This window comes from Pistacia vera, unplaced genomic scaffold (assembly GCF_008641045.1).
Source record: "Pistacia vera cultivar Batoury unplaced genomic scaffold, PisVer_v2 Contig872, whole genome shotgun sequence".
Taxonomy (NCBI): Eukaryota; Viridiplantae; Streptophyta; class Magnoliopsida; order Sapindales; family Anacardiaceae; genus Pistacia; species Pistacia vera.
This window is the reverse complement of record NW_022196748.1, coordinates 154,523-285,575: the sequence shown is the minus strand read 5'-3', so window position 1 is coordinate 285,575 and position 131,053 is coordinate 154,523. Positions and strand designations below refer to the sequence as shown.

The 131,053-nt window shown below is 36.7% G+C and overlaps 3 protein-coding genes, 1 long non-coding RNA gene and 1 pseudogene across 4 annotated transcripts; 2 read left to right on the top strand and 3 right to left on the bottom strand.

Annotated features, from left to right (window-relative positions):
• The first annotated feature begins 9,658 nt into the window (after nt 1-9,658).
• Nucleotides 9,659-68,855, top strand: LOC116119090 (WD repeat-containing protein 91 homolog). The gene is given in 17 exon segments (XM_031405044.1): nt 9,659-9,903; nt 13,780-13,940; nt 14,578-14,718; nt 14,818-15,026; nt 15,468-15,605; nt 15,759-15,817; nt 15,971-16,065; nt 16,422-16,519; nt 19,347-19,458; nt 19,533-19,595; nt 66,490-66,565; nt 66,638-66,746; nt 67,291-67,403; nt 67,535-67,593; nt 67,930-68,038; nt 68,313-68,423; nt 68,707-68,855. Coding segments are annotated over 17 exon segments (1,947 nt in total). The 5' UTR covers nt 9,659-9,669; the 3' UTR covers nt 68,767-68,855.
• Nucleotides 68,856-72,038: 3,183 nt separating this feature from the next.
• On the bottom strand, nt 72,039-75,847 carry LOC116119089 (receptor-like protein EIX2). The gene is made up of 4 exons (XM_031405043.1): nt 75,800-75,847; nt 75,334-75,420; nt 73,432-74,431; nt 72,039-73,345 (listed from the first exon to the last, which is right to left on the bottom strand). The coding sequence occupies exons 1-4, from the start codon at nt 75,845-75,847 to the stop codon at nt 72,039-72,041; spliced, it is 2,442 nt and encodes an 813-aa protein (XP_031260903.1).
• Nucleotides 75,848-86,966: 11,119 nt separating this feature from the next.
• LOC116119088 (receptor-like protein EIX2) lies at nt 86,967-90,045 on the bottom strand. Its single transcript, XM_031405042.1, has 4 exons — nt 89,980-90,045; nt 89,811-89,864; nt 89,304-89,313; nt 86,967-89,248 (listed from the first exon to the last, which is right to left on the bottom strand). Exons 1-4 carry the CDS (start codon nt 90,043-90,045, stop codon nt 86,967-86,969), a joined length of 2,412 nt encoding a protein of 803 aa, XP_031260902.1.
• Nucleotides 90,046-101,197: 11,152 nt separating this feature from the next.
• On the top strand, nt 101,198-102,305 carry LOC116119083. The gene is made up of 3 exons (XR_004126314.1): nt 101,198-101,460; nt 101,612-101,828; nt 101,984-102,305. It is a non-coding gene; the product is annotated as an uncharacterized LOC116119083 (long non-coding RNA).
• A 14,238-nt stretch (nt 102,306-116,543) lies between these two features.
• On the bottom strand, nt 116,544-124,168 carry LOC116119086 (annotated as a pseudogene).
• Nucleotides 124,169-131,053: the final 6,885 nt, after the last annotated feature.

Sequence of the window (131,053 nt, the reverse complement as noted above, 5' to 3'; positions counted from 1 at the left end):
TATTCTATTACTAAAGATTTTTATACGTGAGAATTAGCAAAATTGGAATTAAAATCCACCCCCATGTTTTCCATTACTACATTTTAAATATACCAAACACCTCCCTTCGTTTTACCAGTTGTTTGTTGAAAATAAATGGATAAAGATTTATAGAGGATTAGGTTTTAGAGGATAGATGAGTTTTGATTTTTTTTTTTTTTTTTTTGGGTGATTGTTGTTTGGTGAAACATAAGAAAAATTGAGGTGACAATTTGGCAATTGTCAATATCATGAATAAAAAAAATTATTTTAAAAGTGCCTAATAGGGGTAGCACGACATTAATGTCAAAATTCTAACTGTATTTTGTGACTATTTTACAATGATTTAGTGGATCAAGTAATTTCGATCACTCGTGTTATGTATCATCGTCTTAAATGATAACAGAGACAATAGAAATTGAAAGCATGTCCAGTGAATTGATGATGACTTATTTCTTTTCAAATGTTTTACTTTCTTTTTTTAACTTGGAAGATCTGTAGTTTAGTATTGTGTTGTTAGGTTTTATTGCTCAATGGTGTATTAGGATTATTCATCTTTTGTGTTAAATCCCAATATCATTATTATTTAATGTTTGTTCAATTTTAGCATTCTATATTTGTTTTCCATTTGTTGTAATTTTTGTTTTTTCAGATGTGTTTATTTTAGTAAAAGGATCAGTGTAGGTGTCTATCTCTTTACATCGAATATTTTGTGTTAGTTGTCAAATCTCTTAAACGGTTGTCAATATTTTGAGTGTATTTGTCATTTTTTTTCAAATGTTTAGGTTAAAATATAATTGATTGAAATCATGGGGGCCAAATTGCGTAGACAAAAATACATTATACATATGATAAAAATGGAGCTTTTATTGATTAAAAAAAAAAAAAAAAAGATATACAGTATTAGCTTCTTCATTAAACAATGAAAGAATTTTTTTTTTATTTTTTTTTTTGGTATAACAACTTAAATAAAAAAATAATGATTAACATTTACGATATTTGATTTATCATCTCAAAATTCTTAAATTAGATTTGATGCTGATCTAACTATAAAAGTAGCTTAGGGTATACTTTTTATGGGATCATTATAATTTATAAGCTATAAATTTGTATAAATATTTTTGGCAAATTTTGTTTTTAACAGAATAGACATTGCATTGTGGTTACCCTTGTTGTCGAACTCTATTGTACTGTATTAGCACTTTTGTGGTCGATTGTGACCGACTTATACAAATGTGTTCAAGTCTCTAGTCAACTCAAATGGTAAAACGTTACATCACTTACTGAATATGTAGGTATGATTGGATATATTAATGAAAATTGATCACAATGTTCACCAAATATATCATATAATTGGCGGAAAGCGATAATGTAACAATTCGCTTCTAGTATTTACTTTTCCTAAAAACAAAAATTATTGAATTATCTATTTAATCAAGTACCATAAGGTATAATTGTAATTGTCTTTTTTTTTTTTTCTTTTTTTTGCATAATAAACTTATAAAAAAAAATGTGATTTTCAAAAGCAACTACAAATTAAATTTCCAAAATACATTGTGAAAAACATATTATAGACTTATTAGTTTAAAAATTAATAACTTTTCAAAAATAATTATCAAAAAAAAAAAAAAAAAGGAAACCACTTCTAAGTGATCAGGTGGAACGATATAGACTATTGCGTATATTACTCAATAGATATTGAATTCGATTTCTCTCAATTACTAATAGAGGTGGTTATTTGAGAATTTTCTCGGTCGTTAACTTCAAGACTCTAAATGATTAGTCAAGGTATATGTAAATTGGCTTAGACACATCGATTCACAAAAAATATATATATAATAAAATAAAATAAAATTGGAGTGCTAAGTTTAGATATAATTAATTATTTATGAAGACACAACACTAGTCTAAAAATTGATAAATTGTTTTTGCATATAATTTGTAGCAATTGACTAAAGCAGTAAAATAATTTATTAAGATTAAAACGGTCTAATTTTATTTAAAAAATTGGGTTGGAATCTATAATTTAAAATTTGTTGACTTTATTTTTTACATTTCATGTAAGTTATTTATCTTTGTTAATTTAATCGTTATAAGAGAAAAATTAAGTTAATGTCAACTCAACATCTTTTATTATTATTGAATCAAACGGTCTATAAAACACATTAAAAATTTAAGTCAGTTTCTACCTAAAAAATCTGATAAATATTATTCGAAAAGAATAAATTTTATAAAATAGATTTATTTAAAATATATATTCCAAATACAAAAGCAGCCCCATGACCCTGAGATACCAAAAGCAGACAAATTGTTGGCAAATTGTGTAATAATTAGTTGACTGATTCATTGAAATCTTAAAAGCAAGTAACATACATGGACAGGTTTATTTATTTTTCTGAAATGAAAGCTCACGTGAACTCACCTTCTCCCTCCATTCACGACTCTCCACGTCGATGTTTTCTTAACTTAACTGGCTTCCGTATACAATCCAACTTAAAATACTACCTTCTCTTCATCAATTTGATTTACTATACCCTATTTTATTATTAATTTATTTACGTTCTTTTTAGAACAGAATAATTTGATTCCATATTCCCAGAAATTTTTCACTTTACAGTAATCAATTTAAACTAGAATTTGTACTTTTCCAACATATGATATAATCTTATTCATCATGATCACGCAATTGAATTTCACATTTTCACATAACACTATGTGTGTGTATGTTTGGTTTAAGAAATGTTATATTAATGCAAGTTAGATTATCTTGAAAATGATTGAAATCTTTAAGAAAATATATTTGTTTAATTAGAATAAATTGGTGGGTATGTTATAATAATATGTTTAGTTGGGACTTGGGAGGAATAAATTGATGAATATATTACTTAAATGATTAAATTTTTTTTACAAAAATGCCAAACACGGTAATCTGCATAATTTTATTCACCGATTTGGCCTTTTTTAGCCAGATCTGCGATGGATCTGGCCAGAAAAGGCTAGATCTGGCCGTTAGCGACGGCCAAAGAAATGGCCGTCGTTGACGGTTAATGACGGCCAAGCCAACTCTTTGGCCATATATGACGGCCAGATCTGGCATTTTTTGATCGTCAAAGGCCAGATCTGGCCTTAGATCTGTTCTTTTCCAGTTAGATCCATGGTGGATCTGGCCGGAAAAGGCCAGATTTGACCACTCAGAGTCATTACGGCAGATTCCGACAGTGGTGGCCGAAATCTGGAATTGTAGTGGTGGGGGTGTTTTTGTCATTTTACAAATTGGGTGTTTTGTAATTATTAACCAAGCCAAGGATATTTTCGTCTGCATAATATACTGTTTAAGGGCAAGATTGGACAGAAATTATGATTATCCGATAACGTTTTAATAACAGCCCCCATGAGGTACAAATATTCTCGGCAATTTACCCCCCCTTGAGCACTGTTTGTCATCTTTTTTTCCTGTAAATTTTTTTTACAAAAATGCCAAACACGGTAATCTGCTAAATTAAATAAATATTACCCTTGTTAAAAAATTTAAACCCGACCCAAACGGGCCCTAAGGGATAAAATTGTAACAAAAATAAGATAATTAAGTAATTTTACAATACCTAAGAAAATTGAGATTATCATATTACCAACAGTAACTACTATTGACATTAGAAGATTACTGGAATCTTATATTACTTGATTACATTATATTACTTGATAACCAAACGTAGTAATCAAGTAATATAAGATGACATTACCTTAGTAATCTCATATAACCCCCAACCAAACGCACCCTATAATATTTTTATCTATTATGGTTTGTATCGCATAGTAATTTATTTATTTATTATTTTTAATACAAAAAATACATATATGTGTTGTGTATAATTGAATTATTAAAAAGTATATATGGATCATGAAAAAACTTTGAATAACATTAATTCCATAAAGCTAATTGTATTTTTCCCATGGGGCTTCGTTTATTAGATAGAGATCTTACTCTTTCAAATACTAGTAAACTCTCCCTAAATCTAATTGAAGTTTTTAAAATCTATTAATTAAAAGTAAAATGACAAAAATAACCCAAAATAACAATGTTAAATAATTATATAAACATGTTAAAATTATGTAAACTTTCAGTTATTTAAATAAATTTTATTTAATTATTTAATTGTGCAATTTATTTAATAGGTTTATGAAAATTTCAACATTACCTTCAGGGGTGTTTTTGTCATTTAAGTTTTAATAACATCCATTAAGACGAAATTTCCTAATATTTGAATGGTAGGATCAAAATCATAATAGACTGAAACCACAAGAGTAATTAAGTAATTTCTTAAGTATTAATCAAACAATTCGTATAAGCCTAATAAAGATACGGGTCAATAATACAAAAAAAAAACCCATTAAAATAAATGATATTAGATGTCATGCAATTTAATGTACTAAATTGAAGGATTGTGGGGACGTTCAAAACAATTCTGACCTGTCGCTTTTTAATACAAAAGATTAAGTCGATTAATTATGAGTTGTTAAGATTTGTTTGAAATTTACAGATTAAAATTTCCCCATGGAACACGTGTTAAATTATTGTGGTTTAGCCGTTTCGGGAGGCGGTCAACGAATATGAAGTTTTGCAGGTAATTAAATGAAATTGATCAGGTTATTTTATTTGTTTCACACAAACACGTCGACGCCTCGACCTCATTAGCTTTCTTTATAGATTTTGGCTAAGATTCAGACTGGAACTGTTGTGCCTGCAGATGGTCCAGCTTGAACTTGAAGCATCCAACGTTTCAACTTCACGGACTATCTTTGTTGTATTTGGGTAATTCAAAGGATTTGGTTGTTTATTTTTAATGCTTAGACGTTCACATCCACATAAATCTAGCATAAAATGCTGAAAATATCTTGTGGCTAAAAATTTGAGCAAATGACATCAAATATGACGGGTTACATACGGCATACGACGGTGTTGAGTGNAAGAGGCCATACCATGAAATCATAAAGCCTGATGTGTTTCAGCTGTTTAAGCGCAAAGTTTATATCTCGTCAATTGCGTTCAATTTGACTGTCTTCACAGTTATTGTGTTGTTTGCATGCCACTCATTTTTGTGTAACGATAGTTCAGCTCCGCTGATCAACACGGTGTCCCCTTGAGGATTGGCTTTGTGGGCTTAATGCCTTAATTAGTCCTGTAAGTTCAAGTAGTACTTAGTATCAACTAGATTATCCTGATCATAAAACCGTGATTCAATTTAGAGTCCTGCAACTTTTATTAAGTTCTCGTTTTTGCATCTTTCTTCGGAAGTTCATTCTCCGGTTAAGACAGAAAAATCCAAACCGTGATTTGTGGATTGTGGTAGTCAGTTTCAGTAGCATTCAGTGTGGAGTTTCCTGGAAGCAAGAACTTGGAATAAAATGGACAAACAGCGTGACGTGATGTTTGAGGCTTGACTTCGTCTCTCACACGGTTTTACGTTACATTGTTTTCGCCTTCTTCTGAGAGTTGGTGTGTTACGAAATTCTAATGTAATGGACAACGTTTCTGCAAACTGTAATAAAAATCAAATGTCTATTTCCGCGTTCTTGTTTTTCCAATGCTAAAAGTCTGCAAACTCTGGTCATGTTACAATTTTACATCCTCTACGTGCACGTCATGTATCTGTTTTTCTCTCACTTAGATATGCTAATCTGTCTTTTCCATCTTATATGGTCAAATATTTGACCTTCAACATATCATTTCATTTATACATTGGAAGATGTGTTTAGTTAGGGTAATATTGTAATTTGATAATAATTAAAACTATATATATATAACACTGATTTTTTTTAATCAAAGTGTCGGATCAGCTTACACGTGATTAATTCTTGAGAGAGATTAGTGTAGCAACCTACAGTCATAACCTTTCATTTAAATTATGGATACTCAGATAGAAAATCGAATTTGAGATTGTATGCTTATTCAGACCATCTCTATTTCACCCTAATCATCTGAATTACCAACAAATGGGTTTATAATACCAAATATTCACAAACACTAAAATGCATTTTATAAATAACGTGACACCGAACATTTGCGAGCAATAAAAAGCTGTTAAAAATAATGTTAGCATCATCCCCAGTGACAATCCATCTAATTTACAGAGATAAGAGTCCGATAAACATCTCTTTTGTGGTGATGTTTGGTTCCTGGAGATGGAGTGCAATGGAATGGAAATAGAAAAATGCTATCCTTATAAAGACCCATACAAAGAGGGCTACAAAGTGACATCATCCAGAAGAAAAAAACAAAGAAAAAACAGAAAAAGAAAAAGAGAGAGAGAGAGAAATCATGAATATTAAGGGTGGGGATTGTCTTTGTATACCCCCTTTATATGTGTCTTTGTAAAACTAGCATTGCTCATGGAAATATGAATATGGATAATGATGAATATGTGAATGAAATGTAAGTAACATTGTTTAGTTGTAAGAATAAATTTGGAAGGAATGGAACCAAATATATAATATGTGGACAAAAATGTCCTCTAAGTAAAATGTTGAATTTTTAAGTATAGTGGATTTTATTATGGTTTTGAAGTAGTAAATTAATTTCATATTAGGTTTTAAATACTAATATTTAAGAAAACAATATTATTTTTTAAGGTTGTTTATATTAATAAACATAAAATGTATTTTTATTTAGATAAAAAATTCCAAAATTTGTAAAGTATGTAAAAGTTTGAAAAATTTTAAAATTTTCAAAAAAATAAAAAAATTTTAAATCGATCATTGCTATTCAAAATTGGTGCCAGCAAATTCCCTTCACACTATTGGCGCCACCGCCGACATGTGACAGATGAGCGGCCAACAATCTACCGATCTAGGCAAACGTTAGCCGCTGAAAATCTGTACAAATATGACACGCGCATGACATTATTTTGGTGGTTTTAGAGGTTGGGATTTGCCTATATCGGCAAATTGCCAGCCTCTCATCCCTCATATGTGGGGTGTTCAAAAAAAAATGCAAAAATTGAACCAGTAACTGAATCGAAAAAACAGTTTGATTAAGGTTTAAAAAATTCAAAAAAAAGGATTTTTGATTCGGTTATTGGTTCGGGAAAAAATAAAAAAGGGTTAATCGAAACCGGTTTTTTGAACCAGTTATATATATATATATATATTAATTAATTAAATAAAAATAAAAATAAATATTATATATTAAATAAAAAAATAATTTCATTTCGGACTTTTATTTGTATCAATTTTTAATGTATTGTTAGTAATGATCAATAGATATGTATGAGCGTTTAATTTTTATTTGGATATGTATTGTTTATATTTATAATTTAATTTAGGAAAAAATTAAAAAAAATAAGTTTTATAAAAAAAAAGGGATAGCTGGTTAACCGAAAAATCGGTTTTCCCGAACTAAAAAATCGTTTCGGTTTAGAAAACGGTTAACTGGTTCAGTTTCGGTTAAAAAAAGTGGTTAGCTAGTTCAGTTAACCGCTTTTGAACACATATGAGCATGGTTGTTAGTATCCTACGATACCCGATACGTATCATACGATACGATTCGATACAGGTCGCCAACGATACGTATCAGAGAGTGTATCCTAAACCATTCGATACGTTGATATGTATCCTACGATACGATACGTATCCGTTCGTATCTTTAAAAATATCGATATAAATCGATACGACTTTATTAATTTGGGCCAAAGGTCCAAAAAAAATTTGGGGTCGAAACCGGGTCACCTAACCTGATTCACTAAAACTTGTCCAAATTTACCTATTTTGCATGGAGAGAGTGAAGAGGAATATGTATTACCCATTTTACATGATAATAATAATATAAGTGGAGATATAGATATTGACATTGATCTTGGAATTTTGTGATTAATTTTGATTGTGTAATACTGTAATTTAAAGTCAATAATACCACAAAATTCTTTAATTAATTTTGGGGATTATATTAATTTTTAGAAAATTTTGATTATTTTATTAATTTTTTTGAAAAAGNTCCATTACCAACAAAAGGCATAAAATTTTGAGGCTGAGAGGATGTAAAGACTGGTGGAGTGATATAAGTCTGTGGATGAGGATTTCCCAGAGACATTAGGGATGGTACAACATTCTCAACGTTTGTAGCTGTGTTAAAACCAGTCTGCTCTTTTGTTCCAGAAATGCCAGGTACATTAGGATGACTAGCTAAGGCTACATTAACAGATCTATTGTAGAGATCAACTGAGTTAAATTTTTCTAATCTCAGCTCATATTTCTGAAGTAAAAATTATGCCTCTTGAAGTGTAACATTATCAACTTTGGACTCTAATCTGGAAGTGAGAGTCATAACAGCAGCATCATACTCAGGTCCTAACCCATCTAATACATATTGAAGCAAGTCCTCATCAGATACAATCATTCCACTTGCTGCTAAACTTTCAAAAATCTCTTTCATCTTTTTAACATAATCACTAATACTGAGATTACACTTTTGAGTAGTTTGAAGTAAATTTCTAAGATGAAGAGCTCGAGCCTTGGAATCTGTTACAAATTCGTTTTCTAAGGCTAACCAAATTTCAGTAGCTAATCTACATTTTGAAACAACACAGAACATGCTTTCCGAAATTGATGCTAGTAGCCAGCTAACTAAACATTTATCAACTCTTTTCCACAAAACATAAGCCGGATTAAGTTGTTCACTAACCTCAGATTCATCAATTAGAACTGGTGAGGGACAACGAGCTCTACCTAAGAGGTGGTCTTCCAATTCATGAGAGCCGACAGCAGATAACACCTGGGAGCTCCAAAATCGATAATTATTTCGTGTCAACTTAGGGTTTATAACTTGCAAACTCGAATTGAGAGCTAAAGTCGATCGATTTGTAGAATCTTGCAACACTTCTCGATTGCTGTTAAGCATGTGAGAAGCAGAGGAATCCTTAGCCATTGACGCGAGTCTTGGCTCTGATACCATGACAAATTAGCTTAGGGTTTGCGAATAAGCAAAAATAGAGAGAAAAAGTGTTTAACTTTTCTTTACTGGTAAACTGATTTTTCATTATTCAGTGAAGAGTAAACTTTACTCTTTTAGCTATGATAGATTTTTTAAAGCTATGATTGTATGTTTGGTAAATTATAATAATCTCATATCTTATTCCATAAGAGTTGGCTAAACATATACCATCTGTTGAATTTAGCTTTATGATTTTGGACAACATAAACGAAATGAGTGTACTTATATATAAACATCGCATCACGCCCCTGTTCAACTTGATGTTACAATTGGTGCATCCTCTCAGTATTTCTAGCACTAGTCTTAGAGTATCATCCATTTGTAAATAGGCATTCTATATGCTATCTATTATCATTTATGTTATTATGCTTTGGCTAGAATTTATTAAGTACTTGCAGAAAGAAATGCATTATTAGGGTCCTGTGAGTAATTCATTTCGTAATTGAACTTATGGGCATATATGTATCTCCTGTATAAAATTACCGTTGATAGCCTGTAAAACATGAGATAAGTGCTGGTGAAAAGAGAAATAAGTAGCAAGAGGAAAGTTCCAGACAAAACTGTATCTGTATGGTGTGTTTTTTTCCAAGAGATATTTATAGTGGACTATGAATGTGTAGTTTATGCACTTGAAGTTATGTTTATGATTACAGTTCTAGCATGATAAGATGGAGAACATGCTATATGCTGAGGAGCTGGTGAGAGAGTTTCTTGTTTTTAGAGGGTTTACAAATACTTTGCAAGCTCTTGAGGCTGAGTTAAGCACAGATATAGGCAAAGGGTTTCAAGTGGATAAGATATTGGAGTTAATCTTCTTGGTATATATTCTTAAGTTTCAAGCAGAAAAATTGGTTAGTTTACTGTGTTTTTTCAAGAAGTGCTTTTCGTCATCATCGGAGACAGTACTTACTGCTTACTCTATTAAAACTTGAGGTCTCTATTCGACGCAACTATATTGTTCATGCCTTACAATCAGGAAGAAAAGACAAAGTTGTAGAGTTTTTTGGAATTAATGGAAATGATTTGCTGCAGAGGGGCCAAGATTGGGCTCCATGGATTGGTGGGTTTGTCTCTTATTCTTGAAATTGAGTTTTCAAGCAGTAATTTATCATTCATTGGTGATCATGGATGTGCCATGCAGCCATTCCTTATTTAAAAAATCCAAGCTTGGATCCTCAGTTTCGCATATATTTCTCAAAGGAATGGGTTGAAGCCTTGCGACTCTCTATGAGGAATTTTTTAGGGAGATCTTCAACGGAACTCATATCCTTTTGACATGAGTATCGGCTGAAATACTGTGAAGTTTTGATATTTTATTGTGACTCCATCTTCATGATGTCTATTGGTTGGTTGAGTTTAGTTGTTCTACAATCTTAAATCCTCATTCATAGAAAATGTTATTTTCCCAAATAGCCTCACACTATTGTAGTTTTTTTTTTTTTTTTTCTTTTTGGGTACTAAATTTTTCCACGTTTTCTATCCGAAGCCAGAAGATAATTTTTTTACTTATTTCAGACAAATTGTCACACAATTATGATCATGTAGCTATTTTCACCTCTTGACGATAAATTGATATGTTTTCTGATTGGATTTGGAAGAATTTTTCCTTAACTAAATTAAGTCTTCCTGCCCTCTTGAAGATTAGTTCAGAGAAGAACACTGTAAACCGTCTCAAAAAGGACATCAAACAACTTAATGTTAAGCTGTCACAACTTCAGGCCTTATTGGAGGAAAAAGAGGCTCAGTTAAACCGGTTAAGGAAGTAAGAGCTATCTTTATTTTTTCTCTTTGGACTTTGATGGTCTGCTTACTGCATTCTTCTCAAGGAAGCTGATATTAATTTGGCGTCTAATAATGCCAGTAATGCTGAGTCAATGAAGGATGCAAGCCCGGGACAAACTAAGTGTTCTACTCCATCAAGTAGCTTGCATGAAGAAAATGTTCTTTCTGCAAACAGTCAAGAAGCTTTTTCAACTGCTATAACAGATTTAGATGAGATAGAACCGGGTCAGGAATTGGCCACTAGTCTACCTCCCAAAGTTTTGTCAAGACTGACTGGACCCAAGTCTGGAAATGACTCAAGTTCTCGTTCAACTCTTGACGCTGAAGATGCTTGAGCTGGTGATTCCATTCAAATGTAGTACGATATTCCTTACAGTGGTAGATGACTGCTTTTATTGGTTGCCTTTATGAGTTGACGATAATGAAATAATTCTTGAGCACCATCTTTCAGGCAGCCTAAAGAAATTGTTTTGCTTAAATGACAAGGGTGTTGCCTCTCTGATATTCACAGAATTCAAAGATCAACAACTGAGATTTGACATGACTGTGGTTTAAGTGCATCAAGGGTGAGGGTGTCTAGGTGTGATGGTGGAAAGCAAGGAAACCATGCTTGTACAAACTACCAAAAGTTGAATAAATTATTGAGTAGATCAGATGTTAATATGCAATTAAATAACTGGGTGCTGTTTATTCTATCATGTGTAGAGAATTTAAAATATGATACTTGTGGAATATGTTAGATTTAAAAAGCAAGAGAAGGTTGCATTTGGGGCCGTCTATTGGAAGGGCTGAAGATATTAAATTGAATTTATTAATTTTGAGTCCGGGTTCTTTTGTAGTAGCTTTAAGCAAGAAGTATAGGAAACCACTTATTGAAGGTATTGAAATGGCTATTGAAGTTACAGATAGCACCTCACACTATTGAGGGTCGTATACATATAAGTACTCTGAATGAAGTTGTGTAAAAGAAGGGGTCTTGTGTCCCAAATTGTCCTCACACTATTGTAGATACCGAGAGAACAACACTCTCACCTGAATGATTAAAGCCCCTAATCACTCGACTGATACTCACAATCTGGAATTGAATCTGAACCCTAACACAGAGACAATAGCCGACTCAAAGAATAACCCTAGCCTCCTTTTTGTTTTCTCTCTCTCGAGAATGACTGTATCATGCGCTTATATATGGTTGACTCTGTGAGTGATCCTGGCCGTCCAATCTGAAACGAATCCTGTGGTCTGCATTTGCCCAAACTAATACGCCTGAACGACGCCGTATTAAAGTTACTTAAACGACGCTGTTTTCTGGCTTCCACATTTAACAAGAATCTACTTGAAAGTACTTTAAATAATGCAAAAACCGTATCAACACATTAAAAATTAAACGGACTCTGTGAATCATTAGACAGAGGAGGAAAGGCAAAAAGTGGCTTCCAGAAATTCCTTTTACAGATCTCAAATGCAAAGCAATCTATGTAGAAAGGTTAACATAACTTAGACACTAGTGGAAGAAATATATACCGTCTAGTTACCAAGCCTTCGTTGTAGTTTGGCAATATTTACTTCCACTGCCACACTCACACAGATCCAATCTTTAATATCAGTCAAGATATTGAAGTAGGCATGTCTCCATGATTGATTAAGCACAAGAGTGCCACACCCTCCCCAGAAGCCTGCAACATAACCATGGGCCAAGCTTGCATAATGCCCCAATATCTTTCTGTGACAAAACTCTCAAGTCTCTACTTGAAAGGTATATTACCATGGAATCTGTTAGCTTGCTAACTAAGAACAACCAAATTGGGTGGACTTTACCCGATCCATTAGGGTATCTTTCCATATAATGCATTACTCTGAAGATCTAAGATTCTCAAGTTTGTGCAATTCCTCAAAAATGGCGGAGAAGTTATTATTGCTTAAACTAAGTGTCGACATTATGTAGGGAGCCCAACGGGTGAGGAATTTTTTCCAGAGAAGGTATTGTTCGCCAAATTATGAACAGCTAACTTTTGAAACTGTACCCAACAATCTGGAAGAGTTCCTGATAGACGGTTGCAAGAGAGGTCAAGATAAGACAAGCCAACAACACATACAGAACATATGAAAGAAATTGGTCCTGAAATTCTGTAAAAATTTTGGACTGTGTTTGGTAAATACAATTTTTATAATGGCTATGATAGATTTTTTAAAGCTATGATTGTCTGTTTGGTAAATTATAATAATCTCATATCTTATTCCATAAGAGTTGGCTAAACATATACCATCTGTTGAATTTAGCTTTATGATTTTGGACAACATAAACGAAATGAGTGTACTTATATATAAACATCGCATCACGCCCCTGTTCAACTTGATGTTACAATTGGTGCATCCTCTCAGTATTTCTAGCACTAGTCTTAGAGTATCATCCATTTGTAAATAGGCATTCTATATGCTATCTATTATCATTTATGTTATTATGCTTTGGCTAGAATTTATTAAGTACTTGCAGAAAGAAATGCATTATTAGGGTCCTGTGAGTAATTCATTTCGTAATTGAACTTATGGGCATATATGTATCTCCTGTATAAAATTACCGTTGATAGCCTGTAAAACATGAGATAAGTGCTGGTGAAAAGAGAAATAAGTAGCAAGAGGAAAGTTCCAGACAAAACTGTATCTGTATGGTGTGTTTTTTTCCAAGAGATATTTATAGTGGACTATGAATGTGTAGTTTATGCACTTGAAGTTATGTTTATGATTACAGTTCTAGCATGATAAGATGGAGAACATGCTATATGCTGAGGAGCTGGTGAGAGAGTTTCTTGTTTTTAGAGGGTTTACAAATACTTTGCAAGCTCTTGAGGCTGAGTTAAGCACAGATATAGGCAAAGGGTTTCAAGTGGATAAGATATTGGAGTTAATCTTCTTGGTATATATTCTTAAGTTTCAAGCAGAAAAATTAGTTAGTTTACTGTGTTTTTTCAAGAAGTGCTTTTCGTCATCATCGGAGACAGTACTTACTGCTTACTCTATTAAAACTTGAGATCTCTATTCTACGCTACTATATTGTTCATGCCTTACAATCAGGAAGAAAAGACAAAGTTGTAGAGTTCTTTGGAATTAATGGAAATGATTTGCTGCAGAGGGGCCAAGATTGGGCTCCATGGATTGGTGGGTTTGTCTCTTATTCTTGAAATTGAGTTTTCAAGCAGTAATTTATCATTCATTGGTGATCATGGATGTGCCATGCAGCCATTCCTTATTTAAAAAATCCAAGCTTGGATCCTCAGTTTCGCATATATTTCTCAAAGGAATGGGTTGAAGCCTTGCGACTCTCTATGAGGAATTTTTTAGGGAGATCTTCAACGGAACTCATATCCTTTTGACATGAGTATCGGCTGAAATACTGTGAAGTTTTGATATTTTATTGTGACTCCATCTTCATGATGTCTATTGGTTGGTTGAGTTTAGTTGTTCTACAATCTTAAATCCTCATTCATAGAAAATGTTATTTTCCCAAATAGCCTCACACTATTGAGGTTCGTTACATATAAGTACTCTGAATGAAGTTTGTGTAAAAGAAGGGGTCTTGTGTCCCAAATTGCCTCACTATTGGAATATTTTTTTTTTTTTTTAACTAATCCATGTGTCCCAAATTTGTCCATCTTTTCTATCCGAAGCCAGAGGATAATTTTTTTACTTATTCGAACAAATTGTAACACATTATGATCATGTAGCTATTTTCACCTCTTGACGGTAAATTGATATGTTTTCTGATTGGATATGGAAGAATTTTACTTAACTAAATTAAGTCTTCCTGCCCTCTTGAAGATCAGTTCAGAGAAGAACACTGTAAACCGTCTCAAAAAGGACATCAAACAACTTAATGTTAAGCTGTCACAACTTCAGGCCTTATTGGAGGTAAAAGAGGCTCAGTTAAACCGGTTAAGGAAGTAAGAGCTATCTTTATTTTTTCTCTTTGGACTTTGATGGTCTGCTTACTGCATTCTTCTCAAGGAAGCTGATATTAATTTGGCATCTAATAATGCCAGTAATGCTGAGTCAATGAAGGGACAAACTAAGTGTTCTACTCCATCAAGTAGCTTGCATGAAGAAAATGTTCTTTCTGCAAACAGTCAAGAAGCTTTTTCTACTGCTATAACAGATTTAGATGAGATAGAGCCCGGTCAGGAATTGGCCACTAGTCTACCAGCCAAAGTTTTGTCGAGACTTACTGGACCCAAGTCTGGAAATGACTCAAGTTCTCGTTCAACTCTTGACGCTGAAGATGCTTGAGCTGGTGATTCCATTCAAATGTACTACGATATTCCTTACAGTGGTAGGTGACTGCTTTTATTGGTTGCCTTCATGAGTTGACGATAATGAAATAATTCTTGAGCACCATCTTTCAGGCAGCCTAAAGAAACTGGTTTGCTTAAATGACAAGGGTGTTGCCTCTCTGATATTCACAGAATTCAATTACAGACAACTGAGATTTGACATGACTGTCGTTTAAGTGCATCAAGGGTGAGGGTGTCTAGGTGTGATGGTGGAAAGCAAGGAAAATATGCTTGTAAAACTACCAAAATTCGAATAAATTATTGAGTATAGATCAGATGTTAATATGCAATTAAATAACTGAGTGCTGTTTATTCTATCATGTGTAGAGAATTTAAAATATGATACTTGTGGAATATGTTAGATTTAAAAAGCAAGAGAAGGTTGCATTTGGGGCCGTCTATTGGAAGAGCTGAAGATATTAAATTGAATTTATCAATTTTGAGTCCGGCTTCTTTTGTAGTAGCTTTAAGCAAGAAGTATAGGAAACCACTTATTGAAGGTATTAAAATGGCTATTGAAGTTACATGAAGGACTATTTGCGTCTTGCTGGGAAACTGAATTTATCCTTGTGTCTTGAATAGGTCAATAGGTTGCAGTATATGATTTAGGAACTTATAGTTAGTAGAAATAATTGTTGAATGTTTTGTGGCAGAGAATGGTAGAGAAATGCTGGGAGAAGAAGAATTCCCAGAATTGAAAGTAGATTTCCAGGTAAATTGCTTTAAAAGATTATTTTAGGTGCAGTGTTTTCACATTAGATTTTGGTTTTCTCCTTTCGGCATTTTGTTACTCATTTGCTAGTGAAAGATTTCTGGTTTATTTTGTGACTGTGTATGTGTAATTTTTCTTAGCATGTTATTTTAGGAGACATTTTTGGGCCACACCGGTCCCATCAGTCGCTGCCGCTTTTCTGCATCTTGAAAAAATATAGCTAGTGCTTCTGTGGTTGGCACTGTCAGGTACTTAATGGAAATAGGTGATACATTGGTGGTCCATAGTCCATGAGACTGCTAGTGTATGTTCACTTGGCTTAATAGGTTGTCCAACTTGTGCCTGTAGTGATTTAATCAAAATTTCCATTTGTGTTTGCGCATTTCAATTAGTTGGTCTGTTCAAATGGATTAATTCTGACTGGTTCAAATATTTCAACATTAAAAACTGATTTTGAGTGACATTAATTAACTACCTAATTTGGTGAACATGCTCGAGGAGACGCGGGAATGCCTCAATTACTTAAAGTTGTTCTTAAACTACTTGATTATTTTTTGGCATTTAATTTACTTACTACTTTTGGATTTATGCATATACAACAAAGTATATGGACACATGACTCGTCAACTCCAGCTTCTAGAAATGCAACCATATACTGTGGGGCAGAGATTATGTCGCTTGAGTGGGAATGTAAATCTGACCGCTTCGTACATGATGTGGCATTACATGTTTTGTTCTTCGAGATTACTAGTTCCAGCTTCTAAGTTATATTTTCTTTTTGACAAAAGCTTCTAATTGGCTGTAATACTCCGTATTTTCTTGGTGAGTTTTACTTAATTTTTATTTATGTGAATTTAGGGGGTAATATGTAAGAATTAAAACTTTTTAGAGATGTTTTAGTAAGAAATAAGGCATGCTGGGTTATTAGGTAGTTTTGCAAGAGTACTTGTGCGAAATTGGAAGTGTGAAAATCTTTTAACAACTTTATGAAATTGTTTAAGATGAGGGGTCCTTTTAATATTGTGTCATGCAAGGGTACATGCATAATTCTCCAGGGGTGAGATCATGATAAAACTTAACTTTATTTAAAGGATTTTGGGGTGCAAGATGTAAGAATCAAAGACTAAGGGATGCATGCATAATTGGCCAATGCAAGATGGATTAAAGGAATTTCTTTAGGAGAATTAGCCCACGGTTTTGGCACATTGTTTTGCCATGGTTGTGAAATTTTATAATTTTGAGGATAGGATGGTGGAGTGGAAAAAGAGAGACAGCCGGAAAAAAAAAAAAAAAAAAAAAGCCAAAGAGAAGGGAAAGAAGAGTGAAAGAGAGAGAGAGTGAGTGTCGGCTAAGTGAGGAGGAGGAGATCTCACAAGTTTTTTCTCAATGGGTAACATGCATGTGATTTTAGAGTGCATATCATTCCACCTTCATACAGTTTGTGCATTTCTTTTCTCTAAATCTTGGTGTGCTTCGGGTTGTTAGGTGGAGGAGAAAGGCAAGATCTTTGAGGCAGCTGGACCTTTCGGGCTGAGCTAAATTTGCTTGTGGAGTGGAATAATATTGCATGAAACTGCATGTTTTAATTTCATGGGTGGTTGTGGACAATTCGGGTGTTATGTCACTCTTTAATATTTTGTTGGCTTTATGGGAATGCTAAGCAGTGAATTGTATGAGGAGAAGGCATGAAATTGATAATTTATGGTTGCGTTGGTTGGGCATAATAAAATTTAAGAAAGTCAGCATATGAGTTTTGATACTTTCTTAATGATGATTTATTGTTATGGGTTCAGTTTATGAATTTTGCAAGTTGGAGCTGCTGGAAGTTACCTTGAGTATTCATATATTTACTGTTTTGATATTGTAATGTTGGCTGGAATTGTTTCTTAAAAAGAAATATGGTATGATGAAAACGTGAACTGAACTTTGTATGTATAGAATTGCTAATTGATTTTTTTATTTTGTTGGCTGGAAGTTCATTTTGCTTTGTGCTTGACGTCATTTGGAAGAGACATTTTGTTTAGCTGCTGGGAATTTGGGGAAAAGATAGTTGTTTGAATTATTGAGTTTTATTATAATAGTGGCGGGCCTAATATATAGGCCCAGATTTTGTTAGTTGGGTTTTAAAATGGACATGGCCTTTTGAAGCCTTATTGGGTTGTAAAATGAAAATGAGCCCATTATTGTTTGAGGCTTTAGATGAATTTGTTTATATTATTTTTGTTGGGTTTAGGCTTTGATGTTAATTAGTGGGGAGGTTATTATGGGAAAAGAAATTTTGGTGAGGCATTGTGTTCTCGGTTATGGGGTGTGTAATTGTCAAAGTTGAAAGTCAGTTTGGGGGTTGACTGCAAAGATTAAAAGTTTTGGGATTTTAGTGAATTGATGATAAATATAGGGTGTAAATAGAATTTTACATACTTTTGTATTTTGACGTGGTAAGCATTGCATTCATGATTTCATACCTTTTTATTGAAATTTTATTATACTTTATATATATGCATAAGGCAAATTTTATATTATACTTTATTATGCATAAGGCATGCATGATGCATATTTGGAATGAAATTGTGGATGCATGATTATTATATGTTTGACTCCCGGATTGGAAACCGTAACCGTCCCCCTCTAGACATCAGCTAGTATTTGATATTTATCCTCATGCGCGCATTGAGAAGGTCCTCTACCGAACCATTGGTATATCCTACTAGAACAGACGGACGCCACGAGCTCCAGCGGATTACACCAGGCGGTTATTGGCCGGTGTGGGATTTTGGACGCCCCAGGGTAGACTGTGGGGCGAGATTATATTTGATACCATATCATGACACCCCGGTAGACTGTGGTTGAGCATGGTATCCATGATGTTCGTACCATCCCGAGGGTAGACTGCGGATGGTCCACCCGAGGGTAGACTGTGGGTGGTGTAGCTTCATGTCTGAGTTAGGGACTGGTTCAGATAGTTTGATCTTGGCCCCTAAGTGCTAGTAGGGTGGTGATAACTGATTTATTTTATATGATAGTGGTGTGTGATTTCATGGCATCCGAGAATAATATATATATATATATATACTGTTGTTGCCTTATCATGTAAGTGCACTAGTGTTGTGTGGCATACAATTATTCATACATGTTTTCAAAGTTAAAGTTATTTTCGTATAAACTATATTATCCGCTCACTGGGCTTCCCAGCTCACTGTTTTATGTTTCCTCCCCCAGGACCGTAGATCGGGTTCGTGTGAGCATACTCTACGCTCTAGGTGTGGCCTTGACGCATGATGAGTTGCATCTTTTACAAACTTTAGTGGACTCTGATACTATGTTTCTTTTGTAACTGGATTTCAGTTCCTGTTTTTAGAATATTATTGTGTATTTCCACCTTCTAAACCTTAAACATGCAAATGCACTACTTCACTTTCGCCTATAAACGGAATTGTTTTTATGAATGTTTTTTTTTTTTTTTTTAAAGAGTATTCACCTTCCTTTCGGGATCTTGAGTCTCCTGGAGCGCCCGGATCCGGTGGGATAGGGATACTCGAGAGGGGGCGTGACATTGGCACTGCTGATGGAGGCATTAAAGCATGGAATGTTGATGCTAAGGGAGTTGTCTGTGATCTCAATACAACTGAAGCATTTCCTAGGTACTTTGACAACTGTGTGCAAATAAAGATCAAAATAGTTTATGCTCCTGATTCACATTTTTGTTTTGCTGCAGTGTCTTGGACCTAAAGTGCAGCCCAGTAGAACCGATATTTGTTTCTGCTGCAGCATCCAGAGGGTATTTGTTCAATCTCAATCTTCAACTGAGTATTTCTGATCTTACCTGAATAAAGTCTGTATGTATGAATGCTATTCTTCATAAGTGTTCGCTGGCAAGTTTCTTGTTGATGCTAGTTTTCTACTCATGGATACAATAATTGATAATTTCTGTATTTTGGTTTCCATGTTTTTTACTAACCAAATTAATTTTGAACCGTTCTTCCTACTAGTTGTAGTTGATATCCCATTTTTACTAAGCTTGCTAACTAAAAGCAGAAACTAAATTCTATCCCATGCAATAAGGGCCTTTCATCCCTCTGATAATAGTATTAACAAATACATCTAGCAAAGAACCAGAAAGATTTGAACTAATGATAATTTGTTTGAATCTGCTGATGTGGCTGACTCTGGTCTGCTTATGGTACTTTTTGGACACCTGACGGGCCAGCCATCCTTGGAATCCCCCAATTGATGAGTTGAACTGACCAGCTGCCTTGCTACATTTTTGAGAGCTCATCAAAGATTGAACAATGAAACATTAGTGTACTGGAATAAAAGCTCACTGCAATTGTTCTGGTATAAATATAATTTATGAATCAAACAATAGACTTAACTTTCTGAAGTACTAATATACTGTTTGCATTCTGTAAAAGAAAAACAGAGGATAATGATAATGATAATTTAAGTTTATTGGTGGTTCTGTATACATGGACTGATGATTGCATGTGCTTGGCGTATAAATCTAGGTACGGGTGAGCAGTTAACAATCTGCTTAATTGCAATATTTAGATCGTTAAATTATGTTTCTACCTGGTGAGGTGTTATATGAGAACATCAATTATTTTGCACATATTGTTTTAAGAGATTCATCATTCATGCATAAGTACTATATGGTCTCTCGATCTTGATCAATATTAATTTGCAGCTACGGCTCAAATTATACTGATACTTGGGGGTTTGCCTCTTTAACTGTCTGGAACATGAAAACATGGAAAGCTATGGTATGTGCCCTGAACTTCTTTTTGTGATACTGTTGCCAGTTTGTGCCTTAATGAATTTTCGCTTCTACGAAGACAGTCCTTCCTCTTGGTGAAGATCCACCAGCAATAACTTCCCTTGGATTCAATCACAACGGAAAGATTCTAGCAGCTGCTGCAGTCGATGGAATGATCCACATGTTTGGTATCCTTTTACAAGTATAGTGTTTGATGTAATTGTTAAGTAGCTAATGGTTTTAGGGAAATGTGAGCAAAAATGTCTCATACACTGTTACTCATGCTCTCTCTTAATGTTGACAGGTGTACATATTTAATTACAACAATGGCATTTTGATAATAGATCTAAATTAGAGGTTATTGAATCCAACTCGGATTGATAAACGTGTTAGGGACACATGTTCACATGAAAAAGAGAGATTGAATACAGAATGTCCTTAGCATTTCTGAACGTTTTATATACAATTTGCATACCCATTTTGACATATGAAGTTGCAGTTCTGAGAAGTAAAAGAAAATAAAATCCTTATTTCTTTCTTGTTTATTTTTTTCTGTCATGTAAAAAAAATTTGTAGTTGAAGGCATTACATGTCTATTGAACTGCTTATCTGCACTTCTTTTGAAAGGGTACCTCATTTTCTTGGTACCTCATTTTCTGTGACTTTGTTTGATATATGCTTAGTTTCAAAGAACAAGTTATGTGATCATCTGCATTAAACTTAACTTTCTGTTCATGTTATGAATTTTTTTAATCGTTTAGAGACTAACAAGTAAATCTTTCGATGTTTACAACTTTTGAACAAATTTTTTTAAAACCTTAGTCCATGATAGTGGAAACAATTGAAATCCATTCATGATGCTTTGAACTTGGATTAATGGTGGTTGATAATATCACATGTTTGCATTCTTGCATATTTTTCGTATATTTGCCTTCTTAAATCAGTGTTTTCTATATTTTGTAGGTTCTTTGAACCTGAGACCTAAAAACATTGTAGACATGAGATGGCTTTGGATGCCAATGGGAGGAGATTATTGGTAACATCGGGTTCAGTAAGGGCACCAATATATCAGGTTTTTCTCTCTCTTGTACACTATTAGCACATAAATACACGTCTGCTTGCATTGTGTTTGGCTCTTTTCTACATTTTGAGACCATTGGTTTGCATGCAAATTGATACTGAATGTCCAATCTCTAGACCATTGATTAAGTCGCTGACTTGTGGCCAAACTGATTACTACTTTGTGGGCAGTCCAGACTGTTTGGTACCCCACTGACTATTATAGATTCAGGCGGTGCTCTCATGATAAAGTAATTATTTTTCTTTTTTCAATTAATTTGATTCAAGTTTGAGGTCATGCTACCGGTTTCAGAAATCTTCCCCACACTGCAGCTGTAACAACCGTGGATTGGCACCCAAACTTGCCCATGTTTCTGACAAGCTCAGCTGATCACTCAGTTAGAGTAACATCCGTTCTGTAATGTGTGTCAATTTTACATGTTATTTTAACGTAATTTTTGGTCGGTTAGAAGTTTGAGTGAATTTTTCTCCTCTGTGATCTGACAGAAATTCTCACATCAGAGTACCTTTGAGCAGCTTGTGTTATATAGGATGCATCTTTAGCAGTATGTATTATGACCGGATAGGATGAATTTTCCCTAGTTGTAATTCATTGAATATTATGAAGTTATAATGCATCATTCATTCTTTGTTGTAATTCATTGACCCATCTTTGCTAGTTGAGGGGTTCTACCTTCGCCTGTTTTCTCCTACCTATTATCTTTCTGTGACAAACTTTTAACTCTCTTAATTTGAAGGCTATTCTGGTAAGTGATTATTACATAGGTAAAGAAACTGCAGAAATTTGCCGCAATAACATACTTTTTGGAGAGGTTCGGTGCTGACCCACTTTTAAGAAGGGATAGTTTTGACTTGTAATTAAATGCTCACCTTCATAAATCCGAGAACGTTACAGAAACGTTTTTTCTTATTATTATTTTTAAATTTTTAAGATGATATAACTCCTTCAAGATTACAATGAAGAAATAAGTGTAAGAATGACATTCGAGAGGCTTAATAGCTGCTGCCGGAAACAGCATCCAACAGAAAGGACAATAAAAAAAATTAGGGTAATTTCCAAGTACTTACCCAACAAAACCCAATTTGGGTTTTATGATTTATCCCAAATGTCTCTCACGATGTCAATTAAATAATGGTAAAGGATGGCCATCAAGGCTATGGATGTAATTTCAATGATATTCTGGAAAAGAAAATAAAAATAAAGAAAAAATAAGCCATTGTTCTGTTAATGACCAATCGACCATATGCTAGTCCTTAAGGTGCTGCCTGCGGCCTGCCTCAGTAGAAGCACAGCATGTTCAATCATGTGTACCTAAGCTCTGAAAATAAATAAGAACATAACCCATTAACTTAACCAAAAGACTTTCGTTTTCACTGATAAAGGGAAATCATTGATCATAACTTTTCACTTGAGAAGGAAATCGGGTTTTTGGATTTGGAGAAGGTGGCTAAGATATGGTGAGGATGTTCTTTTTCTTTATCAGTTCTTTTAATTATATAAAATATGTAAGTGATAATTGTAGGGGAATTCTGTAGTTCTGTCAAATCAGTTTACCTTTTGCCGTTATATAATTTAATTATGCTCAAGGGAGATATTCGAGGAAAAACCCAAATGTGATGGAAGATCTCGAATTTTCTTAGTAGACTTGGGTTTTGTTGGATTTTTCCTAAACCTAACAAGAGGTTTTTGGAAATTACCCTGAAAGTGAAACTAAACATGTAATTCAACACTAAAAACAAAACCCCGAATTGTTGTGCTCAAAACTAAAGAGAGAACACAATTTTTACGTGCTTATGTTCTCGAGTCGTGATGACCAATTCACTAATTATGAGGATCAAAATTGTTCGGAAACTTTTAAAACATTCACTCAAAATATTCAAAAGAATAAATGTTTAGAAATTGAATATATATATATATATACTACTATGAAAATAAATACCAAATTGCATTTCCATATTGCACTTGTTATTCAATAAGCAGAGAGAGGTGGAAGAGGCAGCAATCCCCTCCGTTTCACAAGTCACAATTCAAAAGAAAATTATGTAGAAATGTTGTAATAATTACACAAAAAACACTAAATTGAAAGGACTTGAGACTTAGAAACTAAGTCTTGTTCGCAGTTTGGAGATACTGACAGCTCCTGTCACATAGAGCCAATCTTTTGCATCAATCAAGAAATTGAAGTAAGCATGTCTCCACGAAGCTTTGAACAATAAAGTGCCACAGACTCCCCAAAACCCTACTACAAAACCAGTTACCGAACTCAAATAAAACCATAGTTTGTCTTTTGGAGAGTCAGTGTCCTCTTTTCCTCCATTATTAGTGGCTGGACCTTGAGCTGATTCATCACTTGGACACTTAGTTGGAAGTGGCAACCCACACAAACTGGGATTCCCTCCATACACTGAGGAATTGAAGCTTTGGAGTTGGGTGCCTGATGGAATTCTGCCTGACAAGTTGTTATTTGAAAGATCAAGAACACTAAGACCACTTATTAGTGAAAGGGTCGGAGGAATTTCACCTGAAAATTGATTTCTTGATAAATCAAGGAAATCCAATGATTTTAATTGACCAATTTTCGAAGTGATTTCTCCACTCAAATTGTTTCTAGAAAGGTTCAAGGCAACCAATCCTGTAAGACTCATAATCTCTTCAGAAACTTCTCCACTTAGTATATTGCTTGAAAGGTCAAGGATCTTTACCAATCCTAGAATATTCTTGAACTCGCTTTTACTTCCTTTCCATGTCAACACTGCATTATCAAAATACTCATAGCTCCCAAATTGATAACTAATATGGGGGTTATAGTCGGTGGTGATGGTGGCACTGATATTGTTTCCCTGAGTCATTGCGGAAAAATGGTTGAAACATTTTGGTATAGTTCCTGAAATATTGTTTAAAGAAAGGTCCAAGACTTGAATATTTGCTAGACGGCATAGCCGGAGAGGAATATTTCCAAAAAATCTGTTGGATTGCAAACTAAGAACAATCAAATCTTGCAAGCTTTCCCCAATCCACTCTGGTATCCTTCCTGATAATGCGTTCCTTTCTAAATCTAGCATTCTTAGTTCTGTACAATTCTTTAAAGACGAAGGCAATTCTCCAAAGAAGCTATTATTGCGTAAACTCAATGTTTGAAGATTACTTAGAGCACCCATTGTGTCTGGAATTTTCCCAAAGAAATTGTTGTTTGCAAAATTAACTATTGTTAAGTCATTGAATTGCTTCCAACAATTTGGAACCCCTCCAAATAGCAGGTTACTGGAGAGGTCAATATAAACCAAACTCTCAGTAATGAAACATAAGGAGGAAATCGTTCCTGAAAATTTATTTTTGGACAGATCCACATAAGATATATGTGAAGGAAGTTCAGGAATTGGACCCTCAAAATGATTTGAACTAAAATCTATTCCCGAAATTAAAGAAGAATTAAATTTCAAAGACAAATTTGGAAGTTTACCCTTGATCTGATTGTGAGAGAAATTTAATTCACTTAATTTTAAGGATAGATCCCAAAACCATTCAGGTAAAATATCTGAGATTCCGGCATTTGGAAATATCTAGAGTTTCAAGACGTTTTTGAGTTTGAAGCCATTTTGGGAAATGAGGCCCTATCTTGCAAGAGGCAAGACTTATAATGGTCAGTTGACAAGGAGGAATCCAGTCAGGGCTCAGTTCAAAAACAAGAGAGTTACCAGCTAAGTCTAAAAAAAATAAGTTGGAGAGATTTGAGAAAAAGGCTTCTGTGATTTCACCCTCCAATGAATTCCCACGAAGCACCAAAACCCTAAGGTTGTACATGAGTCCAATGCTATTGGTTAAGGTCCCATTCAAAAGATTCTGTTGAAGAAGTAGTGTATCTAAGGACGAAAATCTTGAAAGATCAGGCACTGAACCTATGAATTTATTGTCACTTAAGTCCAAGCCCCCCAGAGTGCCTTCAGGGCACGCACCAATTAAGTTTCTAATAGACTTCGAGAGTTTTCCTCCAAGATTATTATTACCCAGATCTAATGAACCTAAGCGACACATATTCCCAAAGGATTCTGGAATCCCACCTTCAAGGTGATTATAAGCAAGAGAGAGTTGTGTTAGCGAAGTGAAGTGTCCAAAAGCGTCAGGAATGGAACCTTGTAATTGGTTATAGCTAAGGTCCAGAAATTGCAAACTTTGAAAGATTTCCAAGCTGACGAGGAATTGGTCCACTAAAATTATTGTTAGAGAGACTAAGGTGAGTCAATTTGCTGAGGGAACCAATGAACTTAGGGATTTGACTTCCACCAAAATCATTGTAACTGAAGTCTAAATAACTTAAATCATGCAATTTAAGCAGAGAAGAGCTAATTGTACCTCTCAAACGCAGGGAGGCATCAGACCACATACCAAGATCAAGCTTGTTGATATGGCCAGTTCTGTCGTTGCACTGAACTCCTCTCCAGTTACAACAATTCTTTTTAACATCTTCACTTCCCCATGAAGAGAGATAGCCACCTTCATCTACCAGGCCTTGTTTCAAAGCAAGCAGCGCTTCTCTTTCCTCCTCTATGCACGTTATAATGTTTGAATCAGCAACTGTTTGATGCACAACGAACAAAATCACCAGAACCAGAAGCAAATGTAGAGGAAACCAGCCACCTGACATCATCGTCAAAATCAAGCAGCAACTCCAACAGTGAAGTTCAAGCAGTAAATATGAATGTGTGGTGATATTTCTGAAACACCCAAGCCCACATGCATTATAAAGTAGTGAATTACCGTGTGTTTCTCGACAAGAAAGTCTTCGATCAAGTCAACCGACCATGGGAAACGAATTTTGCTTTCTCTTATATGCTCGTTTAACATGTTCATGTTTTAAGGAGTTGAATCTTATGATGTGAAAATGACATTATCAATTATAGTATTACCAAAATTTAAAAGCAAAGTATTTATTAAGCCTTCAATACTTGTGAGTATCAATAACTTTGCTTGATTGTAGAAGACGTTTTCTCATTAAAGTAGGAAGGTGTAATATAAGTGTTTTATGGCAAAAATTTGTCAAGTGATTCTTCAAACAATATGTTTTTCTAAGGAAGATTTTTTCATAAAAAAATATATATCAAGCTAGTACTTCTAAAAATAAAATAAATACCAAAAAAAATTTCATTCTAAAGAAATGTTTAATTTGTTAATTTGAATTAAATGTAAAATAAATACAAAATGACGTTTAAAATAGTTGAAAATACTTTATGGAGTACTTGTTATTCATTAGGCATATAGAGGAGGAAAGGCAGCAATTCCCTGTCTCTCACAAATCACGATTTGAACGCAACTTATAGAGATACGTTGAAACAATTAAACACAAAACAATAAACATGAACTTATCATCTACAAACTAGGCCTTTTTCGCATGAACTTTGGAAAAATTCGAAGCAGCTGCCATGTAACTATCTTTTACATCAATCAATAAATTGAAGTAAGCATATATCTACGAAGCTTTGAATAGTGTAGTGCCACTGCCACATACTATAAAACCCCATTCTAATTCTAATAATTTTTGTATATATATTTTTATGGTTTTGTTTACAAGAAGGGACTTTTCTGTCAAATTTTTAAAGTTTTGCTGGGGTTGAAAATGAAAGAATGGAAATTTTTACTACACCATGACTCCAGTAATATAAAAATAGAAATTGACTCCATGACTCTACTAACATAAAAATATGAATTAATTAAGCGTCACATTTCATCATAACCATTATCATCATCAAGTATAAAAAGCACTGCGTAACAATGAGCTATAATCTCTGAAAATTAGCTCAGACCCATTGCATACTTCTGCATGTATATTGCCATGTGTTTTCCATTAACGGAGTCTTCCGTCACAAACTTTTGGTATAAATATATATCTACCTATTACTATTAATCCCTCAAAAATAAATCTAAATTAATAGTAATGTTCAACCCTATTAGATTTACCAATCTATTATTTTTAGTTACATATAAAGCATAAATATTTGACATTAAAAATTGTGTGTTTTCCATTAATAAAGTCTTCAGTGAGATCAATAGACGAAATAGTTAATCCTCTAAGGCAAGAAGTTTATGCTCTGTTTTAGACAGAAATATCCAACCCGTGATGTGTGCTTTGCGGTAGTCATTGTGGGGTTTCCAAAAAGTAAGTGTTAATTCCAAAAAGTAAAGTGTTAAATAGTCAAGCTAACCTATCGTTAAGTTTGCGTCTTGACTTTCTCTTACGCGGTTTTATGTTTCATGGTTTTCTTTCTTCCCCAGTAAAACGAAGTCTTCTATCAAGTCAATAGCTTATACAAAACGAAATTGTGCTATAACATGTTCATATATGATTCATGATGCATATGTTCATACATTAATGTGTGCATTAAAAGGTATACATTTATCATATGAAAGTCAATTTTCAATATTTAATCAATGATCATTTAACATATTATTATTATGCAGGATAAATGTACTATAATAGTATAGTCTGCTCTATTTTTTCCCAAGATTTTCGCTGTTCATTGTAAATAAAGGCATATATATTTGTATAATATTAATTATCCTTTGTCTTCGTGACAAAAGCCTTTTGAGTTAGATAGCATAATTTCTTTCCGCTTAAAAAATGTAAAGAAAAGGAAAACAGAGACGAAGTAGTTAACAAGTTTTTAGAGAGCATTAGTCTCAAATATTGATGATATTTAAAATCTTAATAGCTTAAGATAATCACAGCTTCTGCAGTTAATGAGTTTATAAATACTAGCCCCCGGGTCGAACTTCCAAGGAGTCTATCCTCTACTTTAGACAGAAAAATTCAAGGCATGATGTGTGCTTTGTGGTAGTCAGTTTCAGTAGCATTCAATGGTGGGTTTCCAGGAAGTAAGAGTTAATTCCAAGTTGAATGGCGTATAGTTTGTGGCTTGACTTTAGTCTCCCACACGGTTTTATGTTACATTGTTTTCTTTCTTCCCCTGTAAAATGTGACTTTTTTAGTATGATAATCAACACATTTATGTACGATAACAATTCATGCTTACTTCGGATTTTTTGAGTATCCTCATAACACTGGTTATTGAAATATAATAAAACATAATACTAAAAAAATAAAGAACACTACATACTTGGGGGCATCCTTAGGTATTTCAAGTGGTAAAATTAGTGTTAAAATGTGTGATTAAAACGTATAATCTTAGATTTAAAGTGTGCTATGAAGATTTAAAAGATGATCATGTCACTTATAGGATTAATTGAGATGTGTACAATAATTAATAACTACCTAAAAGAAATAAATATTAATGTGTGGTGATAATTCTAAAACCCCTACCCCACATGCATATAAAGTAGTCAATTACCACGTGTTTCTACAATGAAGTCTTCAATCAAGCCAACTGACTATGGAAAATGTTGTGCCAAAAATACACACTGATGTCAACACCACCGATTAGAGTTCAACAAGCACTTAAACACAAGGTGGTATTAACTGTCAAAAACCTAAACCGTCTCAAAGAGATATTTTATATCAATCATGTCCCAATTTTATCAAAATAAAGGATAAGAACTGGGGAGTGGTCTCCACGTGTCAAGGCAACTTGCAAAAACATTCATTATATTGACCTTAAAGATATAAATGGGCACCTCTCTTCATGAAAAGGAGAAGCTGGGCACAAATGTGAGCTTCGATCATTATTTATTCTTTGTAAACAAAGCATTTCTCAATTTTTGTATGCCTTATAGGCAATATCAGAAAAATAGTCAGAGAATAATAAAATAACAGTAGATGTAGGATTCGCTTTAAGCATCCGAACCACTATAAAAATCCTCTGTCTTATTTAATCTTTGGTCTTTGCGTTCAATATTATTGTTTAACCTTGTCTGAACTCTAAAATCAATCAAACATTTGTAATTTCTAAACCACTATAAAAATCATTTGCTTATTTAATCTTTGGTCTTTGCATTCATTATTATTGTTTAACCTTGTCCGAACTTTAAAATCAATCAAACACATGTAATTTCTAAGGCCAGCTTAGCACTTTGCACGCATGAGGTCGTTGGTGTCAAAATCACGCATCAACAAAAAACTGAGTTTGGCTTTCTCTTATATGCTCCTTAACATGTTCATGCATTTAAAGTAGTCAGTTACCATGTGTTTTGTATGAACTGCATTTGAGATAAATAGCTGAAGAAACCTTCCACCAAAGATTGTCATCATCATCAAGCAGCGATGGAACTACCTGACAATGAGCTAACATTGTGTGTGACTATGGCTATTATTTCTGAAAATGAACCCAAAGCCCACGCATACGACTGTTTATATAATCTAAATTGTTATTACCATTAGTTGTTTCCATTAACAAAGTCTTCAGTCAGGTGAAAAGACTTTTGGAAAAGCAATATGCTATTCTTTTTAGCTTCACATCTTTCTAATTAACCGTCTTGTGCACGTAGAGATTCATGACGCATTGCGATTCCAAGCTCAACGGATTCCTTTTGCAATCTGGCAATTTTCATTTGTGTAATCGTATTGTATGAAACGATATCAAACTAATTCTCATATATGGTTTTTGATGAGTTAACTAATATTATGCAGGATAGATGTACTATAGTTCGCTCTATTTTTTCTCAAATTTTTGGCTTTCCATTATAAATAAAGGCATGGATATTTGTATAATATTAATTATCCTTTGTCTTCGTGACAAAAGCCTTTTGAGTTGGGTAGCATAATTTCTTTCCGCTTAGAAAAAAATGTAAAGAAAAGGAAAACAGAGACGAAGTAGTTAACAAGTTTTTAGAGAGAATTAGTCTCAAATATTGATGATATTTTAATTCTTAATAGCTTAACATTATCACTTGACGTGTGATTATCTGATTAGTTACAGCTTTTGCAGTTAATGAGCTTATAAATACAATCCCCCAGGTCAAACTTGCAATGAGTCTATCCTCTGCTTTAGACAGAAAGTTTCAAGACGTGATGTGTGCTTTGTGGTAGTCAGTTTCAGTAGCATTCAATGGTGGGTTTCCAGGAAGTAAAGAGTTAATTCCAAGTTGAATGGCGTACAGTTTGAGCCTTAACTTTAGTCTCCCACGCGGTTTTATGTTACATTGTTTTCTTTCTTCCCCTGTAAAATGTGACTTTTTGGTATGATAATCAACACAATGACAATTAATGCTTGCTTTGGAGTTTTTGAGCATCCTCAAATTATATTGCCATGTGTTTTCCATTGACGGAGTCTTCGGTCAGGTCCATAAACTTTTTGAAAAGGGATTTGCTGGTGTTTGATAAAATGGTATTTTATTATCATAATATTAATCTTTTGTTTACCTTCACTTATTTTCTAACAAATCGTCTTATGCACGTAGAGCCTGATTCACGATGCAATCCACATTTTGCTATTGGAAGTGTAATATATTTGTATAATTTTGCTATTGGAAGTGTAATATACATGGATCTGTAGAAACGCCATTTTTTTGCCGTGTGATTACTTGACGTGTGAATTAAAATATCTCAAATATTGATGATATTTTAATTCTTAATAGCTTAAGATGATCATTTGACGTGTGATTAATCTGATTAGTTACAACTTTTGCAGTTAATGACTTTATAAATAGAATCCTCCACGTCAACCTTGCAAGGAGTCTATCCTCTGCTTTAGACAGAAAAATTCAAGGCGTGATTTGTGCTTTGTGGTAGTCAGTTTCAGTAGCATTCAATGGTGGGTTTCCACTTCCACGAAGTAAGAGTTTAATTCCAAGTTGAATGGCGTACAGTTTGAGGCTTGACTTTGGTCTCCCCCGCCGTTTATGTTACATTGTTTTCTTTTTTCCCCTGTAAAATGTGACTTTTTAGTATGATAACACATTTATGCTTGCTTCTGAGTTTTTGAGTATCCTCAGATTATATACGTACTGATATTCTTTTATTTCCACATCAACATAATTCTGAAAATCAAACACTCTCACTAATGTGCAATTCCTCAAAAATGGCAACTCTCCAAAAAATATATTACTACCAGAGACTCAAGTAGTCATCATGCTCTTATTTTGATAATAACAAACTAATATGTCCCTAAGTATGTTCGCTAATGACTATTGTTCAAGTGTGGACTTTAATGGCATGGAAATTTCCGAATGCATTCAAAGGTTCATCAAGAAGGGAAAAAGGCAAAGCTTAGATAAAGAATTTGGAGGAATTCAAGAAAGCTTTCTGATTTTATATGTGTTAAGCATGAGTTTTGGTTAGAAAAATTCCTTTGCTAATTGAAAGCTCTCACAGAATTCAATTATAGACAACTGAGATTTGACATGACTGTCGTTTAAGTGCATCAAGGGTGAGGGTGTCTAGGTGTGATGGTGGAAAGCAAGGAAAATATGCTTGTAAAAACTACCAAAATTCGAACAAATTATTGAGTATAGATCAGATGTTAATATGCAATTAAATAACTGAGTGCTGTTTATTCTATCATGTGTAGAGAATTTAAAATATGATACTTGTGGAATATGTTGGATTTAAAAAGCAAGAGAAGGTTGCCATTGGGGTAGTCTATTGGAAGAGCTGAAAATATAAATTGAATTTTAATTTTGAGTCGGTTTCTTTGTAGTAGCTTTATGCAAGAAGTATAGGAAACCCTTATTGAAGGTATTGAAATGGCTATTGAAGTTACATGGAGGACTATTTGTCTTGCTGCGAAACTGAATTTATCCTTGTGTCTTGAATAGGTCAATAGGTTGCAGTAGATTTAGGAACTTATAGGGTACAAATAATTGTGGAATGTTATGTGGCAGAGAATGGTAGAGAAATGCTGGGAGAAGAAGAATTCCCAGAAGTGAAAGTAGATTTCCAGGTTAATTGCTTTAAAAGATTATTTAGGTGCTATATTTTCACATTGAATTTTGGTTTTTTCTTTCAGCATTTTGTTACCCCTTTTTACTTGCTAGTGAATGATTTCTGGTTTATTTTCTGACTGTGTATGTGTAATTTTGCTTACCATGTTATTTTGGAGACATTTTTGGGCCACACCAGTCCCATCAGTTGCTGCCGGTTCTGCATCTGGAAACAATATAGCTAGTGCTTCTGTGGATGGCACTGTCAGGTACTTAAGTCTTTCTCATAGACATCTTCTGGTTTTTCCTCCTCCAGAACGATATCGATCCTGCTGATACAAGCTATCCATACCTCACTCTGCCACAAGCCAAAATTATTTGGCCATCAATTTTCAACATCAATTTTGATTTGAAACCGTTATATCTTTACTGGTGCGGATGGTGGTGCCGCAAACGGTGCTGCCTCGAACGAGAATCCTCGGACGTTGATGCCATTTATGCCTTACTCAATTGCTGGTAACAAAATTCCCAATAACCAAGCTCCACAAATTATTATATTCAATAGCTAACCAACAAATTAACAATAGCCCTAAGTGTAGTAAGTGCTGAAATGATTAAATACGCACCAGAAAATTCCCGGAAACAATGGAGGGGTCACAAATGGTCCCACTTAAAATCCAGTCTCCTTAACTTTTATCGTCTTTTTGACAGAATTTTCCTAGACATGCATATAACCATACCATAGCTACTCACTGTCCTAAACCTAGGCTGATACCAATTGTTATGCAACGGAAACATAAACTCTACGCTAGCTTATTGATATAATAATACAAGTAGTAAAGCATAAATAAATTGCCAAATTAAATGCAAAAATAAAGAATACCAGGATTAACGAGGTTCGGTATTAAAACCTACGTCCTCGAGTGCTGCAAAAGAAAGCTCCACACTCTAAACATTATACAAATATTTGGGCAATACAACAAATACCCAAAACAAGGGGAGATACAACAAAACTTGCCAACTAAAGGGTCTTAAAGAAAGAACCCTAAACAAAGAAGTATAATGGAATTACAACTGGGATACAATTAACATTGATTAGGTCTTAATATAAGCTCCAAAAGTTTTCCACTTTTCAATCCTAATCAAGTGGGACAAACAACCTTTTCTTGGCCTATTACATGTAAGTCCCTAAACCTTTCTCCCCTTATCATTTCTACCCATGTGATTTTGCTAAAAGCCATTTTCAACAAAGGTAACAGCTGCTTGTTGGTGAAAGGCTAAAAAGTGTACATGATCAAAGTTAGAGGAGCTTCTTGTATTCACATATGTCATACAGCAACGGTGTCGTTTTGTAATGGTTGTTGTTTACTTCAGCTCACTATTAGCTCACGATACTTTACTCTTTTCATTTTAAGTTTACTTTCTCCCTTTGAAGCTCTGTGTATATAAATCCCTAAACATTGTAACTCATTATTCACTTTGATCAATAATATCTCATATCTCCTTTTTTTCATTTTCAATTTCTTTCAGTTTCTTCTCATGGTATCAGAGCCAAAGACTAACGTCAATGGCAAAAATTTCTGGAAATTTCAATTCTAACGAGAACTCAGTGAAGAGTTTTGGCAGCTCACTTCTGTTTTCTCATCTAGTCTTCAAGTAGTCAGTCCGAAGCTCACAAGAGATAATTACAGAGATATTATCGCTTTGGAGATCGCAAATTCTATCAGCTGTTGGAGCTCATGATCTTGAGAACACTTAACAGGTCAGCTCAATGTCCTGAACCTTTATTGCTTAGACAGTAGTCTTGAACAGAGCTAGGTGAAGGGAATTAAAGAAACCCTAGGCAAAGAAAGAATTAATCCAGCTTATGTAGCCTGGAAAAAAACTGAAGTTTCTTTGTCACGTGGTTCTTGCATCAATTTTGAATGTATGTTCAGTATGTGTCCAATGTAGATTTGCTACTGATATCTGGTTCGCACTTGAGACTGAATTTTTAAGTGATTCTAAGGCTAGAGCCTACATTTAAAAAATCTTTTACAAAATACTCAAAAAGGTAACATGAGTGTGAATGAGTATGTTAAAAAGATGAAGGGATTGCTAGAGTCTATCAGCAAGTGGGCAAATCATTTCTGATGAAGATTTGCTCCGCATGTGTTAGATGGCCTGGGACCAGAATTTGATGCAGTCGTGTTCAATCTAACCTCCAGAATTGAATCAAAGTTTGATCAATTTCATTACAGGAGGCACAGTTTTTATTACAAAAATATGAACTGAGGCTTGAGAAGTTTAACTCCATTGATTTTCTTCATAGTTCCGTCAATATTGGCTCTCAGTAAGTCCATAACAGATCTGTGTTTCCAAATACTACACTACTGCCATCTGCTCATACTGGTTCATCCAAGGAAGCTCCTGGACTCTAAATTAGTTGACATCTTGCAATATTCCTTACCAGCATACACACAGGTCTATCACTATCAGCCTCAGAATGCTCAACCTTACTCACCGATTTTGGCAACCAAACTGGTGCCTTCAAAATACATTTCTTCTTATCGACCTGCTGGATTTGTGGACATGGCAGGGCGTGGGAGAACTAATGGTAGAGGGAAGCCAATCTGTCAACTGTGCAGCAAGATTGGACCTACAAGCACCTCAATGTTATCATGATACAATGCCAACTATAACGGAGCACCACCTCAGTTTTTGGTCAGTCTGCTGTTGGTACTGGTTCTAATATGTTCCACTCTGGGACTACATATTCTGGTGGACAGAACTCTTCCTTCTTGAATGCTGGTCATCCGAATATGGCATATCTAATGGAAGTCAGCAGCAAACTTACTCCTCCTATTTCGTGGCTCATTTTCTCACAGGAAGGGAATACTGGTATTCAGCAGTCCGTTCCACAGTCTCAGCAGCAAGCTTTCGAGTCCCTAGTCAGCAACAACCACACTCTCTAACCAAGTGTATTTTGCCTCTATTCAGCCACTGCACCACTATCTCATCTTCAAGCCTCTCACATTACCAACCACACTCCTGATCCAGCTTGGTACATGGACTCAGGAGCCACTGATCATGTCACCCTGATCCACATCAACTAGTCACCAGCAGAAGCTATGAGGTAATGAACAATTGCAAGTGGGCAATGGTGAGTCTCTTCCTATCTCATATTGGGTTACCTTGTTACCTAGTTGCTTACATTCTAAGTGGTTCACTTGAAAAATGTCTTTGTGTGCCTAGTATTACGAAAAACTTACTTAGTATTTCCAAGTTAACTAGAGTATCGGTTGTTGTTGAATTTGATTCTGATTCTTGTACTGTTGGACAAAGCTACCAGAACAGTGTTGCTCAAGGGAGGTCTTAAAGGTGGTTTATACAGTTGCAGTTCCTTCCACCCTGCCATCAGTTCAGTTACTCTGCCTAATACTCTAGTCATTGCAGCCCTTTGCTGCCACTTTAGATACAAGATATTAGAGATGTCTGATGCTAATTCTAGTCAGTTCAAATGTATAATAATCAGGTTGTTCAACCTGAGCAGTGTAGTTCTTTGAGTCAACTTAGCTGTTCTAGCAAACATCATCAGAATAATTGTGTCTCAGACTTCTAATCTGAATGATGTACTTTCTTTCAAAATAATAAAAGTCTCTTTGCTATCCTTCAACATGATTCTAATCCTCAGTTCTCAATGTTGCTGCGTGAAGTAAATGTTGCCACCAATAACCTTGGATGTATCATGATCATTCTTTAATAGTGTACAAACTATAATCATCATGGACAAGATCCATTACTGCATACAGATTAGTAATACCAAAGAAACCAAGCTGTCTCTTTGGCAAATAGGTTAGGCCATCCTAATACTGATGCCCTTCAGAAAATCTGACTCTTTGCATAAAGACACCACTGAAATAGTTTCCACAGCATCTTTACCTTTTTGTGATGCTTGCAAACTAGGCAAACTTCACAAGAATCATTTCCTCTGTCACAATCTAGAGCAACAAACCATTAGAACTTGTCCATAGTGACATTTGGGGACCCGCTCCACTGTTTCTCTCGAAGGTATAGATACTACATTCATTTATAGATGACTATAGTAGGTACACTTGGATGTTCCCTGCGAACCAAGGCCGATGTTCAGTCTGTGGTCATCAAGTTTCATCACTTGTTGAACGACAATTCAGTTGCAAACTTCTAGTTTGCAATCTGATCAAGGGGCAGAATATAAGGGTGATCTCTTATCTACAACAGCAGGAATACAATTTAGGACTCATGTGCATATGTTCATCAACAAAATGGGAGGAGTGAAAGAAAACACAGACACATTGTTGAAACTGGTCTTACACTATTAGCTCATGCATTCAGCCCTTGCATTTTTGGTGGCTTGCATGACACAGCTGTCTTTCTTATAAACCAACTGCCCACTGCTGTTTGAACTATATCCCCTTACCAATGTTATTTCATTGAACACCTGTTTCTTCCCTTAAAGTCTTCGGTTGCACCTGTTTTCCTTACCTGGGATTATAACAAACATAATTCAGTTTTCACTCTCCAAATGTGTTTTGTGAGGGTATAGTCTGATTCACAAAGGCATAAATGTACAATTCTGAAGGAAAATCTTTATTACCCCTAATGTTCAGTTCAATGAGTAGAATTTCCTTTCTCTAACGAGTTAAGTCAGTCTTCAGCATCTTTAAATGGTTATCTCTGCAGATTCTGCTCATTCAGCCTCTGCAGATTCTGCTCATTCAGTGTCTAGTTTCCCTTATAATATTGTGTCCTCAACACCTAACTCTACTAGCAAAGAACTCCCTTCGAGCAACACTTATTCTACAGGTGAGTTTCTAAAGTGCAGCATCAGCATCATTTATCAATGATAATTGCATCATCTTGCTTCCCATTCAAATACAGCACCAATTTTCATATATCTCTGATTTTTCTGCTAAACTACCTACTGTACCCAAACCACCTCACAAACACAGTCTTTTCCACCTAGCACTAGTCAGCCATCTCTTTCCATACAACCAGCTCCAATACTAGTTCATCTCAATACCATGTTCTTTGGAAATTGATCTTACTGGTTACTTCCAGCTGACTCAACTAAAACCTCAATTCAGTCATGAGTTGTCTTTTCATCCCATGAAAGATCTCTTGCCTACTTGCTCACTTGCAGTTGATTTAACATCTTCACAGCTCTGCACATCATCCAAACTTGTTTACCTTCCACTTCAGGGTCAAATATACAGCCTCATTCCACCACACAAAAACTACAAATATCACCCAATGACAACTAGATCTAAAGTTGCTGTCCTATCAACACTACTAATGCCTAGCCATTTTCAAACCTGTTCAGCTGAACTTATTCACTCAAAGCGGTCCCTACACCTGCGACTGGACAAGTGTACTGCACATGAGTTCACTGCCTTAACTGCATCAAACCTGTCCATCCTGAACCCAATTCAGTTTCTGAAGCCTTAATATTGCTGAATGGAAGAGTGCAATGCAAGATGAGTTTAATGCTCTTATAACAAATGGTACTTGGACCTAGTTCCAAAAGAAGATATATGAATGTAGTGGGACAAAGGGTTTTTAGAACAAAGTTTCATGCTAATGGAACTCTTCAAAAGTATAAGGCTAGATTAGTTGCAAAGGGTTTCAGCAGACCCGGGTTTAGATATTTTGAGACGTTAGCCTGTTTATTAGCCATGCACAATCAGAATTGTTTTACACTTGCGTCACCTATGGCTGGGATATACAGCAAATAGACGTCAACAATGCCTTCTTGAACGGTACTTTAAGTGAAACAGTTATATGAGGCAGCCTGAAGGGTTTGAAAGATTGAATATCCCTCTCATGTGTGTAAACTCAATAAGGCACTTATGGACTCAAGCAAGCACCACGCGCTTGGTTTGATAAACTCAACAAGCGTTGCTTGATAAAGAGTTCTGCAGTTCAGTTTCAGATTCCAGTCTATTTATTCTCAAGGATTCTAGTCAAGTACTATATGTCCTTATCTACGTAGAGATAACTACTCACTGGTTCTAATAAATGCTATCCTCAGCTGGTTCAAGACTGAACAACCAGTTTGCCTTGAAAATTTGGGAACTGTCACTATTTCTTGGCTTAGAAGCACTCAAACAGATGAGGGCATACATTTAAAGCAGACAAAGTATGTTCTCGATTTATTAGCCAAAACCAAAATGCAGGAGGCACATCCTTGTCCCACTCCAATGATGCTGGTGTTAAACTCTTCACTGGGATAGTGAGTTATTTCAGAATCCTAGTCTATATAGAAGCACCATTGGAGCTCTTCAATACTTAACATTAACCAGGCTGATATTAGCTTCACTGTGAATAAATTGAGTCAGTTTCTTCAAGCTCCAACTGAGTTCAGTGGCAAGTTGTAAGCGGGTGTAAGATATATCAAAGGGACTCAATTTCATGGTCTTATTTCAAACCAGCAGCTTCTCTGTGTTGAAGCTATGCTGATGCAGATTGGGGTAGATCTAGATGATAGGAGATCCACAAGTGGTTATTGCATATATCTAGGTCCTAACTTGTCAATGGAGTTCTAGAAAACAAAGGGTTGTTGCTCTCTCATCTACAGAGGCTGAATATAGAGCGTTAGCTCAAACGCCACTGAGTTGGCTTGGCTAGATAGTTTGTTTCTGAATTGGGTATGGCAGTTGAATTTTTCCTATTATTTGGTGTGATAATATTAGTGCTGGTCACTAGTGCTAATCCAGTTTTTCATGCGCGTACCAGCACATTGAGATTGATACTCACTACATTCGGGATCAAGTGTTAGCCAAAAAGCTCACTGTACAGTATGTTCCTTCTCAGTTACAAATTGCGGATATTCTAACTAAGGCTCTTTCTATTTCCCAATTTCAAGAACTTAAACAGAAACTCACTGTTACTGAAGCAAAGGTTACTTGAGAACTGAGTTGATCCAGCAGTATTTTAGGTGAAGTGAATTTCAGCCTTCCACGGTTACTGCAGTGTTACTGCAGCTGGTTGATATATAAGTTTTCTGGTTGTTTATGAAATATTGAGAAACTGGATATGCAGGCGAGCAAGCTTGAAAATGCAGTTTATGTGGGTTGAGACAGGATATGCAGTTTGTAGTTTGTAGTTGGGCGTTCTGTTGGTGAACTGCTTTGCAGTTTTGTTGTGCAGTTCTGTTGGAGAATGCAGTTGAGTTTGTAGTGGTGCATCTGTTGTGAACTTTGCATTTGCAGTTTGTAGTTGGTGAGGTTCTGTTGGTGAAGAATATGCAGTTTGTAGTTTGTAGTTGGTGCAGGTTTGTTTGGTGAACTTTGCATTTGCAGTTTTGTAGTTGATAAATTGTTGAAATAGGTTCTGCAGAAGTTTCAATTGTTGTAGTTGTTTCAGTTGCTGTTATGAAGTGCAGATATGAAAATTACAGTTTATGTGAGTTGCGAAAACGATATGCAGTTTGTAGTTGTTTAGACTGATGAAATGCAGTTCTGCAGTAGTTTCAGTGGTTGTAGTTGTTTCAGCTGCTGTTATGAAGTGCAGATATGAAAATTACAGTTTAGTGTGAGTTGCGAAAACAGGATATGCAGTTTGTAGTTGTTTAGACTGATGAAATGCAGAGTTCTGCAGTAGTTTCAGTGGTTGTAGTAGTTTTAACTGGTGTTATGAAATGCAGTGTGAAATGCAGTGTTAAAATGACTGATTGATGTGTTCTGTGTGCTGGAGAGAATCAAGAACTCTGCAGAAAATTGTCAAGCCTGGTGTAGTGTTTCTAAGCTGTTTTGTGAAAGAAGCTTAATTGCACTACCGAGGCAGAATGCAGATAAAGCAGAATGCAGTTTTGTAAAATGTCAAGCCTGTGCAGTTGTTCTAAGCAGTTTGTGGAAAAGAAGCTAATGCACTACTCAAAGGCACAGTGCAGTTTTTCATTGTTTTACCTGAGGGCAGCCTAGTCTACAGGGCATGTTGATCCAGGTTCAAGCTAAGAGCGGCAGCTCGAGTTTGAGGGAGAATGTTGGTGAAAGGCTAAAAAGTGTACATGATCAAAGTTAGAGGGCTTCTTGTAATCACATATGTCATTTACAAGCAACGGTGTCGTTTTGTAATGGTTGTCTTGTTTACTCTTTAGCTCACTATTAGCTCACGATACTACTCTTTTCATTTAAGTTTACTTTCTCCCTTGAAGCTCTGGTATTAATCCCTAAACATTGTAATCTCATTATTCACTTTGATCAATAATATCTCATATCCTCCTTTTTCTTCATTTCATTTCTTTCAGTTTCTTCTCATGCTTCAAGATTTGTCAATTGAATATGACAGTTAAAAGCATTCGAGAGAAACACCTGATCATGCTTCCATCTAACCCTCTTCAGACATCACATTACATCCCATCTCAGTTCCTTCTACATGCTTACACAACCACGCCAACCATAACGTTCCACCGCCAGTAACCACCCATCGCTAATATCATCACCAGAACAATGCTGATACATACACCCGCTAACATGTCGTTACATACGGAGAATGGAAAAAGTTATTCTAAATAATTTGCATCGTATTACTGTCCAAGAACGTATGGCACAAGATAAACAAATTTTTTCTAAGGCTCGGTATCTCAAGTGACAACAATCAACTCAACACTTTAACCCAAAAAGGCACCATAGAATTTTTGCTTTGCCTGTTCTTTAGTTTTAAGCCGGATTAAATATTGGATAAACACAACTTCCCTTAGCCATGTCTAGTTAACCAAACCATGGCATCGCAGCATCTTCATTTGTCGTTCTCAACCTGTATTGTTTCCCCCTGTTCATCCTTGTGCTTTGAGCTGGACGCTCCTCAGAACCCTGTGTACAACAAGCGGATTACAAATGAGATCCAATAAGAAAACTCTCTAAGTGGTCCCCCAATAACACTATATACGTATGTTCAAAATGTGGGAACACTTCCTTAAGGCCGGAATAAGGTGACTCTGGTTCTGCACTACAGTAACAGAAATGGCAAAAGAAATCCACTAAATTTACTTACTCAAACACAAAGACTATCCATTGACATCTATATTTATTATGTACAATGGAAAGTCAGGAAGCACTTCATGACGAAACTCTGCATTTCATTATCATACCAATATGAAACACACCTGCTACTCGAGCCAAGTGCATACAAAATGAAAATAAATTAGCAATATACCATTAAAACAATGAATACAATCAACATCAACTAAAATGAGAACCGTACGTTGATAATTTTGTATGACCAATTTTAACAAACAGACATTACAGACCAATCAACTAGCACTCCCAGCAAGCAGAATATTTACAGCAAATTTATTGAAATAGACCTAAAGAGAAGAAAACTAAAAAAAAAAACAAAAATTAACATAAGTTACACATATTAACTCAATCAATCTAATAATAGATTTGAGTGAGAGAGAGAGAACAAACTACTGAAAACAGAGCTTAAGGTTCACATCAGAATCATCGACAAAGTTTCTTGCATCCCTCACCAAAAACCGCTAGCCACTATTCATGCTTTTACGCCTATTTCAAAGGTTATTAGACTAATGAATTCCAGTATCCTATGTTGCCAACAGTCACTCTCTTACGACTATGTGAAAGTATTTCATACATAGAATAAAATAATAGCCTAAATACTGAATTATAACACACACACGATCCCATAGAGTAAATACTACTAACTTACAAACGAGAATCCAAGAGACCCAATACAGCAGAAACAAATCCCTCCTTGACCACATTTATGATTGCCTCCTTCTCTCTCTTTTTCCCTTCTTTAGAGGTCTATTGTATCGTCTTGTATGTGTTTAGGTCTTCTTTGGATGCTTGCTATTTTTTGTATGCCTCTTTGTAATCTAGTATTACTTCTACCAAATTTACTTGCAATTATGGATTTGCTCCACCAAACTCTGAAAACATTAACACCATAGCTACATATATAGTCCATTCTCTACATAGATTGAGTGAAAAGAGAGAGAACAACTTACTGAAACAGAACTTAAGGTTTCATCATCAGAATCATCTGATAGTTTTCCTTGCATATCTTTTTTTGATCCCTCACCAAACACTCTAACACCCCTTCCGCTTTTCTTACCCCACCTACGCTGTTGATTGCAGCCCCCCCCATTATCCCTTACAATCAACCCGTTAAAGCATTCCTAGAGTAATAGAATCTACCCAAGCCTTTATTTTTTTGAAAGCAAAAACAATAAGAACCCCCCACCCACACCGACATGATATAAGAGTGAGAAGGAATTTATTTGACAGACAACCAGCACGACCCGGAAAACACAACTCCCGGATACAGCTATGAACCCGCTTACCAACACACAAAACATACAACAGACAAAAATGGATACCCAACCAATGCAGCCTCCAACAACATACACCAGACAACAAATGCACCTTACACAACAGCAATAATGCTATTCCGGTCTGTCTGCTTTGGTGGAATGCCTCCTATTGTGAAGACGAACCCTTTTCTGGTTAGTCTTGGAAAGCCTTCTTTCTTTCTTTCTTTGCTCTTAGTGCTTTTTGGCTCTCCCGCTTCCGGCCTTCGTGTCCCCCCATCTATCGTGTCGCCAGTCATTCGACCCCACTTCGCTGCCCCCGCCCTCCCCTGCGTCCCGCATCACTGGTCACCGCTGCTCACGACCCTTCCTCACAGTTGCACCCCACACCCCCCCACCAAAAAACCCCCCCCGTCCCTCTCTTCCTGGCCCCTTTTTTCTCCTCCGCCGTCAGAACACAACCAACAGTGAAAAAAAGAGAGATCACGCACAATTTTCACTGTACCGGAGACACAAAAGAACAAACAATTACAAGGAAACAACCCACGAAAACTCCGCACACAAACAGTACGACAGTTACAACGTCTTTGATTGAACAGAAACGAAAACCCCTACTGAGAACGATAGACAAAAGAAAGTAGAGAGGTAAAAGAAAAAAGAGGGGGAGATAGAGGAGAGAAAAGGAGGGAAGGGAGGGAGGGAGATGAGGAAAATAAATAAAATATTTCACAGTATTTTTTACAAAAAAAATGAATCCATTTTCATGATACTACTCCTTGTAAGAGTTGATTGAACACAAGTTCACTATTTTAATTTTCGAAATATTGATACCCCCCCCCCTCAAAAATATCTTTGAACTCGGTGAGCACCAAATCAGGGTTTCTAGTTTCATTACCTTAAAATTTCATTAAACAAAAGTTTAAAAGTATGGTGTACGCTTCCCGATGATATCCGTCGAAAATAGGTAGAACCACCAACATGCAGAGTTATCACAGAATTATGTCCATCACATTCTCATAAACAACAAAGTTCCAGAAATCATCTCTCAAGCACAGCAAAACCTTCTGATGCAGCGGAAGATTTGGACAGCAAGAACATTGCGGAATCAGTCAGAACTAATTGTACCAACTCCAGTCATCTCCGTGAATGCTTCACTGTATCATTATAACATCATTAACAAAATATCACAATAGTAAAACAAAATCAACAATTCACCAAATCAACTAGCGACATGATGAGCATAGTTGTATTACACAATAAAATGGTAACGAATTTCAACCATACTGCAGACCCTGACTCGCAGATCAAAGATTAGCCTGCCATGTCCATCTTACTTGTGAACTGTTATGGTTCGGAAGAAGTGGCGATCGCTGGTATATCGGAAGAGGTGCAGAAAGAAGATTGAGGTGGAGACCGTAACATACGTGGAGTTAGGGCTTTGGTGTGGCGCCAACCAGTTTCTTGCGGAGACAAAGGTGAGTTCCCATTTGCTGCGGGCCATCCCTTACAATTGATGTAGAAGAGTTTCACATTGAGTAGGAGTATTGTAAAACCCGTGATTTTCAACCTCCACCCGTATTCACCCATTTGTTTATCTGAACCCAGATTTTCCATAAAACAATAAATAACCTCACCAAATCACCAACAATACATGACCCCCTCCCCTCTTGGGGTACCTTGATCAATACACCCTCGGCACTGGACTCAAACTCCAACCTCCCCTCTATACTATTTAGGCTCGGGCTAATATTTAAAAGCCCCCCTTGCCCAACCAAACTCGTCTTTTGCCGGTTTCGGTCATGCGTGCGACATTTCAATTGTTCCTGGGGTCTTCTTTATCGAGTGTAAACTCTTTCCTTGTATATTCATTCCTAAAAGCCTGCCGTTTAACTACCCTATACTCTACTGCATACAAAAACAACATCCCCAGTGGAAGAGCTGCCTCCGGACCTTGGGGAAAAAAGACGCAAAGATTGATCAAAAAAAACAACTTTGAAAAACATCACACGAAAGAACACCAAAAATAAACAACCAGGATTCCACAACCGTCTCATTATGTATTAATATCTCGAATCAGATTCACCTACAAACACGAAAAGACATACAGTATTATTAATATCGATGTATACCTTACGAATAAGAAAAACCAAACATTTAAGTTCAAAAACAACCAAAACGATATGGGAAGATCTCAAATTATTGGACAATGAGGATAAACCATACGAAGTTAGAATATGGTGGACTCTTAAAGAGGTCACAAAATATCGTACACATCCCCTTTTTAATGATCCTACTGAAATCATTGTCCAGTGCGTGATCAGGATGACAAATTGTAGACTTCAGAAATGGCAGCACCAACAATTAATACCACCAAGCGAAATAACAGTTCCATACAACATAATGTAACAGTCGAGGCACAATAAAGGTAGTATTAAAACGAAGTGGTTACATAGATAGTCTAAACCACTCTGCTTCCGTTTGGCACAATAACTCCTTATCATTGTTGTGCACGAGATCCTTGATCAATACTCAGCCAACGAAATGAAAAGATAGGCATGTACCATGGAAACTGACTGAACTAGCCACATAAGTGCACACAAAACACCCCGACAACACCTGCAATGAAACCAAGGGCCAAACTTATGTAAAACCCAAGGGTTATGAATCATCTTCTGGAAAAAGTCGGTGTCCTCTTGCCTTTAGTAGTAGCTGGACCTTGGGCCGGTTCTTCTCCAGGACATTTTTTGGGAGTGGGAGGCCACACAGTCCGGATTCGTGCATACACAGAGGCATTAAAACTCTGAAGTTGAGTGCCTATTGGAATTTTGCCTGAAAAGTGTTGTTTGAAAAGTCCATAACACTGAGGCGATTATTAGAGAAAGGCTTAATGGAATTTCACCAGAAAATCGATTTCTGATAGATCTAGGAAATCCATGATTGTAATGTAAACCCCATTCCTGATTTTAGTTAGATCATGAATTGTTTTAGTTATTAATTCCTTTTTTAATTTGATTTTTGTATGTGGTAAGATAGGGGTTTTCTGTCAGTTTTTAAAGCTGTGTTAAGGGGGTGAAATCGAAGAAATAAATCCTGATGGGTTTGCATGTATCAAGAGGGAAAAATTGGACCATTTTGCTAGGGAAAGCTTGATGTGGCGGGGTTAACTGAAATTTAGAGAAATTGGGGGGCAAAAAATAATTCAGAAAAGTGTTTGTTAAAGGAGAAGGAAACTGGGCAGTTCGCCCAAATGAAGAAGAGAAAACGAGGCAGAAGAAGAAAGAAGAGAGGAGAGAAAGGAGAAAGAAAAGAAAAAAAAAAAAAAAGGGAGAGAAGAGAAGAAAGAGTGGGTTGGCGAGAGATAGAGTGAGAGAGGAAGAGAAGAACAAAGAAAAAGGGAGAGTATATATATTAGTTTTTAAGTCTGTGAACAGTGCACTATAAATCGTGATCTGGAGCTCATTTGCCGTCCGATCGTTCTGATTTTGGATATGTTGTTCTGAGAAACACAGTCTACATTCTGAACGGTGAAGATCGAAATCCAAGCACTGTAATAGGCAGCCAATTATAGGATTAAAGAGTGAGTGGTTTAACCAAAAAGCGTTTTAAAAAATTAATTCTGTTTGCATGTAAGTTATTTATTTCTATTATAATGTTTTGGGTGCAAATCTTGAGTTAAGTGTTTTATTGCTAAAACTTATCTTGCATGTTTCGGCTGAGCAAATTTTGGGTGATATGAATTAGATCTTGTTCCAAAGTAATATGTTCATGCTGCATGTTGATTAAGATTATCCATAGCCATTGTATGTTCCGCTGTACAATATTTGAGTGAGACAACACTAGATTAGTCAAATGAGGAACCTTCCATGTTGCATGCTTTATATATATATATGGGAACTTGCTGCATTGTGTCTAAAGTGCCATAAAATTTGAAGTGAATAATGGTGATTAAAATGGGTGTGTGTCCGGCTGTCTTTTTATTTGGGTAATATATCCACAGTACTGGGCTGGACAGTATGCGGGAATTGTGCTTGGATTGTTTTAATTGAAATGTTTTCTGGGTAATACATTGCATGCTCTTAGTTGGAATACCTTTGGATAATTGATTGAATGGTGTTTAAAATGCAGGAGTTGAGGGATTTTGGCTATTAAAATGTTAGGAAAAGACTCAGATTTGTGAGGTTAGTATAATTTCAATCTGGGTTAAACCGTCAGTTTCTGAAACATGTTTAAAAAATTGCAGTTTCACCCCTATATGTGACTTTTGAATATTATGTTATATGTATGATTTATAAGCACATACGAAATATACTCTTGACTTGCATGTTACTTGAGATTAGCATGAGATTGTTGTGGTGCTAAAACCACCATCGAAGTACCCATCCCCCAGAGATACAGATTTTTGGCTTTGCCCGAGCGATGCAGGATTCGCCGGGTATGACAGTTTCAGATTTTGGCTCTGCGCATGCGTATGACAGATTTTATTTGCTCTACCGGGTTGAGTGGTCGCCGTATGACAGTTTTCGAGGCTCTGCCCGGCGATGATAGACCTGCCGGGTATGACAGGTACGTCCATCGCTCTGCCTGCGTGTGGGACACCCACCAGGTATGACAGATTTTCCCAGGGTACTAGTTGTGTGTGAGAGTTTTTTTTAATACTAATGTTGAGATTTATACAGAATCCGATACAGTTAAGGAAGTAAGTCAGAGTACAGTTTACTGAGGGCAGGATGATTATAAATAAATTATATATTGTATGCGAGAACGGGCGTGTTGTTCTATTGTATATTCATAAAATATATGTTGCCATGTTTTGCTTGAAAATGTTGTATGTGCATTATTTTTTTTTAAGAACTTTATAAACCTCCCCATTTTCCCCACTCACTGAGTATTTCAGCTCACCCCTTTTTAAATGATTTTCCCCACCAGGACCTTCGGAGATCGTGCCAAGCAGTGAGCCTCCGCTCGGGTTGTGCACGCGTTGACATCTTTTAGGGGTTTTATATTATGTGCATTGTAAATTTGGACTTTCGTTTCAAGAACTCATGTTTCCATCATGTATTTTCTTTTGTTTAATTTTGGAATGTGTAGTATAAGTGGGAAACTTGATACCAAAGTTCCCTAACTCTTTTCTTTTGTAAACGAAAGATGATGCATGTCTTTTTTTGAGATGTTGGAGATAGAAATACTATGATGTTATTCAGGAAAAGTATGTCTTTAAACAGGTTTCGCAGTTTTTCTACATGGCACGTGGGTATCGAGTTGTGGGAGCGCCCGGATCCTACGGGATGGGAAATTCGGGACGGGTTGTGTCAGTAATTGACCAATCTTGGAAGGGATTGCTCCACTGAAATTGTTCCTTGAAAGATACAAGGCCATCACCTACTAGACGGCATAACTGGAAAGGTATATTCCCATTGAATCTGTTAGATTCCAGACTAAGAACTAGCAAACTTGTAGACTCTCCCAATCCATTCAGGTATCTTCCAGATAATGCTGTTGGAGTTGTCGGACTACTTTAGCATTAATGGGTAATGGAGACGCACTCGGGGTCCCGCTGACCGGTCAGCGGGGTGGGGTGCCCGCTCACTGGTGAGCGGGCGGGGTCGCGGGGCAGCGCCCCCGAGCCCGTAGGCGGTTTTGGCTTCCATGTATAACCGCTGTAGGATTCCTTTTAGTTATTAATTCCTTTTTGGGTTGGGCTTAGGAATAGGAATTCTTGTAAAACTAGGTTAATTCTTAAACCTAGTATATAAACATACTTTCTCTTGTTATGGGTGTGAGAAACAATTCATTGTAAACGAGAGAGGTGAGGCATATTAATAATATTGACTCAGCTGGACGTAGCTACATTGGGTGAACCAAGGTAAATCGCGCGTATTACATTCTTTGTTTACTGTTTGTTTTGTTTAACTATATTATTTGTTCCTTGTTGCTTCTCTATTCGTTCAAATGCATTATCTGAAGATCTAAATTCTCAACTGGGTGCAATTGCTCAAATTTGGTAACTCTCCAAAGAAGTGTTATTGTCAATCTCAATGTTGAATATATGTAGGGAGCCCATCGAGGGTGGAATTTTTCCGGAGAAGCCATTATTTGCCAAATTAAGAACAACCAACCTTCAAGTTCATCCCACAATTCGGAAGCATTCCTGAGAGTAGGTTATTAGAGAGGTCAAGATAGTTCCAATGTTTGACAGAATTAGAACATAGAAAGAAATTGATCCTGAAAACTTATTTCCAGAAAGATTAATGTAAGTGCCTCCGGTAGCGAAAAATTGGTCCCTCAAGATAGTTTGAGCTCATGTCTAATTGGATATACTCGGACCTAGTAAAGAAAAATCTGGGAGATTGCCCTTGATTTGGTTGTATGAGATGTTGAAAAAGTGTACTGAACTCAAGAGATCCCAAATCCATTCAGGTAGTGTATCTGAGATTCCAGCATTCGAGATTCAAGAACCCCATATGCTTGCAGTTTCGAAGCCATTTTGGAAAATGAGGCCATTTTGCAAGAGGCAAGATATAAGAAACCAATTGTGGAAAATGATCAGGAACCAAATCATCGCTAATTTCCAAAACAAGAGAGTTACGAGATAATCTAAATGCTCTAATTTAGAGGATTTAAGAAAAAGTCTTCAGAAATGACACCTTCCAAGGAGTGTCACCAAGATCTAAAGATCAAAGTCAAACATTTGTCCGATGCTTTGTGGAATGGTTCGTTTAACCGATTTTGTCCAAGTCCTAATTCTTTAAGGATGAAATCTTGTAAAATCAGGCACGGTCCCGTGATTTTGTTGTCCAATAAATGCAAAAACTCCAGCTTCTTCTCTGTGCATCCACCAGATAGATTTTGAAAGAACCCAAGAGTTGTCCTATCAGATATTGGAAGACAACTCTTGTATGCAGACAACTCATATTTCCGATGGACTTTGAAGCCACCTTCTAGTTCGTTGACTGAGAAGAAAGAGATCGGTTAGAGAAACCATGTAATTTCCGAAAGCTTCAGGAATTGAACCTGTAAAACGTAAAATTGAGGGAAAGTCGGTTAAGATTGCTACTGACATTGAACACCACGGGTATATAGAATTGGTTACATTGTTGCCAGTTAGATCAAGGCTCACAAAGGATGCAGTAGCATTGACTTTTAGGGGAGCCCAAGGCATAATCTGTGGAAGATTACACCAAACTACCCTTAAATCTGTGAGGAATGGGAGCTTGTTAATGGCTTGAAACCAATCATTTGATTTACGAAGATCGCTGCCACTTAAGTCAAGATATCTCAAAGAAGAAAGATGGGAAAGCCACTCATGTTTCCAACGTTATATAAACCATCATTACCGCTAAGATCAAGAAGTTGTAGCCTTGAAAGGTTTCCCAGCCTGTGGGGAATTGGTCCTTTCAAATCAGCGTGAGAGGATCAAGGTGCCTCAATTGGTGAGGGAATCAATGAACTCTGGGATTGGGCTCCAACTAAAATTATTGTAACTGAGGTCTAAATGCTTAAATGACGCAGTTTGTAAAGACGCATTAATGTACCTTCAAATGGCGCGTTAGATGCATTTTTTCCGTTAAGTGCGAGTCCGTACACATGGCCGGTTTGAAGACATTGATTCCTCCCATGCACAACAATTTTTTTATCATCTTCACTTCCCCAAGAGAGAGATGCCCACATTATCCAGCAGCCCCTGTTTAAATACAAGTAGCGCTTCTCTTTCTTCTCTCTTCCACTTTAAACGTCAGAATCCGCAACTCTTTGGGAAAAGGAACAGAATCAAAACAGCTGGAAGTAGATGTTGAAGGAACCTTCCACCTGACATAGTCATCATCATCATCAACTAGAAACAGCACTGCGTAACAATGAGTTATCTCTCGAAAATTAGCCTTCGCATGTATAATAATCTAATCAACTAGAAACAGCACTGCGTAACAATGAGTTATTATCCTGAAAATTAGCTCTTCTGCATGTAATAATCTAAATTGTAATTGCCATGTGTTTTCCATTAAACGGAGTCTTCGGTCAGGTCCAAACTTTGGAAAAGGGATTTGGTGGGTTTGAAAAAATGGTATTTTATATCATCATATTATTCCTTTGTTTAGCTTCACTTATTCTAACAAATGTCTTATGCACATGAGCATGATTCACGATGCATTAATTATCACCCCCTTTTGACTTGAACAAAGCCTTTTGGCTGGCATACATGATTTTGTTCCTTTTGGAAAAATAGAAAGGTGAGATGGTATAATCAGAAAGACTGAATCATTATTTTAACAATAATGACTTTCTCCTACGCGGTTTTAGTTTCACGGTTTTCTTTTTCCCCAGTGAAATGTGACTTTCTGGAATGAATTGACAATAGACTTGGAAATGAAACATTTTTCACCAAGCAACAATGTGAATACATGTTGGCCGTCCCACTGATCAGAGATATATGGTAATGATATCAAGTTCCTTTTTGGTTGAAAATTAACAGAAATTAAAATCTTTAAAAAATCATTAGAAAATTACATATATATCTAATCAATACTAATTAAAGTTTTGTACAAAAACTATATTTATGAATATTTTGGCTAGATTAAAAGAATAAATTAAAACTTATTGATATTTGATACACGGTATGAATAACAAAATTTAATGACTATTATTCTAATGAGGGATCATAACTGGCTAAACAACTCACCAGACCTTCCCTTTTTAACCAACCAACCAAACATAAGTTGTTGATGCAGCCAAATTAATATGTTAAAGCAATTCATAGAGTAATTGGATGATGTATCTTTGATCGCAAATTAACAGGATTTGTACTGGAATCTATTAGAAATTCCTTTTATGTACAAGAAAGCATTTACAAAACATTAAACAATCAAACTTCGCATCACAGGTTATGGCCCAGAATTCTAAAATCCTATAAACCCGTATCGCTCTACAAGTATAATCCTGCTGAAATATAATACAAGCTGAAACTAGCAAAAGAATTTATCATGGCTCACCTGCAGTACACCTACAGGTAAAATTGGTGACACAACAACACCATTAGTCGGATTTAAAAAACTTAAAAGAGAAGCGGTGTAAAAACTGAACAAGTGTTTGGCTTGCAAATTCAAAGATTGCAATGCCAGCAATCTTTATATGGAAGGTAACAGCTACTTAAGATTTCTCAAATTGAATACGATGTTAAAAGCATTCTGAGAGAAAAAAACCTGATCATGCTTCCATCTTAATCCTCATCCTCAGATCATTACCATCCTCAGCTTCCTTCTACTTACAGCACTACTCAGTATTTCACCAGCAGCAACATCATACCCTGAATCTGCCAAATCATCACATGAGTAGATGTGGCAAATCATCAGCATATTGACAGGTGCAAAACTTGAAATATTAGAGCCATTCATTTCAGAAACTGAAGTCCAACACTTAGATTAGGGATTTTTGCTTTTCCTGTTCTTTAGTTTATAAGCCAGATTAAATTATGGATAACGTACCTTCCCATAGCATCTGTAGTACCACCGTTTCCAGCATCTTCATTTGTCTTTTCAACCTGTATGTGTTCCAGCTGTCATCCTTTGGCTTTGAATGCAGCTTCCTAGACTTCCTGTGTCCAACAAGCGATGACAATGATGATCTAATAACAAAATTCATAAGGTACCAATAACAATATAATTATGTTCACAATGGAAACTTGCTAAGGCCGGCATTATACACGTAACTCGGGTTCTGCATATCAGTAGCAGCAACATAGCAAAAGAAATACATATGAATTTACTTAAATTCAAAAACAATCCACTGACATACTATGTTTCTTAGGTAAATGGAAAGAAAGTTAAGAAGACTTGCATTTATGAACTCATGCATTTCATTACAATAAATGATACGAACCCAATGATAACAAATGGAAAACAAATCTGCATATGTACCATTGATAATATCATAATAAACATAAATCAAGTAAAAAAATGAACTAAGGATAAGCAGTTTCCGCACTTAATTTTGTTCGATGTTGAGTCATGTTTTATCAACAAAACAGTAAATAATTATACACCCATTAATGGCTAAAATTTTTATTGAAATAGAAAAGAGAAGAAAACTGAAAAAAAATAAAAATAAATAAATAAACACAATAATTACCTAATATAGCTCCATTAATCTAATGATAGATTTGGTGTGAGAGAGAGAGAGAACAACTTACTTGAAAAAGGTTGCATCATCAGAATCATCGGACAGATTTCCTTGCAATTCTCACCAAACAACCTGCTGCCACCATCATCACTTTTAGGCCTAAAAGTTCAAAGGTTAATTAGATAATGAATTCCAAGTATCCTATGCGTTGCAACATCAGAAACTTTACAACTATGTAAAAGTAATTTCGTACAATGAATAAAACATGCCTTAAATACTTGGAAATATAAACACACATGAATAAAAATTTACTAGCATTATGGATTTTACAAATCATGAAAAAAAATTAACACCATAGTTACATATATAGCTCCATTAATCCAACAATAGACTGAGTGAAAGAGAAAGAGAACAACTAACTTGAAAACAGAGCTTAAGGTTTCATCATCAAAATCATTTGACAGTTTTCCTTGCATATCTTTTTCTTGTGATCCCTCACCAAAAAACCTGCCGCCACCATCATTGCTTTTGCGCCTAAAAGTACAAAGATTAATTAGATAAATGAACTTCAAGTCTCCTATGCTTTGCAACATCAGAAACTCTACCACTATTTGGAAGTAAATTTCATACAATGAATTAAAAATGCCTTGAACACTTGGAAATATAAACACACATATAAATGAATAATTACTTGCATTATGGATTTTGCTAAACATACGCCCACTAAATTTCAAAAAAGAATCTTAACACAAAGAATAGGTGTTTCTGAGCATTACATGAATGATTTTATTATAAGAGAAAGTTCTGCAAAATAGCATTAGACTATTAAGAAGAGAAATCTGTAAGGTGAATGTAATATAATGTAAGCTCAATTGTAGTAAATGCAAGCAGTCTAAAAAGAAACATGTTCACAGTAAATGGAGCCGAAAAATGAAGCATGGATAGATGAACAATAAGACAAAAAATAAAGTCATAAATAAATGCATTTGTAATACCGTGGATGTAATGACCATATGGTATCACGTTTAACAAAGATGTATTTCTAAATTCTACCAGACCACACCTCAACTTAAACATTCTGCCAGATGGAAAGCCAAATATTTAATTGAAGTAAATGCAACTAGGAGAAAAGAAACTACTGGACTTTCATGCAATAAAAGACCTAATTCCAAATGGAATGAATGGAAAGAAGCTCGAGAACAAGCTACAGTATGATGAGTCTGGGACAAGACCAAGTAAGAACACATGAAAGTGGTGACTTGTAAGTCTACCAGTTATGTCAAAATTCCACACTCATATATGATATATCAGCATCTACCAATTATCCAAAAGCAAATGCATGCTGGAAATCTAAGACCATTGAAAACTGATCCAAATGAGCAACATGGTTGGCATAAGATCAAAAGCCAATACTCAAAAACACCTTGATATTCAAAAATATGAATTTCTAACTACTTATTCCTGAGTGATAGCAATGTTTCTTTGTCGGAATCGTGTGCTTCAACTGTAGAAGAGTCATTAAGTCCTTCATCTCTCAAGTGCATTTGGGCTTCAGACCTCTTCTGTTGAGGAGGACGCAAACCAAGTTGCTTGAGTTTACGGGAGACCTGGGCAGCGGCGAACCTTTTCTCACCATCCAATGCATTTGCAATCATATAGCTACACCTCTTATAATCTTTGTACCTGTCGAGTGAAAAAGCCCAAATTTATTATTTCCTTAACATATAAAGGAGTTACCCCCAAGCTGACAGTGATTCTTTTGAGGTATGTTTAAGACATAAACGAGGATGGTTATAGTGCCACCCTACCCAATTGTTTGAGGATTACCCAGTGGACAAATACCAACTTTAAGCTGTCAAAATGTAAATAAGTGGATTAACACAATCAACTCAAAAATTGCACTTGGGAAGAAATTAGTTTTTGGGGATACTAACTAGTTAAGCCAGTAAGATCTCAAACAGTTGAACAAGAGATCTTGGGACTCACATCAAGGATAGGAGATCTGGATGAGTAAAAGAAATTTAGTTTATCCTCACCGTTCGAATAAAACTTTAATCATAGCCTCTTGACCTGATGTCACTGTTCATAGCCTCTAACAACAGTGCTTCAAATCTAAACCTGATATAGCATTGGAGAGAGCTCCAGGTCATCGGTGATGCGCCGCAACATGCAAATTATGCAATGATTGGTACGGTTGGAATTGTTCTTATAAAACTTCAGCAACCAGCACAGTTTTTGAATGATGTTGCAATTTACAAAAGCTGAAAGGAAAGTAGAAACCATAAAATCAACTTCATTAGTCGCTACTTACTGCTCACCATCAGAAGAATCACCAGTACTGCAACTGACAGGACCCGTCCCGAATTCCCTTGTCCTGTAGGATCTGGGCGCTCCCACAAGACTCGGATACCCGAGACGTGCCATGTAGAAAAACTGTGAAACCTGTTAAATGACCTACTTTTCCTAAATAACATCACAGTATTTCCATTTCCAACATCTCAAAAAAAAAAAAACATGCATCATGGCAATTCGGATAAAAAATTATAAAAAAACTTGCAAAACAATAACGTATTTTGAAGAGTTTCAGTGCGACAAATATTAACTTGTAATTACTGGAATTCATTGATCTATAGATGGTAACATTCTCATTTTCTTTATTTTATAACAAAAAGTCTTAACATTACATAATAGAACTACATAATTAGCTGGAGAGAATGCATCCCAGAGACGTAATAGCTGCTGCCAGAGATGGGAAAAGAAAAAAAAATACATTACTTTGAGAAATAACATTCAAGAAAGGAAAACAAAAACTAAACTATAATTTTTATATACATATATATTGATATTATATACTCTTCGAATTAGATTTGTATCCTAAAAATCTGTATAAGAAAATACAGTATATTCATCTATTCATGTATAACTTTACATAAAAAAACCGAATATCTAATGTTAACTCTAAAACAACACTTAACGTATTTGAGGAAGCTCAATCTACAATGTGGACCATAATAAACACTAGTATACCAAAGACGATTCAGAATTTATTTGGTGGCACTCTTAACATTGATGTTAAAAATATTCTCATAACATCATCATTTAAATTGATCTACGTGAACATTGTGGCGTTTCGAGAAGGAGAACAAAATTTACTTCCACAAATTCCTTGTCCAAATCACAAATTTAAAAGCAAATTACGAATAACTTTAAAAATATAACTTGACACACTAGCTAGTATTAAAGAAGGTTACCATTAGTTATTAAACCACTGCTTCAGTTTGGCAAAATTTATCATTGTTGTCACGTAGATCCTATCTCTAATTCAGCCAAGAAATTGAAGTAGGCATGTCTCCATGACTGACTAAGCACTAGAGTGCCACAAACACCCCAGAACCCTGCAATGAAACCAAGGGCCAAACTATGTAAAACCCAAGGGTTATGAATTCATCTTCTGGAAAGTCGGTGTCCTCTTTGCCTTTAGTAGTAGCTGGACCTTGGGCCGGTTCTTCTCAGGACATTTTTTTGGGAGTGGGAGGCCACACAGTCCGGGATTCGCTGCATACACAGAGGCATTAAAACTCTGAAGTTGAGGCCATTGGAATTTTGCCTGAAAAGTTGTTGTTGACAAGCCAAACACTGAGGCGATTTATTAGAGAAAGGCTTAATGGAATTTCACCAGAAAATCGATTTCTTGATGATCTAGGAAATCCAATGATTGTAATTGTAAAACCCATTCCTGATTTTAGTTAGATCATGAATGTATTTAGTTAATTAATTCCTTTTTTAATTTGATTTTGTATGTGGTAAGATAGGGGTATTTCTGTCAGTTTTTAAAGCTGTGTTAAGGGGGTGAAATCGAAGAAATAAATCCTGATGGGTTTGCATGTATCAAGAGGGAAAATTTGGACATTTTTGCTAGGGAAAGCTTAGTGGCGGGGTTAAACTGAAATTTAGAGAAATTGGGGGGCAAAAATAATTTCAGAAAAGTGTTTGTTTAAAAGGAGAAGGAAACTGGGCAGTTCGCCCAAATGAAGAAGAAGAAAACCAGAGCAGAAGAAAGAAAGAAGAGAGAGAGGAGAGAAAGGAGAAAGAAAAGAAAAAAAAAAAAAAGGGAGAGAGAGAAGAGAAGAAAGAGTGGGTTTGGCCGAGAGATAGAGTGAGAGAGGAAGAGAAGAACAAAGAAAAAGGGAGAGTATATAATTAGTTTTTAAGTCTGTGAACAGTGCATCATCAATATGATCTGGAGCCTATTGCCGTCCGATCGTTCTGATTTTTGGATATGTTGTCATGAAACACAGCTCTACATTCTGAACGGGGAAGATCGAAATCCAAGCACTGTAATAGGCAGCCAATTATAGGATATAAGAGTGAGTGGTTTACCAAAAAGCGTTTTAAAACTTAATTCCTGTTGCATGTCAAGTTATTTATTTCTATTATAATGTTTTGGGTGCAAAACTGAGTTTTTTTATTTGTAAAACTTATCTTGCATGTTTCGGCTGAGCAAATTTTTGGGTGATAATGAATTAGATCTTGTTCCAAAGTAATATGTTTCATGCTGCATGTTGAAAGATTATCATATAGCCATTGTATGTTCCGCTGTACAATATTTGAGTGAGACAACACTAGATTTAGTCAAATGAGGAACCTTCCATGGCATGCTTTATATTATATGGGAACTTGCTGCATTGTGTCTAAAGTGCCATAAAATTTGAAGTGAATAATGGTGATTTAACATGGGTTGTGTGTCCGGCTGTCTTTATTTTGGGTAAATATCACATGTACTGGGCTGGACAGTATGCGGGAATTGTGCTTGGATTGGTTTTAATTGAAATGTTTTGGGTAATACATTGCATGCTCTTAGTTGGAATACCTTTGGATAATTGATGAATGGTGTTTTAAAATGCTAGGAGTTGAGGGATTGGCTATTAAAATGTTAAGAAAAGACTCAGATTTGTGAGGTTAGTAATAATTTCAATTGGGTAAACCGTCAGTTTCTGAAACATGTTTAAAAATTGCAGTTTCACCCCTATATGTGACTTTTGATATTATGTCATATATGTATGATTTATAAGCACATACGAAATATACTCTTGACTTGCATGTTACTTGAGATTATGCATGAGATTGTTGTGGTGCTAAAACCACCCTACGAAGTACCCATCCCCAGAGATACAGATTTTTGGCTTTGCCCGAGCGATGCAGGATTCCGGGGTATGACAGTTTCAGATTTTGGCTCTGCGCATGCGTATGACAGATTTTATTTGCTCATGGGCGTTGAGTGGTCCGCCAGGTATGACAGTTTTCGAGGCTCTGCCGCGCGATGATAGACCTTGCCGGGTATGACAGGTACGTCCATCGCTCTGCTGCGTGTGGGACACCCACCAGGTATGACAGATTTTTCCCAGGGTACTAGTTGTGGTGAGAGTTTTTTTAATACTAAATGTTGAGATTTTATACAGAATCCGTACAGTTAAAGGAAGTAAGTCAGGTACAGTTTCTGAGTGCAGGATGATTATAAATAAATTATATATTGTATGCGAGAACGGGCTGGTTGTTCTATTGTATATTCATAAAATTATATGTGTGCATGTTTTGCTTGAAAAATGTTGTATGTTAGCATTATTCTTTTTTTAAGAACTTTTATAAACCTCCCCATTTCCCACTCACTGAGTATTTCAGCTCACCCCTTTTTAAATGATTTTCCCCCCACCAGGACCTTCGGAGATCGTGCCAAGCAGTGAGCCGCTCAGGGTTGTGCCACGCGTTGACATTTTATGTGGGTTTTATATTTAGTCGCATTGTAAATTTGGACTTTGTTTCAAGAACCATGTTTTCCATCATGATTTTCTTTTGTTTCATATTTTGGAATGGTAGTATAAGTGGAAAACTTGATACCAAAAGTCTCCTAATCTTTTCTTTTGTAAAACGAAAGATGCATGTCTTTTTTGAGATGTTGGAGATAGAAATACTATGATGTTATTCAGGAAAAGTATGTCTTTAAACAGGTTTCGCAGTTTTTCTACATGGCACGTCTCGGGTATCCGAGTCTTGTGGGAGCGCCGGATCCTACGGGATGAGGAAATTCGGGACGGGTTGTGTCAGTAATTGACCAATCTTGGAAGGGATTGCTCCACTGAAATTGTTCCTAGAAGATACAAGGCAATCAATCCTACTAGACGGCATACTGGAAAGGTATATTCCCATTGAATCTGTTAGATTCAGACTAGAAATAGCAAAATTGGTAGACTCTCCCAATCCATTCAGGGATCTTTCCAGATAATGCTGTTGGAGTTGTCGACTACTTTAGCATTAATGGGTAATGGAGACGCACTCGGGGTCCCGCTGACCGGTCAGCGGGTGGGTGCCCGCTCATGGTGAGCGGGCGGGGGTCGCGGGGGCAGCGCCCCCGAGCGTAGGCGGTTTGGGCTTTTCCATGTATAACCGCTGTAGGATTCCTTTTAAGTTATTAATTCCTTTTTGGGTTGGGCTTAGGAATAGGAATTCTTGTAAAACTAGGTTTAATCTCTTAAACCTAGTATATAACATACTTTTCTTTGTTATGGGTGTGAGAACAATTCATTCATTGTAAACGAGAGAGGTGAGGCATATTGCAATAATATTGACTCAGCGGACGTAGCCTACATTGGGTGAACCAAGGAAATCGCGCGTATTACATTCTTTGTTTACTGTTGTTTTGTTTAACTATATATTTTGTTCCTGTTGCTTCTCTATTTCGTTCAAATGCATTATCCTGAAGATCTAAAATTCTCAACTGGGTGCAATTGCTCAAATTTGGTACTCTCCAAAGAAGTTGTTATTGCTCAATCTCAATGTTTGAAATTATGTAGGGAGCCCATCGAGGGTGGAATTTTTCCGGAGAAGCCATTATTTGCCAAATAGAACAACCAACTCTTCAAGTTCTATCCAACAATTCGGAAGCATTCCTGAGAGTAGGTTATTAGAGAGGTCAAGATAGTTCCAATGTTTGACAGAATTAGGACATAAGAAAGAACTTGATCCTGAAAACTTATTTCCAGAAAGATTAATGTAGATCCCTCCGGTAGCGACAAAATTGGTCCCTCAAGTAGTTTGAGCTCATGTCTAATTGGAGATATACACTCGGACCTAGTAAAGAAAAATTGGGAGATTGCCCTTGATTTGGTTGTATGAGATGAAAAAGTGTAGTGACTCAAGAGATCCCAAATCCATTCAGGTAGTGTATCTGAGATCCAGCATTCGAGATATCAAGAACCCCATATGCTTGCAAGTTTCGAAGCCATTTTGGAAAATGAGGCCCATTTGCAAGAGGCAAGATATAAGAACCCAATTGGTGGAAAATGACAGGAACCAAATCATCGCTAATTTCCAAAACAAGAGAGTTAGAGATAAATCTAATGCTCTAATTAGAGAGATTAAGAAAAAGTCTCAGAAATGACACCTTCCAAGGAGTTGTCACCAAGATCTAAAGATCAAAGCTCAAACATTTGTCCGAGCTTTTGTGAATGGTTCCGTTTAACCGTTTTGTCCAAGTCCTAATTCTTTTAAGGATGAAATCTTGTAAAATCAGGCACGGATCCGTGATTTGTTGTCCAATAAATGCAAAAACTCCAGTCTTTCTTGTGCATCCACCAGATAGATTTTGAAAGAACCCAGAGAGTTGTCCTATCAGATTATTGGAAGACAACTCTAATGTATGCAGACAACTCATATTTCCGATGGACTTTGGAAAGCCACCTTCTAGTTCGTGGACTGAAGAAAGAGATCGGTTAGAGAAACCATGTAATTTCCGAAAGCTTCAGGAATTGAACCTTGAAAACGTTAAAATTGAGGGAAAGTCGGTTAAGATTGCTAGACATTGAACAACCACGGGTATATAGAATTGGTTACATTGTTGCCAGTTAGATCAAGGCTCACAAAGGATGCAGTAGCATGACTTTTAGGGGAGCCAAGGCATAATCTGTGGAAGATTACACCAAACTACCCTTAAATCTGTGAGGAATGGGAGCTTGTTAATGGCTTGAAACCATCATTTGATTTACGAAGATCGCTGCCATTAAGTCAAGATATCTCAAAGAAGAAAGATGGGAAAGCCACCAATGTTTCCAACGTATATAAACCATCATTACCGCTAAGACAAGAAGTTGGAGCCTTGAAAGGTTTCCCAGCTGTGGGGAATTGGTCCTTTCAAATCAGCGTGAGAGAGATCAAGGTGCCTCAATTGGGTGAGGGAATCAATGAACTCTGGATTGGGCTCACAACTAAATTATTGTAACTGAGGTCTAAATAGCTTAAATGACGCAGTTAAGTAAAGACGCATTAATTGTACCTTCAAATGGCGCGTTAGATGCATTTTTTCGTTAAGTGCGAGTCGTACACATGGCCGGTTTGAAGACATTGGATTCCTCCATGCACCAATTTTTTTATCATCTTCACTTCCCCAAGAAGAGAGAATGCCAACATTATCCAGCAGCCCCTGTTTAAATACAAGTAGCGCTTCTCTTTCTCTTCTCTTCAACTATAACGTCAGAATCCGCAACTCTTTGCTGGAAAAAGAACAGAATCAAAACGCTGGAAGTAGATGTTGAAGGAACCTTCCACCTGACATAGTCCTCATCATCATCAACTAGAAACAGCACTGCGTAACAATGAGTTATTATCTCCGAAATAGCTCTTCTGCATGTATAATAATCTAATCAACTAGAAACAGCACTGCGTAACAATGAGTTATTATCTCTGAAAATTAGCTCTTCTGCATGATAATAATCTAAATGTAATTGCCAGTGGTTTTCCATTAAACGGAGTCTTCGGTCAGGTCACAAACTTTTGGAAAAGGGATTTGGTGGTGTTTGAAAAAATGGTATTTTATTATCACATATTATTCCTTTGTTTAGCTTCACTATTTTCTAACAAATCGTCTTATGCACATAGAGCATGATTCACGATGCCTTAATTAATCACCCCCTTTTGACTTGAACAAAAGCCTTTTTGGCTGGCATACATGATTTTGTTCCTTTTGGAAAAATAGAAAGGTGAGATGGTATAATCAGAAAGACTGAATCATTATTTTAACAATTAATGACTTTCCTACGCGGTTTTATGTTTCACGGTTTCTTTCTTCCCCAGTGAAATGTGACTTCTGGAATGAATTGACATAGACTTGGAAATTGAAACATTTTTCACCAAGCAACAATGTGAATACATGTTGGCCGTCCCACTGATCAGAGTATTATGGTGAATGATATCAAGTTCTTTTGGTTGAAAATTAACAGAAATTAAAATCTTTTAAAAAATCATTAGAAAATTACATTATATATCTAATCAATACTAATTAAAGTTTTTGTACAAAAACATATTTTATGAATATATTTTGGCTAGATTAAAAGAATAAATTAAAACTTATTGATATTGTACACGGTATGAATAACAAAATTTAATGACTATTATTCTAATGAGGGATCATAACTGGCTAAACAACTCACCAGACCTTCCTTTTTAACCAACCAACCAAACATAAGTTGTTGTGCAGCCAAATTATATGTTAAAGCAATTCATAGAGTAATTGGATGATGTATCTTTGATCGCAATTAACAGGATTTGTACTGGAATCTATTAGAAATTCCTTTTATGTACAAGAAAGCATTTACAAAACATTAACAATCAAACTTCGCATCACAGGTTATGGCCCAGATTCTAAAATCCTAAACCCGTATCTGCTCCTACAAGTATCAATCCTGCTGAAATATAATACAAGCTGAAACTAGCAAAGAATTATCATGGCTCACGCAGTATCACCTACAGGTAAAATTGGTGACACAACAACACCCATTAGTCGGATTTAAAAAACTTTAAAAGAGAAGCGGTTAAAAACTGAAACAGTGTTTGGCTTGCAAATTCAAAGATTGCAATGCCAGCAATTCTTTATATGGAAGGTAACAGCTACTTAAGATTTCTCAAATTGAATCGATAGTTAAAAGCATTCTGAGAGAAAAAAAACCTGATCATGCTTCCATCTTAATCCTCATCCTCAGGATCAATTACCCTCCTCAGTTCCTTCTATTACAGCACTACTCAGTATTTCACCAGCAGCAACATCATACCCTGAATCTGCAACTCATCATCCTGAGTAGATGTGGCAATCATCAGCATATTGAAAGGTGCAAAACTTGAAATATTAGAGCCATTCATTTCAGAAACTGAAGTCCAACTCAATTAGTAGGGATTTTGCTTCCTGTTCTTAGTTTATAAGCCAGATTAAATTATGGATAACGTACTTCCCATAGCATCTGTAGTACCACCGTTTCCAGCATCTTCATTTGTCTTCTCAACCTGTATTGTTCAGCCTGTCACCTTTGGCTTTTAATGCAGCTTCCTAGACTTCCTGTGTCCAACAAGCGATGACCATGATGATCTATAAACAAAATTCATAAGGTACCAATAACAATATAATTATGTTCAAATGGAAACTTTGCTAAGGCCGGCATTAACACGTAACTCGGGTTCTGCATATCAGTAGCAGCAACATAGCAAAAGAAATACATATGAATTACTAAATTCAAAACAATCCATGACATACTATGTTTCTTAGGTAAATGGAAAGAAAGTTAAGAAGACTTGCATTTATGAACTCATGCATTCATTACAATAAATGATACGAACCAATGATAACAAATGGAAAACAAATGCATATGTACCATTGATAATTATAATAACATAAATCAGTAAAAAAATGAACTAAGGATAAGCAGTTTCCGCACTTAATTGTTCGATGTGAGTCAGTGTTTATCAACAAAACAGTAAATAATTATACACCCATTAATGGCTAAAATTTATTGAAATAGAAAAGAGAAGAAAACTGAAAAAAATAAAATAAAAAATAAACACAATAATTACCTAATATAGCCCATTAATCTAATGATAGATTGGTGTGAAAAAAAAAAAAAAAAATTAACATAATTGTTACATATATAACTCAATCAATCTAATAATAGATTTGGTGAGAGAGAGAGAACAACTTACTTGAAAACAGAGCTTAAGGTTTCATCATCAGAATCATCTGACAAAGTTTCCTTGCAATCCCTCACCAAACAACCCGCTGCCACTATCATTGCTTTTACGCCTTAAATTTCAAAGGTTAATTAGATAATGAATTCAAAGTATCCTATGCTTTGCAACATCAGAAACTCTTACGACTATGTGAAAGTAATTTCATAAAATGAATAAAATATGCCTTAAATACTTGAAAATATAAACACACACATATAAAAATAGAGTAATACTAAACTTACAAAGAGACATACAAAGAGACAAATAAAGAGAAAAATCCAGCCTTTAAAATTTATGATTGCCTCTCTCTCTCTCTTTTTCCCTTCTTTTAAGGGTTGAATTTATCTCTTTGTATGCTTCTTTGTATGTCTCTTTGTATGCTTCTTTGTATGCCTCTTTGTAAGACTAGTATTACTTATAAAAATTTACTTGCATTATGGATTTGACAAAACTTATGAAACAAATTAACACCATAGCTACATATATAGCTCCATTAATCTAACAATAGATTGAGTGAAACAGAGAGAGAACAACTTACTCGAAAACAGAGCTTAAGGTTTCATCATCAGAATCATCTGATAGTTTTCCTTGCATATCTTTTTCTTGTGATCCCTCACCAAACAACTCATAACACCTTTCGCTTTTTAACCAAACATAAGCTGTTGATGCAGCCAAATTAATATGTTAAAGCAATTCATAGAGTAATAGAATCTAACCAAAGAATATTTTCTTGTTTGGGAAATTGAAATAAGACTGGTGTGAGCTAGCAGCTCCTAAAACTACAGTGAATCCTGCTCAGCTTAGAAGATTCAAAAACTAGAAATATGAGTACCCTTCTCCCTCACCTTAGAACAAACAATCTTGTGATATTGAAATGAAGTAGAGAACTGAGCAACTTAAAAGAAAATAATGATATCACTGGTCGGTATAGCTTTGGTGAATGCTTCACTAAATTGTGAATGACGAACCATTTTCTGGTTTAGTCTTGAAAGCCTTCTTTTCTCTTCTTTCTCTGCTATTACTGATTTGAGACTATCAAGATTCATGAGCATCCTTCGTGTCTCCACCCATATATCGTGTAGAAAGTCATTAGAACCAAATATTAGACTGACAAAGCCAATCAACTGAGTAACTACATCAATGGTCCTTCACAGCTCAAGCAATTCTAAAAGTTGAAAAAAAAAAAAAAAAAAAAAAAAATCTCAATCTATTCATGGAAAATTTTTTCTAATCGAAATGCTCCGAAATCAGTTTTTTATTTTCAATTTTCAAATACAAAATTAAAGAAAACTTAATAATAGTTGTTTTATGAGAACCTTTCAGAAATTTTAATCTATTTAACAGATTTTTTGAAGGGAAATCGAAGACATTGTTTAGATGTTTTTAATATATTTAACAGTTATTTTTTACAAAAAAATGAATCCATTTTCACTGATCTACTCCTTTTTAAGTAGTTGATGAAAAGCATTTCACTATTTTAATTTTCGAAATATTGTTATCAAAAATATTCTTTGAACTTGTGAGCACCAAATCAGGTTTCTAGTTTCATTTTAAAACTTTCATAAACAAATTTAAAAAGTACTGTTTTCTTCCCGATTGATATCCCGTCGAAATAGTAGAACCACCAACATGCAGAGTTATCACAAGAATTATGTCCATCACATTCTCATTAAACAAAAGTTCCAGAAATCCATCTCTCAAGCCCCAGCCTTCTGATGCAGCGGAATATATTGGACAGCAAGAACATTGCGGAATCAAGTCAGAACTAATTGTACCAACTTCCAGTCATCCTCCGTGAATGCTTCACTGTATACATTTATAACTATCCATTAACAATAATAATCACTATAGATAAAACAAATCAACATAATTCACCAAAATCACTAGAGACATGATGAGCATTAGTTGCTATTTAACAATAAAATTGGTAATACTTCAACCATACTGAGACTGTCGCAGATCAAAGATTAGCCTTCCATGTCCATCTTTACTTGTGAACAACTGTTAAGGTTCTGGAAGAAGTGAGAACCGATTGGCTATACTCGGAGAGGTGCAGAAAGCAGATCTGAGGTGAGACCGTAACATAAGTGGAGTTAGGGCTTTTGTGGCGCCAATTTAATTGATGGAGACAAAGGTGAGTCAATTTGCTGAGGGAACCAATTTAATTGATTGTAGAAGATGTTTCCACATTGAAGTAGGATATTGTAAAACAAGTGATTTTCAAACTTCAAACAGTATTTCAAACAATTTGTTTATCTGAAAAAGATTTTTCATAAAAATATAAAATAAATACAAAATTAAACACAAACAATAAACATGAATTAATTGGAGTACCTGTATCAATATCACTGCATGATCAAAAACTCCAAACTCTTATAATTTTTAGGCAATTCGGATAAATAATTATNGGTATGGGTGAGCAGTTAACAATCTGCTTAATTGCAATATTTAGATTGTTAAATTATGTTTCTACCTGGTGAGGTGTTATATGAGAACATCAATTATTTTGCACATATTGTTTTAAGAGATTCATCATTCATGCATAAGTACTATATGGTCTCTCGATCTTGATCAATATTAATTTGCAGCTACGGCTCAAATTATACTGATACTTGGGGGTTTGCCTCTTTAACTGTCTGGAACATGAAGACATGGAAAGCTATGGTATGTGCCCTGAACTTCTTTTTGTGATACTGTTGCCAGTTTGTGCCTTAATGAATTTTCACTTCTATGAAGACAGTCCTTCCTCTTGGTGAAGATCCACCAGCAATAACTTCCCTTTGCTTCAATCACAACGGAAAGATTCTAGCAGCTGCTGCAGTAGATGGAATGATCCACATGTTTGGTATCCTTTTACAATTATAGTGTTTGATGTAATTGTTAAGTAGCTAATGGTTTTAGGGAAATGTGAGCAAAAATGTCTCATACACTGTTACTCATGCTCTCCCTTAATGTTGACAGGTGCACATATTTAATTACAACAATGGCATTTTGGTAATAGGTCTAAATTAGAGTTTATTGAATCCAACTCAGATTGATAAACGTGTTAAGGACGCATGTTCACATGAAAAAGAGAGATTGAATACAGAATGTCCTTAGCATTTCTGAATGTTTTCTATACACTTTGCGTACCCATTTTTACATATGAAGTTGCAGTTCTGAGAAGTAAAAGAAAATAAAATCCTTTTTTCTTTCTTTATTTTTTTTCTGTTATGTAACAAAAATTTGTAGTTGAAGGCATTACATGTCTATTGAACTGCTTATCTGCACCTCTTTTGAAAGGGTACCAGTTTCAGTTAGGAAAAAAGAATTTTGTCCCATTTTTGAACATCTGAGAGGAGTGTGCTTACATATCCCCTACTGTACACAATGCCCTTAACTTGGCAAAGACATGTCTGCCGGTCTACAAATTACTGGGTGGCCTGCGCATGATTCTGCTATTAGCTCAATTCTTTTTGGTGCTGATGAAACAAGCATTTTTAGCTTGGGGTCAGATGGAAAGGCAAGTATCTTCATTTCCCGTATCAATTGTGGTTCAAAGTTTGGCATGTGCATTACAGCATTAGAATGTTACATGTTCATTTCCCCATTAAGCTGAATATGAATACTTCATTGAATTGATTTGTTGTGTAGATAATTGAGTGGAGCTTGCAAAACCAAGGTCAGGTCCTTTGGTCAAGGAGTTGTAGGAGGTATTTTGATTACTTGGTAGCTCAATTTCTGTGACTATGTTTGGTATATGCTTAGTTTCAAAGAACAAGTTATGTGATCATCTGCATTAAACTTAACTTTCTGTTCATGTTATGAATTTTTTTAATCATTTAGAGACTAACAAGTAAATCTATCGATGTTTACAACTTTTGAACAAATTTTTTTTAAAACCTTAGTCCATGATAGTGGAAACAATTGAAATCCATTCATGATGCTTTGAACTTGGATTAATGGTGGTTGATAATATCACATGTTTGCATTGTTGCATATTTTTCGTATATTTGCCTTCTTAAATCAGTGTTTTCTATATTTTGTAGGTTCTTTGAACCTGAGACCTCAAAACATTGTAGACATGAGATGGCTTTGGATGCCAATGGGAGGAGATTATTGGTAACATCAGGTTCAGTAACGGCACCAGTATATCAGGTTTTTCTCTCTCTTGTACACTTTTAACACATAAATACATGTCTGCTTGCATTGTGTTTGGCTCTTTTCTACATTTTGAGACTATTGGTTTGCATGAAAATTGATACTGAATGTCCAATCTCTAGACCATTGATTAAGTTGCTGATCTGTGGCCAAACAGATCACTACTTTGTGGGCGGTCCAGACTGCCTGGTACCCCACTGACTACTATAGATTCAGGCGGTGCTCTCATGATAAAGTGACTATTTTTCTTTTTTCAATTAATATGATTCAGGTTCGAGGTCATGCTAGCGGTTTCAGAACTCTTCCCCACACTGCAGCTATAACAACCGTGGATTGGCACCCAACCTTGCCTGTATTTCTGACAGGCTCAGCTGATCACTCAGTTAGAGTAACGTCCATTTTGTAATGTGTCTCAATCTTACATGTTCTTTTAATGTATTTTTTGGTCAGCTAGAAGTCGCAGTGAAATTTTCTCCGGCTGTGATCTGACAAAAATTCTCACATTAGTGTACCTTTGAGCAGCTTGTGTTACATAGGATGCATCTGTAGCAGTATGTATTATGACCGGATAGGATGAATTTTCCCTAGTTGTAATTCATTGAATATTATAAAGTTATAATGCATCATTCATTCTTTGTTGTAGTTCATTGACCCATCTTTGCTAGGTGAGTGTTCTACCTTCGCCTGTTTTCTCCTACCTAATATCTTTGAAGGCTTGCTGGTAAGTGATTATTAGTAAAGAAACTGCAGAAATCTGCTGCAGTAATATACGTTTGGAGAGGTTCGGTGCTGACACATTTTATTTTTTTAACCAAAGTGTGCGGAGTAGTTCATGAACTTCATGTGTTGACACATTTTGAAGAAAGGATGTTCTGACATATAATTAAGAGTAATACTACACATACATCATTTTCATACAACATTATGTGGCAAGATATGATTGGCTAATTTAAAGTTAAAATTAAATTTTCACCCAATTACATTTTACCACATAATGTTGTATGAGAAATGTTATATGGGAATGATGTATGTGTAGTATTATTCTATAATTAAATACCTTCATAAATCCGAGAATGTTACATAAACTTTATTATTATTATTATTATTATTTTAGTTTTAAAACGATATAACTCCCTCAAGATTACAATGAACTATGTTCCAGAAGAAACAAGTGTAAACCAGGAGAGAATGACATTCGAGAGGCTTAATAGCTGCTGCCGGAAATAACATCTAACAGACAAGACAATTAATAAACTAGGGTAATTTCCAAGGACTTCCCCGACAAAACCCAACTTGTACGCAAAATTTTCAGACCTCCCCTCACATTTGCGTTCCATCCCAAATACCTCCTCCGACGTCAATTAATGAATTAAATAATGGTAAGGGATGGTCATCAAGGCTATGGATGAAATTTCAATGATATTCTGAAAAAAAAAAAGAAACCAAAAAAAAAAAAAAGCCATTGACCTATCTAAGCTTTAAAAATAAATAAGAACATAACCCATTAACTTAACCAAAATAATTTGATTTTCACTTATAAAGGGACGTCATTGATCATAACTTTTCACTTGAGAAGGAAATCGGGTTTTTGGATTTGGAGAAGGTGGCTAAGATATGTTGAGTATGTTCTTTTTCTTTTGTCAGTTCTTTTAATTATATAAATATGTAATGAAATATGTAAGCGATAATTGTAGGGCAATTTTATAGTTCTGCCAAATCAGTTTACCTTTTGCCGTTACATAAGTTAATTTTGTTCAAGGGAGATATATGAGGAAAAACCCAAATTTGAGGGAAGATCTTGGGCTTCGTTTGGTTGCATTTTAGGAATACTACTTTTAGTATTCCCAAAAAAGTTAAACAATAAAATACCCAAAAATTTTGGGCTTCGTTTGGTTTAAGATTGGGAATACTACTCTTAGTATTCCCAAAAAAGTTAAACAGTAAAATACCCAAAAACTCTCATTTTTGGGAATACTATTTTCAATATTATGTAATTTTTTTAAACCCTCTAAATTTGTTAATTCAATTAAATACCCCTAAATTTTTTTTTAAAATTACAAAACACCCCAACAATCCACATTTACCAGATTCTGGCCACCACCGCCGGAAAATGGCTGGAATCTGATAGGATGGCGTACTACCGGCTGAATCTGGCCGGTAGTGCGCCGATCTAGCCTTTTCCGACCAGATCCACGGTGGATCTGGCCGAAAAAGGCCAGATCTAAGGCCAAAGATCTGGCCGTTGACGGCCAGATCTTTGGCCGTAACAGTTGGTCACGACGGCCAACAAACGATCATCGTTGACCATCAACGACGACTGTTTGTTGGCCGTCGTTGAGAAAAAATACGGCTAGATCTGGCCGTTGACGGCCATATCTAGCAGTAGATCTGGCCTTTGCCGGCCAGATCCACCGTGGATCTGGCCGGAAAAGGCCATATCGGCGCATGACCGGTAAGATCCAGCCGGTCATGCGCCGATAAGGCGACTTCGGCCACCTCCGGTGGTGGTGGCCGGCTGGGGGTGTTTGAGGGTGGGTTGGGGGTGTTTTTGTTAACTTTTAATATTTTATTATATGAGGTATTTTATAAAAAAACAAACATAAGGGGCATTTTATTAATTTATAAATCCTACATCGTAATACTCGCCCAATTCAACTTTTTTTTTAACTTTTTTCAAAAAACTTTTCCCAAAACCCCCAAATTTTGAACCAAACGAAGCCTTGGTTTTTGGGAATACTACTCTCAATATTATTCAACTTTTTTTAAACCCTCTAAATTTGTTAATTTAATTAAATACTCCTAAATATTTTTTTAAAAATTGTAAAAACACCCCAGCAATCCACATTTACCAGATTCTGGCCACCACCGCCAGAAAATGGCCGGAATCTGGTAGGATGGCGCACTACCAGCTGAATCTGGCCGGTAGTGCACCGATCTAGCCTTTTCCGGCCAGATCCATGGTGGATCTGGCCGAAAAAAGCCAGATCTAAGGCCAAAGATCTGGTCTTTGACGGTCAGATCTTTGGCCGTAACCAGTCGGTAATGACGGCCAACAAACGGTCGTCGTTGATTGTTGGCCGTCGTTGACGAGCAAATACAGCCAGATCTGGCCATTGATGGCCAGTTCTAGCCGTAGATCTGGCCTTTGCCGGCCAAATCTACCGTGGATTTGGCCGAAAAAGGCCATATCGGCGCACGACCGGCAAGATCCAGCCAGTCATGCGCCGATACGGCAAATTCGGCCACCCTCCGACGGTGGTGGCCGGTTGTCCGTATTTGAGGGTGGGTTGGAGGTGTTTTTGTTAACTTTTAATGTTTTATTATGGGGGATGTTTTGTAAATAAATAAACATAGGTGGTATTTTATAAATTTGTAAATCCTACATCGTAATACCCGCCCAATTCAACTTTTTTTTAACTTTTTTCAAAAAACTTTTTCCAAAAACACAAAATTGTGAACCAAATGGAGCCTTGAATTTTCATAGTAGACTTGGGTTTTGTTAGAATTTTCCCAAACCTCAAGAGGGGTTTCTGGAAATTACCCTGAAAGTGAAACTAAACATGTAATTCAACAGTAAAAACAGAACAAAACAAACTAAACATGTAATTCAACAATAAAAACAGAACACTGACTTCTTGTTCTTGTTCTCAAAACTAAAGAGAAAACACAATTTTTATGAGCCTATATACTCTCGAGTCATAATGACCAATTCACTAATCATGAGGATCAAAATTGTTTGGAAACTTTCAATTACAAATTTAAAACATTCACTCAAAATATACAAAGGAGTATATATATATATTATACTACTACTACTACTACTACTATAAAAATAAATACCAAATTGCATTTCCATATTGTACTTGTTATTCAATAGGCACAGAGAGGAGGAAAAGGCAGCAACCCCCTCCTTTTCACGAGTCACAATTCAAAAGCAAATTATGTAGAAATGTTGCAATTATTACACAAAAAACACTAAATTGAAAGGACTTAAGATTTAGAAACTAAGCCTTGTTTGCAGTTTGGAAATACTGACAACTGCTGTCACATAGACCCAATCTTTCGCATCAATCAAGAAATTGAAGTAGGCATGTCTCCACGAAGCTTTGAACAATAAAGTCCCACAAACTCCCCAAAACCCTACTACAAAACCAATTATCGAACTCAAATAAAACCATAGGTCATCTTTTGGAGCGTCTGTACCCTCTTTTCCTCCATTATTAGTGGCAGGACCTTGAGATGGTTCATCATCTGAGCACTTAGTTGGAAGTGGCAACCCACACAAACCGGGATTCCCCCCATACACTGAGGAATTGAAGCTTTGGAGTTGGGTGCCTGATGGTATTCTGCCTGACAAGTTGTTATTTGAAAGGTCAAGGACACTAAAACCACTTATTAGTGAAAGGGTTGGAGGAATTTCACCAGAAAACTGATTTCTTGATAAATCAAGGAAATCCAATGATTTTAAATCACCAATTTTCAAAGTGATTTCTCCACTCAAATTGTTTCTAGAAAGGTTCAAGGCAACCAATCCTGTAAGACTCATAATCTCTTCAGAAACTTCTCCGCTTAGTATATTGCTTGAAAGGTCAAGCATCTTTATCAATCCTAGAGTATTCTTGAACTCGAATTTACTTTCTTTCCATTTCAACACTGCATTGTCAAAATACTCTTGTCTCTGGTACACAAATGGACTTCCACAGGGGAAATAGTTGGTGGTGAGGGTGGTACTCCATTCATAAGTCATTGAAGAAAAATTGTTGAAACATTTTGGTATAGTTGCTGAAATATTGTTAAAAGAAAGGTCCAAGAGCTGAATATTTCCTGGACGGCATAGCTGGAGAGGAATATTTCCAAAGATATTGTTGGATAGCAGACTAAGAAAAATTAAATCTTGCAGGCTTTCCCCTATCCACTCCGGTATCCTTCCTGGTAATGCATTCTTTTCTAAATCTAAAACTCTTAGTTTTGTGCAATTCTTTAAAGACAAAGGCAATTCTCCAAAGAATCTATTATTGCGTAAACTCAATGTTTGAAGATTACTTAGGGTGCCCATCGTGTCTGGAATTTTCCCTGAGAAGTTGTTGTTTGCAAAATCAACTATTTGTAAGTTATTGAATTGCTTCCAACAATTTGGAACCTTTACAGATAGCAGGTTACTGGAGAGGTCAATATGAAGCAAACTCTCAATGGTGAAACATAAGGTAGAAATCGTTCCTGAAAACTTATTTTTGGATAGATCCACATAAGATATATGTGAAGGAAGTGCTAGAATTGGACCCTCAAAATGATTTGAACTAAAATCTATTCTCGAATTAAAGAAGAATTAAATGTCAAAGATAAATTTGGAAGTTTACCCTTGATCTGATTGTGAGAGAGATTTAATTCACGTAATTCAGAGGATAGATCCAAAAACCATTCAGGTAAACTATCAGACATTCCAGCATTGGAAATATCTAGAGATTCAAAATGTTTTTGAGTTTGAAGCCATTTTGGGAAATGAGGCCCTATCTTGCAAGGGGCAAGATTTATAGTCCGCAGTTGAAAAGGAGGAATCCAGTCAGGTCTCAGTTCAGAGACAAGAGAGTTAACAGCCAAGTCCAAATCAACTAAGTTGGAGAGATTTGAGAAAACGGCTTCTGTGATTTCACCTTCCAATGAATTCTCACGAAGAACCAAAACCTCAAGCTTGTACGGGAGTCCAATGCTATTGGTTAAGGTTCCATTCAAAAGATTCTGTTCAAGTTGTAGCACTTTTAAGGACTTAAATCTTGAAAGATCAGTCACTGAACCTATGAATTTATTGTCATTTAAGTACAAGTACTCCAGAGTGCCTTCAGTACACCCACCAATTAAGTTTCGAATAGACTTGGAGAGTTTTCCTCCAAGATTTTTATCACTCAGATCTAATGAATGTAAAAGACACATATTCCCAAATGATTCTGGAATCCCACCTTCAAGTTGATTATAAGAAAGATAGAGATCTGTTAGCGAAGTGATGCGCCCAAAAGCGTCTGGAATGGAACCTTGTAATTGGTTGGTGCTAAGGTCAAGATAACCAAGATTATTACTAACGTTGAACAACCAGGGATACATTGAGGAAGTGAGAGTGTTGGAACTGAGATCGAGGCGCAGAAGAGATGTAGAATTGACAAGTGACAGAGGGGAAGAAACGATAGGTGGAAGATTACAATCCTGTAGAAGCAAGGTTCTTAAGAAAGGGAGCTTGTTAACTACCTGGAACCAATCACTGGATTTACTAAGGTTGCTAAAAGCCAAGTCAAGATAACTCAAAGAAGAAAGGTGAGAAAGCCACTCAAGGTTTCCAACACTAGATAAACCAACACTATAGCTGAGGTCCAGAAATTGCAAACTTGAAAGATTTCCAAGCTGACGAGGAATTGGTCCACCAAAATTACTAAAATGGAGACTAAGGTGAGTCAATTTGCTGAGGGAACTAATGAACTTAGGGATTTGACTTCCACCAAAATCATTGTAACTTGTTGATGCGTGATTTTGACACCACCGAATCGCACGTGTGAGATGCTGAGCTGGCCCAGAAAACACACGTGAAAGAGAAAGAATCGAGAGTAAAGGCAGTGAGAAAGGAGTTTTAAAGTGGTTTGGATGCTAAGGAAGCAAGTCCTACGTCCACTGATGTTTGTATTAATGATAAGGGCTAGGTCGCTTTAGCTGACTGACTTTACAATGATAATACAAGGTATCAAATGCTGTATATTCTAGAGAGAGAGAGAGAGAGAGAGAAAGGGAGTAGCTAATCAAATGCAAAAATATGTGAATCCCCCTCAATAAGAGAGGGGCTCTCAATTTATAGTGGAATGGATTGAGGCAATGATCACTGAATCTGTGGGTTGGTGAGATTATCCATGCAAAATCCTTCTTTATGTCACATTGCCTACCTTTTATAGTGATTTGCGCGATTTGGAGCAGGGATTGGACACGTGGGATCATCACAGCTCTTGGCTGGCCTGGCGCGCGCCCACTATTCTGACAGAAGCAGGTTGCGGGCATACCCATGATCTGACTCTTGCATGCTGACTGGACCTTACGTCAGCCCTTATATTTTTTTTAGGCATAAAAGAAGTCCCCCAGTTTTTAAGGTTTGAGGATCGATCCTTGGAAACTATAAGTCATGCTACGATTGGATGATTTCTGGAGATTCTGATGATTCCGACCTGTTTGAAAGTAGGTCGGGGTAGCACTTTTTGCAAACAGACCTCGCATGGTCATTGTTTGCAGAGGATGAGCGACCTAATTTCGTCAGGCGTTACCTGTTTTGCTTTAGGGATGGATGCATTTAATGAAGCAGTCTCTGCGCTGACAAATGTGTCCTGCGCGTGATAAGTGCCAGCCAGGTGCTTTAAATGCGTTGTATGCAGACACAGTACCACTTTATCAGAACATTAAATGCGTGACATGCTGAAACGATAACTCTTATCACAACATTAAATGCAGATTGGGGCACAATTAATGCTGAGAGAGAGAGAGTGTTGTCGCTTGAGTTTTTCAATCGAAAAGATGAAGATTTGATTTTCTTCAATCGTGACGCTTACTCTTCCTCACCGATCTGCGACACGTGGCTGTGATCAACGGTGAGAAATTTTTGCCGCCCAAACATCGTTTTGATTCTGAGAAAAACAAACGTCGGTTCGTGCCCTATAAAAACTCAGATCTTTCTCAGGCAATGTCACCAGAGTCTTTTTCACAGATAGCAAGAGATTTTCACAAGCTTGGAACCTTTGCCTTCCAAACTAGCGTTTTTCCAATATTTGAAGCAGAAGCCATTTTCGTACTCCGAGAGGTAAGGACCTTTCTCTGTTTTTGTTTTCTCGTTTTCCATAGTTAAATGGCGTCAGTCTTCCGGTAACTTATCAGAGACGAGACGCTCATGTCAAGTTCGGGCCATGAATGGCGGCTCGAATCATGCTGTTAGGGTTTTCTTTGGGATTTAGGGAGTTTGTTTCCCTCCACGTCATCGTACGAAATAGCGTACGACAGCTAAATGACCCTCCTGCTTGTCACTTTTGCAGACCGGCAGAATGGACCCCTTAATGACCAGATTCGAGGAAGGGACCTGTTCGTCCCCGCAGGGTGCTCTGAGTATCCCTTTTGAGGTCTTCTCGGTACTCACTGGGGAAGAGCTCGAGAGGGTAATAAAACAGTATGGTATCAAGGTGGATGTTTTCCTCAACGTGGCACACTCATCGCGATACCCATCAAGTGGGCTAGTCGCGATCTCCGAGGAGATCATCAAGGGTGGGGGATTGATCCCCTTCCACCCTTTCATCAGGTCGCTTTTGGATCACTTCGGGATTGCGTTGATGCAGCTCACTCCGAACGCGTATGTCATTGCTATTGCCATGTACATCGTGTGTCATGAGAATGGGTTGGGCGAGCTGACCGCGGTGGAGCTCGGCTGCTCATATTTCTTAAAAAAGTGCAAGGATAAGGATTCTTATTACTTGTCCAGGCGACCTACCATAGCTGAGGGGATACATAGTTATCCTAGCAACACGGGGGCCTACGAAATGAAGTTTTTCTTCTTTCGCTACGATGGCCATTGCAGCTTTCAGGACCTGAGTAGGCTTTTTTTCCTTAGACGAATTCATTAAATTCAAAATGTGTTTTCTTTCTAACGACCTAATTCCTTTCTGAAAGTTAACAAGATTACTGACTTAGGGCTGCTTTTCGATCCGAATAGGATCTGGAATTTCGGCTTCCTGCCCGAGGACTGTCGCGACGCGAAGAAGCTCGTGACGACCGCGAATCTGTGGAAATATGGTTTCTTCAACGCAAACGCGTCTTTAGAGCCCCCATTGAGTAAGTCTTGTTAATTGGTCCTTTTTTGGTCATGAAATGAAATACTTTTGATAACGATGCTTGCATGCAGCGACCATGCCTTCGAAGGAGTCAGAGCAGCCGCGACGACGGTTACTTAATTTTCCTCGGTCAAAGAAAGCCAAGGCGGCCAATGTTGCTCTGACTGTTCCCCCGGATGGAGGTGTAACATCGGGCCCACCGGCTTGACCTACTGGAACTTCTTAGACCCAACTTTCAGAGGACGCACCGATCCGAACTGCGAAGGCCTCCCAGCCATTGGCTGTTCGCCCGAGGCTAAAGACAACGGCTCAACGATCGAAGAAGAGAATGCAGATTCAGGTCGAAGAGTCAGAGACCGAATATGAGGGCGATCAACTCGAGAGGTCATGGCCAGACGTGAGAAGGTCGATTAAGGAACTGATGGATGACACGAACACTACTAAAGGCGTGAAGAAGGATACTCCAGTGCTGGACTCACTAGGGAACTTGCCGGAGTACCTGCAGCTGGTGGTCTACACTTTACTAGAGTGCGAACTCTCGGAATCATTTGAGCAGTTCGCAGATTCCAGCGACGTGGACCTAATGTCCACATCAGTCCAACACTTAAGCAAGGTGAACGAACTGTCCTCGGCGAGGACTACCTTTAGCTCCTTTTGATTAGCTAACTTTATCTTTCCTTGTTCGCAGACTCTGCTTTCCATGCGAATGTCCCTGGAGAAGGTTCGACTGGGAGCCGCAAAGGGGGAGGTCGCTCTGAAGGAAGAGAACGCAACGCTCAAGCGAAGCCTGGAAGCCGCCGAAACAGAGAGAAACCTATCTTTTGAGTTAGCGAACCGGTACCTGAACGAAAGAGACGCGGCTCTTCGAACGGTGGACTTCCAAAAAGCAGAGCTCGAGCGGCATGCGGAGGAAACAAAAGAGCTTCAAAGGACCATAGCCAAGCTCTCCAAGGAGGTCGGAGAGAAGGACCAAGAGCTCAAAGCGACCTGTTTGCGGGCTTTGAGAACAGAACAAGAGAGGGATGCCTCCAAGAAGCAAAGGCAAGCTCTTGAACTTCAGGCAAGTCAGGGAAAAGTTGCTTCCCTGACCGAAGAGATGTAGAATTAGGCAGCAGAGGTCGAGGATAAGGCTGTCGAATGGGCGATCGAGTCTATCTATGCCTTGCGACTGAAGAATCCGCGACTTGATATGTCCAACCTTCCGGAGGACTGGCGGGATACCCTTATGTCCATGGCGCGGGAGGATGATAAATTGGCGGCTGCCCAGAAATCTGATCGGACAGGGGGTTTGGGACATGCCTTGGAGAAGCCTCCAGTTGGCCAGCCCTAGGATGATGAGGTCGGTCCTCTAGGAGTCAGATTAGGGTTAGTAGTCATGCCATTTTGCCTGCTGTACTCTTCTCATTAATGAAATGCATTTTCGCTTTTACAATTCTCTGTTCGCTTTATTATACATGAGTTTGCATTGTCTACAATATTGGATCAAGTCTATGCGAACATGATAACATACTTACACGAACAATATTACATACAAAGACTGTTACAAGCGAACAAATTAACACTTTACAAGGAAATGATATACAAAAATCAGAAATTTACAAGGAATACTGAGTGCGGAATTACTGATAGTATGGTCGAAGGTGCTCAGCATTCCAAGCTCGGGGTACTTTGGAATCGTTCAACCTTTTGAGATGATAAGTCCCCGGTCTTATCACTTTGTCGATGCGGTATGGACCTTCCCAGTTCGGTTCTAACACTCCCGCACTTGGTTCCCTGGTACCGAGAAGAATTTCCTTCAACACTAGGTCACCGACCTGGAAGTCTCTTCGTCTGACCTTTGAATCGAAGAAACTCTTCGCGCGTTGCTGGTAGGCTGCTATCCTTAACGAAGCCTTGCTGCGATATTCTTCAACAAGGTCTAGGCTTGCTCTCATAAGTGCTTCGTTGTCGGCCTCATTGTACAAGTCCCTCCGAAGTGAACCAATTCCTACCTCCACAGGGATCATCACTTCGCAACCATATGCTAGCGAAAAAGGTGTTTCTTAGGTAGAGGTTCTCGGAGTTATCCTGTACGCCCATAGGACTTTGGGGAGGTCATCAGCCTAATTCCCCTTAGCTGCACCAAGTTTGGCCTTTAGAGTATGCTTGATGGTTTTGTTGACAGCTTCAACTTGACCATTTGCTTGTGGTCTTGCGACTGAGGCGAATTTTTTATGGATGCCCAACTCATCGCAAAACTGCTTGAACTCCTCGTTGTCGAACTGTTTTCCATTATCCGAGAAGAGAGTATGAGGAATTCCATAACGACACACAATATTCTTAAAAACAAAGTCTTTGAGCTTTTTGGTCGTGATCGCGGCTAGTGGTTCGGCTTCCACCCATTTGGTGAAGTAGTCTACCGCGACCATGGCATACTTGACTCCCCCTTTATCGACCGGCATGGGACTGATGAGATCGATTCCCCACATGGAAAATGGCCAGAGGCTAGTCATTGTTATCAGTTCATGGGAAGGAGCTCGTGGTATGTTCGCGAACCGTTGGCACTTATCGCACCTTTTGACAAAGTTGTAGGTGTCTTCCTAGATCAAGGGCCAGTAGTACCCTTGGCGAACAACTTTGTTAGCAAGAGATCGTGCGGCGGTGTGGTTACTGCAGATCCCTTCATGTATCTCTCTCATGATATAATCCGCCTCTTCGCTATTCACATATCGGAGGAAAGGGGCGCTGAACCCTCGCTTGTACAACTGATCTCCGATGAGGGTGTAACGGGTAGATCTTGTTCGCAGGATCCTTGCCTCGACCTTGTCGTCATATAAGGTCCCATCTTTGAGATACCGAATAATGGGGGTCATCCATGAATCTGAGTCTGTCATATTCACGACCTATTCGTTTGTGCTGATACTGGGGATCTCGATGAACCGAACAGGAATGCTCTCCGGTGCATCCGAGTCCAATGATGAGGCTATTCTTGCCAAGGCTTCTGCCACAAAATTGCTTTCTCTTAGAATCTGAGTGATCGTGAAGTGCTTGAACGGCTCGAGTGCGGCCTTAGCTTTCTTCAGATAATGGATCATGTTGTCTTCCTTGGCTTGGTACTCTCCCAAAATCTGCTTAATGACCAGCATAGAGTCATTGTGGACGCTGATCGCGGTTGCGCCCATTTCCCTGGCCAAACTTAGTCCAGCGAGTAGAGCTTCGTACTCGGCCTTATTATTGGTTGCTTTGAAATCGAATCGGAGAATGCCATGAATGCGACCCCCTTCGGGACTCAACAAGAGAAGACCCGCCCTGGCCCTCTTCCTGTTCGATGATCCATCGACTAGAGGGTCCAGGTGGAGAGATTTCGAACAGTTCCTGGATGACTTCGCTGGGCTATTTTGACTCGTTCGTTGGATGATGCGAGAACTCTGATATGAAGTCAACAACATCCTACCCTTTGATAGTTGATCTTGGTTTGTAATGGAGATCGAACTGACTGAGTTCCATGGCCCATTTGAACAATTTACCTGACGCCTCTGGTTTTTGGAGGACCTGCCTGAGCGGGTAGTTAGTCAATACGTGAACCGTATGGGCATGGAAGTAAGGTCGCAACTTTCAGGAAGTGATTAGTAGGGCATAGGCTAATCGCTCCATTTTCGGATACCGCAGCTCGGCATCCAACAGGCGCTTGCTCGTATAATATATTGGCCATTGTGTTCTGTTCTCTTCCCGAAACAAAGCTGCACTGACCGCGAACTGCGAGACAGACAGGTACAAAATGAGGATCTCTTGTGGGAGAGGTTTGGATAGAAGTGGTGGCTTCCCGAGGTGTTCCTTTATTCTCTGGAAAGCCTGTTCGCATTTAGGAGTCCATCAAACTTCTTATTGGCCTTGAGTACATTGAAGAATGGCAAGCAGCGATCTGTTAGCCTTGACATGAAGCAATTTAGCGCCGCTATACGCCCGTTCAGGCTCATGACCTGTTTCTTGTTGGTCAGGCTCTTCATATCAAGGAGAGCTTGGATTTTTTTGGGGTTGATCTCAATTCCCCACTGGTTAACCATGTATCCTAGGAATTTTCCCGAGGATACTCCGAATGAACATTTGAGGGGGTTCAACTTCATTAGGTACTGCCGGAGGATGTCGAACATCTCAGAGAGATGTGCTACATGATCTGGAGCGCTACGCGACTTGACCAACATGTCGCCTACGTAGACCTCCATCGATATGCCTATCTGTTTAGAGAACATCCGGTTAACCAGTCACTGGTAAGTTGCACCAGCTTTTTTGAGGCCGAAGGGCATGACTTTGTGGCAGTATAGTCCCCGGTCTGTGACAAAAGATGTATGTTCTTCGTCCAGTGCGTACATCAGAATTTGATTGTATCCTGAGTACGCGTCCATGAAACTCAGTAGCTCATGCCTTGAGGTGGCATCCACGAGCTGATCGATCCTTGGCAGGGGAAAACTATCTTTCGGACATGCCTTGTTGAGGTCAGTGAAGTTGACGCAAGTCCGCCATTTGCCGTTAGGCTTCTTTACCAGAACTAGGTTAGCAACCTAGGTTGAATAGAGTGTTTCTCGGATAGATCCATTTCGGAGAAGGGTGTCCACCTCAAGCTTTAAGGCGGCATACTGCTCCGGATCCATCGCTCTCATTTTTTGGTAAACTGGCTTGGCTTCACTATCAATGTTTAATGCATGGCAAATAACATTCGGGCTAATCCCGACTATATCTGCGTGCGACCATGCGAACACATCGATGTTCTTCCTGAGGAAGCTGGTCAGTTCGGTAGCGAGCTGGGGATTGAGATTTTTACCGATCTTTAGCACCCTGCTTGGTTCGTTCTGGTCGACCAGTACTTCACTTAGGTCCTCAACTGGCCCACTATGATTGCCGTGCGAGGTGCCTTTGCCTTTGCACGTCATCTATACTGCTTTCACATAGCAGTTGCGAGATGCGCGCTGAGACCCGCTAACTTCCCCAATCCCCGTCGGGGTGGGGAACTTCATCTTCAGGTGGTATATTGAAGTGATGGCCTTGAAGTGTCTCAGCAGAGGTCGCCCTAGGATTTCATTAAAGGCGGATGGGCAATCTACTACCAAGAACTCAATTGCCTTTGTCACCTCATCGAAGTCACCTAGCGTGACAGAGAGTGAGATCGTTCCCTTGGGGAGCAGGTGGTCCCCTGTGAAGCCATATAAAGGGAATGAGGCAGGCTTCAGGTCGGCCTCGTCCAAATTCATTCGTTTGAAAGTTGAGGCGAACAGGATGTTCGCAGCACTTCCGTTATCTACTAACATCCTCTGGACGTTATGTCGCCCTATGAGGGGCGTGATCACAAGGGCATCATCGTGAGGATGATGTAGTTGGGCTGCATCCTTTTCGGAGAAGGAAATTACCTCCTCCCGGCGAACCTTTTGTGGTTGCTGCGCCACGCTCATCGTTCTGATGGAGTCATGGTGTGCCTCACAAGCATACCTTTCTTGGGCACCTCGCGAATTCCCGGCGAAGTGTGGTCCCCCGAAGATTAAATTGAGGGTGCACACACCTTTCTGATCACGACGCTTCTTACTTGGCTTCCCCTTGATTCTTCTCTTGTGAGGGAGCGGAGTTATCAATATACTCCTTGAAATGCCCCTGTTTGATGAGGTTTTCGATCACCTACTTGATAAGGTTTTTGATCGCCTGCTTGAGAGCTCAGCATTCATCGGTATGGTGCCCATTGTCCCGATGATAGTGACAATATTTTTTACTATTCCTGGCCGATCGGGGATTTTTCATGGGCTCAGGTTCTCCGAGCAGCTGGCCTCTTCTGATTTGTCAAGAATAGCTGATACAGATGCATTTAATGGGGTATATTGGTTCCTATCGCGATCGCAACGAGGAACTAGGGCATATGACGTTTTGGGCTCATAACGCGGCTTTTTCCCTTTCAGCTGATCGTCAGGAGCCCATCTGCTATCAACTTTCATTCTTTCTTCCCGACCATACGCACCGCCTGAGGTGCCGCGGTCGCGGCGGTGGAGCGCTGCTACAGAACTTTCAATACGGAGATACTTCTCCGTGAGATTGTAAAAACGGGTGACAGAAACATCATCCTCAGCCTGTAGCTCTTTCCACAGGTCGGTTTGTGGACGAACTCCTACAACGATGAGAGTCCGAACAGATTCCTCAGGAGTGTGAGCCACTTTGTTGAGTTCTCTGTGGAATCTATCTATATAGGATTGGAGGGATGCGTCCCTCTCTTGCCTTATGTTGCTAAAATAGCGCAAAGGCATTGAGAACTTTCTGTTCGCTTGAAAATGCCTCAGTAACGTCGTGCTCATTTGAGGCCACGAGCCTATCGATCCCGTTGGGAGCGATCTGAGCCATCGTTTGGCATGAGAGGTTAAGGTCACTGCCAAACACCGACATTTTGCCAAATCTGAGACCTGGTGCAGCTCCATTAAGTCGTTGAATTCATACAAGTAATCATGCGAATCAGAATTTCCATCGAACAGCCGCATGTCGGGCATTCTAAACCCCGATGGTAGTGGGGCGGCTAATACCGCCAGAGAAAAGGGAGACGCCGATGCGACCTGCCCTTGCTTGTTTTGCTGAGCTCTTAGTAGGTCTAGAGCTCACTACATCTCTTTAATTTGTGGCAATGGAGCCGCTTGGGGATTGCTTTCACCCATGCGAGTTCGACCCGCGTGATTACAGTTGAGGAAAGTCCAGAGGTCAAGTTCCTTTTTGCCTCGATCGACGGTTCCGCCACTCTCGACACACACTGGCTAGAGGCGTGTGATGGCGATGAAAGGTGCGGGGTATTTTCACGACCTTCGCGGTGGTAAGAACCACCCCACGAAGTGTGAGACCCTCTCGCATGATGACGATTAGGATCGTTTTGCTGGTGGTGATAAGAATCGCCCCGCCCAACATTTTTATGGGGGTGTACTTGCGACGTGGCATGGGACAGCTTGGGTTGCGTCTTTCACAGAGTCTCAGCGAGACTGGTATTCTGTTTGGGACGCGGTCGGTGTTCGTTGGCCCTTTGGAGCCCGTGGGCTTGTTTTTTGCCACTTGCTTACCCTTTCGTCTACGCGCTGCAGTGCTCGCGGCACGGGCTATTTCCCTCTGCCGCACTTTCGCATGACCTGCAGGCGTTTTTGGCGGTTGCACCACCCCAGCTGACTTGGATGACACGCCTTGGTCCAAACGGTCCAACCTTCAGTTGACTGTTTGGAAAGTATTGTCAAACCTCTCTAGTTAGCTTCTAATGGCGGGGTCAAACTGTGAACTTGACGGGATATCCCCTGCAGCATTTTGTGGGGCTAAAGGTTTTTTGGAAGAAGTGTCCCCCTGGACTTGGGGGAGCCCCTCAACACCCTAGTTGGTTTACTCAGGTTCAGGTTGGCGGGCCATTTGCTATTGTAGGATCAGTAAGTTAGAGATTCTCCTGATGAAGGATGAACACTAAATTAGACCGTCCTTCTAGTGCCAAACTGTTGATGCGTGATTTTGACACCAACGAATCGTACATGTGAGATGCTGAGCTGGCCCAGAAAACACACGTGAAAGAGAAAGAATCGAGAGTAAAGGCAATGAGAAAGGAGTTTTAAAGTGGTTCGGATGCTAAGGAAGCAAGTCCTACGTCTACTGATGTTTGTATTAATGATAAGGGTCAGGTCGCTTTAGCTGACTGACTTTACAATGATAATACAAGGTATCAAATGTTGTATATTCTAGAGAGAGAGAGGGAGTAGCTAATCAAATGCAAAAATATGCGAATCCCCCACAATGAGAGAGGGGCTCTCAATTTATAGTGGAATGGATTGAGGCAATCATCACTGAATCTGTGGGTTGGTGAGATTATCCATGCAAAATCATTTTTTATGTCACATTGCCTACCTTTTATAGTGATTTGCGCGATTTGGAGCAGGGATTGGACACGTGTGATCATCATAGCTCTTGGCTGGCCTAGCGTGCTCCCACTATTCTGACAGAAGCAGGCTACGGGCGTACCCATGATCTAACTCTTGCATGCTGACTGGACCTTAAGTCAGCCCTTATATTTTTTTTGGGCATAACATAACTGAAGTCTAAATAACTTAAATCATGCAATTTAAGCAGAGAAGAGCTAATTGTACCTCTCAAACCCTGGAAGGGATCTGAGCCATTGGACACTTTAAGATCAAGCTTGTTTATATGGCCAGTTCTGTTGCTGCACTGAACTCCTCTCCAGTTACAACAATTCTTTTTAACATCTTCACTTCCCCATGAAGAGAGATGGCCACGTTCATCTACCAGGCCTTGTTTCAAAGCAAGCAGCGCTTCTCTCTCCTCCTCTATGCACGTTATTATGTTTGAGTCAGCAACTGTTTGATGCGCAATGAACAAAATCACCATAACCAGAAGCAAATGTTGAGGAAACTTGCCACCTGACATCATCGTCAAAATCAAGCAGCAACTCCAACAGTGAAGTTCAAGCAGTAAATATGAATGTGTGGTGATATTTCTGAAACACCCAAGCCCACAAGCATTTTAAAGTAGTGAATTACCATGTGTTTTTCGACAACAAAGTCTTCGATCAAGTCAACCGACCATGGGAAACGAATCTTGCTTTCTCTTATATGCTCGTTCATGCATTCAATTACCATGTTTTAAGGAGTTGAATCTTGTGATGTGAAAATGACATTATCAATTAAAATATTACCAAAATTTAAAAGCAAAGTATTTATTAAGCCTTCAATACTTATGAGTATCAATAACTTTGCTTGATTGTAGAAGACGTTTTCTCATTAAAGTAGGAAGATGTAATATAAGTGTTTTATGGCAAAAATTTGTCAAGTGATTCTTCAAACAATTTGTTTTTCTAAGGAAGATTTTTTCATATATATATATATATATATATATATATATATCAAGCTAGCTAGTACTTCTAAAAATAAAATAAAATAAATACCAAAAAAAATGTTTAATTTGTTAATTTGAATTAAATGTAAAATAAATACAAAATGACGTTTAAAATAGTTGAAAATACTTTATGGAGTACTTGTAATTCATTTGGCATATAGAGGAGGAAAGGCAGCAATAAAAAAATAAATTAAATTGCTCATAACTTAACCAAAAAACTTTCATTTTCACTGATAAAAGGAAATCATTTATCATAACTTTTCACTTTGAGAAGGAAATCGGGTTTTTGGATTTGGAGACGGTGGCTAAGATATGGTGAGGATGTTCTTTTTCTTTTATCAATTCTTTTAATTATATAAAATATGTAAGTAATAATTGTAGGGCAGTTTTGTATTATTATCAAATCAGTTTACCTTTTGCCGTTATATAATTTAATTATGCTCAAGGGAGATATCCGAGGAAAAACCCAAATGTGAGGGAAGATCTTGATTTTTCATAGTAGACTTGGGTTTTGTTGGATTTTTCATAGTAGACTTGGGTTTTGTTGGATTTTTCCTAAACCTAACTAGAGGTCCTAAGACTGAAACTAAACATGTAATTCAACACCAAAAACAGAACACCGAATTGTTGTGCTCAAAATGAAAGAGAAAACACAATTTTTACGTGCTCATGTTCTCGAGTTGTGATGACCAATTCATTAATTATGAGGATCAAAATTGTTTGGAAACTTTCAATTACAAATTTAAAACATTCACTCAAAATATTCAAAAGAATAAATGTTTAGAAATTGAATATATATATATATACCATGAAAATAAATACCAAATTGCATTTCCATATTGTACTTGTTATTCAATAAGCAGAGAGAGACGGAAGAGGCAGCAATCCCCTCCCTTTTACAAGTCACAATTCAAAAGAAAATTATGTAGACATGTTGTAATAATTACACAAAAGCACTAAATTGAAAGGACTTGAGATTTAGAAACTAAGTCTTGTTCGCAGTTTGGAGATACTGACAACTGCTGTCACATAGAGCCAATCTTTCACATCAATCAAGAAATTGAAGTAGGCATGTCTCCATGAAGCTTTGAACAATAAAGTCCCACAGACTCCCCAATACCCTAGTACAAAACCAATTACCGAACTCAAATAAAACCATAGGTCGTCTTTTGGAGAGTCAGTGTCCTCTTTTCCTCCATTATTAGTGGCTAGACCTTGAGCTGGTTCATCACTGGACACTTAGTTGGAAGTGACAACCCACACAAACCGAGATTCCCCCCATACGCTGAGGAATTGAAGCTTTGGAGTTGGGTGCTTGATGGTATTCTGCCTGACAAGTTGTTATTTGAAAGATTGAGGACACTAAGACCACTTATTAGTGAAAGGGTTGGAGAAATTTCACTAGAAAACCGTTTTCTTGATAAATCAAGGAAATCCAATGATTTTAAATCACCAATTTTCGAAGTGATTTCTCCACTCAAATTGTTTCTAGAAAGGTTCAAGCCAACCAATCCTGTAAGGCTCATAATCTCTCTAGAAACTTCTCCACTTAGTCTATTGCTTGAAAGGTCAAGGATCTTTACCAATCCTAGAATATTCTTGAACTCGCTTTTACATCCTTTCCATGTCAACACTGCATTGTCAAAATACTCATGGCCCCCGAACTCATAACCAACATAGGGGATATAGTCGGTAGTGATGGTGGCACTGGTATCCCATTCGTCAGTCATGGCAGAAAAATTGTTGAAACATTTTGGTATAGTTCCTGAAATATTGTTTAAAGAAAGGTCCAAGATCTGAATATTTGCTAGACGGCATATCTGGAGAGGAATGTTTCCAAAAAATCTGTTGGATTGCAGACTAAGAATAATTAAATCTTGCAGGCTTTCCCCTATCCACTCTGGTATCCTTCCTGATAATGCGTTCTTTTCTAAATCTAGCATTCTTAGTTCTGTACAATTCTTTAAAGACGAAGGCAATTCTCCAGAGAAGCTATTATTGCGTAAACTCGATGTTTGAAGATTACTTAGGGCGCCCATCGTGTCTGGAATTTTCCCGAAGAAATTGTTGTTTGCAAAATTAACTATCATTAAGTAATTGGATTGCTTCCAACAATTTGGAACCCCTCCATATAGCAGGTTACTGGAGATGTCGATGAAAACCAAATTCTCAATAGCGAAACATAAGGAAGAAATCGTTCCCGAAAACTTATTTTTGGATAGATTCACAAAAGATATAAGTGAAGGAAGTGTTGGAATTGGACCCTCAAAATGATTTGAACTAAAATCTATTGCCGAAATTAAAGAAGAATTAAATTTCAAAGATAAATTTGGAAGTTTACTCTTGATCTGATTGTGAGAGAGATTTAATTCTCTTAATTCAAGGGATAGATCCCAAAACCATTCAGGTAAAATATCTGAGATTCCAGCATTGGAAATATATAGAGCTCTAAGACGTTTTTGAGTTTGAAGCCATTTTGGGAAATGAGGCCCTATCTTGCAAGAGGCAAGACTTATAGTGTGCAGTTGAAAAGGAGGAATCCAGTCAGGTCTCAGTTCAGAGACAAGAGAGTTACCAGCCAAGTCCAAAATTTTTAAGTTGGAGAGATTTGAGAAAACGGCTTCTGTGATTTCACCTTCCAATGAATTCTCACGAAGAACCAAAACCTCAAGCTTGTACGGGAGTCCAATGCTTTTGGTTAAGGTTCCATTCAAAAGATTCTGTTGAAGAAGTAGTTCTACTAAGGACGAAAATCTTGACAGAGCAGACACTGAACCTATGAATTTATTGTCACTCAAGTCCAAGCCCGTCAGAGTGCTTTCAGTGCACGCACCAATTAAGTTTCGAATAGACTTCGGGAGTTTTCCTCCAAGATTATTATTCTCCAGACCTAATGAATGTAAGCGAGACATATTCCCAAAGGATTCTGGAATTCCACCTTCAAGGTGATTATAAGAAAGATCGAGCACTGTTAGCGAAGTGAAGTGTCCAAAAGTGTCAGGAATGGAACCTTGTAATTGGTTATGGCTAAGGTCAAGATAACCAAGATTATTACTAAAGTTGAACAACCAGGGATACATTGAGGAAGTGAGATTGTTGGAACCGAGATCGAGGTGCAGAAGAGATGTAGAATTGACAAGTGACAGAGGGGAAGAAATGATCGGTGGAAGATTACAATCCTGCAGAATCAAGGTTCTCAGGGAAGGGAGCTTGTTAACTACCTTAAACCAATCACTGGATTTACTAAGGTTGCTATAAGTCAGGTCAAGATAACTCAAAGAAGAAAGGTGAGAAAGCCACTCAAGGTTTCCAATACTAGATAAACCATCATTATCGCCAAGGTCCAGAAATTGCAAACTTGAAAGATTTCCAAGCTGACGAGGAATTGGTCCACCAAAATTACTAGAAGAGAGACTAAGGTGAGTCAATTTGCTGAGGGAACCAATGAACTTAGGGATTTGACTTCCACCAAAATCATTGAAACTCAAGTCTAGATAACTTAAATCATGCAATTTAAGCAGAGAAGAGCTAATTCCTAATTGTACCTCTCAAACCCTGGAAATCAAATGATACTTGTGTTCAAAGAAGTGATATTTTGCTTGAAGCATTATTTTGGATTAAACTGGAGCTGTTCTGGAGGCAAAAGAAAAGGCTGAAGTTTGAAAATCTGGTCTGGAGCAGTTCACGTAGTTGTTCTGTAGGCATGCTGAAGTGATGTATTTTGGTGAGTTCAGCATGTATTTAGGTTGTCAACTTTGTATCAAATTAATGTGATGTAATCAAAGTTGCTAAGTTTGTGTGGTTAGGAAGCCATTTTGGACTAAAATATGTTTTATGGTTAGGTGCAATAGTGTCTGTCATGTATATATGTCTGCTGTAATTTTTCAGTTTAATGTAATGCAATATTTCAGCTCTTTTCTTGTTTTTCATCCTTTTCTCTCCCGTAAGACCACATTCATGCTCATAAAACCAACAAGTGGTATCAGAGCTCCATCTTGATCTTAAGGGGCCTGCAAAACCTCCATCCTTGCACACTCTCTGTCAGCCCTTACCTCACCGAAGACAGACTTCATGGCAACAAGTTCAGCCTCACTCTTGCCTCCAACCTTCAATGGGGAACAGTACCATATGTGGGCTGTGAAGATGATGGCTTACTTGAGAGGTTAGAGTCTATGGCAGTATGTTGAAGAAGAGAAACAACCACCACAGTTGGGACCAAACCCAACCCTGAACCAGATAAGACTCCATGAAGAGGAGACTGCAAAAGCTCCAAGAGCCTTGTCCCATTTACATGTTGCAGTCACCGATCAAGTTTTCACAAGGATAATGGCTTGTGAGATAGCAAAGCAGGCTTGGGACAAGCTTAAGGAATAATTTAGAGGAAGCACCCAAACCAAAAACATGCAAGTCTTGAACCTAAGGAGAGAGTTTGAGACATTGAAAATGCAAGAGGCTGAAGTGGTTAAAGAGTATGTAGATAGATTAATGAATGTAGTTAACAAGATAAGGTTGTTAGGGGAAGAGATAAGTGATAAAAGAATTGTTGAAAAGGTGTTAGTAAGCCTACCCGAGAGGTTTGAATCAAAGATTTCTTCTTTGGAGGATTCCAAAGACTTGTCTCAAATCACCTTAACCGAACTTGTTCATGCTCTTCAAGCCCAAGAACAAAGAAGAAAATTGAGGCAAGAAGATAGTACTGAAGCTGCATTGTTTGTCCAGCAGAAAATCAAGCCAACTCAGGGAGAAAACAAGAAGTTTGGAGGAGAGAAAAGAGGAAAGGAGAGAGCAAACAAGCAGTGGAACAAACCAGCAAGTTTCAAGGTTTTTGCACCATGTTCCCACTGCAAGAAGAAGAACCATGCTGAGTACAAGTGCTGGTTCAGACCAAATGTTCAATGCAGGGCATGCAAGCAACTAGGCCACATTGAAAAGGTCTACAAAAACAAACAACAGCAACCTGCACAGCAAGCACAGACTGCTGAAGATTTGCATCAGAATTCTGAATCTGAGCAGCTCTTTGTGGCATCCTGCTATGTTGTTCAGTTCAATGCTGGAACTTGGCTGATTGATAGTGGATGTACAAACCACATGACGCCTGATCTGAAGAATTTTGTGCAGTTGGATCAAGCATACCAGTCAAGTGTAAAGGTGGGAAATGGTGAACTTGTGAAAGTTAAAGGCAGAGGAGATGTGGCTGTGCAGACCATGACAGGTACAAAGATCATTTACAATGTATTATTTGTTCCTGAAATCAACCAAAATCTGCTCATCCAACCAACCATTCAAAAAAGCTGACTTAACATCCATTTGATACACTTTCCACTTCTAAACACAGCAGCTACTTCAGCTTTGAATTGGGCTGCCAAAGCTAGAACCAATCTAATTGTATCATGTCTTGCAACCGGGGCAAATGTATCTTGGAAATCCACACCATGTTGCTGTGCAAACCCTTTCACAACTAACCTGGCTTTGTGCTTCAAAACTGAACCATTAGGATTCAGTTTTTTTTTGAAGATCCACTTTACTTGGATCACTTTCCTCCCGGTAGGCCTTTCCACAAGTTCCCATGTTCCATTCTTTTCTATCATGGACAACTCCTCCTGCATAGCAAGTCTCCATTCCTTAGACTTAGTTGCCTCATGGTAAGATGTTGGTTCAAGCAATGCAACATTGCATCTGCCATAAATCTCAGCAAGAGGTCTGGTTCCCCTGACTGAAATTTCTTCTTCTGTTTCAGAATCTGCCCCATCAGTTTGTTCAGCAGTTTGTTCTCTTTGCTGTGGCTGTGGATCTACCTGAATTTTCTTCTCTTCCCAATTCCACACTGACCTCTCATCAACCTTTACATCCCTTGAAACAACAACCTTTCTTGACTCTGGAATGAAGATCCTGTAAGCCTTGGATTGGAGGCTGTAACCTACCAGAATTCCAGCCCTTGCTTTGTCATCCAATTTTGACCTTTTGATGGCTGGTATGAGTACATAGCATATACTCCCAAATACTCTTAGATGATCCACTTGAGGCTTAACTCCATACCATGCTTCAAATGGAGTTTGATCTTTTAAAGCTTTGGTTGGAAGCCTATTCAGCAAATACACACTTGTATTGACAGATTCAGCCCATAATTCCTTTGGCAATTCCTTCTCAGTTAGCAAACACCTGGACATCTCCATTACTGTCCTATTCTTTCTCTCACTCACTCCATTTTGTTGGGGAGTGTAGGGACAACTAAACTGATGCCATATTCCAGCCTCCCTGCAAGTTGATTCAAACTCATTTGAGGTGTATTCACCTCCATTGTCACTTCTCACAGCCTTTATCTTAACTCCAGCTTGGTTTTCAACTTCAGCTTTGAACCTTCTAAACACAGCAGCCACTTCTCCCTTTTGCTTTAGGAAGTACACCTTCTAAACACAGCAGCCACGTCTGGAGCAGTTCACGTAGCTGTTCTGTAGGCATGCTGAAGTGATGTATTTTGGTGAGTTCAGCATGTATTTAGGTTGTCAACTTTGTATCAAATTAATGTGATGTAATCAAAGTTGCTGAGTTTGTGTGGTTAGGAAGCCATTTTGGACTAAAATATGTTTTATGGTTAGGTGCAATAGTGTCTGTCATGTATATATGTCTGCTGTAATTTTTAAGTTTAACACAATGCAATATTTCAGCTCTTTTCCTTTTCTTGTTTTCATCCTTTTCTCTCCCGTAAGACTACATTCATGCTCATAAAACCAACACAAACAACAGAGTTAAAATGGCTAAGTTATGGTTACTTAAAGATTCAAGTTTATGGGTTACTTGTCGGGTTAGGTAACAAGTTGCAAACTCAGATAGAGGTTGAAGATGACCTAGAGCAACCGACATGTAGTTTGTTTCTGGGTCCTAAAAATGACATGTCATCTGTTCACATTTAGTTATAATAAAAAAAAGGAAAAAACCCAATGAATCGAACCCAGGCCTTTTCAAAGGCTGTGCTGTCTATGAACCACTCTTGCAAATTGCTTTTTTTTTTTTTTTTTTTTAATATTACTGATTATATTTTTTTTGTTTTAATTTTTACAGTATTTTTTTTTATATATCATAGTTAAAAGAAAATATGGTTACTGAGACTTGAACCCAAGTCTTACACGTAGAGAACTAAACCTGCTGACCACTAAGCTACAATTTATTTACTATGTTTTTTTTTTTGGTAAGTTAGTAATGAATACTTTCAAGCCCAATCCATAACAGAGTCAAACGGGTCAAGTTGACCCGAGTATTCGACTTGGAACATAAAATGGGTTAACCAAGCCTAGTTAATGGTCAATTAGGTCAGCCGACCCAGTTTGTACCTGACCCGTCAGGCCAAACGAGTTAGTCAAACCCTCTCAAACGTCAATCCAGTCACCTGACCCGATCAACGACTGACCCGTATGGTCAAACAGGTTGGTCAAGTCAAACAGGTCAAACAAGGTCAAGTTGACCCAGTCAAAGACTAAAGGGTCAAATCGACCCGAAGTTGGGGTGGGTGTGGGTTTGACGTGTGGCAGTGCGTGACACGTGTGTGCCGCCTCCTACCAGCGCGTGGAAACTTCTATACGATGCGTGGCTGTTTCTGTCAATGCATGTAGGTGAGTGGAAGCTCCTGTCGGGGCGTGGAAGCTCCTGGACGGTCCATGGAGGTGCGTGGAGGGTTCCAAAGGTGTCATTTCCTTCTCTTTAAAGAATTAAGTGCACACTTGGTATGATATTGCGAGTCTATTCTAGTTATTGAGCCATAAACACGTGTAAGTATGTTATTTGTCAAATATAGTTAACCTTTATTTGATAAATGAATAGAAATTTTTTGTATTTGTTATAGAAAAGTGTTAAGTTATAAACGTGCAATGACTGTTAGAGCACCTGCTTAGAAGGAAAGGGTAATAAACATGATTAGAACTCTACAAACTCACACCCTAATATTAAGAGACACAGAGGATGAGTTGGTGCAACTAGTAAATCATTTCATTCACGTAAATCAAAAGATACAAGAAATTGTCTAGAAAGGAGGATTAATTAGAGATGAGATAAAATACAATATCCTTAGAGAGACTCTTATATAATTACCTTAGTCTCGTTGGTCTCCTTGATCTGGTTTAGAACAAACTGAAAGTTCAAAACCCTAAAGATGTCTATAAAGCTTATAGACATTTAGTCAATAACAACATCAAGGAGTATATAGATTGGGGTGCTAGAAAGACGGCTGGTGCATCCATTGGAGTCTCCACTCGTAAAGGAAATCACAAGAAATTAGGAGTTTCCTTGCCTAGAATAACTTACAAGTTAGATAAAGACCTTAAGATAATGCTTATTAGATCCTTCCCAGTTTATGGGATGTGGCATTACATTTAAGTTTTTTTTTTAAGACGTTTGTTTGTTTTAATGTCACTACATGTTGAATTCTATTTATATAATGGAATTAGTTTTAATTTTTATTTATTTATTCTATGTGAATTTATGTTGAAGAATACTTATGTGATTATGTCTTAATATTATTTTAGAATTGCAATTAATTATATCTATGATAATTGGAGATTAGAATTTCGGATAATGATTGTTGACATGGTTAACTTTTGATTCCAAATCTAATATACAATTATTATTAATATAATTAATTAAATATATGTATGTTGTGAGCATTGAATAACATGCATTATCCAATGTGTAAATTTTTTTTAGAAATGGCATCTTCATCTAAGAACATTGTCGCCGAACTCAATAAGGGAGAAAGATTTAACGGTGAAAATTATGAGATATGGAGCATGAAAATCCAATATGTCTTGAAAGAACAAGAGGTTCTTGAAGCTCTTACCACGACCATGGAAGAGCTTGAAGAAGGAGGCATGGCTCAACATAGAAAAGATCGTTTGGTTGATGACATGTGGAAGAAAAAGGATTCCACTGCTCACATTACTTTGTTGAGCAACATGGACAATGATCTCATGAAAAGGTACCGGCAATACGAATTAGCAAAGGATATGTGGTCCACCCTTGCTAAAAAGTTTGGAGCTATGTCCATAACCAAACTCTGGTCGCTTACAATCAAGTTTGACACTTACAAGAAAAAGCCTGAACATACTATAAGAGTGCACTTAAGGCACTTGTCAAACATGATTAGCGAGTTGAGAGATGCAGGTCATGTCCTAACTAATGAACAATAGGTTCAAGCTGTCATAAGATCATTGCCTCAAGATTGGGAACATACGAAGATACACCTTACCCACAATGAAGGCATCCAAAATTTAGAAGATGCCACACGACATCTGGAGCTGGAAGAAGACCGCTTTAATGTTAGTAAGGCAAATACTGATGTGTATATGGCTGGTTCTAGTTTACATGGTGGGAAGGGATTTAAGCGTAAATTCCAAGGTGGATCCCAAAGGAAAAGCAATAATGATAAGGCACAAGGAAAGAAAAGAAAGTTTTACAAACACGGAAAAGGAAAACATCCTGCTAGAAAGAAAAACATGACAAAGGTGAAATGTTATAACTGTGGGAACAAGGGACATTTTGCTCCCAATTGTAGCGAGCCGAAGAAGGTAAATTACTTGTTTGTACATGTAAGTTCTATAAATGTTTTCAGTTCTATTTTTCTAACCGAATCTCATCCTTTGTAGACTGTAGATTCAGCAGCCACAGACCACATAGCAAAAGACATGGAAGCTTTCGTGGAGTTTTGACGAATATCATGGGAAACAAAATGGATATATGTAGGTAACAACTTTAGAGTAGAAGTTAAAGGGATCGGCACATGTAAATTAATCATGCGTGGAGGTCGAATCCTCTAACTACATGATGTGTTATATACACTTGATATTCGTCGAAATTTGATTTCCGTGTTAGAACTTATTAAATTAGGTTTTAATTTAAACTTTTCCGGTACTAGTGTCCATTTGTTTTTGGACACAAAATACAATGATTGCGGTTATATTTTTGATGGTTTTATTGTGCTTGACAGTGATTACAATTATAGTAATGCTTATTTTTCCTTCATTACATCTTCCAATAATGATGATGTGAATGTATGGCATGCAAGGCTTGGCCATATTGGCTAATAACGAATGAATATACTAGCAAGAGAAGGCTTGTTAGGAACCTTAACAAAAGTAGATTTGTCTACTTTTGAACATTGCCAAATTGGAAAAATAGCAAGAAAACCATTTGAAAAAGCGATAAGAGCTGAAGTTCCATTGCAATTAATTCATTCTGAAATATGTGGTCCAATGAATATGAGGGCTAGACATGGGGCTATTTATTTTATCACATTTATAGATGATTTCACCCGATATGGTTATATCTTTTTGATCTCTTATAAATCTGAAGCTTTAGAGTGCTTTAAGAAGTTTAAAAAACTTACTTGAGAATCAATTAGATAAAAAGATAAAAGTTATACGAACCGATCAAGGTCGTGAATATTTATCTGATCAGTTTAAAAATTTTTGGGATGACATGGGAATAGAACGTCAATTAACTATTTCAAGAACTCCGTAACATAATGGTATTGTAGAAAGAAGAAACATAACCCTACTTGAAATGGTGAAGTCTATGGTGGCACAAGCAAATTTTCCCATTACCTTTTGGGGTGATACCTTATTGACTACCACCTACATACTCAACCGAGTACCCTCCAAATCTGTTACTACTACACCATATGAGTTATGGACAAATTGGAAACCCAATTTGAATCTCCTAAAACCATGGGGATGTGTTGCCTATGTTCATGACCCTTCCTGTAAATATGGAAAATTTGGTCCAAGGGGGAAGAAATGTATCTTTATAAGATACTCAGAACATTCAAAGGGCTACGTCTTCATTAGAGAACAAAAAAGTGGTAACATCACTGAGTTTGAATAATGAGATGTCACATTCTTAGAAACCGAATTTCCTAAAAAAGGCGAGACAGTTCAAGACTTGTTTCTATATGAAACACAAGACCAAGGCAATCCCGCTGTTGAAAACCACTTGGTTATACTTGTAAGTAACTAACCAGATTCGCGCAGCGAAAAAACATACTATTTAAAACGAATTGATCAATTACACGAACCAAGATCCGAGTACAGATTATAACGTTTTCATGCATGAATTGAAACGTAAAATAAGATTGTATTAAAAACAAATCCATACAAGGATTTAGTTCATACCGACGTTTGGAGGTCCTCTGAATATCTTTGATTTCGGACACGAACACTGTTCATGGTCCACTGTTCACATGATTCTTCGCTAATCGATCCAATGTAGGATTGCACTCACAGAAGTCCACACGAAGATAATCCGAAGAACCGACAATTGTTTTGCTAGAACAATTGCTGGCATCAAGAACAATCAAAATTGAAAAATTTTCTTCTTCATTTGAAGAAGAAAACATAAGAGACAGAGAACCTTTGGGTGGCTAATGAATAATTCTACTTGTTTTAATTTTAAGTTGCACTTATATAGTGCAACAATTAAAACACTATTCCACTTAGGAATAGCCTTGGGCTCCAACCCTAGTTCACCCTTGTAACCAAACACACCCTTTATGGTATTTTAATTAATCAATTATTATTATTATTAAAATCAGTTAATATATAATAATATATTAACATTTAATTAATAATAATAATTCATTTAAATATATACATAGATATATTTAAATATAATCTCGCTAATTTAATTTTAATATTAAAATTAAATACAGGCAACAATCTCAGCAAATTTAATTGCACTATGAGATTACCAAAATACCTTTTTATCCCAAAAGATGAAAATGCCCTTCTCGCAAATTGATTCTTAAATTACCTTCTAAGTGTGTAACCCGTAGGCTCTTCATCATGTCGGCAGTGTGTAGCATGGCGATTAACAGCAATTAATCATCTAACTATGCACAGATCAAAATTAGCCCTTGGCAAGGCATCATGACCACCCAATGGATTCGGATTCAGTGAAACCATAGCCTGTCAATGATATGGTTACGGTGCAATCAAATCCTTTCATCAACTATTATTTCGTCGACACTGAGGTACATAAATAGTGTCAACCTGAGATATCCTTGACATGGTTGTATTCAGTTACTGCACCAATGACAGGAAGATTGAATTGGATTGAGCAACAACTCAATCCCACTGTGGCCACAAATTTATTGTCATTGCCATTTACTGAATTACCCAGTGAGATAACTTCTCCTGTACTCGGGTGTAATGACTTCTTTCTAATAGTATATTTTATAACATATACTATGAAAACATACATAATTAGCATATGAAAATGTAATTCTTTACATATATCAAAATAACAAGTACAAAAATTTAGCAACAATGGACAGTAATGCCAATTCTCTCTGCTTGTCGACGTCCTTCCCACTGCTGCTCACCTATTTCCTGCAAAAACATGGAAAAACAACGGGGTGAGCATAAAAATGCTCAGTAAGTAAATCCCTTAACTTTTCTTCTTCTTTGATTCTTTCCTTACTTAATTCTATTCTTCTTTCTTTCTCTATTTCTAATTCTCACTATTCTTTTCTTTCTTTCTAATTCTGTCTGTTTCTTTCTTTCTTTCTTACTCTTTCCATTCTTTCTCTTCTTGCTACTCTTCTATTCTTTCTAACCATAATAAAATTCATGGGAATATGCATAAATGTAATGCATATGCAATAATGCATAAAAATGCATTTTATTTATTCTTTCTATTTCTTTTCTTTTCTTTTCTAGTCTATTCTGTTCTATTCTTTTCTTCTCTATTCTTTTCTTTTCTTTGCTTGTTCAAGCTTTCTCATTCTTTCTTATTCTTTCTTTTCTTATTCTTTTCTTTTCTTATTCCTTCTTTTCTTATTCTTTGCCGATCAGACTTGGTTGATGTATGGATTCGAAACCTTGGCCGTGTGAGTGAGTACAGTCCTCATCTACATGCACTCTTGCGGACCGTACACATTCTTCTTTCTTCTTAGGCCACTCAATTAAGGTGACGTGCATGTAGGAATTCTTCTTGGTACAACCCTCATCCACATACACTCTTACGAGTCGTACAATTCTTCTTCTTCTTATGCCACTCAATTAAGGTGACGTGTATGTGGGAATTTCTTCTTAACACTCACGGTTCCCCATCACACCAACCTATTCTTTTCTCTTCTTTAACACTTTTTATTTCTTTAATTCTTTAATGCTTTTTCTTTCTTTCTCTTTATTCTTATAATGTTTTATTCTTTCTTTCTTTATAACTACAAGAAATATATTATATTGTGACAAAATTAATTTTGTCAAATGTTATTTTGTCACAAGTAATACAGGTATTATGACAAAATAAATAAACATCACATTAAGTATGACAAAGAGAATATACCGTGACTAAAAAATATATTGTCAAAATATTTTATCACAATAAAGAACCCCATAAGAAATATAGTGAAGAAAAACATTTTTATCATAATATTTCATCACAAATTTTTGGCGCCAAATTTTGGCGTCTAGGTAAATTGTTTATTGTGACAAACATATTTTGTCATAATACATTTTTGTCACTAAATTTAGTTATACATGCTATACCTACAAATTATTTTGTCACAAAAGAATTTATTTATTATTACAAAAAAAATTGTCATAATATATGCTAAAATATAGGTATTAATAACAAAATATTTTAGTCAAATTAAATGTGATATTTTGTGACAAAAATTTGCTAAAAAAACATAATTAATATTGGTACAACTATTTTTCATTCCTCTTAAGTTTTCAGTAATAACATATATGTCTTTAAAAAGAAAAAACTCATTCATAATTTTAGCATATATGTCACAAAAAAAAAAAAAAAAAAACTCATTAACATATAGGATCAAGTACGAGGTCAAGGGCTAGGAAATTTGGTTGGGATCGGGGGGTGACAGGGGCTAGATCAAAGAAATTTGCTAAAATAAATTACCAACAAATTAGCGATGAAAAAAAAAAACCTGTTTGTAAAATCATAGCAACGCATTTCAATCCGTTGCAAATATTTGTTCCCAAATTTCAGCTCCTAATCCGTTGTTAAATTATTACTTTTATTTTTATTTTTTACTTTTTATTTCTAAGAACTTGAGAAGGCCAAAAAATTGTAAAAAATACAAAATCATTTATAATTTTATAAATGTAAATATTACGTACCATTTTTGGCTTTAATGATACAAGAATACAAATCAAATTCAAACTGAATAAAATTCATAAACTGCTAATGCATACTCTACTTACAACTTGTATTAGCAGCAAACAAAGGCCGATCCATAGAGACTAGTTAAGCATATTACCTAACTTAAGATCATAGCAAATGAATGAAAAATGGGTGCGGTGCGGTTAGAGCCGGCAGTGGGCTATACCATGCATAAAAATTCAAGGCTCATCACGTCATGGGTCATGCCGTGCCTAGGTCTGCAAAAATTCGTGCCCTATTGTGCTGTGCTAGCCCACCAAATTTGAAGGCTTCCAGCACAGCTCGCTATATATCGTGTCGTGTCTTGGACCGTGTCGTGGGTCTATCAGTCCACGTTCTTTGTAAAAATATTTAATTTTAATATTTATAAATTATGATAATTTCGATTTATTATTATAAAAATATTTTCTATATTATATGTAGTGACATTTTGTATTTATATTAATTAAAAAATATATAATCACTATGAAATATAATAAAATAACGAGACATTGAAATATAATTGAATTTCAACACTTTTTATTATTTATAATTATAAATTACAAATACAAATTTATAAATTAGGATTAGTAATTATTATACATTTTCATTTTAATTAATTTTTAAATTCTTAAAATCTTAAAATCTTTGAATATATCTGCAAAGGCTTTTAAGTTCGAATGGGCTCGCGTATTTGCATTACCCAAAATCCCTAAGTCACTCATTCTATTCTTCACATTCCAAATCGCAGCACCTTGTCTAGGGCTCATTCATCTGATCTTAGCAAAACTAATTATCTTTGCATTCTTCACCTATTCAAGCATTCCAGTCGAAGAAATCTGATTTCGTCTGTCATTCAAGAGGATTAGCCAAGCGATTTCTTCTCATCTCTCAACTATCGAGTAGCCGCTACTTTGATACAATCAGACCAATACTTCGAAGTTTGAGACTGAGTTTGCCTTTTGTCATCTCCATTCGTTTGTATCTCGTCTGAGTTGACTTCTAAGTTGTGAATGGTGAGTTGTTGGGTTGGTTTCAAACTTTCAATTTCTTCATTCACCATTCATTTCAAAGTTAGAAAATAGAAATTTTAAAGCCAAAGAAATGTGTTTACTAGCTGTTTATAAATATTAGCCGAAATGGGTAAGAAAAAGATAGTTGACAAAGCTCTATTCTACTTTACTTTTCCCATTTGATACTTGCTGACTTGGAATTTTGAAGTCAAATTTCTTGATTTGATGGCTTCTCGCTTAAAAACTTGTGAATCCAAGTTTCAATAAAAGCCATAAAACTCAATTTTATTGTTATCTTTTCAGATGTTGGTTTGAAGTGTTGGCATAGCTTCAAAGAGCTTAATATTTTTGTTTTTTGGGCTTCGATTCTGAAGTCAGATATCTATATAGATATTTTTAAATGTTTTGTGTGCATTAACTTGTTCTGATTACTGTGGTGCAGGTTGATGCTCTTCAAGATGTTTGATCTAACTTGACACAGAGTTGCAAGTTCTTTTTTATAAAGTTTTGGAGGATTTGGATGCACATCTTTATAATAAGGGTGAATATAGGTATTCAATCATCTTGGGGATCAAACTTCTAACTATAATATTTGCTTTAAAATCCTAATTAATTGATTTGAACCACCTAACTATATGTTATTGAGTTTGAAAGGCAGGGAAAAATATTCATGTGCTATTAAAATTTTGCAGTATAAATGGCATCAAGTTCTAATCCCACCCTCACTGCCACCCAACCTGAGGTGTCCTCAGAACTGCAACGGAGGGGTAAGTCGATTGCAATGGATAGTGATATTGAGGACTTAGAGACATGGTCCACCACTCCCAATGAAACTGTTGAAACCATTGCAACTGTTGGTAATGAAGAGGGTGACATTAATCCATTTGCAAGAAAAAAGAGAGCTAAGATGTCAGTGGTGTGGAATGATTTTAAGGAAGTTCATTGAACGAAATTTCTTTTATTAAAATATTAATAACTTTTCGTTGTTGTATTCTACATCTCTAATTACTTGCTAATTGCTAGTGCATATTCTGAGATAGATGATGAATTGTTTTCTTTTGCAGGTTTGCTTTTCTCTAAGTTTTTGTTTTGGTGGAAACAAAGGCATTGGATATGCTGCTTGGTTACACATTCTTTGATCTTGTTTTGATTGCTTTCATGCTCTGTGGAGTCCCTGCTGATGTATGGTCCATTGGTTGAATTTATATTGCTTACTGTCATCTATATGGAGGTCTTTTTTGTATTTAGCTTATTGGATTATCATATCCATATGAGCTATCTTTGAAGGGTAGCCCAGAATGAATGGCTCTTGAGGTACATCACATTGCACCAATTACTAAATTCATTTTATGTTTAATGCTATATTTTTCTTCATCACAGTTTTTTGTGCAGAAGTCTATGATGTAGAAACATGACCATCTTAATCTTACTTTCTTCATGTTTGTCTGAACTGTGGTTGAGGATATTGTTTTCTTCATGGAGGATATGCTGATTTGTGTTCATTTTTGTCTCCATATTAGTGGAGAATGTGTAAATTTATAAAAGATGCCTTTGTTGAATTATTAACATTAGATCTAAATCTAATGCCTTTGTTGAAACCTCCATTTACTGTTTTGTAAGCTTTAAAGTTGAACGTGTTAATTTATATAATGCATTGCATTCAGCCTCATATTATTTGATGTTGAATTCTCCCAATTTATGTAATAAGTGGTTTGAAAATGCATTTTGAGCTCTAATTCGAGCTCTATAAGGACTCGACTAATTATTTATGCTTATTTGTTCATGCTATTAAATTTTGTACAAAATTATTTTAGTCATTACAATTTTGACAAATATATTGTCATATAAACAAACATGTGACAAATAAATGTTGTTAGCACATAATTTTTGTCACTGTTAAAATTATGAGAAAATATTTAGTCCTATTTACAATTTTGACAAAATCAATTTTGTCATAATATATTATTTCCTCACCATAAATCTTATTATTTGGTCTTTAAATGTAAATCAATTAGACAAAATATTACTTATATTGATAAAAATTCCTTCTATTGTTACAATAATTTATCACAATAAATTAGTTTAAAGTGACATTATTATCACCAATAAATAATTAAGCTATGGTGACAAAACGCTCTTTTGTCACCATATACTTAAGAGTAAGAGCTTAATGTGACCAACCTGATGACCAATACAATTCCTCACATTAGCGAAATGGTCATAATTTTGATTTTACAGTGACGAATTATTTTATTATTAGAAGCCTAAATTCTTGTAGTGTATTCTTTATTCTTTATTCTTTATTCTTTGTTCTTTATTCTTTCTTAAGTTCTACACATACACATTATATGCATATGGATGGCTCATGCTTAAAATTTCTTACTTAAATGCACTTATGAAATGCCCATATGCAATGTTGCATAAATTAAGGCTTCTACTCAACTCATACTCTCTTTAGCTTTCATCAAACAATACTTGTGCATTAACAAACCCTAATGTAATTATCATTCTATTTTTTCTTAAACCATCCAAATTGAGAGAAAAACTCTATTGTAACATCACCATACCTACATGGCAAAACACTCCCAAAAGTTTCTCCAATTCTTCCAACTTCAACCCATCATCAAGCCATCACATACCCTCCTTGTTAGAGTAGATGCCCAGAACCAATCAATTATTGTAGAATTGACTCTTTGTAATAATGTTCATTAATCAATAATAAAAGGCATTTTATTCTATATCGCGTAAATCATTATTATTTCATATGTTGATATATGTCCTTAGAATGGTAGAACCTGACGAGGGTATCAAGTGTTTCAAATCTTGATAGTGAGAACCCTATGAGCACAGTGGTGGCCATTCTAGAAACGTCCGTAGCCCAGTATTATTCTAAGTAGGCACAGATAATACGTAAGGTTATCATAGTGTTGAACGACCGGTCGAAAGCAGTGACTGATCTCACTTGTCAAGGTTGTTTGGTGACAACCTGGTGAAACACTGGTGCTTGTTGTAGGCGGATATACCGCAGCAAGTTCACTGGACTGACCCACCAGAGGATTCCAAATGGATGGTAACCCCAGTGTCTATGGAAAAATCCTCTAACGAATGGTGGGTGCATGTGATCCTTAGACTTGAGATCACCGGAGCGCCTTGTGCACCGATTGGTACAGTTTGACACTAGCCTAACGCAGTTCTATTCGAGCTGTCAGTACGGTGGTGATTGGCTATATCAAGAGTGTATCAAGACTATGGTGGATTGACAAAGATTCATCACTCCCGGGTACGGGAGAATTTATCTCATGGCGTAATTCAGTATATGGCAATGACACTGAAACGTGGGCCACAGTGGGATTGAGTTGTTGCTCTATTCAGATTGTAATACGGTCATTGGTCCAGAAACTGAATATATAATATCGAGTGTAACCGAAGGTTGACACATTTCTTATCCTTCGTCTCGTCGAGATAATGTATGATGAAAGGATCGTATTGTACGGTACCTATCGTTGACAGGTAGCTACTTGTCTGATCCGATCTATCGGGTGGCCATGATGCCTTGCTAGGGGCCAATCTTGGTCTGTGTATTAGTGACGATTAATTGGTGTTAATCGCGATACATAACACTACCGGTATGATAGGAGCCTATGGGTCACACACATAGAATAATTTAAGAGCCAAGAAGAAAGGGCGTTTTCGTCTTTTTGGGCAAAGGGGTATTTCGGTATTTCACAGTGCAATTAAATTTGCTGAGGTCGTAGCCTTTATTTAATTTGTTAAAATAAATAAGTGAATTACAGATTACGGTTGAATGTGTGTTCGCACATATTCAAATAAATTATCATTATTGTTAAATGTTAATATATATATTAAATATATATTAATTGATTTTTAATTGAAATAATGATGAAATAAATAAAATATCTAATTTGGGAGTGTTTGGCAACATGGGGTGTTTGGGTTGGAGCCCAAGCCCATTCCATGTGGGAATAGGGCAACTTGGTTTGCCTATAAAAAGAATAGTGTTTGTGTGTTTTATTAATTAATTCATTTTGCCTTTTGAAAAAAAACACACACAGCAGCCCCTTTTTACACTCACTCCCACGCCACTTTCACCCTTTTGATTGAAAAATCAAATACTCCTTTTCTTCTTGATTTCTTAAGGCTAAGGAGGATCTAGCAAATCCCTCCTTGGTTCTTGGTGGTTGTCTTTGTGTGGACTTCTTGGTTCGATCCTATACTTGGATCGGTAACAAACACGTTCAGAGACAATATTGGTGGAGCCTCCAACGTGGGTATGAATCTAAACCTTTGGATTTATTTTTCTGCAGATTCTTATGAATAAAAAAAAAGACTGTTATTTTCTATGCCCTGATTTTGGGTTCTAGGAACGATCCCTCCTTGGTTCTTGGCGGATTTTATAACTTCTTTGAGTTTAGAGCTTCTAGGAGATGAAGAGAGGAAGAGTTTCTGCATGGAATAGGGAAGGAAATGTGTGAAGAGTTTATGTTCATTAGTGAAGAGAAATTTGTGGCCATTTGGACCGTAGATGACTACAATTTCCTCTCTAAGAATCTTGGTTTTGAAAATATCTGGAGAGTATTTGCTCATTCTATCGAGCACAAACTTCTCTGCCTTTCCAAATGCAATAGTTCACCTATGAGAGGCCATCCGAAACTCCCTGGCGGCAGGTTTTTGTGCCTGGTTTTGAATGAAAAAATGCCAAAAGCAAGAATGAGAAAAAAGAGGAGCTAAATAAAATAAGAAGAGATATGAGAGCTCCACATTGAATGATTTTGAAAAGAGCTCCATATGGGATGACTGGCTAATAAAACAGGAATTAAAGAGACACAAAAGCAAGGAAGAAGAGTAGAAATATGTCTGGTTGTCTTTGTAGAATAGCCGAATGTCCATTTATAGAGATCAGATACATCGTAGTGTCAAATAACATCATTTTTTTTATTTTTTTTGTGACCGGGGTGTTTGGATCAGCTTGCATGTACTTCAACTAATTCTCGAGATCCATCGAACACCTTATATGTTAAATGGGTCAAACAAGTCACAAATGTGATAAGTAACCACTTGTTGGAACTCAAACACAATACTTCTGGGTAACCTAAGGTCTTGTCATCTGGCCACAAACCAAGTGATTTAAAAAAACATATCATTATGCATCAAATTAATAAAATTTGTCTACTCAGATTCAATAAATTATTTTTTTACATGATTTTTGATATAATTTTTTAGTGTTTAGGTTAATGTATTTGAACATTGAAATCACATCTCAATTATTCACAATATATTGATCTAATGACCCAAAATTTGTGTCATATTTTGTGTAAAAGATGTGCCATTGAAACTGCCCCAAATTTATTATATTGATACTTGTTTCAAAAACTAACAATACTGTTGATTATTAGGATAAGAAAAGTTATGGTAACATTTGAATATTATTTCAATACTATCACAGGCTAATATAAATGTCATATATATTTTCAATTTAATTAACAGTCAATTATCATATTAATTTTAAGATAAATAAGATAAAAAAATTCATACGTGATACTGACTATAATAAGGTTAATATGATACTTTTTCGTGATATTTTGAAATTTTCTTACTCGAAATCTGAAGTGGGTAATTTCATTTATAAACTTGTTCCATTAAAGGTAGTAGTTTGTTTAGTGAGTTAAATTTATGCAACAAGAGGAATTGAATTAAATATACCTTTCACCCATTACTAACATTAGGCTAGTAGAAAAGGATAAGCAATTTAATTGAAAATTTAAATGAAATATTTAATTAATTCGTTAGAAACTATTGATCTTATATAATTATAATAAATTTTTATATATTAATTCTTGTTAATAGGAATTTTAATTTTATTATATTAGTAAAGTATTATAATTTATCATTATTAGTAAATCATGTCCCGTGAATTTGGCACTAAACTGGTATTCCATGTTTAATCCTATCAATTCTGAATTTTTCTAGGGGAAATTTCTATAAACCCCCACATGTTTCAAGTATTACATTCTCCTCTACTAGTTTAGAAGATGCGACCATAACCTCCATTTTGTTAAATTTTGCGTTAAAGTTAGCTAAAAGACATGTATAATTGATATTTTCATTTTTAAAGAAGGATATTTTTTACTTACCAGTTTTCCAAGGAAAATCCTAGGTCTTTTTTTTCTCTCTCTCATTTTCCCCTTTCTTTTCTTTTCTCTCTTTCGCTCCACTGTCTTTCTCCCTATTCTCACCGGCCATCATGAGGCCAAATTAGGCCTCTAACAACTGCTCAAAGACCAAATATTGTCTCTATCGATGCCAAGAGACGAAATCTAATCTCTACCGATGTCAAGAGGCCAAAACTCACCTCTCAACGTCAATAGAGGCTAGATTTGGCTTTGGAAAACTACCGAGTGGCCTTTTACCATGAGGCCTCCAAAGGTTTCACAATTGCTGTGAGGCCTTGGATGATGTGGCATCGACAGCAAATGGACAGTTACTCTATCGATAGTCTATGTTTATGTTGAATATGTGACAAATTTGTTATCCTATAGTCCAACATATATATTTTTATAAAGAAATGGATATTTACCTATAGAGAGTCCAAATTTTAAGAAAAGTTTATTATTATTCTGTTAAGCAGTAAGTTGTATATTAAGCAGTTACGCAATAAGTTGTATGTTAAGCTGCAAGTTGTATAGCTAAGTTAATTATTAACGTTAGTTAGTTGAGTGCAGTCAGTTGGTTTAGTTAGAAGCTGTTATTGTATAAAAGATTTGTAAAAGGCATTATACAGAATAACATAACAGAATATTTTCCCCCAAATTGCTTCTTCTTCGATTGCTCTCAATATATTCAACATGGTATCAGGGTCAATTAAACTCGAATTTCACTTTGATTAAGTTCAAAGGAGATTGAAATTCTTACTATTCTTCAGATGGAGCTCATCTTCTTCTAGCTTCAGATCGTCTTTTCTGTTCCAGTTCTTGCCGTTCTTCAGCTTCAACTCGTCTTCTTCAAGCTTCAGCTCGTCTTCTTTAAGTTTCAGTTTGTCTCTCTGAAGCTTCAATCTTGTTGATCTGATTATGGCATCTTCGACTGAACAATGTGTAATTCCTTCGATTGACTCCAATTCTTCCCTTTATGTTCACTCCTCAGATACACCTAGTTCTATCTTAGTCTCTGAGCAGCTACAAGGTACTGAGAATTACAGGACATGGAGTAGGGCAATGACTGTCTCCTTGTGTGCAAAAAATAAGCTAGGTTTTGTCAATGGAACTTGGACAATGACCTATGTTCACTCTCAATTAGTGCCACAATGGAAACGATGTAATTCATTGGTGCTTGCGTGGATATTCAACTCTGTATCAAAGGAAATTTTCAATGGGATTGTTTACTCAACTGATGTTTCTCAAGTTTGGCAAGACTTGAAAGAGCAATATCATAAGGTTAATGGAACTCGAATCTTTGGTCTTCACCGAGAAATTGCCAATCTCACACATGGAACAAACACTGTGGCAGTATACTGCAACAAACTTAAGTCTTTTTGGGATGAATTGGATTCACTAGTAAGCCTGCCTACACCAGACAGTGTTTCTGCAAAAGCATTTCTTGTGCATATTAATCAGCAAAAGTTGTTACAATTTTTAATGGGCTTGAATGACTCATATTCTATGGTGAGGAGTCAGATTCTACTTATGAATCCATTGCCAAGTGTTAAACAAGCATACTCAATTGTGAACCAGGATGAAAGTCAGAAAATTCTCACTAGTATGAATATTAATTTGGAAGTCTCCACTACCCTCTATGCTCAGAATAATAACAAAGGACAGAATTCAGGTCCGAGGTATAAGGGTAAAAAGCCTTATATTGAATGCGAATATTGCCACTTGCCTGGTCACAAATAAGAGAATTGCTACAAGTTGAATGGGTATCTGGCAGATTACCAATTCACAAAGAGAACAAATTCTGAAACAAAAGTTGCTGCAAATCAAGTGACTATGCAGAGTCCAATTTCAGACTCATCAGATGTTGGAAATGGCAATGGTAATGCCCCTGTTGGTCCTGTGTTGACGTCGGACCAGTATAATAAGATCCTTCAACTACTGGGGAAAGAGAACATTAATCCAGTTGCTAATCTTGCAGGTATAATTCCTGACCCTATTAATGCTTACTTCTCTTGCATGAATAATGATGTTTGGATCATAGATAGCCACATATCATATGACTTGCAATTATTCTAGTTTACAATCACCGATTCCCTTAGAGCCCTCTTCAGAAACCCTTGTAGGATTACCTAATGGCACCAAAACACACATTAAACATTTAGGCTATGTGGATTTGGACAATGGGTTTCATCTCTTCAAAGTATTACACATTCCATAATTTAAACACAATTTATTTTCAGTTTCAAAATTCACTGCTTCAAACAATTGTGCTATCACTTTTTATCCTGATTTTTGTGTCATTCAGGATCGTTACAATGGCAAGTTGAGGGGGATTGGTAAGCATAACCAAGGTCTATACCTTCTTGATCCAACTTCCAAAATTTCTTCAAGTTTTAATTCAGTTTTTATAGATGTAAGCAAATTGCAACCGAATAAAGCTGTTAGTAAGCTTTCAAATGTTCTGTCTTCAAAAATAAAAGTTGTTGTACCTTTTGATTTGGAATTAAATACAAATGTTGATTTACCTAGTTCTTTTTTGTCTACTATTGCACCTACTAGTGTTGAATTATGGCATCGAAGTCTAGGTCATATTCCTTACTCAACTCTGCAACTTATGCATCACAACCTGAAAATAAACATGTATGTACCTCCACACTGCCCTGTTTGCCCTTTAGCAGAGCAAACTAGAGTTCCTTTTCCTCACAATAGTAGTACTCACTCTAGTAGCATTTTTGATCTTTTACACATGGATGTGTGGAGTCCATATAGGACACCAACCCATGGTAATGCCAAATACTTTCTCACTATAGTAGATGACTTTTCTAGAATCACTTGGATCTTTCTTATGCAATATTAGTCTGATTCTTTTATCACCATCAAACATTTTCTTCAAATGGTACAAACCCAATATCATTTTGTCCCTAAATGTATTAGAACCGATAATAGGCTTGAATTTTTTAATGAAAACTGTCAAGACTTGTTTGTTAGCAAAGGTATTGTACATCAAAGTTCTTGTGCCTATACTCCTCAACAAAATGGTATTGTTGAGAGGAAACATAAGCACATACTTGAAGTAGCTAGGGCCTTGCAATTTCAGGCTAATATACCCAACCATCTTTGGGGTTATTGTGTGTAGGTTGCTATATATTTGATTAATAGGTTCCCTTCTTCTATTTTGAAAGGTTTGTCTCCTTTTGAAATTTTTTTTTGGTAAACCTCATTCCTTAGATCATCTTAGGGTGTTTGGATCTTTGGTTTATGCTACTATTCTTCCCTCACAAGATAAGTTGTCCCCTCGGTCCATACCATGTGTCTTGTTGGGTTATTCTTTGACACAAAAAGGTTATTTGTTGTATAACCTTTCCTCTCACAAAATTTCAGTTTCCAGAGATATTATTTTCTATGAAAATATATTTCCCTTCACCTGGTCCAAACCTTCACAGCATGTTTTTCCTCTTGATCATAATTTCCTTAATGATGGATTCTCTGTTGTCTAGTCCACAGAATCAACACAATCTTCTTCTTCTCCCATTTTTACTCTACCGATTATTGACCATGCAGATCCCTTACTACATCAGCCTATTTGTCCTTCTGAAAATCAGCCTACCTCACATCCTGTTGCACCTCCTATAAGACAGTCTAGCAGACCTAAACGACCTCCCATTTGGACTTCAGATTCTAGTTGTCCATCCCTTTCATCTTCCTCCTTAGCCAATACTACTTTTTATCCTATTTCTAATTCTATCACCTATGATCACATTTCTCCTTCCTACAAAGCCTATTTGTCTCAACTCAATTTAGTAGAATCAGCTCTTTTTCTTTAGCTTCTCAAGATCCAAACTGGGTTGCTGCCATTCAAAAAGAGATTGAGGCATTACAAAACTATTAGACCTGGTCCCTTATCCCTTTACCCCATGGTAAGACTCCCATTGGTTGTAAATGGGTTTATAAGTTGAAATATTGGGCAGATGGTTCTCTAGAACGATACAAGGCTCGATTGGTAGCTAAGGGGTATACTCAACAGGCTGGGGTGGATTATACAGAAACCTTTTCTTCTGTTGTAAAAATGGTCACTGTCAGAACCATTTTATCTTTAGCTGCCATGTATGCTTGGACTCTTTATCAATTGGATGTTGATAATGCTTTTCTCTAAGGGGATTTACAAGAAGAGATTTATATGACTTTGCCACAGGGTTTTGTTAAGCAGGGGGCAGAATTAAGTGTCCAAGCTTCACAAATCCCTATATGGATTAAAACAGGCTTCTAGAGCCTGGAATTACAAGCTTACACAAGCTTTGATTGCTGGTGGTTTTTGCCAATCCAAATCAGATTATTCCTTGTTCATTAAGAAAGTTGATTCTGATATTGTGATATTGCTAGTGTATGTGGATGATATTGTGATAACAGGAAATAATGATGAGATGATTCAGTAGACTAAGGAACTTCTGCATTCTAAATTCAAGCTGAAGGACTTGGGTTTGCTTAGGTATTTTTTGGGGTTTGAGGTTGCAAGATCTTCTAAAGGGATCAACTGGTGCCAACAAAAATATGCATTAGAGTTAATTTCAGATTCTGGTTTGGTACGTTCTGAACCATCTGCCATTCCAATGGATTCAACCTTAAAATTGACATTTGCAGCTTATGATGACCTCTTCCCTACTGCACCTGATCCATTGATTTGTGATCCAAGTATCTTTCAAAGATTAATAGGGAAACTATTGTACTTGTGTATGACACGGCCAGATTTAAGTTTTTCTGTCAATTTGCTAAGTCAATTCATGAATAAGCCCAAACAGTCCCACATGAATGCAGCTCTGAAAGTTGTTCGATATATAAAGTCAGCTCCAAGTTTAGGATTGTTTTTTCCAGCACAAAACACCATGAATTTGTCAGCTTTTTGTGATTCTGACTGGGCATCTTGTCTTATGACAAGAAAATCAGTGACAGGCTATTGTATTTTCATTGGAAAGTCTTCAATTTCCTAGAAATCTAAGAGGCAAGCCACCATTTCTAAATCATCATTAGAGGTAGAGTATAGGGGAATGGCGTCTACTGTATGTGAAATTCTTTGGTTGATACAACTATTCACAGAACTTGGTTTTTCAAAGATTAAAACTGCTGCCTATTCCTCTCCATTGTGACAACCAAGCTGCAAACCATATTGCCTCTAATCCTATTTTTCATGAGAGGACAAAACATATTGACCTTGACTGTCATATTGTTAGAGATCAGCTCAAGCTTGGACTCATCACAACTGCCTACATCCCTTCTGTAGAACATCCAGTAGATTTATTGACTAAAGCACTTGGCAGCAACCTTCATTACTAGTTGTTACACAAGTTGGGGCTTTTAGACCTTTATCACCCACCAACTTGAGGGGGGGGCGGGGCGGGGGGGGGGGGGGGGGGGGGTGTTAAGCAGTAAGTTGTATATTAAGCAGTTAGGCAGTAAGTTGTATGTTAAGCTGCAAGTTGTATAGCTGAGTTAATTATTAACCTTAGTTAGTTGAGTGCAATCAGTTGGTTTAGTTAGCAGCAGTTTATAAAACATTTGTAAAAGGCATTATACAGAATAACAGAACAGAATAGAATATTTTCCCCCAAATTGCTTCTTCTTCGATTGCTCTCAATATACTCAACATATTCGATGTTTTAAACCTTTCCTGATGTTTAATTTTTAATTTTTATTGATTTTCTTTTTAATTTGAAAAACTGTAATTTTTCTTTTTTCTTTCTATCTTTTTATGCCGCACTTTCTATATGACTGTATTTTCATCCTTTGTCTAATCTGTAAAAGTTATATCTTAACTTAAGTTGATTTTCCAAAAAAAAAATAGCATTATCTTTTTTATACACCTGTTTTTAATATAAAATTAAAAATAAATTATCGAATTTAATTATATATCTTTAGTCCTGGTCTGGTGATGTGGTCCTCGGATAATTTTACGTGTAAGAAGTTAAACCCAACTTTGTATCTCTAGTTCTTTACCCACCCACGTGCAATGGTAGACCTTCGTTATGACAAAGGGGGCATGTCCACCCCTAAAATTTTAAAATTCATTTTGACCCCTTGTATTTTAACCTCCTTTTGATGCCCCTCCTTACAAAACTTAATTCTCCTAGTTTTTAGTTTTTTAATATGTACAACAATTAATTATCTCAAATATTTGATTATCTTTTTAAATTATTTGAATTTATTTTTCGCTTGTTGGATTAAAAATTGTTATCTATCTTTGAAAATTTTAATTCTACTTCTTATCATTTGTTAAAAAATACAACTAAATTTAATTAAGTTTCCCTATATTATGATTCACTTTCCTCTTTCTGGTTTTCTTATTTTTATTTTTTCTCTCTTAAAATATTCTCATATATAGTCATCCTCACTAGTGTTTTGAAACTTGGACTGAATCAGTCAGACCGATCCGATTGTCAATTGGCCCCTTCTCTTGTCAAGGATAACCTAAACCCGGTTTCAATTGTTAGCTCGGATTGACCTATGGGTGAACTGGAAAAACAGTGTCAAACCACCGATTCAACTGGCCTAGTGACTAAATGAGGTTAATAAAATCCCTACCATCTTCGACATGATTTCATCATCGTTGCACCCACCTAACACCACCATTGACATCACCTTCACCTCTACGACAAAACCCCTACCATCTCTGGCCAATTGCACATGTATAAGAGTGTAATTTATATATTTTTATTCCTTCCATATTATGTTTTTTGTTATGTTTTATGCCTAGTTGAGTTGATTAGAGTTTATTTTGTAAGTTTGGCATATTTGGATAGACTTTATGAAATAATTGAGGAAAGATTAGGAAATTTCAGATTTTTGTTACTCTGACCAGTGCTGCGTTTTTCAGGTTTTTCATGGAGTCAGATTTCTCGATTGCAAAAGTTTTCTTTAGAAAAATAAACTTGATGAATCAAGCTTTCCAGGAAGGCATTATGGGCGAGAATCCAAGTTCGTTTGGGTCTTCATTAGTTGTTGCAAAACCGGACCTGGAATCCTAGTCGCGGAAGGATTTCCTGGTTGAGTATTAAATTTTCGAACGGGCCTAACTGGAACGTTAGATATGGAAAGCTGGTGATTCAAAAGCCTAGATTCATCTACACATCTGGGACTACAATTTTTACGAAGTGACCAAGCCCAGAAAAGATCTTTTACATTACGAGAATCCTGGTGCAAGCTGGAGACGAATTCTATTTTCCATATCTGATAAGATTTTGACAAATCTGGAAGTCTATCTTTTAGGAAACATCTAGGAAAGATTTTCCGTGATTCCTTGGGTAGAATTAAGAAAAAAAAACATGTTATTTATTGAGGAGTGTTAGGTTAACCAAGAGAGACGGCAGTAGCGTTTTGTTTTTCAGTTTTTTTTACTTTCTAGGTCAAGATGTGTAGTTGATCTTTCTTCGTCAATTCAAGGGGATTTTGAAGCCTAAATTCATGTCATTGGTGTAACTTGACTTCAGTAACGTTGTTCTTAATCTCGTTTTTATTAGAATTGTTTATGTTATTCTGTTTTAATTGTTTATGATTCTTGTTTGAGTGATTTAGTTTTGGCCTGCTAAATTATTTAATTAGAATTTTACCTGTTAGAATTAGGAATTGTGATACGTAATTGTCCTTTTTATATTCAAGGAGTAACATATGATGATAGATGATTATGGAAAAGTTTTCAATCTGTCATCTTGAATAACATAACCTAAGTTAAATAATCCGAGCTTGCGAGATTGTTGCTTAGATTGATCTATTTTCCTAATTCTTAAGGCTGCCATTGAATTCAACTTAGAGAGCTTATTCTAGGTTGTTCAAGGGTTGGGATCTACTTGGAGAGCTTATTTTAGTAGTGACAATTAAGGGAAAATTTGGGTAACAGAGCTTGTTGTTTCCTAGGGTCAGTAGTTCCATAATAACGAGATAGAATAATGTTACGGTTAGTTCATGTCCAATGCATGTTTAGGTAGATCTTGAACCGAGAACTGATTGCTTTTAACTTGATATTTTCTACCATTAGAGATTTCTTTGTTATATTTAGTTTGCCTTGACTACAACCCCCTTTCATTACTGTTGTCATGTTTACTGCTTAGGGTTTTTATTTATTTTTCTGTTGTTTTCATTGTTTTAGAATATAGAAATTAATCGAATCATTCCCTGTGGGATCGACCCTTGCTTACCCTATATACAATTGAGTAGTTAGGTTAGGAAGGTTATTAATTTGGTGCATTCGGCACGCTACCATCGATCGTCAATCATCCACTTATTGGTTCGCGTGACAACTTGTCTTCAAGCTGATTTCTGGCCGCTTCCAGTGACAATCAAACAAACCTGAATTGGGGATATTACAATCAAGAGTAAAAGTGATCAAAGGTCGTACAATTGCAACGCCAACAAAAAGGATAACGACGTTGATCGGCAATTTGGTTTGGAAAAGTAAAGTATAGTGGAAAGATAAATAGAGAGAAAGAGAGATTAAGTCGTTGCTTGAATTGCACGTGCCAAATTAGAGTCTCGCACTTGTGAATTTACATGAAGGCTAGGGTTTTCATTTCCAAATCACAAGGATGTATTTACTGGATTTCAAAACTACAAGGAATGATACGTAATTTCTCAAGGGTGTGTTTGTTGGATTTCAAACCTGCTGGATATGCTACGTCATCGGTTAGACTGCCCGACTTGGGGACTAGTTCCTTGATCGGGTGAAGGGTCGGGTCAGGTTTAAAAATATTGATCCTCACTCATCTTAATTCCTAACATATCAAGATTTTGTTTAAAAGGCAAACGTAGCAAGGGTCGAGGCTAGAAATTTTTTTTGGGGGGTCACAACGTAAATTTCAATGAATAACAGGCCAAATTCAGTTGAAAGCTACATTTATAGTAAAGGTGTGTAGGAATTTAGGGCAAAACCAAAGCCAGCAGGTACCTGGGGTTCTAGTTTCAGTTTCGATTCCTACCCAGAACTAGCGCACACAAGGTCGGTTCTGGTTCCTTATTAGGTGGAATTGCTATAGTGTGATTCCGGCATCAGTTCTGATTCCATCAGTTCAAGGAACTGGAACTGAACCAAGATGTGGGTACTCGGGTTGGAACCGATTAAGAAACCGAGAGTTAAATGATATTTTAGAAAATAATGGGGGCAAACTTGACACGTTATATTAACTAAATACAAGATAAAAATTAATTACAAGTTCATTATTTGACATATAATGGAAAGCACTTGGTATCATTTTCATAAAGTCATTACGAAAGATAAGCATCAATTACAAGTTTATTATTGAAAGCACTACATATATGTAGATCATTTCCATAATGCAAATAGACCATCTCAAACGTTGGATTAATGATCATCTTTTCAACAAGTATCAATCCAATCGTTAATATTATTCTAATAACATCACAATAGTATATAACCATTTCAATAATGGAAACTTTAACATATATTATAGACTTAGTGATGATAAAGACATATTAGAAGTCCTTGTTCTGGATAAGGCATCACGTCGCCTGTAATTTTTTTCATCTGAAATTTCCATTTAAATTTCTTCACCACATTGTGAATAAAGTGAGTAGTGCCATTCAAGAATACTATTGTGCCGGGCACGACTAAGGACCAACTCCAAATGGAGTAAAGGCGTATGCATGTAAATTATTTTTTTCATCATATCTTGATGGGTCAAACTTTTCTGGATCTGGGAAGTATTTAGGGTTCATGTTCGTTGAATCCACTGTCTAATATAGCTACAAAAAATATTTTTCTAATCAAATCATGATGGTCAAGAGCAAGGACGTAAACAGGATTTTTAGTCAGTGGGGTCAAAACTTCGACTATGAACCAAAGTTTCAAATCTTATAACTTAAGTTTTTCAAACAATTTGTGCTAACCTGTTAAATGGTGAAGTCTACGACACTATTTAAGGCTAAGTAAAATGCTGTCGTTTCATTCAGTAAACTCAAATTGATCTCAGCCCTTTGATGAGATCAAGATCTGACCGCTCCAGTTTACTCAGCAGTCAACAATATAAAATAGCCTCTAATTTGTCATTTTGTGATAGTCTCAGTTTTTCTTCTCTCTATAAAATGCGATTGTAACCTAGTTGTTATGGTTTGTCACTCAATCTGTTCTTCTTGGGTAAATCTGTCTAGAATCTTGTTAAGGGTTATGAGTTCCTTCAAGGGTAGTCTGTTCTCTAGTGATTATACAGGTTTGCAATGAGTGTGGTTTGATTGTAATCTGTAACATTGAGGCTTTAATCATAGTGCAGTGAGTTTCCATATTCTGGAGCTTAATGTGGATGTAGCTTGTTCAATATTGAACAAGTGAACCACAGTATATTGTAGTGTTGATTCTTGATTCTTTACTGTTGGTTTGTGTTTGATTATTTGGTGTCTAGATTTGAGCAATTAGGCTTGGTTTACAACACTGGTATAAGAGCGAGTACTCTAGGGTTTAGATTTTCTTGAAATCGATCAAAAATTGGCAAAGTCGCGAATTAGGGTTTTTATCAAATTTAGGGGATTTCGATTTGGGGAAGTTCTTGACCTCTAGGGTCCTGAATCTTGAGTCTTCGATTCAATTCTTGAACACCAGAGGTCGATTTCGGTCTCAAAGGGTCAAATCAAAGAAAGTCAGTCAAGATCAAGATAGTGAATCTTTAGGGTTTGTTGCTGAACAAAACGATGAGCACTACGACACGTGTAAAGATATCCCAGTATGATGGGAAGATGGATTTCAATACTTGGAAGAAGAAGATGAAGGCTCTTCTATCACACAATAAGGTGGGAATAGCACTAGAGAAGGATGCAACCAAGTGGTCTAAAGAAGAGGTGAAAAAGAAAGCAGAGATAGACGAAGAAGCATACAACCTGATCATCATGAGCTTATCTGACAACGTTTAACGAAAGGTGCACGATAGAACTTTAGGGTAAACTTGAAACTTTATAGTACAGTCTGCTCTTAATTTAGCTTTTTTGAAAGATGCCCTGTTTTCTTATAAAATGGATGTTTCTAAGTCATTAGAAGAAAACTTAGATGAATTCCTAAAAATGACACTTGTACTAAAAGGAACTGATCAAGAATTAGGGGATTCAAGTCTTGCAATGATTTATTAAATTCATTACCTGATGAATAATTAGTGGTAAAGAATGCATTGCAGTACACTAGAACTGCTTCCAGTGTTGATTTGATAAAAGTTGGGTTGAAATCTAGAGAACTTGAGTTGAAAATTCAAAAAAGAAATGGGAATAATCTTTTTGTGAAGGGCAAACTAGATGCTGGGCACTTAGGAAAAGAGAGTGGAAAAAATACCCATCAAAATGTAGGTTTAAGGAATAAGAAGAAAGGGAAGGGCTATAACAATAAACCTAAATTAGAGACAAGAAAATGTTTTTACTGTAATAAGCCTAGACACATTAAAAAGAACTATTATGATTGGATTAAGAAGCAAAAACAGCCTAGTACTGAGAGTAACATAGCATCCTCTAGTAATAGCATTGAGATTACTAAAGCACTCACTGTATCTAGTTCTGAAATTGCAAATGAATGGGTGTTAGACTCAGGGTGTTCATTCCATATGAGTCCTAATAAAAGGTAGTTTCAAAACTTGATAAATGGTGAACCTGAAACTGTCTTTATGGGTAATAACCACTCGTGTAGGGTCCAAGGTGTAGGAAATATCACCATTAGACATAGTATTGGTAAGCTTATAATGTTAACAAAAGTAAGATATATACCTGAGCTTAAGCGTAACCTGATTTTATTGGGCACACTAGATGAAGCTGGCTATAGCTATAGGGCTAAAAATGGTTGCATTTCTGTTTTCAAGAATGGTCAAATTTTGCTTGAAGGAATCAAGAGGCATGGCTTGTATATTCAATGTGGTCAGTATTATCAATTGACTATTAATTCTACTTTTATATCTACTAACATCTCTACTGCAGAAAAGTGGCACCTAAGGATGGGCCATATAGGCCAAACTGGTATGAATTCTCTTAAACAGCCGAGGTATTTTGGAAATGATAATGTGTCAGACCTTAGTTTCTGTGAAACTTGTGTCATGGGTAAACAACACAGGTTGAGTTTCCCAAAAGGAACTCACCTGGCTGTAAACTGTTTAGAATATTTATATGCTGATATGTGGGGTCCAGAGAGAGTCAAATCACATGGGGGAAATAGTTACTTCCTAGCAATAGTGGATGATTACAATAGACAGGTGTGGGTATACCTTCTTAGATCCAAGGATAAGGCCCTAAGTAAGTTCAAGGGCTGGAAAACCTTGGTAGAAAACCAAGTGGGAAAAAAAGGTAAAAGCCCTTAGAACAGATAATGGTTTGGAGTTCTGTAACATTGAGTTTGATACATACTGTAGAGACTAGGGAATCTTAAGACATAGGACAGTTAGAGGAACTCTCCAGCAAAATGGAGTTGCTAAGAGGATGAATAGGACCCTGTTAGAAAAGGTCAGGTTCTTTTATTCACAGCTGGTCTGCCTAAGTCTTTTTTGGGGGAGGCTCTAACCACTGCTGCCTATTTAGTAAATAGGTCACCTTCTAGTGCAATAGGTTTTAAATGCCCTGAAGAAAGATGGTCAGGAAGAAAACCATCCTTTAACCACCTAAGAGTGTTCGGATGTACAGCTTATGAACACACCATAGATGGGAAATTGGAACCAAGGTCCCTTAGGTGTGTGTTTCTAGGGTACCAAGATAGGACCAAAGGATATACGTTGTGGGAGAGATGCTCCAAGGATCAAGGTCATAATCAGTAGGGATGTGGTCTTTAATGAGTGTGTTTTTCCTTGCAGGGTTACTAACACTAATGTAGGTACCTCAAGCCACGCAGTGGAAAACTCATATCAAAACGAGAGCACTCAGTTTGAGGTAGAGTCAACCAATCAATAGGAACTTGGAACCACTGCTGATAGATCAAAACAACCTACACACCCACCCACTGACATTGAACATGATGGTGAAGGTAAGAATGAGGATAACATTGGAGATACCCAACAAGAGGACTTGGCACAATACCAACTAGCTAGAGACAGAGCAATAAGGGAAATAAGACCCCCTGGAAGGTTCAGCTATGCAGATCTCATCTACACAACATTGCTTGTTGGTGTAAAGATTCAGAAGACTGAACCTAATTCTTATGAGGATGCCATAAACTCAAAGAACAACAAGAAATGGCTCACTACCATGAATGAGGAGATGAACTCCCTAAGGCAGAACAAAACCTAGACTCTGGTTCCAAAACCCAAAGACAAAAAGCTAATGGAATGCAAACGGTTATATAAGCTAAAGAAGGGCATCAACAAGGCTGACCCACCAAGATATAAGGCCAGGTTGGTGGCCAAAGGCTACACACAAAGGGTAGGTATTGACTTTACCGAAATTTTCTCACCCGTTGTTAAATTTAAAACTATAAGGCTGATGTTATCTATAGTAGCACATTATGATCTAGAGTTAGAGCAGTTAGATGTAAAAACTGCATTTTTGCATGGGGAATTAGAAGAACAGATTTATATGAGTCAACCTATGGGATTTAGGGATAAATACCTTCCTAACCATGTATGTTTGTTGCATAAATCTCTGTATGGACTGAAACAATCACCTAGGCAGTGGTACAAGAGATTTGACTCTTTCATAGTGGGCATAGGTTTCACTAGGAGTGACTATGATAATTGCTTCTATTTTGCTTATGTTGATAACAATCCTATATATCTACTCCTGTATGTTGATCACATGCTATTAATTAGTAAATCCAAGGCCCATGTTGATGAATTGAAGGGAAAATTGAATGCTGAATTTGACATGAAGGATTTAGGTTGTGCAAAGAAGATAATAAGAATGCTAATAGAAAGAAACTGAAAAAATTATAGCTTAAAACTCCATTAGTTGCCTTATCCACAGAAACTGGTGCTGAAGTTTGGAATGAATGATTCTAAATGTGCCACCATGCCCCTAGCTAGCCATTTCATCCTTAGTAAGGCTCAAAGCCCAAAAACTGAAGCTGGAATGTTAAAAATGGAATCTATACCGTATGTAAATGCAATAGGCTCTGTCATGTATGCTATGATTAGTACAAGGCCTAACTTATCCTATTCAATATCCCTATTAAGTAGGTTCATGTCAAACCCTGGATGTGAACACTGGAATGCTTTTAAATGGCTACTTAGATATATTAGATATATTAGAAGCACTATGCATGTTGGTTTGAATTACTGTAAAAGAAACTCCTCACTTGATCTGGTTAGGTATGTAGACTCTGATTTTGCAGGTGATAGAGATTCAAGGAAGTCTGCAACAACCTTCCATTTTACCTTGGGAGGAAACTGTATTAGCTAGAAGTCCCAGTTACAGCCACTGGTAGTACTGTCCATAATTGAAGCAGAATATGTGGTTTTAACCGATGCATTCAAAGAAGCCATATGGCTTCAAGGATTCTTAAGAGAGGCCAAACTACTAAATGGAATAGTGACTGTCTATTCAGAAATTCAGAGTGCCATTCACTTGGGAAAGAATCTCGTATACCATGAGAGGACTAAACACATGGATGTAAGGTACCATTTTGTAAGGGATATGATCTCAAAGAAAGAGGTGGACCTTATAAAGATCCCCACTGAAAATAACCCTGCAGACATGGGAACCAAGGTTGTAACACTTGCAAAGTTCAAGCACTGCTTGAATTTATTGCATGTGGGATAACCAATTAGAGCTAAGAAGGAATGTGGAAAATACTTGCTGCACTGAAGAAGATTTTGCTAGAGAAACAGCCATAGACTTCCAGGCGGAGATTGTTAAAAGGTGAAGTCTGCGATACCGTTTAAGGCTAAATAAAACGTTGCCGTTTCGTTTAGTAAACTCAAATTGATCTCAATCCTTCGATGAGAGAAAGATCTGACGGCTCCAGTTCACTCAGAAATCAACGGTATAAAATAGCCCCTGATTTGTCATTTTCTGATAGTCTCAGTTTTTCTTCTCTCTGTAAAACGTGATTGTAACCTGGATGTTAGTGTTTGTCACTCTATCTGTTCTTCTTTGGTAAATCTGTCTAGAGTCTTGTTGAGGGTTGTGAGTTCCTTCAAGAGTAGTGTGTTCTCTAGTGATTGTACAGGTTTGCAGTGTAAAAGAGGAAAGGTGAGTGAATGATTGTGTTGATTGCAGTGAGTGTGGTTTGATTGTAATCTGTAACATTGAGGCTTTAATCATAGTGCAATGAGTCTCCATATTCTAGAGCTCAACATGGACGTAGCTTGTTCAATATTGAACAAGTGAACCACGATATACTGTGGTGTTGATTCTTGATTCTTTACTGTTGGTTTGTGTTTGATTATTTGGTGTTTAGATTTGAGCAATTAGGCTTGGTTTACAACATAACCCAATAAAATTCAACTCATATCGGTGATTTTTTAAATATAGATCATGTTATATGAATAATAATAAATTAATAAATACTAAAAGATAAAATTTCAATTAATGAAATCTGTATCTAAAATTAATGGAAAAAATAAGTATCCATATACCTTCCATCCTTTGGGAACGGTGTAACTAGCGTAAGTAATATCTGTCATGACCTCTCTAAATGTTCCTCGAATAGTTGGTGTGAGTCTCATTACTTCACATACTACATTCCAGGAATATTTCATCTTTTGCATATCATCCCAATTTAGGAGCTCCCCAGGCTTCTTAGAGGCTGCGACTTCTTTTTGCTCTAGTTTAATATAATTCAACTCCAACATAACAATTGTAAGAAGCAAAAGAACTTACTGATAATCTATATAAAAGGTATCATGAATTTCATTTGGTTTAGATATGCATTAAAGGGGAAAAAAAGAAAAGAAAAGAAAAAAAAAAGGTGATCCAATAGTACTACTATATATAACAGTGAGAATCATTAGACCTATCATGATAGTTTCAAGATTAGTACTAAATCCAATGATTGTTAGGGGTCGATAATATTATCAGGTCAATACCTTAAAACTATCATATATCTCTTGATAGTCTCAATCATATCGATCCGAAGATTGTCAATAATTTATTACTTTTTCAGTTAGTAAGCATAGCCCTAAAAGATTGTTTAAAGAAAAAAAAAAAAAAAAAACTATATAATAAGTTGTAGGTTAATCACCAACAAGGATTTTCTGGTATATGTGAGGCCTCTCTCTGACCTATTTCATAAAGAAAGTCATGACAGAAGCCACAGTGCTATATCTTGCAACAACCAAACCCCAAGATTTTTTTGACTATCTCAACCTCTGAGCCTTTCCTAGATGCATCTGAAGCCATAATCATATGTGACATAATATCTCGCATTAGTTCTCCCCTACACATTGCAGCTCTCTTCTCACAAATTATGCTTATTAACTCCTCGTTAACTGTACCTGCAGCTTTGCACGCTTTATGAAAATTCATCCCTAGAAAGTTCACAGGAACAGAATGCATCCTCACTTTTATATCATCAAACCTGGAAATCGCCCTGGCAACACGCTCAGGATCCTCAGTCCTTATGAAAAAACGACAGGCAAGAGTTAAAGTTAGAGACTTAGCTAGAGAAAATGCCTTCACTTCATCTTTTCCTTCCCATAAAATTTGCATTTGTTGTTGAGTTATGGAATCCATTTCACCCACATACTTCACCAGGGCTTCAGGTTTCAAGAACCTTGGAGCTCCTCTCGCATTTTTCACAGTTTCTCTAAAATTCAAGTCATGAGGAGCTGAGGAGAGGAACAATTTTTGCATGGAATAAGGAACGAATGGAGTGAAAATTGTATGTTCATTGGTGAAGAGAAATTTGTGGCCATTTGGATCGCAGATTACTGCCATTTTTTCTCTAAAAATATTGGTTTTGAAAATATCTGGAAAGTATTTGTTCATTCTATCAAGAACAAACTTTTCTGGTTTTGATCTGAATTCAATAGTTTCACCAATAAAAGGCCACCCAAAACTCCCTGGTGGCTAGTTTTTGTGCCTGGTTTTGAATGACCAAATTCCAGAAGCAGGAATGAGAAAAAGAGGAACCAAATAACAAAGGAAGGGGTATGAGAAATCCAATTTGAATGATGTTGAAATGAGCTCCATATTGAACTAAAGAGAGTTTGAAAGAGAAGAGGAGAGGAGAAAGATTTGGAGTTGTGTTGAGAAAGAAAAACAAAATAGGGCACAGAGAGTATCAAAAGGGAGAAGAAAATGTGTTTATTGTGTGTATTATTGCTAAACAGAAAAACATTAATTACAGCTTTATATAGAGGTTGAAGATAAGCTACAGTGTTAACTAATTTAACAGTAATCAGTTGTACAAGAAACGGCAGCGTATCAGTCAATTACTTAAAACAAATTTTGACTTTTATAGTCAACATGCTCCCTCAAACGTAACTGCATAGAACTTCAACAGGTTTATAGTCAACATGCTCCCTCAAACGTGACTGCATAGAACTTCAACAGGTTTATAGTCAACATGCTCCCTCAAACGTGACTGCATAGAACTTCAACATCGTTATAATCAACATGCTCCCTCAAATGTGACTGCATAGGACTTCAACAGCTTTTCTTCCATCCTTCTTTTACTTCAACATGCTCCCTTAAACAAGACGTTGTAACGCCCCACTCGAGGTACGTAGCTAATGTCTTTTACTTTACCCTTGTTTGACTTGGAATATTGTTAATATGGTTTGGTTGGCCTTTGTTTGAATGGATGCTGTTGTTGGGTTGAGTGGTTGCCCTGAAATTGCAGAGACTTGGTGGAATTTTGGGGTTACTGTCATCGCCTGGGCGAAGAAGAATCGTCACCGCGGCGATGAGGCCCTGCAATTCACGGTGTTGGGTCTGTGAAGTTTTGCCGGGGCAAAGAAATAGTCTTCGCCACGGCGATGAGCCTAACAAAAAGTTTAATGAAGTTTCTAGAGAATTCTTCCTTTGGGGCACAATGACCATTCTACCCCTAATTAGCAGGAAAAGTGGGGAGTGAAATGCAAGGAAATTGCATGGAGAATAGTTTAATTGGGGGTGCATTTGTAAAGAACACAAAGGGCAAAAGTGGAATTCTTAAGAAAGAGTGAGGGTAAAATGGAAAGAATAGAGAAAATATGAGATAATAAGAGTTTAACTTTAGAAACCCATTCATTCATCTTCTACCACCGCCTCTTTCATTCTCCTTTTCCTCTCAATTTCTCCTTCAAGCTTTCAAGGATTTTTAAAGGGTTTTTTGGAGTGATTGGAGTAGAAAATCAAGCTAAGTCATCCTAAGGTAAGGATTCTTGCTTTGGATGGGAGGTTTTGTGTATATTTGTCTATTAAAGTTGTATGGTTTTATTGTTTAAAGGGTAGAGAAAAGTCAAGCAAGCAAAAGAAAAGAAAATACTAGTGAGAGTTCTTCATCACAAAGTAAGTAAATCCTAACCCAAGTTGAGATTTGAGAATTCTCTTGAATAGAGATTTAGTAGAAATGATGTATGCATGTTTTATGTATGTTATTGAGAAATTGAGTAGAGATATATGTCTACTTGTTGAGAAATGAAATTGAGATAAGTATTCATGTTGAGTTTGTTGGATACTTTTCCTTTATGAGAAGTGTGGATGTGTGATGAATTGAGATGAAGTTAGATGAGATTGAGTATATATTTTGGGAGTGTTCTTCTATGGTAGGGATTAAGCCCATGGAAGGGAGTTTACTTCCAATTTTGGATGGTTAAAAAGAGGAATTGAGTTGTAGTTAGAGAAGAGCTTTTATATGCACATGAGTTGTTTGATGAAATGCCTAAGAGAAGCATGAGATTGAGTTATGAACTTTAATTATTGCAACATTGCATATTGGCATTTCTTAAGTGCATTAATGAGTAAGAACCATCTATATGCATTAATTATGCATTGAGAAAGAACTTGAGAAAAAATTGAGAAAGAGTAGAGAATTACTCTAAGAGTTAAGCTACATTATGATGAGTAGCTAGAAATAGAGTAGAGACCTTGTGCACAAGTAAGAAGAGAATAGAGTAAGTTGTGCGATGGGGAACCCGTGAGTGATGAGTAGAGTCACGAGAGTGGGTGCTTTGTGATCCCCAGCCGTGCCTTCGGTAAGATGGGGTCATGACCATCACGTTGAGTGGAATATTTCTAACTGTGCCCTCAGTAAGAAAGGGCCGTGACATTCAAGAGATATAGAGAAAGAATGTACACTCACATGGCCAAGGGTTCCGAATCCATGCCTGACCAAATCCGATCGGTAGAGAAATGAATAGAGTCACGTAGAGTGGTAGCGCCCAGCCGTGCCTCCGGTCAGATGAGGCCGTGACATTCCAATGAGTAAGAATGAGAAACAAAAGAATAGAAAGAACAGAAAGAGTAAAAGAGTAAAGTCACGAAGAGCCGGTTGAGTTCCCGGCCGTGCCTCCGGTAAGATGAGGCTGTGACATACACCAGAGGGTGTATAGCAAAGAATATGAGAAATAGAAACAGAAAGAGAACAGAGATGAGAAAAGAATAATGTAAGAAAAGAATTAAGAGATTGTGTTACGGGGATAGACAAGTAGAGGATTTACTTACTGAGCATTAGTTGTGCTCACCCTGTTGTTTTTCTATGCTTTTGCAGGTTCCAGGTGAGTAAACGGTCGGGTGGACGTCAGCGGGCGAGAGAGAGTAGTTACACTGTCCACCACACTTTTGAGAGCTTTTGTAAATGATACTAACTTTATGTGAAGAATATGTATATTAAATGAAAGAAAATTTTTGGGCCCAACTATTTTTTTTAATGTACCTTTATTTTATTGTATGTGTTTTTATGAATAGAGTAGTATAAAGCAGTTATTACAGACGTAATAGAACTTCATCATTACTTTACTGATCTGTAATTACAACTCTACTTTTCTTGGCAAAAACAAAAACTTAGTAACTTCAGTGTACTCAAATCAGCTGAAGACTAAAAGGACTGCTTGTTGTAAGTGCAGCTATGTTCTAGAACAACACTCGTAGTGTTCTACAAGTAGAATAAGAATCAAAGCAGAACTTGGGTTGTCTCTGAAGCTTCAAATTAGAATGTTGACATTCTGAATGTTTACTGCTCGAGAATGTTTATTGCTATTGGAACAGTTGGAGCTATTGGAACTAAACAATCAGTATTAGAACAAGAAGCTATTGACTGCAAATAGCAAGCTACCTAGCTGCAGGCTTCACCAAGTATAGTGACATTTAACTTTGCCCTTAGATCAGTGAATTGACCAACTGATAAAGTTTTTATAAGAACATCAGCTATTTGTAATTTAGAGGAAACATATTGAATGGCTACCTTTTTTACTAAAACTTGCTCCCTAATGTAATGAGCATCAATTTCGATATATTTAGTCCTAACATGAAACATAGGATTAGATGCAAGAGCTCCAACATTAACGTTATCGCACCAAATAACTGGAGTAGTGTGAAAAGCCAAGCCTAATTCAGTAAATAAACACTCCAACCAAGCTACCTTTGTTATCGTATGAACTAGGGCTCTATATTCAACTTCAGTAGACGAAAGAGCAACTACTTTATGTTTTCTAGAACTCCTTTAAATCAAATTTGGTCCTAGATAAACACAATAATCACTGGTTGATCTCCGATCTTCAAGATTTCCACCCAGTCGGCATCGACATAACATTCTATATATAATGCTACTGGTTTGAAAAGTAAGCCATGGTGGATAGTACCTTTAATATACCACAACACCCTCTTGCAAGCTCGCCAGTGGAGTTTAGTGGAGGCTTGCAAAAATTGACTCAGTTTGTTCACGGTGAAATTTAGATCAGGTCTTGTAAGGGTCCAATATTGTAATGCACCAATCATACTCCTATATAGACAAGGATTCTGAAATGGTTCACTATCAGTTGAACTCAATTTTATCCCAACATTCATGGGAGTAGAGCAAGCATGTGCTTCCATCATCCTGGTTTTAATAAGAAGATCGGAAGCATATTTGGACTGCTTTAGATTAATACCAATAGATGTCCTAGTTGCTTCCAAACTGAGAAAGTATTTGAGTGAGCCAAGAGTCTTTAAAGCAAAGTCATTGTTAAGATCTTTCATCAACTAAGTGATAAATGTTGCATCTGAACCAGTGATTAGTATGTCATCAACATACACAAGTACATAAATAGAGCCTTAAGCTTATTGAAGAGTGAAGAGACTTGAGTCTAAGATAGAGTTTTGGAACCCATTTTGCTGAAGAGCAATTTTCAATTTTTCAAACCATGCTCTGGGAGCCTGCTTAAGACCATATAATGCCTTGTTTAACTTGCAAATAGCCTTTGGAAAGGATTGATCTTCAAATCCTAGAGGTTGCTACATAAAGACATTTTATGTTAGTACTCCATTTAGAAATGCATTATTAACGTCAACTGTTGAATATCCCAACCATTTGTAACTGCAATGGTTAGGATAATTTGTATAGTTGATGGTTTGATTACTGGACTAAAAGTCTCAAAATAATCAAGGCCAGGGGTTTGTTGAAAACCCTTGGCAACCAATCTAGCTTTGTACTTCTAAAGAGAACCATCAGCATTGAATTTAGTTTGAAATACCCACTTATTTCCAACAACATTCATATCTGGAGATGAGGGTACAAGAGTCCAGGTATTGTTATGAATAAGAGCATTAAACTCACTTTGCTTAGCAGCCTTCCAATTGCTATTGCTAAGTGCATCAGAGACTAAATTGTGTTCTGGTTTAGGAGCTTCAGACCCATCAACTAAGCAAGCTAGATGAATACCATCCTGATTATGAGTTGCAAACTGTAATTAAGCAGCTGATTTAGCTCTCGTAACCATGGGATGTATGTTTTTAAGTACTGGAGTAAGGTGAGAAGCAGCAGAAGGTTCATATGATTTGTCAAGAGTTGAATTATCCAAATGGGCACTTGTACTGACTGGGAACTGAGCATGTGAAATGTTGTGATTTAAAACACCTACTGTATCAGGGAACTGAGAAGCAGTAAGATCAACAACAAGATGACAGGGTGACAGAAATAAGGCTTCAGTGTTTATAGTTTGAGCAGGACACGATGAGATGGATGAGTGGTTAGGTGAAAGATATGTGTGTTTAGTGTCAGTATTTGTAGTGGTCATGGGAGAAAGGATCAGTATTTGTAGTGGTCATGGGAGAAAGGATATTGGTTTGATCATCTAAAGATTGAATATGGGATTTGTTATAAAGAGAGGTAACTATTGTGTTTGGAAATTGGGAAGATGTGAGATCTATTATAAGTTGGCAGGGTTGAAAAGGTGAAGTTGTAATGTTTGTGTTAGTGGTATGGGGAGATATTTATTGAAGGGTATCAATGGATAACATATTGTCAAGAGAAGAATTCTTACCATTTGTTGTATGACCTGAGCAGGACTAGTCCATGGAGCAAGGTACCGTAGCTGAATTTGTGCCAGCTGATGGTTGAAGGGAATTTGTATTGACCGCAGGAGTAAAGAATGAAACTGACATGGTGGTTTGAGTGTCTAGAGTGGAGGACTGAGTTTGAGACGAAGAGCTTGGAGTATTGATGGCAAAGGGAAACTCGTACACGTTAAATTGAACATTAGGAGTAATTACAATCTATCCATCAGGATTCAAACACTTGTATCCTTTGTGGATTAGACTGTAGCCTACAAAAGTACACTTTACTGTATGGAAATCAAACTTATGCTTGTTAAAACTCCTAAGGTAAGGAAAACAAGAGCAACCAAAAACTCTTAAGCTATCAAAAACAAGAACTTGATGAAATAATGCTTGATAGGGTGAAATATTGTGAAGTGTGGCAGTAGGCATTCTATTTATGAGGTAAACAATTGTCTCAAAAGCAAGCCACCAAAATGACAAGGGCATAGATACATGAGCAAGGAGTGTAAGACCTAACTATACAATATGTCTATGCTTTCTTTAACTCCTACCATTTTGTTGATGAACATATGCACGAGTATCTAACTTGAATGCCTTGTTCAGTCAAGTATGGAAGAAGAGCTTTATATTCACCTCCTTGGTCAGATTGTAAGCTCTTAATTTTACAATCAAATTATCTTTTAGCAAGATGATGAAATTTGATGAAAATATATCTTACTTCAGCTTTGGTTTTGAGAGGGAATAGCTATGTAAATCTACTGTAGTCATCTAGGAATTGAATATAGTATCTAAAACCTTCAACTGAAGTGCAAGGGGTTGGACCCCAACCATCACTATGTATTAATTCTAAAGGGGAAGTAGCATGAGACTGTGGAATGGGAAAACTATTTTGGTGCAATTTGCCTAATTGGCAAGTATCACAAAAGGTAAGGTTAAAGCTAAATGAGGTGTTTAATTTGGAAGGAAATTTGATATGTAATTCTGATAAAATTTGTTGTTGTGTTTTGGAGTTTGGATGTTCCAATCGTCTGTGCCATAGCACATAATCAAAGTGATGAGTGTTAGCAATTAAACAAGACATGTCATTTGTATGTGAATGATGAGATGTAGAAAATGCAGCCTTGTTCTTAGGGGCATCAGAACTTAAACATGATGTAGTAGCATTGTCAGAAGTATGTGAACAATTAGATGTAGGAGATGCAACAGTATTATCAAAAACCATATGTGAACAATTAGATGTAGGAGATGTAGTAGTATTATCAACAACCATAAGACTATCATCCTTAGTTTTATCATTAATGTAAGAGATACATTGTGAACTACTAGTGACACATGACTGACTCATGATAGTTTTACAGCAGCTTTCATTATTCAACACAACGGATGTAATATCAGATAGACCCTTAAGGCAATTATTTGACTCTAAAGAACTAATTGTCTTATTACAAAGTATGGACTGATTCTAAGGATCAAAGCAAGATGGTTTCATGTTGTTAATAGAGTTAACATAGGCTAGTTGAGAAGGAATTTGATTATTGGTCACAAAGGGGCTGAAGGAGGTCTGAATAGAGAAGCGATTAAGCTGATACAAGCCACCTTTAAGGTCCCCTGGCAGCA

Excerpts from the sequence above, each read along its gene's own strand:
- LOC116119088 (XM_031405042.1), bottom strand. The coding sequence starts at position 90,045 with ATGGGACAAGGCTCTTGGAGCTTTTGCAGTCTCCTCTTCATGGAGTCT. Across the intron at positions 89,865-89,979 it reads CTTATCTGGTTCAGGGTTGG|GTTGGAGGCAAGAGTGAGGC; the intron begins GTTTGGTCCCAA and ends TCCCCATTGAAG.
- LOC116119089 (XM_031405043.1), bottom strand. The coding sequence starts at position 75,847 with ATGGCTTCTGCTTCAAATATTGGAAAAACGCTAGTTTGGAAGGCAAAG. Across the intron at positions 74,432-75,333 it reads CCATCCCTAAAGCAAAACAG|CTTGGAAATCTTTCAAGTTT; the intron begins GTAACGCCTGAC and ends ATTCCTCGTCAG. Across the intron at positions 73,346-73,431 it reads GGATCTATCCTCTGAATTAC|ATTTTAGTTCAAATCATTTT; the intron begins GTGAATTAAATC and ends ATTCGAGAATAG.